Here is a 110,139-nt window from a genome sequence, read left to right on the forward strand (position 1 = left end):
GTGGTTTCTGCTCCCAATTGCCAATAACTAGATGCGGATCCTCCGACAATCATACGAGGAACCGTTGTCACATCACTTTTTAGATAGTGATTTTCATGAGTTTCGCCGGTTTCGTCTTTTAAGAACGTCTACAATTGATTGAACTTGGCAGATTACATCGACAAAGGCTTCCCACCAGTCTGCGCCGGATTGCCGAACAGGATTGCCATCGTTTTTTGTGAACTGTCTCTGCTTTTGAAGATGCAATAAAAAAATTGTAAAATAAATTGAATCTGGCTGGAGTTTGCACTAAGTTTGACAAAAATATGGCTATAATTACAGTTGGGGAGCCGATGGATCCAGATATTTATATAATAACTATCAACAGACTATTCTTAAAGGCATCACCCCACGAATCTAAGGTGGTGCAGATTTAAGGTGGAGTATTCTTAATAAGGGATAGTAGATTATGGAGAGGAGGGTGATTCCGTCCACTTCTTCCTAATTGCCGTAAAAAACGGCCCGGAAGATGCGAAGCCGCACAAAGCTGGCGCGCTCCAGTCGAACTCCTTGTAGAAAATAGTGCGCCAGAACGCCTGAAGCCGTATCTTCCGGGCCGTTTTTTACGGCAATTAGGAAGAAATGGACGGAATCACCCCCCTCTCCATAGTCTCCCATCCCGTATACGAATACTCCACCTGAAATCTGCACCACCTCAGATTCGTGGGGTGATGCCTTTAAGTGCGATAACGTTCTGCTGGTTTTCAAAATATGTGAACTCGGGCGAATGCATTCACTTGGGATGCACCAACGCAGTTGACTGTAATTCGGAATCGTTTTAGTTTTATGAACCCGCGTGTAGCCCTGTAATGACTAGCGAAGGTAGCTGATGTATCAAGTCAGTGTTTTTTATCCTCCCATACAGGTCCGGTACCAATCTATCGATGCGGAGGGATGAAGGGCTTGGTTGGCACTGGGGCGGTCTTGAACCATTGATCGTGCGGTTGCAACCGAACCTCTTACCGACTGCGCTACAACTCCACTTTTCTGTTCTAATGCAGAATGAATATAGTTATTTCGTTTTTGTGTTGGAAAAAACGTACAAAAGGTTGATACTGAAAGGATGGTACAAGCGGGTGACCACACGAGTACTTCATTGCTGTTGCTTCTGTTTAGATGCAGAAAAATCATAAATGTAGCAAAAAAAGATAAAACATTGATAGTAAAAGAAGAGAAATAGTTGTAAGTATGAAAACTTCGGAAAATGAGCATTGCATCGAAAATTTGCGCTTCAATTGCTGAGCACTAATCTCCTAAGAGGGCACGTTTGAGGAAAATTCCACTTAATAAGTCAAGATTAGCAAATTTATAGTGGAAGCGTCAATTATAGAGAGAAAAGAAAATGAGGGAATGTGCGAAAAGCGACTGGTATGGAATGACATGTGCAGACTCAGGCTGAATCAAAAAGAAAGTAGGACTGAATACAAGATCCACAAGAGGAGTGATGAAACTAGAAAATTTGAGACAGATCCAAAGAATTGATCAATTAGCTCGAACGTTTTTCTGGGGAATTGTTATCTTTTGACTTGTGCAAGTGCGAGTAATGTAATAGGTGTAAATAATGTTAATGTGCGAATACGGATGTGACGCGAAAATATTTACGCTAAACCTATACGAGCAAAATTCCGCGTACATTCACGTAAACATAACCCTGCGTACTAAAAACTTTGACTAACAATTCTATCAAGCGCCTATAACTTCGCCATTATAGAAGCACATGAATGCCAGAAAAGAAACACTCCAACGATCCCGGACTAATCGAATTTGTGGATCGATACGCTTTAGCCAAATAGGGCTTAGTTTTTTCTGTGAAGTGTGATGAAAGACATCCAGTCTGTAATTTAGCACGGCTTAGCCCATTTGCTTTCTTATCCGATACTCAGCAATCGTGTTTTACTCCATACCGAGCTAACACTGTTCCAGGCTCTAGTGGTGCCCGTTTCATTCGTATTAAAAGTAATTTATAAAAAAAATATATGGGAAAAGCATGTAGTGTTTTCCGGAATATTATTACACAGAGCGAAAAACTGTTGTTATGGTGAGGTCAAAACGACATGAAGCTCGTGCAGTTGCGTAAGCGGCGCAGCGAAGCCAGCGGTTTAGATGGAGGTGGGTCCATCGCGAACTACAGTGATGAATGGTGCTAACCATGATAGAAACCACCGTGTCAAACCACGGTGGCCTAAGTTCAGGGAACATGCTATTGAAGACCTAGGTGTGTTGGAGAAATATTGAAAGATGATATTAGATTTAATTCCTTTATTTTTATTGGATAACCGTTAAAAAAACATTGGAATTTCCCGACAATAGGTTCTAAATTTCCTTGCAAATACTCCATATACATATAGTAGGGTGAAGACGACATGAGCACGGTGCAGTTGCAAGCGGCTGCGCTCGAAGGTGCGGCGGTGCGTAGCTGTTAGAATCTAGAGGGGACCCTTGCTTTGCTGAGACGATTCCTCGCTGTAGTTCGGTCCCACCTCGATTCCAACCGCCTTATCCGCTTCCGCTTCGAGCGCAACCGCTTACGCAACAGCCCCGTGCTTCATGTCGTTTTGACTCTACTATAAAAAATGACAGCGAACCAGGCTCGAGAGCCGCGAACGTCTTCATCATATTTTGTTTTTTACGGCATCAGGAGGGAACGGTTAGAACAAACAATACTGCAGCAAAAGAAAGAGAGATTTAAAGTGTTTGTGATTAAAGGCATCACTCCACGAATCTGAGGTGGTACGGATTTCAGCTGGAGTATTCGTATACGGGATTGTAGATCATGGAGAGGTGGGTGATTCCGTCCATTTCTTCCTAATTGCCGTAAAAAACGGCCTGGGAGATACGGCTCCGAGCGTTCTGGCGCGCTTCAATCGATCTCCTTGTAGAAAATGATGCGCCGGAACACTTGAAGCCGTATCTTCCGTATCTAAGTTCGTATACAAATACTCCACCGGAAATCCGTACCACTCCAGATTCGTGAGGTGATGCCTTTAACAACCAATTTATCTTGGTTTGCATCGAATGTGTCTAACCGCATAACGCATCCGATTAGGGCAATAAAGCGTGAATAGCCATTGTATGTCAGACGGACAGATAAAGACGAGCGTTGCGACAGCCGCGTCGCACTCATCTAGTTGAACATATTTGGCATTGGCTATCCGTATTTTATGTGGCACAAACATGGTGACCTCACATCGTGCTGAGGATATTTAAAACTTCTCTCCATTGCTGCCTTACAGCGAAACAGAACAAATGCAACAGAGCTCTGCCCTTAAGTGAAGCTACGCACTTTTGAATTCGTTGGCAGTTTGTTTCCCAACGTTCTTCCCCTTTCACTGCTTGTATTCATAGTGTCCACAAAAAACCTAAAGCGGTAAAGTTCAGAAATAGGCGTATCAAATGCCTCTCGAGCATGTTTCCGGAAACGATTACGGCCGAGTGGCCGGCTGGGGCAAATTCGATGTCGTGGGACCACCTCCACGGATTGTCACACATGCGGGAGCGGTTGGCGCACTCATCGTTCGTTGCCCGGGTGACCAGACCCCGCTAACTGGCACTCCACTTAATCCAAGATAATCCTTTAACTGCCAAAACATCCGAATTATTGAAGCCGATTACCATCATAGGCGATGGAAATAGTCGCTAGCGGCTTCTCTCATGTTCCTCCTCACCGTCCTCTTTGTTGTCTCGCCTTCTAAGAAATACTGTCTCTCTCATTGAGTTCGAGTGAAGAAAATCAGACTATTTTAGCCCGAAATCCCACAACACGCTCCTTGGTTGCCTTCTGCTCACGAAACCGCATACCGTTTCAGTCAATATGTGCCGATGATGATCCTCCTCGTTTGCCTCATACTATCGACATTGAATGGAGTTCGAATGTTGTCATGCTATCACTGCATTTCCCAGGTTCCATTGGATGGCATTGAAGACGACGCTCGTCTCGCGCTTAAGAGACTTATTTTCGAAAGGTGATCCTTCTCCTTTAATTACTATTTTGCGTATCCAACAAGAAAAAACTCCAAATAAAAGTGCTCTGTTGTGAACGGTCTTTCATGAATTCGCACGAGTTATCGTACCAGTACAATCTGTATTGGGCAAAATTCATTTGTAAATGATTATAATTCGACTAACATTAAGGCGATCAAGCTTTTGAATGTGCATTAACCCTAACTGTAATCTTCAAAAGTGTTTAGACACTTCTCGTCTCACCTAGCGTGATATAGCTATTTTCTTTTCAACCATTCAAATCTTACGTTTGCCGCCAGCGTAAATTTTCCTTTCAAGTGTTCTGATCAAAGAAACAGATAAAACCGTATAACTGTTTATTTTGTGCTCTCGGCATCACAGAATAAACACTTACTCCGTATAAACAACACCTAAATGCAAGTGCATTTCTGACGTAGTATTTCTCCAAGTACACCTCTTTCCAAGAAAAAGAAAAAAAAACTGAATATAGAACAACTGTTTTGCTTACTTCTTATATTCCTTTATACATACATATTATTTTACTTTCTTATAATTTTAAATTAGTTTTCTAAAGCTTTCACGAATGTTACTGAACTTTAATAAGAACATTACAAATAATTCGCTTCTGCATTTTTGGTGGGATTAATTTTTTAGAATCATTAGTCTTATTACTTCCTTGTGTGGCTCACATGTGTAAGTATGTACGTGAAGAGGGTGAAAAAGTAGGTCCGGATATAAATTATAAATAAATTTATTAAAAAAAACCAGGTATAAATTTCTTATTGTGAAGAAAAATCGCATTATTATAAACTTGCAATAGAAATACCGATTTTATATCTACGTGTGTATTTTGTTTTATATTCTATATCTACACGTGTGTCTACGTCTGTGTCTTTATATATTAACGAAATAATTAAATTTAAAATGCGTAGTAAACGGTGTGAATTATATAATAGTATATATACTACTATACTATACTGTACTATATGATGAAAAATATAATATGTAATGATATAACTATAAAATGCATAACTTTTACAATTGTATCACTACTGGTGCACTTTCCTGTGTACGATCAAAACAAGTAGATCCTTTTTCCGTGACAAATGTTTCAAGATTTGGAAACCTTGTCCTCGAATCATACGGATGAGAAGGACTAAAATTTTTTGCTCATGTTTCTGTCGTCTCCACTGACAACGAAAAAGCAGACGCCGTCGCGTGCAGATGGCCACTCAACGGATAGAAGCTCTACGAATGTACCCTCCATGAAAAATATTAGCTCACCCAAAAATGAATGGTCGCGGTCATGTTCTAGATTTTCCGGATTCGATTCGCTAACATTTTTTAAGACGAGGATTCCTTTCCTAATATACTAAAAATATTTAATATTGACAAATATACTAACACTATTAAATAATATTCCAAAGCCTTTACGAAATTTATCAAGCTCATTCCAGAAATTTCTGCTTTTCTGTGAGTTTGCTTTTTTCAACAGAGCAACAAGTAACACGGCGACAGGAAACACAGCGTGGCTGAAATGGTTGCTAGCATGACTCAGCTTATTGCCGGGATCCAGCTTTGGAATTATATATTGACTGCGATTACTCATTCGGAAAACATGATTCTCCAATGGTTTTTTCTCTAAAAAAAACATGACACCTGCTTTACTGAGACCGCTTGAAATATAATCGGGAACGGTGGCAAATTTCCGCTTCACCTGTGTACGGACGCGAACAAACAAGCAATTATGATGCAACTTCGGCACTTGGTAATGTTGAAAGAGTCGAAATTTGAAGGAAATTAGATGATTCCAGAGTGGATTTCGCTAAAGCAGAAATTGTTAGTAACTAATCGGCGACCAAAAGAAAAAACTCCTTTACAGCTCCTTTTAAATCCAAACAGAATTTCAATATTGTAGATTTCTGCTTCGTCATAAGAATACGCCCCTCTCTAAGCTACCGCCACATTCTGATAAGTCTTGAAATGTTCTCCGAAAAAAGCACTAATCAGGAAATGGTAAAAAAATGAAATTGCGGATTTGCTCGTGTTCCACATTTCTCTGCACTGCACGAATGAGCTGATTTGTAAATCGACTGCATTGGAAGCGAAATTGTTGCAGTCTGATTACTACGTTTCCTTCTTAAAAGAAAATATTTAAATTTAAAAAGTGTTCCAACCATTGAAAAAGAAATTAATGACATCACTCCACGAATCTGAGGTGGTACGGATTTCAGGTGCAGTATTCGTATACGGGATGGGAGACTATAGAGAGGGAGGTGATTCCGTCCATTTCTTCCTAATTGCCGTAAAAAACGGCCCGGAAGATACGGCTTCGGGCGTTTTGGCGCACTATTTTCTACAGAGAGTTCGACTGGAGCGCGCCAGCCTTGTGCGGCGCCGCATCTTCCTGGCCGTTTTTTGCGGCAATTGGGAAGAAATGGACGGAATCACCCACCTCCCCATAGTCTCCCATCCCGTATACGAATACTCCACCTGAAATCTGCACCACCTCAGATTCGTGGGGTGATGCTTTTAATAAAGAAAAGAAAAAGAAGAAGAAAAAAAGCATTGAAAAAGGTCCATAATTTTTGGAAATTGTTTAGACTGTACCCAATGTCTTTCAGAGGGAATGTTATTTTTCCAGGTACAATGTGCCTCCGTCACATGAGTTCTGCGATGACGCAAACACATACGATTTCTATACGGCTGAAACACAGGATTGTGATGATACGGACCAGTGCATAAAGATATCATTCTTTCAAAAAGGTACGACTGATTAGAGTAACGATAATATGTCAATTCTCGAATCCGTCCTAATATCAGCCAACCCTTTCATTCCTCCGGGATCAGTAAATTGGTGCAAGACCTGTCCTGGAGGATAAAAACACTGATGAAAATGCAAAAAACAAAAAACCGTCTGACCCTCGAAAGTCATTGTATGGGCCAAAACACGAACGCCAACGGTTCTGAATTGGTGTTGGCGTCGGCGCAACCCAAGCGGATTGATACGCCAGCGACTTTATCCTTCATCCCTCTAATATGTCAAGTCGCCCTCATCTGAAGCGTAAAGAGCAGATTTTTCTTGTTTATGTAAATGCGATGAAGCAGGAGATTTCTAGAGATTTTAGAATCGTTGGGTGGCCCTTCATTTGAATTTTGTTCTTTTCCATCTTCTCTGTTTTTTTCTAAACTCTTTCTCTCTACTTCTTAATTATGTGCTTTCTTGTTCTCGGTCCAATTTCTGGATAAATAAGTGAAGAGTTATCGAAAAGTTCAGGGATACTGTAACCACTGTAGCACTGAAGCACAGCTGAACTTTACGAATTGTTTCTTTTTTATGCTGCGTTAATCCGATTATCCGTCAAAGTGGCAACTGTCAACGGGAAAGCCGTTTCTTGGTCGTTTCATGGATGGCATGTAGCTTTTATTTCTTTTCACACCTTCTTAGTAATTCGTTTCAATGAATCCAGGCCGGTATATCCAGGAGAGCAAGCCGTGACGCCGCTTGTAGACTTGATCAAGAAGTCGAATAGTTCTGGAACCCATTCGAGGGTAAATGTTGATGAAGTTACGTCGCGTTTGAAAGCGAGCGCTCCCGGAACATTCTGATCTCGAGACGTTTCCATCGGTTCCACTGGTAAGAAATGTTCGGAATGTAGCTTTCAAGAGCGAAAACGGGGAACACCCTCTACAAAGCCAAGAACCGCAGCCCTCACGAGCCATACACTTTCGTCAACATAGCAGTTGTTTACGTTCGTAGCAGTTATGAAACAGGAGCGGACGGTTTTCAGCGGATTTCGCTAATACTGCGGACCGAGCTGCTAAGCTACTGCTCTAAACTGATCAATTTTATGTTAATATTCATTTAATTTGTGGATTTGTAGATTATGGCTGGGGTTTATCCATACATGCAAAATACATCTCGAGCCCTACCTTATCTACTAATGAAAAATACCTGAAATCGAATGCGCCTGCAGGGCTTGGTTCAATTCTATTTTGTCAAGTGCTTTAAAAAGTTTATGTCCCAGTTCGACGTCAAGTTGCAACGCATTCAAAGCAATGTATGGTTGGAGGTCACGATGCCAAAAGAAAGACTTAAAGTCCTCTTTCGGAGATTTGGCCTGGACTCCCCAATCCCCTTGAAACTTCGCTATGGCGTGAGGTCAAAAACGATCATTATTCGAATAACCACCCCATTATGAACATGACAGATTCATGCGCCGATCGAATATTTGTGTTCGAGTTTTACCAAAGTTGGAGACTTTGCTAGATATCCAGAATGACTGTTTGTAATATTTCTTGAGAGCATATATTTATTATAAAAAGTTTACGGACGTTTAAGATTTGGCTGCGTTTGCTTTTAATACATTGACATCAATTTCTGATATAAACATATCGGTGATGTTGGCTCATCTTGCCGAATCAACATCTGGAAATGTTATTCATAGGAAAATGACTGATCGCGTGGAAACCCTGTTCGTTTTTGAGGAGTTCTTTACCTAACAATCCCTCTTCTCCATTATTATCATCTATTGGCACCATGTTTTCTTCATTTCAAATCTTTAAACAAGCAAATTGAATTCACGATGAACGACGAGGAAATAGTGACATAATTATATCTACGCAGATGCTAACATAATATGTATATGTGGAAGATTGCTACTTTGTGCTGGGAAAGAGGGAGAGACAGAGATTTTGCAAAGTCTTTTTTTTAACATCTCATACTTGTGTTGTATGAAAGTAAACAACCACTTACATCGGAGTGCGCACAGTGTAGCACTTAAATGAACCCCACTCCTCGTCAATTCGCTGAACCAGAACCCCTTATCCTTGATCTTCGGCAAGATTATCATAAAAAGTAGCATTCCGGGGGATCGCGATGTTCGGTTCCTTCTCGTAGTACATTTGGGATGTACATCGCTATTGCTGCGAAAATCTGAAATATCAATCAGAAATCCAGGAACCTTTCAATGTGAGACATCAGAAACGCAAGAACTGGAGACCTCATTTAACCCGACAAGACCACTCTTTACACTTATAACCCCTAACGCTGACGAAATGAAATCACACCTTGAGTGCTCTTGATTGCCTTTTGTTCCTGTGTTACTGTAGGAGGTGGTTCTCGTCATTGTAGTTATATTTCCCAAACTAGCTTTGCTAGTGGAAGGTACCCAGTGTCATGAATTTCTTCGAACGCTATCTTTTCCGTTGGAAAAAGAAACGCTGCAAGGATAGTTTGATAGGAGTTTTATTACATATTAATAACGAAAATAATTTGTTCAGATGCACAGAAGCTCTGCAATGTTGCAGAATATTTTCAAACTAGAATTACACTCATTTTCGACCGTCCTTGAATCTATCCACATTGAATACATAGCTTTTATATTGATTTGCTTGAGCCTGTAGCCAAGACTGGTAGTATTTTTTGTCTCTTTATCCATGCTAGCCTGACAGAGTTGAATGATGAGGGCAGTTACCGACGCCCAGTAGGAGCATGATGGATTTCGCATGTGTCTGACAAGTTACTGCCATTTTGGGGACCAAAATGTCCGAGGTACAAACCCAAACTCTTCTAGAGTTTCTCCAGCACTACATTGTCCTTGTACTAAATGTGTTCCCATCACGTACATTGAATGATTGTGAAAAAATCCCAATGATTTTAGTTTTGCAGACATTAATAAAAACTTTACCTAATATGCCTATTTTATGTAGCTTCAATTTTGGGACGACATTCCTAAAGCAGAGTTCAGGGGAATTCTCAACGTTGGATTTCTCTAGTAGTGGACAGGATCCAGACCTTCATGACAAACCGAAAAATCAAGAGCATCTGCGACATCAGTTCATCTATTGAGGGAAATGAACGCCTTTAAGGTTTACAGAATGAAGTATAAAGCATTTCGCGCTCGGACAAACTGATACTTTAACTGCTCCTGACTTCTTTGATTCCTGGATTTACAAAGGGTATTTCGTATTCATTCTGTAACATTCGCAACTACATATGTCCCAGATCCCATCCATCAGTAAAAAGAATATACTATAGCAATTTTCCCAAACGCTATTTTTAGTGTTAGAAGATTTTTTTCACTACACAGGCTTATAACAGAAAGCGTACTTTTCCCTCATCTTTTCCCTCATGAGTGATTGAACGACTTTCGATGTCCTCTCTCGAGTTACTTGATCATCCGGAGCTTTCGAAAGTTTACCTTATGGCAAACCCAACACCCTAAAAAAGAATTGATACCTGTAAATTTGTTGTTCCGCTCAAAGGAAGGGTAACACGATTTTGACGTGGTACAGGAATCCAAGGAAAAACACAGAGTTCGGGTCATAGATTGCGGAAACTAGCCTGGCTCCGCTCATCTTTCCCAATTCGTCGTTAAAAACGGCGAAGAAGACGCCATTCTTTCCCACAGATTCAGTTGTAACGCGGCAATGCGAATGTCAACGCGCCGCATCCGAGTGCGAGCGGTCGAAGATCAATGATGTCTTATAGCCTCATAAGAAATAAAGCTGTTCTTCAGGAAGAGTAGGGAGAGAAGAGAGAAGTCAAGCTGGTTTCGGCAACCTACAACCCGAATCTAGGCTTTCGTTGTGGTTTCCGCAGCACGTCAAAATCGTGATACGCTACCTCTAAACATGCGCATTCGCTATTTTCAGCTAAGAAATCTTCGCGGCGACTTTTACTTTCTTTCCCGCCTGATTCTATTCTTTGTTTAGCCAAAACTTGGCAAGAAATTCTGGGAAAAGAGTGACTGAGTGTATCCAAAAGTGCAACGAAGTGCAACACGTTTTCCATGGTTCTACACTCTCATTTCCGCTTACTTGAATTCACTACTCCAAAACATTTCGCATTCTTTTGTCGTACTGAAAAGGTTCAGTGTTAATTTTACAGCATTTCGTTGCGCAGAAGTTTCAGAGTATGCCTGTATTCACAACCTCCATCGTAACTACGGAACTTAACAAGTACTTTCGAACTAATCTCGTTAATGGCCTAAGCGGTGGTCCCCTTGTGCAGATATATCTTTTAAATAAGCTAGAAGCGCAAAGGTACATGTCACGCCGATTTCGAGATCTAATTGGACAGTATATACACTTTTACCAAAATATTGGCCATGACACAAAGGATTGCAAGCTCCAATTCTGCGTAAGGTGCTGCCGACAACTCAGACCGACGTGCCGCAGCTCACTAAACGTCTGCGCGGCAAGACACTGCGCCCTGAGTCAGCTGGCGTATAGAAACGCTGCAAACGATACGTTTGCAGTTACCTGCGATTGGTCGCGGGATGCAGTATTGCGTACGCTTGCGCTATATCGCACCGCAAATCAGAACTTCTTGACTGGACTGCACTTAAATCTGCGCATTTTGCGATTCCAGAAGGCTCTGAAAATCACCCAAATATCAATATAGCAAAAATAAATCCAACTTCAGTCGTTCAGCTGTTTGCGGCAAGCAAAACGAGAAGTTGTGGAACTCTCACCCGGCTTGTGGTTTTGCCTTGAAAGAACATCTCAGTTCTCTTTTGGAAGATGCTACAGTTCTTAGAAGTTCTATTAGAGCCTCCATTTGGATGTACGCGTTCCTTTCTAAAGAACGTAGAGCAATGTGAATCAAGGTAATCATGCAAATCATCGAGAAAGCCAGGAAAAGTCTAATAGAGCATAAGATGTTAGTACAAGGGGTACCCCCCAGTTGTACTTTCCAAGTTTCAGAGAGCCGTATTTCCCTAAATCTTTTGCTTCACTAAAAAAAGCTACTCAGATATATGAAATTAGCCCACATCATATCAACAACGTGAACAAGTGCGAAATTCCGATACACTATAGGAGCGCCAAAATCAATAAAGCAAAAAGGAAAACCAAGAAAGAAAAGTATGCTAAGATTTGATTTCTTTTTTTTTGGATATTTTTGACGTTACTCTTCTTACCCTCCAAGCACTTGTTTACACCATAACCTCGAGGCTATTCGTAGCGTAAGAATCGAACAACATCTCTCACGTCAATTGCCAGCCCAGCTAATGTAAGATGCTCATCACAGGTGAATTTCCTCTCGTTGCCATGCTATTAGCCAACCACCACCAATTATGAAAAAAGCGGTTGCCCGGTGGTCTTCCTCATGACAGGTGAAATTTCTTCCATGCACGACAGGCCCACAGCATCTCCTCTTTTTATTTAGTGGAATAGATGTGGAAGTGGAATCTGACAGATACATATTACAACAATACAAATTTTTGCCTTCGGCTTCAATCTGCTGTTAAAATTAAAAATTATGATGTCCTACGTTATGTGAATACGCAATTTCTCTCGAATTAGATTTCAAAAAATCAAACAGAAACTAAGGAGGTACAGAATAGGCGGGGGTGGGTGCAGGTTCACTGCATTTGCGTAGTCGATGTTCCGACACAGCGCAACGCCATCCTAGCCGTTCTCATTCCTGGGATACTGAACAATATCACACCTGTTTGGGAGGACAGAAACACTTATTTGATCCATTGCTCCACATTAGGCACCCATTTCTATAGGCCACATAGGCGTTCATAAAGCCCTTCGATTCTGAACGACGTCAGAAGCGCTGCAATGTTCCATAGGGATTGCTTGCGGCCAACCACTTTATCCTTTTCTTCTAATTACGTCAGAAAAGTGTTATCTCAGCATTTCAGGCTTATCCTTCGTCATGCGAGGATGTCACAGTCACCTCCTTCGTTCTAGCTACTACCTCAGCCAGGACACTCAATGCTCTAACAGGGGCCCTTCGCAATGTTTATGTAAAACAAATCTATGCAACGTTTCGGGTACTACAGACATTATCCTCATATTCATTACTTTGTGCATAGCACGTATTCTAGTAGGCTTATTTATGTAAATATACGATTCATCACAGCCAGGAAGAGATTGCATTTATAGAAGAGCTTTCGAGAGTAAACTTTCATTGCCAAGTTTTAACAAGGAATAAAAAAAATGGAATATACAAATATGAATAGACTGCTTTTGCAGCTGCATGGCAGTCTTCAACAGTCAGAAAAATTAATAGATGGAGATCTATCTTGAACAAGTGTTCGAACGAGACTGCATGATGGAAAGAAAATGTTTCGGATCCCAATTCTGAAAATAGCCAATTTAACCACCGCAAAGGACGACCGAGGCACTGATTTCTATCTTACACGACAATTTTCACTCAATGTTGCACCGTTATGCACAATTTGAACAGTAACTTTTCGGTTGAACCTCAAGCCATGAAGCAACTTCGGAGTTAACCTGAAAATATCCTTAATGTCGAATGAATATCGCTAGGTAAACAAGGTTAGAGGCGAAAATAAACACAAAAATGTTTCGCACTGCCTAGGGAAACCTGGACCTAAAAGACTAAAGGGATTTCAGGTGGAGTATTCGTATACGGGATCGTAGATTATGGAGAGAGAGAGGGGGGGATTCCATCCATTTCTCCTTGCATCAGTGGGAACGGACGACCCCGGCATGTTGTTTCTTATGACGGCTTATGTTGCAATGCGCAACGTTCGCGCTCCGCCCAACCCCATCCCACCTGCGATTTGTTGGAAACCCATTCGGACAAATCGCACGAGAGGAACGGCACAAGGGTGGCGCGCTGCAATTCGTGCGTCGTAAGAAACAGCGTTCCTGGGTTGTCCGTTTCCACTGATACAGGGAAAAGTGGACGGAATCACCTTCCTCTCCATAATCTACGATCCGGTATACGACTACTCCATCTGAAATCCGTACCACATCAGATTCGTGGGGTGATGCCTTCAAAGGAGGTATATTACGAAACGACGTAGTGTGGGAACTTAATGGAAAACATAGAGTTCGGCGCTCAGATTATGAATATGAATGCGGCCACGCTCAATTTCCGCTAGTCGTGCTGAAAAACGGCGCGAACCGGAGAGTGCATAAGTTCGCGATCTGATGCAATTCATAGAAACTAGAGCGGTTTCCAGGTAGTTTTACGATACAGTACGACTAGGAGGAACTGAGCGTGAGCACGCTCATTTTCGCAATCCACGCCCCGACAACTACGTTTTAAATCGGGTTTCCACAGTACGTAAATTTAGTGATACGCAGCTTTTAATGTAAAATTCATGCGAAAATGCTTCAATGTTGTACTTGAAAGACTTCATGATCTCGAAATTCATAATATGGGACCTCTAAACGAGTAGGCTAATAATTTAACAGCTTCAGAAAGTTGATCAACGTAAAATCCTTAAGCGGTTTATAAGCACTATACGAAACATCCTCAAACAATCAATCGTCCTCAAACATAAAATGTATCTAAACAAAAAAGTCAAAGGAAAAAAATTCAAGAAAGCATTGCAAAGGCAGGACAAGTACACAACTTCATATACATCGACACATTAAACTTACAGGAAATACTGTGTTTTGGCAAGATTCCCCTCTCCACTCAGGGTATCCACCATGATATCGAATACCTTCCGCTCGTTCACTGGATCCATTCCTACAAAAGCTGAGTTGCAAAACATGTGATGGTCGTAAATTGTGCATTACTTTAAAGAACATGCAAATATTACAAAACACTGTTAGAGGGAAGTAGAAAGAATCTATTAAAAATGTTTGCAGAGGCACAAGAATTCAGTTGCAGTTTCCTCCTTAAAAGAAGTCTGTTAGACAGCCGTGTGCTTCTTGAAACGTTCGAGGAATCGAAAGAACCCATGAAGGCGATTAGAGAGAAACCTTTCTTAGATCACAGGATACGACAAAAAAAAAACCTTCAACACACTGTCTCTTCTAAATGCAAATAACGCGTTTCTTAGCTTCTTTCCAAAGCAGAATTTCAGATGGTCGCCTGTTGGTATGATATTCGACTGGAAACCCAGACAATCGGATTTCTATTCGTCGAGAGTTCGAATAAACTGACATTTCAGAAACAAAGAAAATTCAATCCCGATTCAGTAGGAAATAAAACTGATAGAATGCATTAGACAAAAGATGACTGACTGACTTAATGATTAGATAAATTAATCCAATGATATACGGTTAATAGAATGAATTGTCAAATTTCGTCTCGTCCGTCGACCCCCACCTTCATGAAGATCTCGAAGTGGAAGATTTTGGTCTCGAGTCTGCGGTAATGGATATCACATAAAATTCTACAACACATTCCTCGAGCATTCAGGAAATGCAACAGAAGTCGCAAGTTAATAAAACGAGCGAGATTAGGAAAAAAGAAAGAGAAAAAAAAGAAAAATGAAAGAAAAAAGTTTGAAAAACATCAGAATGTATTTCTAACAATCACAATTGACGAAAATTTTTGAGAATTGTCTCGCCAATATACTGGGTGTTAGAGCCAGAAATGTACAATACCTTGATTAATCTCATCAACGCATCGGAAAGGTACAGGGCATAGCTCCTGGAGGGCCAAAAGATACAACATAGTGGAAACACTACGTTCACCACCCGATTGAACCTAAACAAAATGGCACTTCAGGCGAATACTTGTCAATTTAATTTCGAAAGTCACTTTATGACAACCTGGTGATCAAGCCGTCGTAGTCGTTCACCTGCTCGGAAGCTAACCATGATCATAATACCATATTCCGAAACATTGAGCTAAAATAAATGAGCAATACATTCTCCACCACTTCACACAAATATTCTGCTCGCTTACCGGATCTTCAGGAATATCTAAATAAACTTCTCCGGCACAGCCCAACAATGCGAAAAATTTGGAATAATTGACATTGATGTTACGTATGAGTTCCTCCACAGGTTCTTTCCAATTCGTGATTTCCTTTGGAAAAAATGTGGAAATAAACTACGCTGAATGATGTAGGATTGCAATTCTAGTAAATCTTTACTGTAAAAAAAATCACTCATGTCTTCTCATAAGTTTCAATCATGGTATTTTGTGAGCAACTGGTTAGTAAAAAAAAAACGAAACAAACAGAAAAACCTGTAATACAGATTTCTCCTATGTTTTAATTGATAAATTTGATCCTGAAGACGACTCCTATGGATTTATTCATCGGTGACAGTGATTTTTTAACCTTCACTCTTCAAACTTACATCAAGGAATCAAATCTCCATTTCATATAATATATCCTACATAAGGAATCAAAGCGTGCGGAGAGAGGTGACTGCCACGGTCTGCATATCTTTTATCACGCGCTATTGTTCCCAAATAATGTTGACAGGGGACAAGGCGAACAAGCCGCTTAATCGATACCGTAACCATTGCGATTATATATATATATATATATATATATATATATATATAATATATAATGTATTATATTAATATAATATATATATATAATGTTGGTGCAACCAATCCTTCTAGGATGATCTAAATTCAGATTTGTGAGGTTAATGAACTTGAATGAGGTCAACCGATCCACCGACTTTTTATTCTCAAAAAAAAAAACAAGTCTGGGAGCGATTTCTGAACATGAAAAGGAAGAAATACCTCGTTGGCCAAGCTGACAAAGATTAACCTCTCACCAGTGCGCTACATTCGCATATATGTATATTATTTGTATACAGTTTACTTATTTAGTTATTTATTTGCTAGCCTGCCTACTTATAACCTTGCACTTTGAAAACAATCGAAGTTTGAAAGCTGGGACGCGCCTTTCATCATAAAGGCTCAAGTTAAAGCTAGGTGGTTCTGGAAGATTCCCAGACAAAAGTATATAAGAGCGTTTCTGTTGTGAAACCGTTGTAGTGCAAAATCCATCGACGTCATTGGCGAGTGATCCTCTTCTGTGAATGGAAGCGACGCTACACTGCACGTCAGAAGGGCGCCAACATCGTCAAGGCATTGTGCGATTGGATCACTATCCACGCAACTGTCATCTACTGGATCCGCCACTGCTAGGAGGGAAACTTCAGTTTCGACTGTTTGCCGCACACGGAACACAAACGTGTCGAATTCGCAGGGAATGTTATGATGGGAGCTACTGCCCAACGGCAGGGTCGACGAAAACGTCTACACGAGGCAGCTATGCGAGTTTGCCCCGCAATACAAGAAAAGCGACTGAAATCCGCCGCCCTTCACCTCATCCACGACAACAACCGGCCGCATTTCGCATTGGATGCTAACCTCTAGCATGAAGCCCTGGGTTGCGGTCTCTCATCCACCCTATTTCCCAGATCTCGCGCCATCGGACTACAACTCGTTCCGGCCCCTTAAGCATTCTCTGCAGCAAACACTGTCCAATTCTTTCACAGACCACAAATCCGCTGTTAAGCTCTTCTTTAGGTCTTAGGCCCCAATTTCTGATCCCGGGGAATTGTAACCGGCCCAGAAAGATGGAACGCTGTTATAGACACTCATGGTACATAAACCGACGGATAATGATCCATTTGTGACGGAGAAACAATGAAATTGTGTAAGATGTACGCGTGTAAGAAAAAATTAGCCATCTTTATGTATATATCTGTATAGGGGGCCAAAACGACATGAAGCACGAACAGTGCAAGCGGTTGCGCTCGGAGCGGTGGAGACAGCGGTTGGTCTACTAGTCCGTACCTCCTTCCTCAAAACGAGTGGATCCACTATGAACTGCGAAGCTATAGTGGTGCCTCTGTAGTTGTTGAAATTCGAATCGAAATTTGAGTAAACGTTCAGAGCACGTACGAGCTATATAAGTTGCACCGTTACATGGCGAAAGTTACTGAGACATTGTAAAAAGGTGCTATTGTCCAATACACTGCCAAAGCCCAACCCAAATAGGACGTTACGCTGAACTGTCGAACAATGTCGACCTCAGATACTTGGGTCACTCGGCGCGTACGGGCAGTTCACGCGAGATGCGAAAAAGATGCATGAGCACAGGCTATGGAACTGTGACGAGTGTTTGGATTCTGTTCTTTAGCTATAGATCGTGAAAGTTAGGCAAAACTGTGTTCAAAGGACGACATGCCTCAGCAAAAATGCAACCGCGTCAGGCGGTAATACCAGCCGATTAAGTGGAAAAACTATGCCTATATATATATATATATATGTATATATATATATATATATATATATACATATATATATGTATGTATATATATAGAACATATTGGGAAAATTTTGTTGGAAACAGCATTCCAACTAATGCCGAAAGGCTTCATTTAAAGGAAAGGAACCTTAATTAGTGTAGTCTTCCATGACTCCCTCGTTGATTCTTGCTGCTGCTTTCTCTCCAACAAGTTAACCTTCTCCACACTCAGACTCTCAAAACGGTCAACGTCCTAGAAATTCACGACATTGTAATGAGCAGTTAATTTTTTATACGGAACTAGCGTACGTCTTTGCTTCCATCCACGCTAGCGATGTCAAGTTTCACTTTTTCTTCCTCAAGAAGCCGAGAAACGGCTTCTTTGTCATCGGGAATCTTCTTCTGGACAAACAGCTGAAAAAAAGGAAACTGTTCTAAAGGAACGACCTTTCTCCACTGCTTAAGATATTAAATAGAAAAAAAAACGGGTTTCTTTCTCAATAAAGTTTCTAAACTTCTACAGCCCACTCAGTTGTTTTTTTTTTCTTTTGAGAAGAATGTGAAAGAAGAAAGAAGATGGCAGACCATCATCAATGCGAAGTTATTTTTTTTTTTGCTATTTCAGCAATAAAAGCGTGAATAATTCTCAATATTCAACCTTTTCGAGTTGTTCCAGGATATTTCCCTCTTCCTGAGTTATTTTGTCAGGGTCAATGGTGCTTATGCCACATTGTTCTTGCAGCACTTCCTTAGCCCGTGCAAGTTCCCTCATGACCTCGCGAAAACGCGTTGCTCGTCCCTCAAGCAGCGCCTGCAAAACATGAAATAGAATTACACTTGACTGCTCTTAGCCTCTTGGGATTGGAATTTACGTGATCAAATAGAACAAATGGAATAGTTTTCCTCTTCTTCATGCATATTTGTTGGTCGTTGTGAAAAAAGTCGCGAAATATTATGCACAGCATTAAAATATTGAAGTGAAACACTGTTCAGCGAGAGATTAAGTTAATGATGTGATATGCCTTCTGCCACTGTAGACGTACTTACATGTATGCACTTAATATGAATAAAAAATTCGAATTGCGAAAATCCTTAGCATATTCACTATTACACTAGGCAAGCCCCACTGTGAAAAGATCCGCTATAAAAGCTAGTCTCAGCTGAATATGAGAACGAAAAATAGTTACCAAATTGTCTTGCAATTTCTGCTGGGCATCATGAAGTTGGCTCTCAGCTTTGCTCAGTGTTTCGCGTAGTCCTTGTAACGCTATTCTCAGCAAAGAGTCATCCACGTAAATGGCGCGTAACTGGCCCTGGAAAAGTGTGAGTTCAGAAGAAGATAACATCGTTCTTTTATTGGCTAATATTTGCGCACCATTTTGGTCAACATTTTGAGGACCATTTTGTGAACTTCTCTGCTGGCATTAGTTTTGGCCTCATTAAGAGCAGCTCGCGCGTGCTCAATATCCGGACGACCAGCGCTGAGAGACTCAAGCCTAGAAATTTGACCAATACTAAACATTGTTAAACATTACGTATACGTCTATATTAAGTTATGAATATATTTTAAAAAGCGCATCCCGGGTAGCATAGAACCCTACGACTCTAATGTTGATTTACACTCGCCGCGAAAAATATTGTGCTGGTCTAACGAGTAACGTGGTCAGTGAATGCTGATGCTCGGCCGAGAAAGTAATGTGTGATGGACGACGGTGTTGGTCGACATGGGCGAACACTTGCACGCATCATAAGTTGCATCGTTGGCCCATGAACAACCAAGGCTGGCTAACAGGGCTTCTTCTGGATTATTGGGGAGGAATTGACCGTGATCACGCTGATATTCGTGAACTACAATCCTACCCACATTAACTCGCTTGGATTCCCGATCATCGTCAATTTGAAATTTCATCGTCAACTGACACGCTGCCTTAGAGCACTCAAAAAACTGTGGTTGCATCTATGGCATCAGCGCTTGTATATGACTACGTAATGCCAGGAAATACAAACATTCTTGAAAAACTGTACTTTTTCTTTAGTGAAGAACTGCAGAAGCAAAGAATATAATTATCAATAAAGACCAGCGAAAATAAGAGAATTTACGAAGTTTAAACCACCACAACAACCACTACACTTCACAACAGTAGAGAGTTTCAACACTGAAGTTTGCGGTCACCAATTAACAAAACATGGGCGTCCAGTAATACAGAGAAGTCCTGCGATTGAAGAAAGAAAGTTGGAGTGAAACAAAAATCTTAAATTCTGAACCACTTACTTGCTCTCTCGACTGCTTAAAGAACGCTCAAGATTGACCAGATTGTCCCGGCGATTTCTCCATTCTAACTAAAATGTGATCACTGGTAGATGTTTTCGCAGATAAACAACTTGATGAGGCATCTTTCACGACAACAAGAACAGTTTTAGATTCAACCTGACCAAAGTAGTCGGCTACTCTAGCTTCAACTATAGTTTATTTTTGGAAAATGATCTCCAGACTACCGATTTCTCAAAATGAAGTGCTTTGATTTGTAAATTCACCTGGTCGCACTTTAGGGCTTCCTTTTCCTTTTGAAGTGTGGCTCTTACTTCCTTCAACTGAGTTCGACGGTTATATAGCTCCTTCTCCTATGAAACGAAACAATATGTATGGGAAACACCAAAGTATGATTTAAGGGCAGCGCATCAGGCAACTGACAATGTTGCGATCTCTCTACGATTACATAAGGGTAGGAGTGTAGTTCATGATTATGAGCGCGATCACACTCAATTTCCCTACTGGTCCAGATAAAGACGTACGACGAAACAACAGCCTTCTGTGATGTGGCTGGATCAAACAGCATTGTTTCACATCCCTTTTTCTTAATGACTAGAGAGAATTGAAAATGATCCCACCCATACTCGTAAACTACACCTTTGAGAGATAGGAAACTGATCACCAAAGAAATTGGAGAAAAAGACTTGTTCACAGCGAGGAACAACGAGCAAGTAGTGCCGCTATGTAACACACAGAACGAGTCTATTGCGCAAGGAGTGCTGCACGCAGACATGGACATGAGAATGGCTTTTTTCGTGCAGTGTTTTATAAAAATACGAACAAATCATGCAATTCCAAAATGTTTTCATTACACTATAATGAAATCCAAGAATATAAAGTCATCACACATTATGTGTATCACATTTTCCAGAAGATGTTCATGCTACATGTACTCATTAAACATTGAATCCAGATCCACGCCCTTGTTTCGTCCTCGTCAACATAATTAAATACAAGTAAATATAAATAGTCAAATTTTAAGGGTCAAATTTCTTGAGTTTTAATATTCTTTACCGAAAAAAAAATCGTGAAAACAACTGGAAACCTACATGAGGAAAAAAAAAACAAAAAAGTTACCTTGCTTCGAAGATCCTGCTTCTCAGCATCAAGTTTCTTACTTTCGTCAAAGTTTGACGAATGAGCAACGAAAATCCTAGCTGGCATCCTGAGCTCGCTTTGCTGTCCGATGATCTCGTGAGACCCGTACTTGGATACAGTAAATTGGACCTACGAAACAGTGGCTTTTAGGTTAGGTTAAATTTATTTACTAATTGAAGTTGCACTTGAGCGAGTGCAAAAAAAAATAATAGAACAACTCAATGCAGCTTTAAAAGGCAACTGACCCTATACCTGTCCGTGAGATACAAACGGAATGGAGTGTTCACAAAAGCTGTCTTTATAGCCTCATATGCATCATTCGTCTTCGACGACCCAATAGGAACTTGATGCAGCTTTAAAAAAATTACTGTACAGAAAATAAGTTTAAAAAATGGAGCCAAATGCCAATTTCTCTAAAGCAAACCCGAGCGACATTGCACAAATATTGCTTGACAACATCAGGAGCAGTGAACAAATCAACGGCGAAACGGTTGAAACCGAACTTTTTCATTTCGGGACTTAGCACTGTCCTCAACGAAGAAATGTCAACCTAGAAGAATCTATATTGTTCTTATATGTCTCTATGGAAGCGATTATGAACTGAAGTTAAGTTAGATGTAAGGAAGGATAAAAATTGTGCACCAAAAGCAAATCCTGACCAGATACGATAAGAAAAATGAGAAAAATTTCTACAAAGAAGACGGTTTGGCTAACATCAAGTATGTTGTTTTGAGGACGGAACGAAATTTCGCCGAAACTCTTCGCACTCAATTAAGTGATTTGAGCCTGTCAATTTAACAGGTCTGTACTATGCGGAATAAGCGGCTATGTACTTTCAGACAACGTTGAAGTAGATTCAATAGATGTCGTTCGAAAAGCCTTTAAAGGAGCGAGTTACAACCAGGCATATTCCTTCCAGAAATGCATCATGAGAGGGTAAAACGTAGAGGAAAAATACCTGTTCAGAAGGAACAACGGTGGAATTAAGCTTCCATTTATGCCTCTGATCAGTTAAAATGGCTTCATCTGCTTTGCACCCGAAAATGAACATGGGAAAATCTCTGATAGCAATAAGATTTTCAAGTAGCATCGCCGACTCAGTGTTAGGCACCGTCGTCTGTAAGTAACGTAGTTTGAAACATACTTTCATAAAGTAAAAATTACGATAAGAAATCGAATTAGTACATGAAGAATTGGCACGTAGACCGGATAACGGAATTTCTCACGATTTTGCTCATACCACCTCCAGGCTTCATCAGCCATATTGCATCGCATACCTTCTAGAATACGCAGCCGTCCCTCCATAGCCTGACTTATACGCTTTTCCCGATCGCGCAAACCTGAAGGAAGAGACCACACCAATATTCCAAAAAAATATAATATAGGTACTTATAGTGACAAATAGCGACCAGAACCTAAGATATAGAAATAGAGGAAGGAAGTGACTTTGCTTGCAGGAATTCCCAAATTCGAAAATTTCAACCAAAGTCTCTGACTCTAACATAAAGGCTATTTCACTCTAGCAAGTCATTCAATACTGGACGTAGCGTCAAACATCAAACCCAGGAGTGATATAATGTTACTTAGAATGTAGATGTGGCGAACAAGCTGCAAGAAGTAAAAAGGGTTAGGTTGAGCAAGCAGTTTTTTGTGTAGAGTGTGAATGAGAGCTTCAATACCGCAGGACCGGGTGAGCAGAGTAGATAACTTCTAAACCAAAGATCAAACGATTTGCAAGAACTTAACCGAAGTTAGGTGAACGAAGTATCGTGTATGTAACTCACGGTTTATCTCATCTGATAATCTCTTCTCTTCAAAAGTTACTTCATCCTCTAGACGACAGAGATTTTCGTCTTCTTCAGCGTATTTCTGTGTCTTCTCTACAGCCTCCCTTCTGAACTCCTGAACTGTCAAGTATAACAATATTTGTAACTTGCTGAACTAGTAGAATGAACAGCATGAAACTGATAGAGAAAATCTGACCTCATATCCCTCCAACTCCTTTCTAGCATCAGCTACATTCTCTCTGATTCGATCCACTTGCCTTTTCATCTGATCCATTTCCTTTTCCCAATTATCGCTTTGTGTTTTCAAACGTTTGAATCGTTCAGAAGCATCGCGAACATAAAAATACCGCAAATTACTGACAAAAACCAAAAACAGGGCAACCTGACCAAACTACTCCGCTTAAACGAATGGAGAAAGCAGATCGTAATAAATACTGTCAAATGGGAAGAAAACGAGGGTCAGAGTTAGATTTATGTACATCGAAATCGAAAGTGGAATAGTTGTTTTGCAATTGTCTCCTCTAGCGATACAACTGCAAGTCGTTTATGATAATTCCTAATTAATTTTTAAGCCTCATATAATTTGATAGACATTACCACCCAGATAAAGTGGTGGAAGAAGAAATAAAGTGAAGTCTCTGCTCAAACTTCGTCCCAGAAAAAACAGTATTATAATAGGAAAGAAAGCAAAGGGAAGCAACGAAGGAAAAGTACCTTTTCATCGTACAAATTTATGTTCCTCATCGTGCACAAATCATCTCTCTTGATACGCATTTGGCGCTCCTACAAATCAGAAGAGTTGAAATAGCTAAATAACACAATGGTGGAAAGTAAGAGAAATAATCTAGAAATAATGTTTTGATCTGGGCGGTTATGCGGAATACCAGATAGTATGAACAGAGCCGCAATAAGACAGTGATAAAAAAAAACACCAACAATATCAGCATGCATCTTGTGATATTCCTCTTCCAGTGTCGTTTCTTTTTCAGCTTTTTTCTTGAGTTGTTGCACCTAAACCAAATGTTTTCTGCTTCTCAGTTCAACCAGTGAAATGCTCGAGTTTCAAAAATTACACCTGAATCTATCACTTTTATGTACTGCTTACTTGCTTTTCCTGTTCCTTAACCTTTGCTTGTAACTCGTCCATGGCTGCCTCCTCGATGGAAAAATGTCCTTCAGATTCCTTGAAGTCCTGGAACAAGCTAGTACTGAATTCTTGACTATAAAACTGATGAGAGCTGTCCTTACATATCTAGGCACGCTTAAAGGCATCACCACGGCGGTACGGACTTCCGTCGTGGTGATGCCTCCGTCCCACCGGGCTAAAGACTATACGGGGTCGTAAATTGCAGAAACAGATAGAATAACGCTCATTTCCTCCTAATCGCCTTAAAAACGGCCCAGAAGATGCGACGCGTGCTCCAATAGAACTTCAAACGTTCCGGGACGCTGTTTTCTACGACGAGTTCTATTGGAGCGCGCCACCCTTGTGCACGCGCCTTCCCGGCTATTTTTACGGCAATTAGGAAGAAATGAGCGTTATCCCACCCGTTTCTGCAATCTACGACCCCATATTTCCGTAGCCATCGGAAATCATTCCATTCCAAACTCGTGGGGTGATGCCTTTAAGTGATAATAAAGAAAATCAAAAGAAGAAAACAAAAATTAAACAAGCGTATGCATAGAAACGGTGAGAACGACAGATATGCGAATTCTACTTACCAAGACAGCTTTCTTTTTTTGAAGAACTTTTATCTTCGTACGGAGGGATTCTTTTTTCTTATAATTCTCAACACGGGGAAGGAGCGCCTCGATTTCTCCTGCAAATGACCACAAAACTGTTTGCAACAAGCAGAGAAATGGACATATTTACCTTCTATGCAATGAAGACGTTGCTGGATCAGACGAGCATCCTGAATGAAAACACTTTCGTGTTTCTTCTTCTTGATTAGATTTTCGTGCGTTTCCAGCAAAGCTGGATTTCCTGCCTAAAATTTGCGTTGTTGCCCAAATAAAAACCAATCCACAAATGATGAAAGCGTCAAACAGACTGATATTAATTCAGCTTCAAAAAAAAGAACAAGGAGCTGAAATTACCCTTTCTGTATTCATGAGCAACTCAACCGAACTTTGCTCTGAAAAACTCTTCACTTTGTCTTGAGCAAGGAATGTGCAAGGATTGTCAATCTGGAGGATAAAGCCATCAATAATTCAGTGAGAAACTTCCTGAACACCTAATAACAAAAAGAAACCCGTAGTAAGAGAACTAAGAGAAGGAAGAAAAGAAAAGAAGAACGAAGAGAAAGACCTGGATATTGTACGAAGCAACGAAGTCGCGAACAGCTCTTTGCGTAGTGCGTGTCCCATTAATGAAGTAGGTACAACTACTGGGCCTTTGAAGAAGAACTTTGATGCTCTGTTCCCCTTTTCGAGAGTCGGCGCTGAAAACTAATATTATAATGGCCAGCAAAATTGTTCAATATTACGAAGAAATCGCTCACATATGCACTTCCACAAAGCCTTCATCGCGCCTATGTTTAATATAGTCTCCCATTCTTTCAGATCTACCAAGCACTTTAGGACTGCCTCCTACTGCCAAACAGATTCCGCAAATCACAGTGCTTTTGCCGGCTCCATTAGTTCCAATAATGACGTTCAAATGGGGTCCAGGTATACAAACCACATCGTCGTAGGTGCTGCAATGAGTTTCTACCATTCTTAAATACAGTAAATGTGAAAAAAAACTACAAAAGTTCCACTTTTTTACAAACGACAACGGATACAGATGATATAGTCAGAAAATATGACGTGTACTAGGAGTAATTACAAGACTAATTCTCTCTTAGATATCCTCAGGTTTGGCTGCGTGATTAAAACGTCATGGAATCACTTGGAATCCTAGACCATAGTTAGACTGTATTCCTCTCACAGAAGGAAAACAGATGCTGCATGTCAATTTCAGTAATCACAAAATGAAGTGGTTTGATCGCAGAGTAAGTTTATGTTGAGAAGTGTGACCGCTGATTAGCAGAAGTCAACATTCTGTCTTTCCTGACATCGATAATTATTATGTATTACCTAATATTATTATGAATATCTTCTTCCGAATAACTGAGATTAACGTAATCTACGCTCTATAGCTCAACTACTACTTACGCTTTCAGCTTCAAGCCATCCCCGCTTTATTTTTAATGGTACACTGCTAGCTTTCAGTTCATATTCTTGAGAAAAACAGTTTTCAAATGAAATCGTTTGTTCTGTACGTAACGGACGAAAATGCGCACAAATAGTCAACACAAGCAATTACAATATACACAGAAACCTGAGCGAATAAAAGCGATCGTGGTCCACACAAAACTATATCATGTGAAGGTTCAAGTAGAATATGATGCTTTTTCAATAAACGAGAAATAAAAAAAGAAATAATGCAAACATATGTGTAAATACACAAAATAAATAGCACTCACAGAAAGTTGTGGTAAGTTATCTTTGTAATAGAACCGTCCGGAAACGCAGGTCCGGAAGACTGTACATCCATAGCATGAGGTTGTCTGAATGGTCCCATCATTTAAGTATATTGCCATGAAACTGTTCTAATATAGAAAATAACAAACTCTGCAAAATTGTAATTGTTGAATTTACCCGCTACCGCGCCGGCTGCACACACTGCATTGCGTCACACGGCCGAAAAGTTCCTATTAGGTTCCTATTTGAATATGTTGTGTTGTCCGCAGACTATATAGACTTGCACTTGCGCAGGAATCTACGGCATGTAAAATAATATTTTCTGATTTTGAATATTATGTCCCTATGAGCCACGTGGTTTTCTTTTTTTCTTTCGTTTATGTGTTTACACCGATTCCCTTCTATGTGCTGCGAGTGCTGTATGACTGCGTACTCACTCTTATTGTGTGTTTTTCCCATATGAGCAATATGTCGTTAATGAATGCCACTACAGTAACTTATTATAACTTCAACGTCCTTCCTCTTTTTCATGTTTCCTTTGATATCTTATACTGTGCCTTCTGTCATCCTTTGTTGTCGCATGTATGTAATCATGCGAACCATTGGATGCTCTGAAGGAGACGCTAACAAAGTTTCTATAAATTATATAAAGAAGAAGTTTACATCTTATATTTGTATGTCACATCACATATTATTCTTATAATCAAATTTGACATTTGTACCACCATATACACTGCATGTACATTCCCATCACATCAAGTAAATACACATGCATACACATTCTTATGATTCCAGCAGTTCACGTTCACAGAGCATAGAAGTGTTTACACAGGACCCTAGCCGCTCGAACTCTGCCCATTGGTCCACTCTATCACTCCTATAAAAGAAAATAGCTTATATTCAATAATCAATTGATCGGAAAACACAGGCGTTTTGTGCTGGTCTATATAGCTGATTACCATCAGATTCGGAGCTGGCATCAACTCTCATCTGAACTGACTCCGTGTCGAAGTTGTGAAGTCTCCCCGGCTGCACGCGACACTTTGCAGCAAGATTCCTGAAAATCCCTTTCACCGATCTCTTCAGATTCTACATTTATGCAAGGTAATTTACCTTATGTCTCGTGTTGTAATGAAGTACAGTCGAGTACGGGGGCCTCCTCTTACTTGCATTCTTATTTTTTTATATACTTGTCGGACACTGAGACCATCCCTTAACAGCGAGACCACATACTTTTTAGCACTCTCATCTAGTCTCAGCTGAGATGGACGAGCTTCATGTCCGAGATGGGTGAGGCAGTGTTCGACTGTCACACCATCAATCCTTTCCGTCACCTAGAATTCGTCTGGTTTCACTACGATTAGAATTTGAAGAGCCACTGATTGTTGATGTTAAAATTGTAGTACACATACATTCATATATGCTGTGCAGTGCATCACAGACTTTTTCGTTTTTTCAGGTCGCGAAGCTGGACAGTGATACGAGCAGTGACAGCGGAGATAGGTGACTTTGGCCTGCTCCGTAATCTTAGTCCTTGTTACGAAACGACTTATTACACCTGCTTCCTCTGATGCTAACTTCCAACTCTTGAGAAAAAAAATCACTTGAGATACACTAATGTACACGCAAGTTGTCATACTACTCGAACCTGGTAATCTTGTACATTCTGGAAAGCGACTGTTTCCACTACAAATTCGTCTGAGTCTTCAGCATGCTGTTGATGGGCATGCTCTGCGAGCTCACGGTGACTCTACATGGATACACTTGATAGAATCAGAAAGAGTAATCAATGAAGATGTGAATTATTAAACAGTTATTAAATGTAAAAAACCATCATGAAAGCTGCGGTTCATCAATGTGACTCACTCTGACGGTCTCTCTGCATATGGGACACAGGATAGTTGGTGGTGAATACTCGTCAGCGTGCTTTGTGGTTCTATGTCGGGTCAGCCCACTGGTACTGTTGAATCCCGCATCACAGTACTCACAGCTATATACTTTCTTTCCTGAGGCGGCAATTTTCCGGTTCTTTTTCTCAGTCTTAAATTCCGCTATTTGCTCTTGTGAATATCCATGGACTTCAGCAAGGTGCCTCTGGATTTTTTTACCCTTGTCTACATCACAAACCGGGCATACATTCATGACGGTACTAGAATCAAAGCAATATAATTTGCATATGAAAGAGGAAGTAGAGTAGTGTTTAAAAAAACTTACTTGCGTGTGGCATCCATAATGTAAATTGAAGAAGATAAGTTGTTAAGAACAGAGATAATAAATAGTTCGACTAACTCGATTGAGAACAGGCTCAGATAATGACTTTCGTGTAGGCTTACATGACCCGATGTTCTTCTTCCAGATGACGGGCTATAGAGAGGCCTTCGTTTAACACCACTAGGCATGAGGTGTATTCTGTTTTATTAAGGGGTCAGCAAACGTTCGCGCGTGGACACACCTACTGGCTCATAGACATTGTTGGGAGAAATTTGATATTAATAGTGCAGTATCGTGTTGTGGAGAATCCCTAAGGTACACAAAATATGAACTTAATAAGGTTGACAGTGTCTTCAGGTAGATATATAGAAAAGCAACAGTACACATCAAGCTTCCCCTCCAGAGCATCCAATGGTTCGCATGATTACATACATGCGACAACAAAGGATGACAGAAGGTACAGCATACGATGTCAAAGAAAACATGAAAAAGAGGAAGGACGTTGAAGTTATAATAAATATCGTAGCGTAATGACATGGACTAGAGGACAAAATGTACATCTGCGAAAAAAAAACATAATAGGAGTGAGATCAACAATATATAAACCAGAGAGATCATAAAAAAAGAAGAAACTAACCTGCCAGATACTGGAGAATTCGGATGAAGTGAAAACCAAAATCAGAAAATATTATTTTGCATGCCGTAGATTCCTGCGCAAGTGTGTAGTCTGCGGACAGCACATCATATTCGACGCCTAATAGGAACTTTTGCAGGGTGCGAATTCTATACGCTTGTGGTTTGATTAACGGCGTTGGGGCGGTCAAACCGCACCTTTTATTAGTACTAGAAAAACTATGAACATTTTTTAGTCGTCTGTTTCAGCAGTTCCAAAAAGCACTTGTGGAAAATGGTATATAAGCAGAAAAAAGTTCATTTTCTGACTATAACTCCAGTAAGGTTGCAACCTTCATTTTGTAGAAATTGTCTCAGTCTCAGATTGAAATCCACGTCGCACTACCGCCAATCTTATTGCAGATTCTCTTTAATCCGCACTTTTAAGTCCTGCATTGTTGCTGGACGAATTTAAAAAAAATTGTAATTTGAGGTGGAAAAGTATAAAAGCAAGGTGAAGGGATGTAATCAGAATCCGCGTAGTTCACATATGGAATTTTGGAAATTTTCTGAATGCGCTGTTCACCAGTACAAGCCTGCATGGTTTCTAAGTTCCGGATGGACAGAACGTTACTGTGTACTTCACCCACCACAGACGATACCACAATATTCCAAGGAGTTGTTCAAACGCTCGATTTGACCTCCTCACCATGTACATCGGCTTGTCTCATAACTCACTAGTATAGGTCTCATATTTCTCATCGGGAACCACTACGATTCTGAATTTAAGTAGAACATCCCGAAGCGACTGTCAACACGTTCGACTTTAATTCAGAATCGTAGAGGGATCAACCCAAAACACTCCCTTTTTGATGATTTTTCATATCTAATACGAAAAAAAGCACTGATTTCTGACAACGAATGAATGCAGAAAACACATGTATCGCAGGAAATGGAGCTGAATTTAAATTTCAAAAAAAGAAGCCAGAAATCCTTGAGAGGGATGTAGAGTTCTTTCTCATCAGACATTCCTTGATTTTTGCCCTTGAACCGCCATGTAGGTCTTTTAACTAGAAGTTAAAATACAATCTGAGAGGAAGTGCTCCACCTTAATATGTCATTTTTTTCTCACCTATATCAATTTCTCTATGGGAGTGGGAATGTTGAAGAATGTCGTATGAAAAGTCATTTTTGTACAGAATATTGTCGAAAGCAGGCGGTATTCACGAAGAATTGGAAACAATTTAATCGTTTAAATAAAAAGTAATGAAATGGATAATAAAGAAATAATTATTAGAAATGGTTAATTGAATAGTGACAAAATTAAATCAAATTGTTCGATTATCTCGGGACCAGCTAGTGAACACTTCAGTTACCATCTTTTCTCAAAATGTGACGCTGAAGCAGCTCGAAAGCTGTCTTCTTACCATACTTTAGCACTTGTGCTCAACACAGTGAGGGTTGACTGGGCAAGTCGGGGAACGGTAAAGAGGGTCCCGGCGGATTCTCCGCGAATGCCTCCGAGACATAGCGTACCCAGTGGATATGCCGGCGGATACGCGAGCATACCTCAAAGAGGTCACGCTCCAGTCGTTCATGAAGACGCAGACAACCGTATTAGATGTTCTTCTAGCCACAGAGACGCAGAAAACTGCGCAGTTACAAGGAAGTATGCAAAGGAGAGTGGTGTGAGCTGTCGAAATTACCGAATAAGTCGAACAATAATAGTGTTAGATAGAAGTATATGGGATTTGTATGGTGTTCTAATAAAGAAAGGGAATGAGTCTGCCTTTATCTCCTTCAGAAAGTCTAGAAATCTTACTAAATTTGAACTCTTTTTTTCCTGTAAGTTCCAAGAAGTCAGAGATGCAGAAGTTCAGGAATAAATTAAGCTAAAAAAAACTTGGGAGTTACAGGATAACGATAATTCTCATTACCGTTACTTTTAAGAGCTGGAATATTACGTTTCAAAGAAAATTTTTATGCACGTAATTTGAAGCTATCAGATACATCCTTATCTCATATTTCACGTGATTTCACGTGGATTTCTCTTGCTTCTGGTACGATTACAAAATTGAAATCACCTCACGTCACAAAATTGCAGTGAATGTGTCTGATTCTCAAAGACAATTTAGTATATAGTGAATTATATCCTAGCCGTTGATGCAGCGTATGATTAGCGGTAGATGAGCAGAGTCAGTTATTTAGGTGCCAACGAAACTGAATCTCTTTAGGACACGCACCATCGCTAATTGCTCTGACGAGGCATGACCGGGGCATGCTGAAAATTCCCTTCCCCCCCCCCCCCCCCCCCAAAAATTTAATTTTTTTCCCAAAAAATAAATGAGCACACTCCTCATACAACATGGATGAATTCTCATATTACCACCCAAAAAAAGAAGAATTTGGAGCTCATTACTGTGCGAATAGAGACATCTATGACTGGAACTAGTGGTAAAATTAGTCCAAAGTAAGCTGCACTAGTTGCTAATAGTTGCTGAATAACAACGCCCATAGTAAATGTTATGGAGTCTTGTTTTGCGAGATTTCACAGAGAAATTTTGTTTTTTCTTTGGAACATAGTTGGGAAGAACAGCAATTTTTCGGGATATTTTTCGACCTTTCCCAACTAACCATAGAGGGAAGCAGGACAGCTAAAGAAATAAAAATTTCCAGTCAAGATTTTCCTTGATGCTCTACCAAAAGGTGTCGGTAGAGGAAAATAAAAAAAATTTTGGGAATAAATCACTAAGTGAGAGATGAATGTTCGAATATTTTCCGTAACTTTGCGTCTCGTCCCATGACTCGGCAAGACGATAAGAAAATTTTTACGGAACTCTGCTTTGCCATCAAATGTTTACTTCATTCAAAGTAGTTACTTTTACAATCCAAGTTTACAAGTGGCAACTATGAGTGGATTTGTAGATTTTGTACTGGAGCCACCGGAACACCTGAAATTTTTCAGATCTGAAATGAAATATTTTACAAGAAAGTCATATCAACTTACTGGCACTGGTATCCTCCACTGCAATCTTTGTTATAAACCTTCACACAGCTCCCACTTGTTCGTCCTTTGCATTGTCTACAGTAATCGGGGCAATCTTTCCACAATATTCCTGTTGCGAACTGAAATGTTTGTGAATAAATTGGTCCTAACTTCGCCGCATTTCACTACAAGTAATTCCCCTGCTCCATCAATAAGATTCAGGATTGCGCGTCACAGTGTGGCGAGTTGCTAGAATGACTGAAGTTCAAAGAGGAAGTGCATGTGCGGGCATTCCTAACTACTGGTCCCCGTACAGGCCCAATGATGACTCAAAAATAGAAAACAGGTAGACTTTTGGTGTTACAAGCAAGCAAGATCTGGTTGTTGGCGTCTAGTTGAACTCGAAACTACTACCTGGTGACAAGAGCTCCTAACCCAAGAATGACATAAGGGCAGAGCAATTAAGTTGAGCTCTTCTTTTAATGGTTGGTTTAAGAGAGTTGCCTACGTTTGTCTGCGGTGTACAACGACTCCAATTGTCAAAGCATCCACATTCAGAAAGCCCAGTAATGCAGATGAAGAGTATTGCAGCAACTTGGTAGGCCTTCATGAGTTTGGGGTTAGCTGGGGATCGTCCTCATCTGAGGGCCTATTTAAAGTGATTTCGCTCGGCGATCGGCACATCTCTTCTTTACATTACTTTTTTCGTACTCTTATCTAATGGAAGTCGTTTCTAAAGTCAAAAGCGCATAACGTCGAAAAATGTTGGTATGACATCATGACGCATAATATGTTGTTTGGAAATCTTCTACACGGGATGTCTACAACTTCAACGCCTACGCCCGCGATCTATAAGAGATTCAGTTGCTATTGTGGCGTCCAATATCCGAAATTGATGAACGCCAGATACTTTATTCGCCAATTCTTCACGACATGGCGAATTTCGCAATCGGGTCACAGTGACAGCATTTTTTAAATCTTATCATTGCGTCTTAATCACATCATTCCCCGTTTCTTTGCTTCGTAAATATAATCGCTCTTTCACACATTTTGTTCTATGCTTCCTTGAAAGCATTAGAAAAAAATAAAACAATAAAATAGATGGTGTTCCTACCTCGGAACACGACAATTGATAGTTTATTGTTCGACGCGATACTGTCCCCTCCTTGCCGACCATATGGCAAGGAGGCAGAGCGTTTGTCAGTATCTTGTTCATGTACTAGCCGGAGCAGGCCGGCTTTTCTTCTGTGCTTGACTTTCTGATTATTTGATAAACGTTCTACCACTGAACCACTGCATTCTTCTTGGGTATAAATCCCATATTTCGTGAGCCAATCTCACACGCACAGATGGAACTAAGAGCAGTTAAATCTTTTTAACTTTATTCTATTCGAGATTCATCAAACGCTGCATGCCATGAGATTTTCGTCTCTGCACAAGTATAATAGGTAGGGGCATAGATCATGGGTATGAAGATTACGAATGAGGATTACGACCATTCACGTGAGTCACACGCTCACGAGGTAAAAGCACAAAGGATTTCCAATGCATGGAAATCCTTCGCCATGTTACAGTGCGGGTTATATAGCTCGTTCGTTCCCAATGCGTACACTCGAAGGCCTGATTGCGTTTAGTTAAAGCAGGGCCACCACGTGCAGGTAGCAATCAGACTCTTATACGCGGCCCCAAATGTACTAGTACCAGAATTAAATATAGAAACTTCGTTGGGAATTCAGCGTGCATCCAATCTGTCCCTTATTCATATTTTATACTGGAATAGTTCTAAAGCTGGCCGTTTACTATAACTTTGCACTTGCGCACAAACAACGGATCTTAATCGCCCGATATTTCATGTCATATATCACCGACGTAATAATTCACCAAATTCAAGAGATTTTATTCTTTTTCACATAATATATTACAATATATTCATGCAAAACTGCAGTCGGATCAAACTCTTTTAGTCTTAGTAGTTGCTTCTACAATCCAAGCCGACAAGTGGCAGTTACGAATGGATTTTTAGACCTTGGATACAAACCACCGAAACACCTGAAATGCTCCGAATCTGAGATGGAATGTTCAAATGTTATGAAAGAAGTAATAAAATCACCTGCATTGGTATCCTCCACTGCAAACTTTGTTGCGAACCCTCACACACTTCCCACTTGCTCGTCCTTTACATTGTCTACAATAATCGGGGCAGCTTTTCCACAGTATCCCTATTGCCAACTGAAATGTTTACGAATAAATTGGTCCTAACTTTGTCGCAATTCTTTGTAGGCCATTGCAGTGCTTTCCATCGATAGGATTCAGTAATGCGTGTCGCAGCCTCGAGAGTTGGTATAATAACTGTAGTCCAAAGAGGAAGTGCATCTGTGCACTTCCCAAACTATTGATCGCCATAATTATCGCTAGTGAGTAACAATACACGTTATTCTCCTCTTTCCTTTGCGGACTATTAACGCCACCAATGATGACTCACAAATATAAAACAGCTGGATATGATTCTGTTGTGGGCATTTTAGCTGAAAGATCTCGAAAGCACAAACATTCACTAGCTGGTGACAAAAGTTGTTTGAGCGAAGAATGATAATTAAAATATTTCGGAAAACCACAACAATTAAATTGAGCTCTTTATTATGTTTTAGCGGTTGCTTTAAGGGAATTGCTTACCCGAGTCTGTGGTGTACAACGACTCCAATTTCTATAACATCCACATTCAGAAAGCCCAGTAAGGCAGATGAAGAGTATTCCAGCAATTTGGTAGGACTCCATGAGGTTTAGATGAGCTGGAGATTGTGGTCATTTGAGGTCTACTTAAAGTGATTTCACTTGGCAATCGGCACGTTTACCTCGGCTTTCAGCGACACTGGGTGTACTTTTTTCTTACGCTTATCTGACGGAAGTGCATAACAGAACACAACATAACAGAAATCAATAGGAAAAAGTTAGAAAGACGGTGGGATGTGTGTTTTTGGGCTCTCTAATCTTAAAAAAGTCAACTCAAGTCAAAGTCGACTGCGAAGGTCAGTAGTCAGAGATGAAGCTGAACGCGTTGACAAATCACAAGCGGATTGATTAGCGTCAGACTCCTCATCCATTCTTCGTGCCATTGACTTATCCAACCGCCTCTAAGTAATTTTAAAGAAATCATTATATTATAATTAATTTGGGGTTTCTACATCATTCCCTAGATTTGACCTTTCTTACCCAGATTTTCTTAGCTCTATTGGAAGGGTGCGGGACAAGAGGTACCCGTGAAAACCGGCTGACCGCTCCTGTCCTCCCTTCAGCACTGCGCTCCTCCGCGTAATTACGGCTGTCGCTCCACCAGCTAGATATCCTCCACGACCACCTGAGATCACCTGCACTCCGCCTCCCCATTGCTCTCTGATCAACGCCGCGCGCGACGTTCGCGCCGCGACTAAGCGGTGGATAGAGCGAATTTTGAACGGAAGGGGAAAAACGAATTGTCGCAGCGAGTTCGAATGTACGGATATAGTAAACTAAGCGCATGTTATTGGGAATAAAAGAGAAGTAGATCCTTCTATCCAATGTAACTTTACATAAGTAAAAATTATTCGAAAAGATGCTCCAGGGAAAAGAATAACATGCATATATTTTCACGCATCTCATAATTTAACACATTCCATACTTTAAGTCTTCTATATAAACTAGCAGTGCATAAGTATGTGTTTGTCACGATGCCATTCAACGAATTCGTGTTCAACTTTCAAATGCAGCAGCTATAATAACAGCAACTTTATGCGCTTATTACTTTGTATACATTCTTTAAACTCCTCTCTGCATTTTAGCTCTTCAAAATTTTACTTAGATATAATGTTTATATAAAGCGCATGTCAAATATTTCAATACTTGCTAAGTTTTACGTTTTACGTTCTATACAGTTTTATATAATAGAGCTTTGTGTGGTTCTTCAAACTTCTTCCAACAGCGTTTTATCGCTTCATTTCCATCTATTCTCTGCATAAAATCAATATGACAGGTTAGGTGTATTAGTGGCGAACAGAGACCTTTGTATCCTCGAGACATACCTTTAGGTACAGTGTATGTCTGCGAAGCATTATTCGCGCCTCATTAATCGTTGGATTCCAGTTTTACCCAGCTAGATAAACAAAAAGAAATCCTTAGAAAGAGAAAAAAAGCAAAGAAGTTAGCATAACACCGATCAGTGAGACATTTTTTGAAACATCTCTTACATTCCCAGAGATGGATGAGTGTTTTCCACCTAACAAGTCGAAACAGGATAATTTCATTTTCACTCGCATTTCTAAATGGCATATCACTTATACAAACCTATTTCATTCTTTCCTTCTTTTATATTAACTTACAATCACACTTTATGTAGAACTTCGAACAACATCTGACACCAGGTACTTTCCTTTCTGTTCGATTTTAAAAGCGCATCATAGGAGCTGTGAGCGCGGCGAAAAAAATCGTCGTAAGAGCGGTAGACGCGGCGAAATGGGAGGGGAGGGTGGCGTGGGCGGGGCATCTTGAAGACGTAGCACAAGAGGAGCAATCAGGCTACTGTAGCGATTATGACGGTATCAGGAGACGCGCGGTGCAATTAACGTCGCTCATTAGCCTCCTGGATACGCGGGGGCACATCGTACGGGTACCTCATGACCGTTCCCCCTATTGGAAACATTAGGGAAGACTTAAACAGCATAAGATAAGAACAAACGAATATTCGAACTTTATCGACTATTCTGGAACTATCAAAGATAGTAAATCACAAAATTTCCAATGCTGGGATCTCCACACAGGCAGGTGGGGTGTAGTTAGTCTGTATGAGAACGATCACGCTCACTCTCTCCCACCCTTCTCCTTTCCTCCAATTTCTCTACCGATCCTCTACATTATCTGGAAATACTCAACGCTCATGGGCGGGTGTAGTGTAGCGGTTAGAGATTACGCTTCCTGCACAATCGATCGGAGGTTCGAATCCGTCCTAGTGTTCACCAAGCCTTTCATCCCTCCATGGTCGTTAAATTGGTATCAGACTTGTCTGGGAGGATAAAACCACTGACTTGACACATCGGCTAGCCACCGCATTTTTTTTTTTTTTTTTTTTTTTTTTTTTTTTTTTTTTTTTTTTTTTTTTTTTTTTTTTTTTTTTTTTTTTTTTTTTTTATTTTTATAATTTTTAATTAACAGGGGGCCCCTTTCCCAAAACCGTCGACAAATCTGAAGTCTCCTTTGTGCTCTGATCAAGAGCACCCAAGTCTAGGCTCTGAGGGGGCGTGAGTAGCCCCGGAGTGATTGCTTGAGCTTGCCTGTGTGATTGCAAGAGCCGTCTGCAGCGCAGAGCGATGGAACCGTTTAGAAGCGGCAACACTGCATCAAACGAGGTGCTCGGAGGAGCAGCCAAGTGGGCGAGGTCGTGCCGTGGTTTGTCCCGTCTTATACTTTTAACCCACTAGTTGTATTTGTGTGTTTATGATAGAAATTAGCCGGCTATCTTGTGTTTAGTGAAGATAATAAAGACTCTGAGCACTCTACAATCGTTAACTTCAGGTAAAGGTGAAACTCCCCAATTTTTTCAGAGCCCCATCTTTAACCACAGCTCCTCTTCCATACACATCACCAGTCTCAAAAAATCTAGAATTACAACATTTGCTTGACATCGTTTGTCTTGCAGCATGAATAGATCTTTTGAGAAAAAAAGTGACTCCTTTCAAAGCTTAATGAAGTTGGATAGGCAATAAACAACGAAAGACAAGATCTCAACCAATCGAGAGTGTTGAACGACAATTTACTATCGTTCTTATAAAACTTCAATGATTTCCATTTAAATTTTAGTCAGGATAACGTCCACTTTTCTTGCAATATCACGGTTCTCCAGTCCATTCTTTTATGTCGGTCCGCTTATGTTTTTTGCTAGGAGCTTTCGATAGTCGAAAAATTTTTCACCCCATATTCACGCACTGGATGCACAGAATCGCACTGCTTTTGACTCTTGACTTTTGTTTTTCGCGAAACCGTCGTTAATTAATCTAGATCATCAAATCTTTGATTTGACCTAATCATAGTCGTTAAGATCTCAGCTTCACTCCATTTTTCCAAACGGCAAGGAAAATCAAAAAATAATCTGGTGGAATATGGAACCAAAAAAAAGAAATGATCTATTACCGACTAAGGCAAGGAATGTGGAGTGAATTTATCTTTTTGTTATGTTTGAAGGAACATCACTTACTTTAAAAGATCATTTTTACGGAGGAACATGGAAAGAGCGTCGACAAAAGCGTCAAGGTTTTCTGAGGCGCTGGTTTTGCTGCTAGACGAATACCTACAAGCAAAATCTTGCGCATTTACGTGTTGTGGACGTGAAACTATCCGTTTGTTGTACCGTACTGTAGCCCTCTGTGTTTTTCTCTTGTGAGCATGAACATCAGTGATTGAGCATGAACGTCAGGTGATTGATCTCAAACACTTGAACTGCACCTTTATCTGCGATTGATAGGTATGAAGTCGACCTTCACAGCAGTCCTGACACTGGACGATTACCGTGTCCACCGACGAAGACCTTTTTTTTATACAAGAACAGAATTCTTATGAGAACGGCGAGTACCAGACATCACTGCAGCTGATCTCATTCTAGCGGCAGGTAGGTAGGTAACATCGCTCAAAGTGAATTTCATGCAATCTTCTGCATTCCTATGAATTTTGGTGCTTCTAGCTTTCCTAGTTTATTTGAAACCTAGTTGAGAAAAATCTTAAAGTTTGCCATAAGTTCTCGACTTTCCCTCAACTAGCCTTTGAGAGAACCAGAACACCTACGAAGACCAAAATTTCCAGTTATGGGTTTTTCTCGATGCTCAATCAAAATATGGGATTGAATTTTTTTGACCTCGTTACAGTAATTTCGCAAAAAATACGAAATCTCAGATTTTCGGCTAGGCGTCAAAATTAATATGACTCAGACAAAGTCCAATAACTCAGCTCGTAGTTTATTGAAATGAATTAAGTCCAAAAAATGTCGAAGAGGAGAATTTTCGCTACTAATTTGCTAATAGTTTTTGCATGTAATTCATTTTCAATTTCTTCAGAGTAGTTTTCGTTTTCTCAAAAGTTAGTTGAGAAAAAGTTGAGAAAAATGCTAAATTTCCCAGCTTTTTCTCAACTAGCTTTCAAAAAAAACCAAAGGGCGCTTCAAGAAGACATTTGACCCTTTTCATAGCGCAAATCTTCCTTTACAAAAAGCAGCCACCATTGTCTTCCTCCGTCTCTTCACTAGTCCGGTATTCATGTTTATTTCAAAGTAACAAAATCCGACCAATCCAGCAGTAATTTCCAATCAGGGCCTGGTTTTAATCCCTGAAATGACGCCGCACTCCATTTTTGGATTTTCGTGATTTTCGTGATCACATATATATATATATATATATATATATATATATATATATATATATATATATAACTGAAATGTTCTTCTCTGTAATTTTGTAATTTTTCCCAGTTTCACAAAAACCAAGAACCCGAGCCCGTGGGGGGAGGGGGTGGAGGAGGGGACGAGCTATTCATTGTGTGCAATCACTCCCAATGAGTAAAATTGTGTGTATGAGGTAGAAAATAGCGAGAAAATGCTCTTGGAATGCGTTCTGCTTCGGTATTACTTGTTTTTTCCACTTTGCAAGAAGGGGCAATTCCGGCGGAGATCGAACTCTCAACCGATCGTTTTCATTTTCGATGAGTAAAATTGTGCGCAAATGGTAGAAAATAGCGTGAAAATAGTTCTATAATGTTTTCCCTGTTATTCTCGCTCGCCGCACTTTATATCAATATCCATTATAGTAGTATTTATTAATATTTGCTACCTTATATTGTTTTATTTACTAACCGTCCAATTTGTTTCTTTAATTATATTTGTTATTCCTAATTTTTCGTTGCTATGAGCGGCTATAATAGAAGGACCGGATGGAGCGATCTTTTTCTAGAAGGTCTTCTTTGGGGGGATCGCTTTCAGGAGGGTTTTCACCACCATGCCATGCAGTTTGCCATGACAGCGGGGAATCTTAGCAGTGGTTTACTTTTGGGTATATTTCTTACTTCGGTAAGTCAGAAATGTAGGAGATGGCGAGCTCCTCAGATTGGGAGACCTTGCCTGAAAGAAAGTACCTCCGCTCTGCATCGCAGTTCGACGCCTAAAGTCACGTCTTCGCCACTTTGACAAACAGACACCTCAAAGAGGTGTAGGGTGATATAGCTGCTGTTAAATGCAATAGTCTCTATTTCTTTGCTCTTGAATCGTTAAACGTTGTTCAATGTTGAAGAATGCGGTTTAGAAAGGCATTCTGTTGTCGAAATGGGAATATTGACGAGAATTTATAGATAGCCATTTTTCATCACGAAGCTGTAATCTTTCAATTATTTACACATCAGGATAACCGTATAATCATCTTTATCATCACATACTTTATAAATGTCTCGCTAATGCTTTAGCTAACATCTTTTCTATTCTTTTTTCATATTCTTTCAGTATCGTTGAATGTATGTATTTTTGCTAGTGGTCGTTGTAAGCTTCACTCATTACAGCAGAAATTTTGCCGTAAGTTGCTGCCGAACTAATACTTTTGGGGGAGGACGAGTTCTTATCTCTTCACTGAAAGATGCTGTTCGAATACAGCGATTGCAGCAAAAAAAAAAACGTACTATTTTCAAAAACTTAAGACGATAAGAAAAATTGTACAGAACTCTGCTTTGCCATCGGACGTTTATTTCGTTCAGAGTACTTACTTTTACAATCCAAGTTTACAAGTGGCAACTATGACTGGATTTGTAGATTTTGGACGCGTGCCACCGGAACACCTGAAATTTTCCGGATCTGAGATGAAATATTTTACAAGAAAGTCATATCAACTTACTGGCACTGGTATCCTCCACTGCAAGCTTTGTTATGAACCTTCACACAGCTCCCACTTGTTCGTCCTTTGCATTGTCTACAGTAATCGGGGCAATCTTTCCACAATATTCCTGTTGCGAACTGAAATGTTTGTGAATAAATTAATCCTAACTTCGCCTCATTTTGTTGCAAGTAATTGCTTTTCTCTCCATCAATAAGATTCAGGATTGCGCGTTACAGTGTGGCGAGTTGCTAGAATGACTGAAGTTCAAAGAGGAAGTGCATGTGCGGGCACTCCTAACTACTGGTCCCCGTACAGGCCCAATGATGACTCAAAAATAGAAAATAGGTAGCCTTTTGAGTAACAAGCAAGCAAGATCTGGTTGTTGGCATCTAGCTGAACGCGAAACTGCTACCTGCTGACAAGAGCTCCTAACCCAAGAATGACATAAGGGCAGAGCAATTAAGTTGAGCTCTTCTTTTCATGGTTGGTTTAAGAGAGTTGCTTACCTTTGTCTGCGGGGTACAACGACTCCAATTGTCATAACATCCACTCTCAGAAAGCCCAATAAGGCAGATGAAGAGTATTGCAGCAACTTGGTAGGCCTTCATGAGTTTGGGGTTAGCTGGGGATCGTCCTCATCCGAGGGTCTATTTAAAGTGATTTCGCTTGGCGATCGGCACGTCTTCTCTTCTTTACATTACTTTTTTCGTACTCTTATCTAATGGAAGTCGTTTCTGAAGTCAAAAGCGCATAACGTCGAAAAATGTTGGTATGACATCATGACGCATAATATGTTGTTTGGAAATCTTCTACACGGGATGTCTACAACTTCAACGCTTACTCTATAAGAGACACAGTTGCTATTGTGACGTCCAATATACGAAGTTGATGAACGCCAGATACTTTCTTCACGTCATGGCGAATTTCGCAATGGGGTCATAGAGACAGCATTTTTTAAATCTTATCGTTGCGTTTTAGTCACATCATTCCCCGTTGCTTTGCTTTGCAAATATGATCGTTCTTTCACATATTTTGTTCTATGCTTCCGTGAAAACATTAGAAAAAATAAAGCAATAAAATAGATGGAACTAAGAGCAGTTGAATTTTTTTAACTTTAGCTATTCGAGATTCATCAAACACTGCATGCCATGAGTTTTTCGAAGTTGGTCTCTGCACAAGTGTTATAAGTAGGAGCATAGATCATGGGTATGAGGATTACGGTCATTCACGTGAGTCACATGCTCACGAGATAAAAGCACAAAGGACTAAAATGCGCTCCAAGGGAAGGAAAAATCACTCCCATAGACCTCTGCACGTACATAGCGCAAGATTTTGCCGACTAAAAAGTGTGTAACTCGTGTGGCAGCAAACTCGGGGCCTAAGAGGTCGACGCTTGGTCGACGCCAGTTTCCATGTTACTGCGTAAAGAGGATCATTTTAATGTAAGTGAACCTTTTTCAAAAATAACGAAAGAATGGATTCACTCCAAATTCCATGCTTTAATCGATTAGAGATCAGTACTTCTTGTTTCATGTACACTCAACTACATACTGTATTTTTTGATTTTCCTCTTCTTTCAGAAAATGTAGTAAAGCCGAGGTCTTAACGGAAACGAAAGGGTCAAATCAATGTTTTTCAAAGGAACGGATTGATCAAGAACAAATGTGTGAAAATGTTTAGCGCAACTCCGAGTTTGGGCGACAATTTTGTGCATCAAATGGGTACTTCGAAGGTCCAAACCTTCTGACAGAAAATGCAAGCGGCCTGATGCCTGGAGAAAATGAACTAGAGAACCATGTGATTACAAAAAAAGCTGAGGTGTAGCGTTCCATAAAAGGAGATTGAAAAAACAGCGAGGCTTTATTGAGATTTTCCAGGAACGACTAAACTGTCACTCAACACTCTTGATACGCTGCGAAGTTCACTTTTTTTGTCAATACGAGCAAAAGTTGTCTTCTTATGCTCTCTTGATTAGTACGGATCAAATTCCAACCTTATTAAACTTGGAAAAGAGTCACCTTCTTAAAAACAATCCTCTAGCTGTAACATTGACATGACTGATTGATGTCGGACGAAAGTTGTAACTCTAGGTTTTCTGGAGTAAGAAAATTCGCACGGAGAGGGGACAATGTATGAATTTAACGCTCATCATTTGTCTTCTTGCTTCAGAATTAGGGAATTTGATTTTGGAAGCGGATCACACAGCGAAACAGCCAATCCCCGCGTGAAAATTTGTTTTTTTTTTGCGATTTTTGGAAACAGAAGAACTGCTGAGTTATCCGACAGTACTCTCTTCATTGCTGCTGTTCCAACAACTTCTTTCCATCGTTAGATAAATCTTCTTTACCTCCTTTTGGTTTCTTCAGGTTCTTTTCCGTATCTTTCATGTTCTTCCGAGTCTTTTTTGTTCTTTTGTGATTTTTTTATGCCTCACTGAACGCAACTACAACGCAAACAAAACAAGCACCTTCAGCAGTCGCATCACTTCGACTGGTTGCAAAAAAGCTGGAGATGTCGACAAGTGCTACTGTCAGACGAAAACGCACTAGATATCGCCACTCGATGGACCACATTTGAGTAGAAATTTAATGTTCAACGTGCTAAGATTCCAACATGTGCAACTTTGCAAACATTTTCTTTTGAAGATTGTAAATATTTACCACAGAGGTCTGGTGTGAATCGTTACATACTTTAGAGGGCATCACATATCATGCGAGTTCTTTTCGTGTGAAAAGTAGCTACACTCTCATTGATAGAATGATTGGCTGCCATCGAAACTGGTATATACTTTCCTCCGTTCGTGGAGGATGTCATCCTTCTTTTCTAAGTCAACGTCTTTCTACTGTCTCTAAAGTTATCTATTCTTTCTAAGATGTTGTATGTACAAAACGTGGAGAAAAGCAAAATTTCCGAAGTGTAAGGTATCCTGCTTTCATGTGGAATGTAGAAAAATTCGAAATATTTATTTGTTAAAAACGCCCTTTTATTTTCTTGATGAGATATTCGGGATGTAGTTTTTGAGAAAACGTGTAAATTTGCAAGGTGTACATATATGTATAGGTTTGGAAATTTTATTGATATTTCCACATTCAAAAAAATAAAAAAAAACTGCTTTACTGTTTCGGGTTCAAAGAACATTGTATAAACATTTAAATTCCACCCATCTTCTGAGTACAATTTTGTTGCCCAAAAAATTGGTGAATATAAACTAATTTAAACTAAAATTTTAAAATTTCATTTTTTTTTCATTTTTTAAATTCGAAGAAAGTTTCCAGAAAGTTGTCTCATTGCGATGGAGAAAACTGAGTTTTTGAAAAGTATTTGCTTGAAGCGAGATTCAAAGTTTCTTGTAACTTCGAGTATTTTGAGGACGGTATCCTCAAGAATGTAAATTGATAGGAAACTGCCTTAAACTTGTTGGTCTGGTGACTGGACGTTGAAATGTTTTGAGGTGCTTCCGTAGACCTCCTTTCCTGACCTTTTTTACAACACAACGTCGACCGTTTGATGGACTAGATGAATAAGGCCTTATTCGGTTTACTTTCGTTCCTCACGGCTAAAGAAAAGAACATGAATCTACTACTGAACTCCTGTACGTAGAGAGGGTGTTCCATTGTTTCTACGGAAGACAAGTGCCGTTCGTAACATGAACGGGACGTGTGAGTTAATGATAGATTTTTTTATTTTTTGGAGGATCTGGTTGAAATTGTAACAGAAACCGAAATGAAAGGAATCTCAAGGAAACCTACTCTTATACCTTATCGGCATTTAGGGCGACGTGTTTCTGATACACGTTATTTCTTCGTACTTTTAGTACCTTCAAACACTCGAAATTAAAGTGCGCATACAGAAATTTGTAACGAGGTAAAAATGTTGCGCACATTTTCCAAACAACTTCATCGTGTTTCACTGCGAAGAGAGTAGTTTTTGCAGGAAATTCAACTTCGATACTGCAGCAGTTCTTCATTTTTGACGCCTCGACATACCATAGGGCCAAAACGACATGAAGCACGGTGCAGCTGCGTGAACGGCTGCGCTCGTAACTGAGCGTTGGGAATCGAGACGAGGCCGCTTGCTCAACTGCACCGTGCTTCATGTCGTTTTGACTCTGCTATATTTGCTCACTGAATGGTAGAATTTTGTTGGAAGGAAACACCTACAAATCCTGAAATCGGTTGGACCAGGAGCCCACAGAGTGGTCTATTCGGCCTGTTTCAATTTCATCACCAATATGGATGTAAAAAGTTGTTTTGAATCTTAAAATGTGGTCATCCCTTTGCACTTGAAAGATTAGATACTATATAAAAGATATTGCACGCTTTTGCTATGTTAATGGGCAACTACTCTCCCGCGCAATAATCTAGTACCAACCAAAGAGAATGCAATATCGAAAGTTTATCGGAAGCTGCTTTGAAGTGAAAATTAAGTCATAAATTATTACTCTAATCCTTGAGAAATACTGTGATAAACCTGATTTCTATGGGAGTCAAGTACAGTATTAATGTATGTGTCTAACGTCACCCATCGCTAAGATAGTATAACATCTGGAGGTATCGAACGCAGTGCTTCTGGAGCTGAGCACCGCACCATTTCGTTCCTACGATTTTTATCTTTACAGTAAACATTGTGATTTTTTAACTGAGAGTGAATCATGATTAGGATTTAAAGCCAATATACCACGAATCTGACATGGTGAGGGAATCCACGGGGAACGCCAGAGGTAGGACTGTAAACTGCGGGATCAGTGGTGGTTCCGCTCATCCCTCCCAAATCGTCCTAAAAAAAGCGGCTTGGGAAGCGAAGTTCCTACGAGTTACGTTAGAACGCCCACCATGTACACGTTCTGCTCTCTTCAGCAGCCTATATATATGTCTCAGTTGAATAGATTGGCATGATGACATCATTGATCTTCGACTGCTCGCAAGTGGGTGAGGTGCGCACAAGGGCGATGTGTTGCAGCTGGAAAGAGAAGCTAGAAAACGGCGTCTCTCAGCCCTTTTTCTTACAACGCTTAAGAATGAGCGGAATCGCGCGAGTCTCCGCACTCTACTAACCGAACTCAACGCTATCGCTGTGAGTTCCGTGAGGGGATCTGCAGAAAGGTTGAGGGGTCTGGTGGCACTCTTGTGGGATACGTGCAAAGAGGGTCCCAGCAGATTTTCGAGCATGCCCTGATCATGCCTCGCCAGAGCAGTTACCAGTGGTGCGAGAAATTATTTTCCCTACGTTACTACCTAAATACCTGACTCTGCTCACTTACAGCTAAACGTCATACTCTGCATCACCGGTTCGGATATGATTGATAAGCTACAAAATTGTTGTGGAGAATCAGAAACATCCACTGGAAATTTGTGTTGTGAGGTGACGACAACGTTTTGACCATACTAGAAACAACAGAAATCCTCACGTGAAATAAGAGGGAAAGGTGCATCTAATAGCTCCAAATTGTGTATGAAAATTTTCGTTAAAAAAAGGAACATTCCAGCTTTCAAAAGTTATGGGAATAAGGACTATTGTTATCCTGTAAGTCCCACATCTTTTGTAGCCTAATTTATTTCCGGACAGATGGACTCTCTGTATCTCCTATCTTTTATATGGAAAAGAGTTAATTTGATAAGATTTCTAAACCTCCTGGAGATAAAATCTAAACAAAACTCTCTCCTGTCCTCTCACTACAAAACCACACGAAATGATATGTACTTTTAGCAACATTTTTTAGAATTTATTCAGTAACTTCGACATTCTTCTTTACATGTTTCCTTATAACTGTATAGTCCTTTGCACCTCAGTGGTCAGAAGAAGATCTAAGAGGCTGGTCTGGGTCTCCATGAACGACTGGAGCGTGACCTGAGGTAAGTTCGAGTGTCCAGCGGCATATCCGCTGGACACTCGAACTACGTAATGTATCGGAGGTATTCGCATAGGATCCGTCAGGACCCTCTTTACCATTCCCCACCTTTGTGCACGCACCACATCCCGTGCGACCTGTCGAAAATTAATTAGGTTTACTCACTAGCCTATCCAACTTAAACAAGTAAATGGGCTGCTGGGGGGACCGGAGGTGTACGTTCTAACGTAACTCGTAGGAACTGAAGCGGTTCCCACGCCGTCTTTCACGACAACTAGGGTAAGCGGAATCACCCCAGAATAGTACAACCTCATCTTTACCTTCTCCTGCGGATTCCCTCATTCTGTCGAAACCGTGATATGCTGGACTTTAAGGACTCATATCTTGATTTAAAATATAATATTTGTATAGAACAAAAGTAAACTGAGTAACGGATCGACGAATCCAGCATTAGGCGCGTTATCCGCTACCTATTAATTTCAAAGATGTTGAAGACCTGGCAGTATATGAGCAAGAAGTTTTTTTCAGTCCATAATTTCTTCACCGTGTGTCATCCAGCAGGAAACTAGCGAATGAGGAGCTGTCGAAGGTGTCGAAGGTGTGTTACCTATCTTATAGAATGTGGAAAGAACTATGTGACTTTTTTCGTATTCACTTAAGACCAGGTTTCTCTTCTTATTGAGGAGCTCCAGAAAAGACCGATCAAAAAATGAATTCTTGAGTTACATGTGCTAATCGGTGGGCTGCTATTATTATCTGACGCGATTGGCCGCATCTGTCGCTATGATGCATCGTCCTTGAACCCTCTGTCCAACCTTCTCGATCAACAGCAAGAGCTCGCACGGAATCTATCCATTCGCCTCTGTTTCACTTCCAGCGAAACATGACATTTCGCGCGAACTGCCTAGCGAGACCGGGTGACCGAGTGGTCCAAGTCGACAATGTCCGGCAAATCAGCGTAACGAAATAGAGAGTTGATACCAAAAGTTTTTCGCTCTCTTAAGGTATTTGACTTGTTTGGTTGAGCTTCGGCAGTATATTGGACAACAGCACATTTTTGCAATATCTGGGTAACTTCCGCCGTATTAATGTGCAAGTTATATAGTTCGTACGTATAATACGGTGAAGACGACATGAAGCACGTACGCAATTGCGTACGCGGCTTCTCTCGCGGCGCTTCGGTGGAGCGTAGCGGCTAGGAGCGTGGCGAAACCCTTGCTGGCACCATCCATCGCTGTAGTTTGCGACGGTCCCAACTCGGTTCCAACTGCTGCCTTCACCGCGCCAGTTCGAGCGTGTGCGCAAATGCACTGCAACTACACTCGTGTTTCATGTCGTATTGACCCGACTATACACAGAACGTCTAGTCAAATGTGTGGTTGTACTTGGTACAAGCACTGTCGCTGCGACCAGATAGCAATAAAATTAAATTCGTATAAGCGGTCCCACTTATTCATTTCCAATTTATTCCTACGATATTTAAACAAATCTTTTGCATGAATGTTTTATTCTCACAATAACTATGCCGTGAGTTTTATGAGGTGAATAATATCCAAAACTGTAGGACAAACAGTGCGTAAGTGTGACATTAAAATGAGACCTCACAGTGTTTCTATGTGACATATATATATATATATATATATATTTGTTTCGGGATTAGATTTTGCCAGCGAGAATTCGAATATCTGAATCAAAATGGAATCTAAGATCTCATGGTTGTTTCTCAAAAAACAATTATACGTCTAGAAATAAATATGACATTGGAGTGGTTAACGTCCTCGAAGGAGTATCAGATTTCTGAATTTGCAAAATACGATTTCTGCAGTAATATGATATGCAGTGAAGATCTACACGACGGTTGTGCGTCCTGTTGCCCTTTACGGATGCGAGTGCTGGCCGACGACGAAAGCCTTGGAAAGAGTGTTACACGCTATGGAGATGCGGATGTTAAGATGGACAATAGGTGTAACGCTACAAGAGAAAGTATCCAACGACACTATGCGCTCCATCTTCGGCGTCGTCCCGATAACTGAGAAGATGAAGGAGGCCCGACTGAAATGGTTCGGTCACATCTTGCGGCGAGAGGAAGATTCTGTGGCCAAAACCGCACTGAAGCTCGACGTTTCAGGAGTGAGGCCGCGTGGGAGGCCAAAGATTCGGTGGTTAGACCGTGTGAAGCTGGATATGATAGATGCGCGTTTATGTACGGCTGATGCAATGGATAGAACCAAATGGAAGACAAGAAGGAGAAAGGCGGACCCTGCAACAACGCGGGACAAACGCTAGGAGGAAGAAGAAAAAGATTTCTGCAGTGATACCTGTAATCTACCAAAAATTTGCTCGGTATCTTCATGTGAATAGTGGTCGAGAGGGGTAGACGGAGTCTCTTGAATCACCTGTATCACAATATCACAATCACCAATACGGAGTACAGTGTTGCTACTCAGAGGTTGCATATCCGCAACAGTGGAACCGAACGTAATCTGTGTATAGTTGGGTTAAAACGACATGAAGCACAGACCGTTGCGCAAGCGGCCGCGCTCGGAAGCGGTGCGGTGGAGACAGCGGTTGGAATCGAGGTAGGATCATGGCGAAGTGCAGAGGTGTGTGGCGGTAGCGTGGATCCCTACACGATCCTAACCGCTACGCTCCACCGCTCCGCTTTGAGCGCAGCAGCTTGCGCAAATATCCGTGCTTCATGTCGTTTTGACCTAACTATAGTGGTCATCACGTCCATCGTCAGCTTCAATCGTCAGTTGATGGTTCCTGTATTTCGCGATAAAATAAATGCACAGATACCTCCGTAGATATATTTTCGTTCGACTCAAAAAAAAAAATGTTCATGCGAACAAACATATCAGAAAAACTGACATCGTCTAACACGTCTATTGTTTTCGTAACCAGCGTATGTGCCTACTCCTGTTGATAAGGATGCACTGCTCCCATAATAGAATGAGAACAAATTTGGGATATTCTCACTACATATGATCGTCCTATTTGTAACTGGAACGGGTGAAGCGTAATGAGAGGAGGTGAACACTGCGTCTTTTTTAGAGGCCTAAATTACAGAGAAAATCTCCGCAAATTGTCTTTTTGGCCACTTTTCGCATTCTCTATAATGGGCGTTTTTAGAAACTTTTGGGCATCTGCAGCCTCCCGACTTTCCAACAAGCGAATTTCGGCTTTTGCACAGAACACTGCAACTTTCTTAAAGGCATCACCCCACGAATCTGAGGGGGAGGGAAGACGGATTTCAGGTGACATATTCGTATACGGGATCGTAGATTATGGAGAGGCGGGTGATTCCGCCCATTTATTCCTAATTGCCGTAAAAAACCGGCCGGAAGATGCGGCGCGTGCCCAAGGCTGGCGCACTCCAATCGAACTCGTTGTAGAAAATAGCGCGCCGGAACGCTCGAAGCCGTATCTTCCGGCCCGTTTTTTACGGCAATTAGGAAGAAATGGACGGAATCACCCCCTCCCACCCCTCTCCTTAATCTACGATCCCGAATACGAATACTCCACCTGAAATCCGTACCACCTCAGATTCGTGGGGTAATGGACAGGATTCCTTTAACTTGTGGTGACCCAGTGATACTCGAAAGAAAAAAAAAAACTATGAAACAAAATATCACATGCACTAGGCGAAACGAACACTGTGAATCGAGTTGCGGTGTGGAGTTTGGCAATCGAAGACAACTCACAGCGATCTTATCGAGAAAACTAAGGCGAATGATATCACCTCTTGCCTCACTGATTCTTCCGCTGTTTTTTTTTCGCTATTTTTGAAGCATATGAAAGGCTCCATTTGAACGTACCATAGTATATCAATATCCACAAAACTATGAGTTAGAACCACAACACCCCTCACTGATGGCAGTTAAACGATGTAACACACGAAAACGAAAACGGTCGCTGTAACAACAATAAGACATCGCAAAAGAACTACCAGAATGAGATAATCCAGCTCAGAGCAGCCTGTGGTGCGCTCTGGAGACTGGAGAGCTCTGGAGATGTGAACTCGTCGGCATACTAATTCGACTAATTTTTACGCCCAAACGCGTAAGTCGAACCCAATATTACACCATTTCGGCGAGAGAGAGAGGGTTTGGAATAGGAGGAGAACGAAATGTGTTACTCTGGGGCAACTTATTTTGCCGTCCGTCTCCACACACAGTTCCGTCGGAAATTTAAGCAGTTGCTTCCAGTTTGCGCTAGTTGAGCTGACTAAATGGACTGACTCACGCGAAACCACTTGCGTCGTACTTCACTGCACGATCAACTCCGCATTTTTCACGGCTCGGCTTAAGTTCGACTTAAAGGCAGTATAAAAAGACTTTGAAGTGGTGCGGAATTCACGGCAAAACGTAGAATTCGGAGAGTAGATTGCGGAGCGCAGCACTCATCTTCCTCTAGATGAAGCAAAAAAAATTGCGTGAGCACCATCTTAGTTCCTACGAGATACGTTGGAGCACTCCACTACGTAAACGTTCCACTCCCCTCAGCAGCCTATTCATTGGTTTCACTTGAGTAGGTTGGTGGAACGACATGACAGACTTTCGCCCGATCGTCGTTGGGCGCGGCGCATGCGTAAGGGTGGTGCGCTGCAACTGAAGAAAACGACTCCTACGCCTTTGTACGCTTTCGCTGTGGGTACCACGTCAAAATCTTGATACGCCGCCTTTAAGTAGAATTTAGGACGATGATTATGCAATCATCTTCTTCACGGATAGTTGAAATAGTCGCCGGCCATTTACTACGAGCCAACGTTTTTTCGTCATTAACGACTGTCAGGCTGTAATTTTTGAGATATTCTACTTACACTAATAATGCAGTGTTCAGACAACCACAATAGCTAGAATAGTTATTGATGGTACCTCCTCATTTCTCTGTGGAACTACTCATCCAGAAGGACCATTACATTGGAGCAAAAATACAACCAATAGTAACCCGCCTACCAAAATCTACCACAAATAAAAAGAATCTGTGCAAGCAACGTAAGGTGTTTAGAACTAGAACTGATGGTAATTCGCTTTTTAGCTAAAGCAAACTACCTTTTCTTCAGTGGCTGTCATAGAAGTTTTAGAATCGTCCGCTACAGCGACACCTCACGAAGAAAAGACGAAAAGTGCAAAATGTCCCGATCATGAAGTATTGGAAGTGATTGCAGTAATATGTTTGCAAACCAGAAGTACGTCGATATTGATATTTAGTACACCCGGTTTCAATGTATTCACGGTGGATATAAAGAAAGTGAGGAATGCCCAATTGTTTTACGTTGCAAGGAACCACAATCGATCTCAAGAGAAGACGCTAAAAACCGAGGCGAGGAGTAGAGTATTTTTCATCAACTGGGGAAGATTTATTCGGATTAGCTTACAGAAAAAGTTAATAGTGATAACAGTTGAGATACGACGAAGGATTTTAATCTCGCTCGGTATGGAAACCAAAGCTCAGTTTGTTCCCTGTTTTAGCAGTAGAACAACGGCGCATTGGTTGCTTTTTCTTCACCCTGAAAATACTGGGGAATGTTGCCACCATATCTGTACAATCAAAGACGGAAAAGGATTCCAAAGTTTGCTGGTTGCATGGCTAGCAGCTGAACTGCGAAATCAGTTAGCGACCCAGATATTAATGATGAAACCCCTGTTTAAAATAAGGTTTCTATTCAAGTGTATCCGAAGCAAAGTTGTGACGAGAAATATGTATTTAATCCTTCCAAAAGCGAAGCAGCTGCAGGATCATCAGAAACGAAGTTCAAACACGCAGAATAACTTACCAATCGTGCACCCGGATTTGCAAGGCACGAATGTTTTTTTGCCACTTCTGAAAGACCTGTCCAAATTGGGAAATTTAGATGTCAAATCACGAACAATGAATCAAAAGTGTTGCAGAAGCAATTTAGATCCAATTTCTATCGGAATAGTGGCTGCTTCTTGTCGGCTTCCGGGTGGTGTCAATGATACAATGGAGCTATGGGATCTTCTGAAAACCGGCAAAAACCCATCTTCAAGAATACCAGTAAATCGCATAAACACTAGAGATGTGCTCATCGAGGGTAAAAAGTATGGGAGTTCAACTGAGGGTGGGAACTTTATATCTCAGGATGTATCCCATTTTGATCCTTCTTTTTTCGATCTCTCCCTTGGTGAAGCAGAGACAATTGATCCTCAACAAAGATTGCTTCTGGAGTGCATACATGAATGCTTTGAAAACGCTGGAATAACGGAACTGAGTGAGATCGGTGTATTCGTTGGTCTTATGGAGAAGGAGTACGCCGATCTAATGGAGAGGGATACATCTATTAACTCGTTACTGGGATCAATGTGTGCCGTAATGGCTGGAAGAATAAGTTATGTGTTTGGTTGTCATGGGCCTTCAATAACTGTTGATACAGCCTGTAGCTCATCGCTTGTAGCTGCGGAACTTGCAATAAACGCTTTGAAAAGTGGAAGATGTTCTCGTGCAATAGTCGCAGGAATCAACCTTATTTTAAGCGAAAAGGGGCAAGGAGTTAGGGCAAATGGAAAAATGCTATCTCGACATGGAATGTCTTTGAGTTTCGATGCTAGAGCATCAGGATACGGACGTTCAGATGGGTGTGCTGTGCTCCTTCTGGAGAAAACGAAGGACGACTCTAACTATTTGGGAATAATCAGTGATATCAATGTCAATCATGGGGGGAGAGCTCCATCTCTTACGACGCCAAATCCTGTCGCCCACAAAATGCTTCTCACTTCTTTGCTTCAGGGATTTGAAACTCTCGACGTTCAATATTGGGAGGCGCATGGAACCGGTACTGCTGTTGGCGATCCAATTGAGGCTAACGTGCTCTCCACAGTTTTTCAAAATATCCGTATTGGTTCTATGAAAACTGTGATCGGGCATGGAGAGGCTTCAGCAGGTGGCGCTGCATTGATCAAACTAGCCCTAATGCTTGAGAAAAAATACATTCCTCCCGCTATTCACTTTCATGTTCTAAATAATCGAATTCACTTGGGTAATCTGACGATTCCAATTGTTGGTGAAGACGCCGAGCTGAACGTGTGTGGGATGACATCATTTGGAATTAGCGGAACTAACGCCGCCGCAATTTTAAACGTTTCGAAAAAACCCATCTCAAAGGCAGGCACTTTCAGAAAATATAGTCTTCTACTCATTTCTGCTAAAGAAAGTACCTCTCTCAATATAATGGTGAAAAATGTTGAAAATGTTCTAATAAATGGAGAGAGTAAGATCGATGATGTAGTGGCTACTTTGGCCTCTCGTAAACATCATTATTCTCACCGCTGTGCAGTGGTCACTGACAGGCGAGGTCGTGAATTATGTAAGAGTATTGGTCGCAAAGTTGTATTAGAAGACTCAATGGGACCTGCTTTACTACTATCAAACTGCAGACTTTCTTACGACCTGCTCCACTTCACTCCTGTGCTCGATCATTTCACTTCTCTAGACGATATTCTTAGCAAGGATGACAAACTACTTATTTCATTTATCTTATTCATGTCGAGGCTATTTGAAAAATTAGAGGTCTATGCTGATTCCGGGCGAGAACTTATTGCTGCCCTAATAGCTCTGTCCACATTACCGCTGTCGCAAACATCAGTTGAGCTGATGGGGTTGTCGAGTGTTCAGGATGTCGTTATTGCTTTGGCAAAACTCAACATTACTTCAGCAAATAACGAAACAGTTCGTCGTGCAATAAGAACGTCACGATGTGGGGTGACATGTTTGTTGCCTTCACACAGGATTTGTTGTGATAACAATACCGTAGTTGGTTCCTACAAGATTCTTGCCATCTGCGCCCAGTTATACACCAGTGGCTTCCCATTCAACTTTTCACATCTTTGTGATCCAGAGGTTCAGTCTGTGAGAACACCTACATATCCATTTAATCGTAAAAGCGTATGGTTCAATGAAAAACTTAATGTGTACGAACATTATCTTCTTGGAACAATTAAAAGCAGCACACATCTATCCATTACATTTAATAATTACATCGACGAAATACGCCACCCTCAACTTTTTGGTACTCGACGTTTTGGAGTAGGCACTGCTCTAGAAATTGCACACACTGCATTAATTCAGCGGATTCAAGGAAAGATTATGATAGAGGCGTTCCATGTAGATGCACAAAAAATGAACGGACCATGCCGGCTTGTAACGACAGTGAAGAAATCGGGTGAAAATTTCGAAGTCTTCGCGGAAGTTGATTGCTCAAGAATTTTCACATGTAGGGCATCAACTTTTGCTGAATCAATGTTAGGAAATAGACCAGCATGTCCTCCAAGAAACCCTAGAGGGTCGATAACGTATCTAACGTACAATAAGTTCGTTCAAAACTCAATATTGACTAGTGAGAGAACTATGACCAAAGCCATCATACAATGTAAATTTGATAACTCGCCGTACAACGGTGTCCTAGAATTGTCATCGAAAATGAGACCCGGCACGTTGCTGAACACATTCATCTTTTTCTCAACTTTACCTGCTAAATGCGAGGTAGTAAAAGACACCAACGGAACAGAGAGTGGGATTGAGGTGTGGAAAGACGGCAAACTGAAAATGATTGCATTTGAAAATGGATATTCTTCCTCGTTTTCAGTTTCTGGACGACCATCTGAAATTATACAACACAGGTCCACTAGGAACAGGAACCAAGCAATTCGACAAGAAAACGAGTTCAGGAAGGAAAATCATATGCGTGAAGAAGATATTAGAATCACAAGTGGAACAAGATCGGTACCTTCCACCTGCAAAAAAAGTGAATTCATTGAAGCACCAAAGAATACTGAAAACATCTATACCTCAAGACAGCAGAGATTACATCCTCTAAAACCACACCTTACCTCCTTTAAAGGATACAACAGACAACAGAGAACTGACATCAAGGATGCTAAGACCACTTCTGCAGATATTCCCGATCGAGATAATGTACTTTCGATGGTCATTAAGGCAACAGAAGAAACTGTTGCGCGACCTTTTCTTATCAACAAGCATTCTTTAACAAACGGATTCATGGAATTGGGTTTGGACTCTTTGAATGTTGTGCACTTCGTTAACCGTCTAAACGAGAAATATTTTCCGTATCTTCAACTTTCGACAACAGACATTTTCGACAATCCGACTATCGAGAAATTAGCTGACCATATCCGAGAGAAGAAAGGCAGCATGAAGCTTAAGAAAAGTCCGAGAGAAAGGATACAGTCCCGAAAATATGAGATCATTACTAACAATCAGCTTTCGACAGCAGACAGTTTTGACAATCCTACTATCGAGAAATTAGCTGACCATATCCGAGAGAAGAAAGGCAGCAAGAAGACGCAGAACCGAAAACAAGGCATTACTACTGACGATGATGTGCTTTCGATTGTCATAAGGGCAACACAAGAAACTGTTCCGCAGCCGCTTCTTGTCAACAAGCATTCGTTAACAACCGGATTCATGGAATTGGGTTTGGACTCTTTGAATGTTGTGCACTTCGTTAACCGTCTAAACGAGAAATATTTTCCGTATCTTCAACTTTCGACAACAGACATTTTTGACAATCCTACTATCGAGAAATTAGCTGACCATATCCGAGAGAAGAAAGGCAGCATGAAGCTTAAAAAAGAAAAAGAACAGTCCCGAAAATATGAGATCATTACTAACAATCAGCTTTCGAAGCAGACAGTTTTGACAATCCTACTATCGAGAAATTAGCTGACCATATCCGAGAGAAGAAAGGCAGCAAGAAGACGCAGAACCGAAAACAAGGCATTACTACTGACGATGATGTGCTTTCGATTGTCATAAGGGCAACACAAGAAACTGTTCCGCAGCCGCTTCTTGTCAACAAGCATTCGTTAACAACCGGATTCATGGAATTGGGTTTGGACTCTTTGAATGTTGTGCACTTCGTTAACCGTCTAAACGAGAAATATTTTCCGTATCTTCAACTTTCGACAACAGACATTTTTGACAATCCTACTATCGAGAAATTAGCTGACCATATCCGAGAGAAGAAAGGCAGCAAGAAGACGCAGAACCGAAAACAAGGCATTACTACTGACGATGATGTGCTTTCGATTGTCATAAGGGCAACACAAGAAACTGTTCCACAGCCGCTTCTTGTCAACAAGCATTCGTTAACAACCGGATTCATAGAATTGGGTTTGGACTCTTTGAATGTTGTGCACTTCGTTAACCGTCTAAACGAGAAATATTTTCCGTATCTTCAACTTTCGACAACAGACATTTTTGACAATCCTACTATCGAGAAATTAGCTGACCATATCCGAGAGAAGAAAGGCAGCAAGAAGACGCAGAACCGAAAACAAGGCATTACTACTGACGATGATGTGCTTTCGATTGTCATAAGGGCAACACAAGAAACTGTTCCACAGCCGCTTCTTGTCAACAAGCATTCGTTAACAACCGGATTCATGGAATTGGGTTTGGACTCTTTGAATGTTGTGCACTTCGTTAACCGTCTAAACGAGAAATATTTTCCGTATCTTCAACTTTCGACAACAGACATTTTTGACAATCCGACTATCGAGAAATTAGCTGACCATATCCGAGAGAAGAAAGGCAGCGTGAAGCTTAAGAAAAGTCCGAGAGACAGGATACAGTCCCGAAAATATGAGATCATTACTAACAATCAGCTTTCGACAACAAGTATCTTCGAAACTCCAACCATCGAGAGATTAGACGGTGGCTTACAGAAGAGGAGGAGGAAAAAAAGAACAGAAATCAATCAGTTATCTTCTGAGCGTCTGCAGGATGATCCGCCTTTTGGTGCTGCTCTCGAGTTAGAAAACAGAGTTCTACCAATCGAGCGGAGTTCAGTACATCTGTTTGAAACAGGCAACTTTTCTGAGAAAGAGACGTTTAATGTGTTTCCTTTGAAATTGAATGGAATGTTCAATGAGATGGACTGTCAAATCTTGAGAAAGCACCATGTTTCTAAGGAGAATTTAATTCCTGGAGCTTATCAGTTTTATATCCTACTAAAATGGATCAACAGTAACTCTGAACAGGGCACTTACTTTACCCTGACAAATACTAGTCTTTCAAATCCATGGAAATACGAAGAAGGGAACGAGTATGAATTGGTGCAAACCGACAAAAACGCTCTTCATGTGATTGTAAATGGAGAAACTAAATGTTCTAGTTGTGCTAGCTTCAATGAGCACGTCGTTACTCCTGCTCTAGACATAATTTCCTTCCGAAATGAATGCAAAACAGACTGTAACATGAAACAGTTCTACTCTAAAATGGCTGCCAACGGTCTCGCTTACGATGGTCAATTTCAAGCGATCAAGTCGCTGAAACGAAATGAAACACGGATATTTGCAGTTCTAGACTACAAGAAGCCATATGCAGTGTGGACGCTAATGGATGCGGCGTTGCATGCTATTTGTCTAACTGTTGTGGATCGTCGACCTGATGTCTATTTTCTCCCAATCTATGTACGCGAGATTTACTTGGACCATAACCTTAATCCATCACCATCGCAGTCAATAATTGCGTTAGCTGAGAAAGTTATGGAGAACGAGAAATTTATAGAGGCGGACGCATGTATTTTTGTAGATGATGTATTATTATTTCAGTGTAGAAAGAAGCTTAGTCTAGTGCTTAACTCCTCGCAGAAAACAAAACACATCGTTTCTGAAAAATCTGAAGGCAGAAGGAAAGTCTTTCCAAGTATTGGTTCAACTTTCTCTTCAAACCATAAAATGTCCCCAGAGGAGAAATCTATCTATATTTTGGGATTCAACGGAAAATTCTGCTTTTCCGCTTCTGATAACAAAGAATTCTGGCAGCAACTGAAAATAGGGATCATAGGTGAGGAGTCATTTACAAGAGAATGCTCCCCGAGCAGTAACTACCTTATGAATATGGACATCACAAAGTGGGATCCCGAATTCTTTGGCATTACTCCAAAGGAGGCCCCTCACATCGATGTTTTGCAGCGTCTTATGATGATCTCAGTCAAGAACTGTTTGGATAACGCCAATTTGACGAAGGTACCAAAGAACACTGGAGTGTTTGTAGGACTGAGCGGAAGTGATTTCACGAATCGTGTATACAGTGAGGTAGGAGAAAAAGCGAGCGGGTATTATAGCAGTGGGACAAATGGAAGCTGTGTCGCAGGGAGGATAGCTCATTGGTTGAAGCTCGAAGGACCTGTCCTAGTTATTGACACCGCTTGTTCTTCTTCTTTCACAGCATTAGTCAACGCAGCTGATGCTATAGTTAATCAAAAATGCGACTACGCAATTGTAGGGGGTATCAACCTCATCCTTCACGACACTGTTACTGAGGTATTAAAGAATGCAGGGATGCTATCATCAAAAGGAGTATGTCAAGTTTTCGATGCCAACGCTGATGGATACATTCGTTCCGAAGTCGTTGGTTGTATCCTACTTTCTAGGTACGGTACTGACGCAAGGTTCAAAATAGCCCGCTGGGCGATAGGCCACAACGGGGAGGCAGCTTCTTTGCAGGTTCCGAACGGCAGCTCACAGGAACGAATAATGAAACAAATTTGCGAAAAAGAAGTTGGTAATGTGGAATGCCACGGCACAGGCACTTCTTTAGGTGATCCTATTGAAATTCAAGCAATTGCCAGAGTACACGGTCATGTGACAGTGTCAAGTGTGAAGAGCCATGTTGGCCATGCTGAGGGTGCGTCCGGTATCGCTTCCCTAGTTTCCTGCTTAATGCAGATGGAAAACAACTACAGAAGCAACCAAGCACATTTCAAATGTCCCAATCCTAAAATTGACTTCAGCGATGTAAAAGTGAACATTGTTGGGGAGGAGAGTAGCTTGCCAAACTTTGCCATAAATAATTTCGGGTTTAGTGGGACAAATTGCTCCGTTCTGCTTCGTAGACAACCATTTCGACAGTTCCTTCGCGCAGAACCTTGCAAGTATTATCTTGCTCCGATATCCGCCAATGACAAGCAGTGCTTATTGAAAATGGTCCGCGAGTTGAAGGAGTTTGTGAATTTATCTGATAACGACATCGGCGATATTTGCACAACACTGCAAAAAGGTCGAACTACATACAAATATCGGCACTGTATACTCTTCAACTATAAAAGGCAAGTTGTATGGGAATATGGGCAAGCGATACAAAGATATGATCCTCCAATTATTCTAGATCAAACTGATTTTATCTCATTTGAATATGGCAAAGGATTTTGTTTGCACTATCTTCATAGTAAGAAAAATCACGAACGTTTATGGAGTACTGCCGAGTTGGACACTTTTAATATGATGAACTTACCGACAGCGTTAGAGCACCATAAGCGCATTGGAGTTCAATACGTAAAAGGGAATTTCATTAAATGGCCTCTACATAACCTCGCGGAGATCAACCAAACCACGAACATTCCAGCATATTCCTTCAAAGAAGATCGGTACTGGCCTTTCAACAAACAATTCGCGCGTAATTTTGGAGAGGTCGTCAGTCCTCCTAAGGATATCTACTTCGAAAAGATCCTCTTTGAGGTAACAAAAGTTGAGCGGAATAACGTTGCTGCAGTGGTGAATTTAGGTAGAAAGACGGATTTGCAGAATTCCAGATACTACTCGATCTGTGCTTTAGAGTCTTCTAACCTATTTGATCAAGAGATAATTGTGCTATATCATTGTCACCGTTCATCAGTTAGCGAAGCGCTTAAATTAATGTCTTTATGGCAACTACTTGCAACCCGACACAATTTCGTCTTGATTGTAGCATGTCTTAGCAATGGGACTTCCTATACGGAATGGACAGGGTTATTACGCACATTGGCAAGTGAGCAACAACTTCCATATAAATTTGTATCGTACACCGAACTCAAAGATCTAAATGCAGAGCTTTCGTATGCGGACATCTTCGAATGTATTTTTTATAACAACTCTAAAAGATATGTGGAGCGTCTTTCAGCGGTAAAACCTAAGAGAATTCCCTCCCCAACTGCAGGACATTTGCTCATCACAGGTGGAACAGGAGGCGTTGGAAGAAAAATTATAGAATTGATAAAACCAAACAAGGCGACCATTGTTACCAGGTCAAGTGACAGCTTCGGCGGCGAGAACATGTCGCAGACGGAGCTGTTGTTCCTCACTTCGGATTTGCGCTCTTTGGAGCTTCCCAGAGACGAGCACTACGATGTTGTAGTTCACTGTGCAGGAGTTGTAGACAATTCACTTTTGGCTAACATGAACCGACTGAAGTTCGATAACGTTTGCCTTCCAAAGAGCTTGGGGTTGTCTGTTTTACATGAGGCTATGGCACTGAAAAAGCCGGCGAAGCTTATAATAGCCTCATCTGCAGCGTGCATTCTGGGATCCGTTGGACAGGCGAACTACGCTTTCGCGAATGGAATGATGACATCCTTAGCCGAACAGTTCGACATGTCAACACAAATTATTCACTGGGGACCTTGGAAAAATGTTGGTCTGCTTCACGGTAGTTATGCTGAAAAACTTAGTCGACAATTAAGGAGTAGAGGATGGAACTCTCTGGAACCTGCAGATGCTTTGGATGTCCTGAATACAAATGCAAAGAATATCTTGGTATTTGACGGGGACTTCAAGCATATTTCTAGGACACAAAACCACTTGCAGAAATTCCTCAGCAAGGTTGTCAAGCCGGAAGAAACTTGTTCGAACTCCCCTAAGAATCGTTCAAATCGCCAAAGAAATCTTCGTAAAAACGAGAACGACCTGCAGCGTATAATAAAAGAAGTAAGCGGGATAGGTGATATCGCAGAAAAAAGATTTGTTCCGTTAATGAATCTTGGTGTAGACTCGCTTATGCTTGAGGAAATTCGAAAAACCATCAACAAGGAACTTGGTTATACAATTACCTCAAGAGAAGTGTACGATAACGGTACATTTGATGAATTGTCTAAAATTTTGGCGCAAGGTGAACCAAAATCTCACAAGGCAGAAAACGCGGTGAGCAATGCAGACCAAAGGAAAGAAAACCGCACGAATACTTCAACTGCTGAGAATAGCTTAAGTCAACAGAAAAGTCCTCGTAAAAACGAGACAGGTCTTCGGCGTATAATAAAAGAAATAAGCGGCATAGCTGATATTGAGGAAAAAAGATTTGTTCCGTTAATGAATCTTGGCGTAGACTCGCTCATGCTTGAGGAAATTCGAAAAAATATCAGCAAGGAACTCGGCTATAGAATTACCTCAAGAGAAGTCTATGATAACTGCACATTCGACGAACTGTCGAAAATTATGGCACGAGGTGAACTCACATCCCAGAAGACGCAAAAAGCAGTAAACCACGCAAACCATAGAGAACCAGATGATCAAAGCGCTGACATAGCAATTATCGGCTACAGCGGTGCTTTCTCAGGTTGTGAGAGCGTTGAAGAACTTTGGAAAAACCTTCTTGCTGGGAATGAGTGCATTCAAAGGGCAAAATCCAGAGAGGACGTTTTCGTAGACGCTGCGGGGATAATTCCCGACATAGATAAGTTCGATTACAAGTTTTGGAACATGACAGAAGACGACGCATCAGCTCTCGACCCGCAAATTCGAGTTTTCTTGCAAACTGCATACCATGCACTGGAAAAATCAGGATACATCCGGAAGAGAAATGACTTAAAGATTGGCGTATATGCTGGCGCAGAACCAAGTGAGTATGGAGACCCGAATTCAGAAGCAGAAGGCAGCCTTCGTCGTTTATTTGAAATGAACATGAAGGACTTCGTGTCCACTTTTACAGCCCACATGCTCGATCTCCGCGGACCAGCAGTAGGGATCTATTCTGCGTGTTCTACGTCACTGCTTGCTGTGACGCAAGCTTGCAATTCTCTACGGCTCTCAGACGTGGATATTGCTATTGCGGGTGCTGTTTCTTTGGTGCTTCCTAATCAAACGCGCTACGAGTTCCAAGAAGGATTAGTGTTGTCAAAAAGCGGGAAGTGTCGTCCGTTTGACAGAGGAGCCGACGGCATTGTGAGAGGATCAGCGGTAGGTTGCGTGGTCCTCAAGATGTACAATCAAGCCCTCCGAGATAACGATAACATCGAAGCGGTGATTCGTGGCTATAGCATGAATAACGATGGGGTACACAAAGCGAGTTTCATGGCTCCAAATAGCAGAGGAGAGTACGAGTGCATGAAACAGGCACTAGCCTCTCTTCGGGCAGACGACGTGAACAGGATCGGTTACATTGAGTGCCACGGCACTGGCACTCGCGTTGGCGATGAAATCGAACTCGACGCTTTAAGGAAAGCGTACACAACAAACCCTGGTTTGATCGTCGGCTCAGTCAAGGCCAATATCGGACATGGATTTGCCGGCAGCGGAATGGCTGGGCTACTGAAAACAATAAAAATACTTCAAGAAAAAAGAATTCCGCCGCAAATAAACATAATTAAGCCACGAGATGACCTTACATTCACACTTAATCTAAAACCCACTAAATTAAAACCAAATTCGTTGGCCGCTGTGAGTTCATTCGGCATTGGAGGGACAAACGTGCATATCGTGCTCGAGAACTCGGCACCTATTCATCCTGCTAAGGGAGTGGAGGGGCCAATGGTCTATATACTTCCTATTTCCGGCGCAACAGCAGACGCGTGCATTGCTCATTGCCGCGCCGTTTCAAATTACATCAAAGATAAATCGAATGCAGAATTGGAGAGAATTGCGACCACTTTACAATCCCGAAGAGAACACTTCAAGTACAGAGTTTCAATTGCTGCCTCCTCAACAGCGGAAGCTGTTTCACGGCTGGAAGCAGTCTCTTCGCCAGTTCTTTCAAATGACATCGATAATTCTAACATTTGCTTCTTTTTTGCTCCACAAGGAGTGCAGTATCCGAATATGGAGAAAGTCTCTCTAAATCGCGCCGCGGTATTCACTGAAGAACTTGTCCGCTTGACCGGCGCTGCATCGAAACTTTTCCAGGAAGATTTCATGAGTATCATGTATCCAAGTGATGCACACAATGATCAAATTATGAATCCAAAGTATGCTCAAGTTGCTCTATTCATTATATGCCAAGCGATTTTAGCACAATTGGATAAGTGGGGTATTTCGTCGGATTTACTTCTCGGTCACAGCGTGGGAGAGTATTCAGCTGCCTTCTACGCAGGAATGATGAGCGAGAGCACCTGCATGAATCTCTTGAAACAACGAGGGGAATTGGTCTCCACAACAAACGAAGCTCGAATGTTGGTGATTTTCGGACAGGAGCTTAACCTCCCTGATAATGTTGAGGTTTCGGCAATTTTATCGCAAAATCTGAGGTGTGTTGTTGGTAGCCCCGATTCCATAGCGTCGCTAGCTAGGCAGCTTGATGCACAGCAAATATCCTACAGAGAACTCACCACAGAGAGGGGATTCCATTCCTCGATGATGGATTGTCTAGAAGAAGATTTTACTAAACTTCTGCGAAATGTACAATTTCTCGATGGCCACAAGAATATTATATCAAATATTGATGGAGAAATAATCACAAACTTAACAAGCAGTTATTGTTGGAATCACATGCGGCAACCAGTAAACCTCATGAAATGCATAGACACAGTCTTGTTGAATAGTGATATAAAAATAATCGTTGAGGTCGGACCATCTGGTGTTCTTAGGCATCTCTTAACAGAAAGACGCTCGGACGTTCAAGTGATTAGCACGGTCTTAGGAAGAAATAAAGGACTAGAACTGTCCGCAAATTCACAGCTCTTCCAATGTGTTGCTGATTTGTGGGCACAAGGACTAAACATTGATTTCAGTAAACATTTCCCATGTTCTGAGTTTGACCCTAACATGCCGACGTACCCATTTGAAAAATTGGTTTGCTGGAGAGAAAAACTGAAGAACAATGCGTTCAACTACTATACTGCTAGTTGGACACCAAGAGCAAAAATTGATCAACAACTTGAACACCTTGATAAGGAAGACGTGCTACTAATTTCCAGTAATCCCGACGAATTTCTTAAATTCGTCAGGGAGTTCCGGCATGTCGAATTTAAACATCCTTCAGAAATTCTGCATAGTGACATTGACGATCCTGGGAGATTTTCTCTTATTATTTACATTCTCAGCAATGACACAAGCGACTTCACTGTGCCTTTTCTGGTGTCACGAAGCATCTGCTCAGCTACTGTAGCGCACAGGACACGATTTATTGCGATTTCGTTAACAGGCGAACCAGTCCACTGGACCGTCCTTGGACCCATTCGAGAGTACCATTTGGGGAGAGAGAGAAAAAACGTTTTTGTTGATAACTCAGAGAAGATTCCCATTCAACAAATCATTCATTCTGCTCTCCACTTGAGAGAAGAGGTTCTATTTGCCACAAAGAATTCTCTACTAAGTATGACTTATACCGAAACACACTTTCCAGATCAAAAAATTCGAGTTGGTAAAACGGCTGCTGTTATTGGTGGTAGAGGAGCCATAGGTTCCACTTATGTTGACGTTCTTCGGAAAACAACTGGGGTTAAGAACGTTGTGGTGCTCAGTAGGATGCCAAGCAGGAAAGTATGTATACCTGGGGTTTCCTTCTATGCACTGGACATCAGTGACAAGAATTCCGTGGAGACAACAATGTCCGAGCTCTATTCCAGATACGGAGACCTCAACACAATTGTTCATTCAGCTGGAAAAACAACATCGATGTCGTTGAAAAAGTCTACTTCGGAAATGCTTTCTGTTTTACTTCCAAAGATTGGCGGTATAACAAATATTCTGGAGTACCTGTGTCGTAAAAATATGAATCTTGAAAATCTTTTGATGACGTCCTCAATGAGCAGTTTCATCGCCTTGCAAGGTACAGAAGACTACTCCGCAGCAAATGTGTTTATGGATGCGTTATCCTTAAATGGACACCCTAACGTGCGCAGAATTTTGTCAGTGCAGTGGCCGGCGTGGAAAAATGCTGGCATGGCTGCGACAATTGAACAAAACGATCTCAACGGAATACTCATGAGAACATCTATTTCCCCGCAAATCGGTAAACAAATTATAAAAGAAACATTAAGAAAAGAAGGGTTAATCGTACACTCATTGCTTCCACCTTTATACATACGTGAACTAGCGGAAAAAGCACAGCTTGCCGAGAAAGCTCCCAATCTGCCGAAGGCTATGAGTCGAAATCTTTCACAAAGGGACAAAGTGGCCAAAATTTGGAGCGAAGTGTTAGGCGCAGAAATATATGACGACACGGACTTCTTCGAACACGGTGGAAATTCATTGAGTGCTCTAAGAGTAATATGGAGAGTCAATGGACTGCTGAATACAAACATGACGGTGGACCGGCTCTTCGAACACACATTGTTCAAGGATTTTGTTAAGGCGCTTCCGTGTGAGAATGTGCCCAGCAGCGCGGAGGTGTTCGATAAGACTTCACCAGCCGAGTTAACCCATTCCCAAGAAAATATGTTCTTATTACAAGAATTGGAACGCGGAGCAAAGTACAATATTCTATTTACTATTCATTTTCGCGAAAAAGCGCCCACGTTTTCAAAGGAGAGGCTAATTCACTCTGTACATTCGCTCATAGCTCGCCAACACTCTCTTCGTACTTGCTTCGTTCAGAAGCCAGGATTTGCCCTCGCTCACCAGATGGTGTTGTCACTTACTGAGTGCTTCCAGAATGTTGAGTGGAAAAGCATGAAGCCTCAGGAGTACGACCAAATGATATGCGAAGAGAAAAATTTCGAATTCAATTTAAAAGAAGTGCCTTTAAGAGTAAGAACGGGTCAAATAGATGGCGATTATGTAATCGCATTCAACCAGCACCACATCCTAACAGATGGATGGTCAGTGACTGTCCTGGCAAACGAATTAAAGCAGATTTATGCCTTATATTCTGAGTCAAAAAACGGAGGGTTGAAGCCTCTTCCATACTCCTTGAGCCAATACGCGCATTGGCAGCGCCAGCATGTTCAATTTTCGAAGGAACTTGAAGAATTGAAGAGAATCTTATCCGGACGAACAGCAACAACACTTCCATATAAGCTCGAAAATCGGAAGTCAAAGGAAACTCAAGGCTCTTTTAGAAAGCTCATTCAAATACTTCCAGAACCTATGGTAGTGCGTTTGAAGTCAATGGCGAAAATTAATCGCACGACTGACTTTGTAGTTGTTCTTTCCGCATTCCTTATCAGTTTAAGAAGGCTGAAAGTCAACGGCGAAGACGATTCTGTTGTCGTTGGATGTCCTGTTGTGGGCCGTAACGAAAAGGTGAAGGATCTTATTGGCTACTTCCTGAACAACGCGATTGTTTCAGCTTCAGTACGACTTGAAGACAAATTAGAAGATGTGATTTTGCTCTTAAAAAAGATGACCCCACAGCTGAAGAGATTCGAGAACGTTCCATTCCATAAGCTTGTTGCGAAGTTAGGTAGCGAGCGTCAATCAGAATCTCATCCCATATTCCAAATATTTTTCAATTATCGTCAACAACTCGACTTTCCTTCCGTGGACTTCTCGGATGCAATCGTGAAGATCAACCAGCACTCTACAAACACGGTATTTGACCTCTCGGTTTCTTTTGATGATACGCCAAAGGGAATGAGGATCATGATGGAGTACAACTCCTTCAAATATCGCACTGAAACTGTGCGCATGTTAATGAATGCATTACTAGGAAATCTTATTCCACAAAATAATTGCGCACCTACGAAACGGCAAATTCGTTCAGATTATCCCGTTTGTGTGCTATCCACAAATAATGACTTCTCCCAAGGATCGAATTGCAAGAGAACACGAACGTTAAGGAGAAAGAATCTGCTGTCTCTAGGCCATGGGAAAGTGCATACAAAAATCACCAAAATAGCTGAATGGGCGAATGACTCATGGTCAAAGCTCAACGGTTGTGCTATTCGTAGCGACGACATTTTTGCAGTGGAGATGGATTCAGGACGTGCTGTAGAAGTGATCCTAGCCATGCGACATATCGGTGCAGGATATGCACCCGTAGATCCGACTTGGCCTCCTCTTAGAAAAGCGCATATAATGGGAAACATTCCGCTAACCTTTGCAATTAAGGATGCAATTTTACCCTGTTTTTCTAAAACCGATAGGATGAGAAGAAGAATGAAGTTCAATCGAACAGCTAGTACTGATATTGCGTACGTAATTCACACAAGTGGTTCTAGCGGATCTCCTAAAGGTGTCGCAATAAGCCAGAAAAATGTGAGTTCGTTCCTTCACGGTGCTACGCGACAGATCCTGATGAAACCCGGACATCGTGTTTCGCATTCGGTGAACATCGTGTTCGATGTGAGCGTATTTAATATATTCGGGTCATTGGTGAATAAATGCGAACTTTGTATCCATAGCGCTATCAAAAACGCAGCCTTCGAATTGGTGGAAATGGATTGCAACATTGCATTCCTTCCATCTGCGATTTTCAATGCTCTACCCATCCAGGACATACAGAGAGTTTCTGTTCTGGAAAAGCTGGTTGTTGGAGGCGAAACAGTGAACGATGGGGTTCTTGGCAACGCTCTTCAATTAGGCTTGGACATTACGCAGATTTATGGACCCACCGAATGTACAGTGTGGTCTCTCACCAATAGATGTAAAAACTTACCAAGTGAAGGGTCTCTCATTGGGAAGACAATGGCGAATGAAATATGTGGGATAAAGGCTAGCACGTATGAGGGGGAGCTGATCATTAGAGGATCAAAGATAGCTCGAGGGTACATCGGCGACGTTGGTGATAATAGACGATTTTCGTGTCAGAACACCACATCGCCGAGCTACCTTACGGGAGATATGGTAAGGCGTGAAAAAGAGGGATTTATCTATAGAGGACGCATCGACAGGCAGTTAAAATTTCTCGGACACAGGGTGGAACTGGAAGAGATCGAACGCGCTATTCTGTGCTCGTCTCCAGAAGTATCAGAAGTGAGCGTCTTGCCTTTGAAGAGCTCGATTGTTGCATTCATCGTTTCTAAGCACCCCATACAAAGAAACACAATGTGTGCAAGATTGCACGATATTCTGCCGCCATTCATGATACCATCACGCTTCGTGCACATTTCTAGCATTCCCTTAAATTCTTCCGGGAAGATAGACAAGGATTCACTTATGAAGGAGTTCAACAGAATTTATAACATGCATTCAGAAAAGCCTGAGAGCAAAACGAGGACATCTTCCATTGAAGATAGATTGATTTCTATTATAAGAAAATTGATTGATGTAGCCGACGTGACGGTCGACAACAGTTTTTTTGCTCTCGGAGGACATTCTCTTTTACTGTTCGACCTGAAGAGAGAAATCTCCCAAGAGTTCGCCGTCAATGTTGACGTACATGAGCTATTCAGTGATCAGACTATCTCTGAATTAGCTGAGTTGATTAGTAATAAGATGAGGGACGGGAGTTCCGACATCGACACCTCAATAATTATCAAACTTCGCGAAACACATCGCGGTAAATTGAATGTCTATTTAATTCATGCTGTAGGTGGTTCTATATTTCCGTATCATACGTTCCTCCACGTGCTACCTAAACAAATCAACATATTTGCAATCGAATACAAAATGGATTTTGAAGCGACATCTCTGAAGGAACTCGCAGCATTTTATTCAAAAGCGGTGAGTCAAAAATAACAAGGAAACAGTTCAGAATTTGAGACTTGCACTTTATTGTCAAATGTGATGTAATAATGTGAATGTGTCACTCGAAATGATTGAATATTTGAAGAGTTGAAGTTTTTTTTGAAACAAGTTCGATATTTTCGTGATGAATGACGAACAAAGAGAAACACTGTAATATGGAAAATGTGGAGTACCAAAATGTTTCTAACTGACCTTCTGATTACGAATATGTTAGAAGTCTTATCCAGTTTTGAGAAACAAACGCAAATCCTACGAAGATCTTTTCCTTAAACGAGAAATCTACATGGTATGCTACTAACAGAATTGCGAAGATATGAAAGTAATTAACGAAAGCTGGCGAAACTTCACTCATCTTCAGGCCTCATATTTGTCTAAGCCATTTCCTGGAAGTATGTTTGAAATCAGTCTCTGAAAACCACGCAAACTACGAATCTTACATGAGACAGGGGATCTGGAAGAAACGCTAGAGATGAGGTTATAGACTACGGGATCTCGGGTTGTTCTGGTCATTGCGAGTGGTCGAAGATTAATCAGGTCTCCTCAACAACTTATTCAAGTAAAATTTAGGAATGGGCTGCTAAAGGGCTAAAGGGACCGGAGAGTGTAGAAGGGTGCGTGTTCTAACGTACTTCATAGGAACTGAATCTGTCCCACGCCGTTTTTTTTGCCACGATCGTGGAAAGATGAGCGGAACCACGCCGGATACCGCAATTTGCAACCCCTCCAGCTTTACCCGCGGATTCTCTCACCACGTCAGATTCGTGGTATGCTGCCTGTAAGCAAACAACAATTGTGTTGCTGCATTGTCAAGTAAACGACGAATATTTGTAGATATTATTGAGTTTACATAGGTTGCAGATACAAGTAAAGTCAATCAAACTCGTCCTACGACAAAGTGACGATAGTGTTAAGAAGAAAATCCTAAAAAAAAACCTGTCCAACACTTTCTTTGTTTTCTTTAATCAATTATTGAGCCCAACATCGCTTCGAACTTTCAGGTAGCTGCTCATACAAGAGACGTTCCCTCATTCCTAATGGGTCACTCAATGGGTGGAACAATCGCTCGAGAGATGGTTGAAGAAATGAAAATGTGGCGCAAAGAAGTTAGTTGTTTATGACGTTCTAACACAACTGCTTTCATGAAAATACTTACTATTAGATTGAAGCATAATTAACTTCTGTTTTGTTTTTCGTACATTTCTTTTGGTGGGGGCAAACAGTTAATTTTGACGTATTGGGCTCCCTTTGCTAACTCCTCCCTTGTTTGTGGATTTGCTTCCAATACCGACTTCAAGATATCGTCACTAAGGTCTGAGGGATGATCTTCCCCCATGGTTCGTCTTTCAAAGTCACATCTCCAGGACGGATTTTGAGAAACCAATTTCCATCCGCCCGATTGGTTATCACTCCTTCACCTAGCACACTGCATATTTTTGAGTCGTGGCCGCCTACTATTACCTCTTTTGAAGGCATCACCTCACGAATCTGATGTGGTACGGGTTTCAGGCGGGTTATGCCTAATTATGCGAATCGCAGGCGGGGCGCAAAGGTTGCGCATTCCAACAGAAGATGTCGTAAGAAACAGCGTTCCGGAGTCGTCCGTTTGCACTGATATATGGAACCAACATGAACGGAATCACCCTCTCCCCCACGATCTACGACCTCGTTTAGGCACTACCCGCCTGAAACTACCCCAGATTCGTGGGGTGATCCCTTTAGATTTCCAAAGCATCACATTTCGCAGGTGTATTTTTTTATCCATCTTTAAGGTGAACAAAAAAGTAAACGTAACTTACACAACACTTGGTTGCGGTCTAAAGATTAACCAAAGCTCGGCATGCACAGCGAATACAGAAACCCCTTGTTTGGGTAACCCATTTTGTGTGCGTAAAAAACAACAAAATATACTACATACCTAGACGGAAGTTATTTGCGACTCAACCTAAAATTTTCATCAGTGCAGACAACCCCACCTTATGGGGTGCACTTCTAATACAAACTGAACGTAATAAAGTAACCAAGCAGCGCGCTTCACCGGAAGAAAGTAAAATGGTTGGGATGTGGGATGCCTAACGTCCTATGCTAACAAGGAATTACGCTGCTTCGACCGGAATTGGCTCAGAGAAAACAATCACTTAGGTGCCGTTTGTGGTCATGTTCGACACATGGATGATCCAGCCGGAGCTGGTCGACATTGAAGCGGTGACGACTTTTGCTAAGGTTTGGATTTGCATTTGCATGGACAGGTAAAATGAGATGAGAGCTATTCGTTTTATTGAAGGAAATGTTCTCGTCCCTACCGGATAGCGTGCAACGAGCTGAAAGAACTACCCGACTCGCAGAAATGTTGAAGGAACATAAATTGTCCCTTTCAGCTACTAAGATATATCTTTTCAAAAGTATGGAGCTGACTGACACGCCACTACACAAATTCATTCGGTGAATGGTTTTTTTATTTGTCTTCTACGCACTCGTGAAATATACCTCATAATTCAGATCGAATCTTACTGAAACGATGTCCCGATCTATAACGGCAAATGGGCTGGACCAGTATTCTGAGGTTCCCATCAAAATCTACCTGGTAAGTTTTACATTTAGGAACCTCTTTCTTGTTTCAAAGTCGCAAACACAATCACATGCATAATGTATCGACATTAGTTAGTATATGGTAGGGTATATTAGGTGAACTGGTAGCAGACGCCAAAAAAATTTGAGGAAGGCGTCAGTAAATGAACGGAAATTGCTATAAAATGAAAGAGATCTCTGGGAAAAAAATCGTTTACAAGTAGGTCACATTCGGGAAGATGACATTGAGATGTCGCAATTAATAAAGAAGGAAGTGCTTTGTGATCAATGAAATTGAGATGTACCAATGCGACTACTTTTACTTTACGACCTTTTTCTGGTATGGTGAAGGTTCATTAAGGCACATGGAAGGAAATTACGCAATCACCTGTAGAGGTCAGCTGATATGTCAACTCAGTGTTTGAACCATCCGAAGCAGATCTCTTGAAATCAATCGAAGAGATCACAGAAGGCTTAACCAGTTTTGAACGGTTTCAATACATCCTCCGTTGTGAAACTGCGGAACTTATGCTGCGGAACTTCCTATCACAGCCATACATCCTACCGTAAACACACTGCTAATCATGCGAAAGATTATTCTCTGATCGACGCGCGGAGCAGTAGTTGAAAAACCCCTAATTTGGCTCCCCTTAAGGTTTAGAGGCAGCTTTAATGAATATATGTTCAGCTGGGTTCTCCTCAACAGCGAGTAGGATTGGAGTAGCTGGTTTAAAAGTGTCACAGTTAAAATGCATAACACTCTCTACGAATGAAAGAACCAGCAGAATCAGAAGCGCCCAGAAATATTTCCTGCAGTAGCGGGATACTAAACACATTTCGACGATGTTTGTCAGTATATGAAAATAGTGCTGGTAAATTCTCTTGTCTCAAAGAAATTATGGAAAAGGGCAAAGGAGCTACTGTAGCTTAGCAGTAGGTGAAGCTTCAAACAGTAATATGAGGAAGCAACGATCCGAAATCACTTGATGCGTAGAATTATAGAAGTGTAAATAATTAAATAAATAAATAGATAAATTCATAATTGAAAGAGTGCCTCATGTCCCTCGGCGGATGCCACATTTGTAGCGAGCAATTGCTACAACTCAATGGAAGGAAGTCCGGATCACAGCAGTGTATCCTCCTACTTCAGACCTTGTTGCGTCCACCTTTTTCGCTACTTATTTACTTTAACTCTTAGGGCATTTTTTGTACAATGTTGACATACGAGATATTTTGACTTTTGCAAGTGACTTCACAGCCCGGTCCAAAAAAATCATTTTCTGAAGCTGAAGAACGATTTTACTCCACAAAGCCTAACATTCTATTTTGATTCAATGTTAAGCTTTGTGGGGCACCTTCAACGTTCCCAGGATTTTTAGCATAAAAATTTAGATGTCTTAACTCTTGTAGCTTTTTTCTGAATGCAATAGGATCTATCAAAATCCCATGTGGTCAGCTTAAGAACATAAGGCTAAAGTGTTTGGCGTTCATTAATCCGATTGGAAGGCCGCAACGCGTTCACTTCAATGCAGAATCTTTCAAAGGCAGCATCCCACGTATAGTAGGGTCAAAACGAGATGAAGCACGTACACAATTGCATACGCGGCTTCTCTCGAGGCGCTTCGATGGCGCGTGGCGGATGGGTGCATGGTAAAACCCTCGTTGGCACCACCCATCGCTACAGTTTGCGACGGATCCAACTGCCGCTTCCACCGCGCCGTTTCGAGCGCGTACGCAAATGCACCGCAACTACACTCGTGATTAATGTCGTTCTGATCCGACTGCAACTGACGTGGTGAGGGAAGCAAACTCAATTGCAACTGGTGGCAAAGTTGAAGTAAAGTTAGTAAAGTTAACGAACACGTGTTTACTGGGGCGGTTTCAAACCATTGATAATGCCGTGACAGCCTAATATCCAGCGCCAAACCGACCCAGATATAAAAAACAAACGTTAAACAACGGAACTACAAGGAAGAAACGGGACAGAGAGTCTAACAAATAGGGCGAGAGTCGTAATAATAAAAAAGTCCTGTTCCACAGATAAGCGGATCAACATCAGTAAAACTATTTATGACTTCTATCGAAATGTATGGGCTAGTGTAGCACAGTCGGTAAGAGATTGCACTGTTACTGCACGGTCGGTAGCGATCTAGAACTAACTTAGCCCTTCATTGTTGGGCAAGGGTGGATAAATTGGCACCAAACTTGTCTGGGGTGATGAAAACACTAACTTGACACATCGACTACCCCGCACAAGTCATTGTATAGGCCAACGTTCGTAAACCTCAAACGATTATGGATTGAAGTGATCGTGGTGGCGCATCCCAAGCGAATTGATCAACGCCAGACACTTTATCACTTTATCCTTCATTACATTCATGTGACTGAAACTGTTCGAAGTTCTCTAGCAATTTATCTTTGTTTATGTACATGGTGTGCGCAATGTACGCACTGTTGATGAAGAGCGATAGCAACAAAAGCTAAACGTACCGTCAATGCTTCGATTCCATGGGCGAGATGCAATTTCTGGACGTTTTCATGAGAACATTAAAGCAAAACCAAGTCAGGATCAGAAAGCTTGAAAAAAGCAACCCATTTCTCACTCCAGCGCTCAGAAATCTAATTCAAAAGTCCGTAAACCTGTGGCGAACCAGAACTGCCCAACACTTTCAGGAAAAGAAGCCACAGATTATCGTGGAAGCAAGTACTGGTAATGAGAAAAGAAATCTGTATCATAAGTGACAATTGTCGCAGCAGAAGTACTCCCATCAAAAACGCTGAAGTAGTACCAGCCCCTGTTTCTGGAAACACTATTGTTTTCCTATAAAACACGATTTAATCTCCAGTCTGAAATATAACACTCAGCCAGAGTTGATTTTGAAGCCCATGAAGAAGAAATAGCTAGAAAAAAGGGGTACATGGACAAGCTGCACGGTTTGGGTAGCTTTAACTCCATTGAAATAGTATGTGAGGGAAAACAAACATGCTGTTTTTCTCAACTTCCTCATATCCGTAATTTCAGATCGACGGAACTCATGAGTCGTGTCTACGCTTGGAAAATCTCAACGTTCACAAAGGAACACTTCTTTCATTGTTTGAGAACTGGTTGTAAGCAATTCACTCCAGCCGTTCATCAATTTTCGTCCCTTTTTTACTTAATGGTCTCACTTGGGATTTATTATTGACATTATTGTTCCATGGCTTATAAAAAGATGATATAGCGAGTGTGTTTTAAATCGACAGATGTACAAAATTTAGCCCTCATCTACATATCGAGTGAAGACTTCAGTCCTGAGAAAACATCCCTGTACAACCGAAAATGAAGGTGGTCGGAGATTTAACAAAAATTCCTTTATTTGCACTACGTGCGGGGCATGTCCCTGATTCCAACATCATTTTCCATTTCGTCTAAACAATAAAACAAGGATTAGACTAATATCCTCGAAGTAGCAATAGTTTTTATGAAAGTGATTGCTCATTATCGTTATCTTAGATGCTTCATAGATTGGGCACCTGTCTTATGAAAAGCATTGATGAACTGTCTTCAGAGACAGCGCTTCAGAAACTGGATAGTGTTCGGATCTCTCCACGAAAACATAGAAGTGGACGTGTAGCTCACGAGTATAGCCTCCTAGCAAATCAGAAAAAAGCGTATGAAAGAGGCTTGTGTGGTCCCGTCTCCCCAGCGATGCTGTGCCTTACAGGTTCGACAGCTTCTGCCACTCAGTCGAGTTATATTAGTTGGTGGAATGTCGTAAACGAGTTGGAACGAGTCCTAAAGATTGTCATCATTAGGAAAAAAAGGGGAAAGGGTCACTTGAGGCTGTTTCACAAGTACTTTTTTCAGGATTACTGAGAAATTGATCAGGCTCATGCTCACAAAAACATCACCTCCTATCTATTCTCGGAAATCGTTAAATGACGAAACCAAGAAAAAAACAACAAAACCTATGTCGCAATTCTCAGATTTTTTTATTTTGCTCTTCACTTCAATCAACTGGCTTAGTCCTAAACAGATCAATGGTTCCGCATGGACACCTTTTCGGTGCTACGTGAGCGCAGGAGCTAAATGCCAATGTCTGATTGGAAATATTAAGATATTATAACTCTTCATTTCAAAGGCAGCATACTACAAAATTGACGACGTTGCAATCTTTTTACGAATGGATACACTATTAGTATTATACTACATTATATTTTACACCGGAAGAAGTCTGATATTTGGCTAACGCTGGACTTCAGACTTCTTCCGGTGCTCTCTTCGCTTCCCTTCACTTACGAATGCGAATTCAAAGCAGAAGCACGTGCCACAAATCTCTGCCAGAGATTTACAAACTCCTTTTTAAAGCTTATTTCGCTCTACCCTAATAAACATACGCATCAATGGATGGGTTTCTTTTAACAATTTTGCTATAAGTGTGTGAATATTCTACATTTATAGGACATTCAAAGCTGATTTTTCAGCTACATTCCTTCGATACCGCAGCAATTTGTAAAAACGTATTTCGAAGTACTAGACAAAGCTTTCGTCTTTCTACTCAGCAATTAACATAGAATCCAAACGTGAAATGATATGAACACCATCATTCCGATAGAGATAAGAGTGAGGCGTTCCTAAGGTGCTTGCAGTTGTCATGGATCTAAAACGATCCGCAATCTCTCATTTACTTTGAAACAAACCCGTTTGAGATTATAAAGCGATGCTGGTACACCGCTGATTTCAATTTCCGGCGTAGTCGCAGCGACACCGACAGCCGGCGCACCAATTCAAAGTGCTGAAGCACTAATCCGACGACCTGAGACCTGCCTTACCCCATCTTATGAAATTCTGGCGCTGGCGCACCAATCCAACGTTGTTGGATCCGTCTCACTGCTTTGTGGAATTTCGTGAGCGACACACACACGTTACAGAGTAGGCCCGTTACTATATAGCATGATGATATGATGGATATAACTACACTCGTAGTTCACGAGCATGACAGTGATTACCCCTCGTCACCGCCGCACCCTCGTCGTCCCTCCTACGGTCTGCGAAATAGCACCATTGTGCAATCCCGCTTCTACAAAAATGCGATCTGCTTCGAGCAATCGGACGAGAGTCCTTAACACGCCTACTACTGTTCGGCTGGGCAGCTTCTATTGCCTGTTTGAGTTTTCCCTGTTGGAAAACAAAAGTTGAACGACGAGTTCTTCGCGTTTCATCTTTTTCTGGATGATTAGGAGAAACTGCGTTTGATCACACTCTTCCTCATGAATTACACCCTCATCCTCATCTATTCATGGAAAACGATATACCAACATCCTCAATTTCGTGATACCCTGTCTTCAAAATGCAAAATTTTGTTGACGACTTTCAATAACTGATGTTTGTAACCATATAACTTGTTGATATGAGAGCTCTTTCAATAATTAATGTTTGTAAGCAATATACTTACATATAAATTAACTATCAAAAGAATTAATAAATTCCGAGAGCGGTAGACCGGTTCAGGTTTTGTATGTCATCACAGGAATCTAACAAAGAATACTAAAGAATTCACTGAACTGCGATGAGTGAGGCATTAATTTCACGAGATATTTCTGTATAGAAAAAATTTATTATATTCTGTTATAGAGGAATGAGAAAAAAGTGAATACAGGGAGCAAATCGCAAGGAGCAAAACGTTCAAATGTCGGTTTAAAGTTGTACAACGTGGCCTAATTGCTGTCGAGAAGGTGTGATCCTTCCTCTACGAGGCGGTGCCCTTCTGCGGCTTGACGCTTCTTTTCCCGAAGCTCCCATTGCGCTAAATTTCTTTGGTGTTCTCTATGAAACATATACGCTTCGAAATAAAATAAAATATTAGTTTCAGAACAGCTTAATGGAATCCTTATTACCTAAGGATCATGTTGAGATCTCTTTGCTGCTGCTCCGTAAGTTCCATTATCCGCCCATCACGGATCACAATCAAGCTGCTTCCTCTAGCCGCCGCTTTCTGTTGTTGAGCTCCTTCTACGGCCGCACTCGGCAATTGTCGCACAGAAGGTGCAGAAGCTCTTCTTAGGGGCTGAAAACTCGCTCGTCCTACACTTTCTGTTCTTGATTCCAACGAATCGGGCGGGTCATGTCAGAGTTTAACGTATGTTACCTGCGGTCTCCTCAGTTGCACATTTCTGCCTCTCTCCACCTGCGCTTTTCTAGCAGCAGGTCCTCTTGCATGAGTGGCTTGCGTCCTCGGCACCACTACGTGGTTCAACACCTGAGATATGAAAATGGTACAACTTGCTCTGAACTTGCTCGTCATTTCACTTCATAGGTTTATTGGGCAGGAAATTCCCGTATTCTTCTACTGTAACTCCGAATTTATGGAGTAAACCATTCACACATGTTTATTTTATAAAATAGTTCCAGAACTGTTTTGAAATCCTGTCGGTGAAAGCAGGTAGGTGTTTCGCAAACGAATCAGTTGATTTTGAATATTTTATTTATTGGAGATGATCTCGTTTTTATCAAATTGAGTCATAAACAAGTTCCGTTTTGTTTTTCATTCACTTCTTTAGGTGGCGCAATCAGTTGATTGTGACGCATTGGGCTTCTCTGGTAACTCTCTGTTTAAATTTTGTTCCAATACTGACTTGAAAATACCGTCATATAAGTCTGAAGGGCGACCTTCCCCCTCTGTTCGTCTTTCAAAGTCAAGTTTCCAGAACGTATTTTGAGACACCAATTTCTATGCGACCGATCTGTTATTACTCCATCACCTAATATACTGCATAATTTTGATCCACGGCGGCAGTACTTTTACCTGTTCTAAATTTCCAAAGCATCACATGTCGCAGGTGTATTTTTTGATTCTCCATTTTCGAGGTGACCAAAAAATGAACGTAACGCGCACAACACCAGATTGCTGCCTAAAGACTAACCAAAGCTCTGCCTGCGTAGCTATAACGAAAATCCCTTGTTTGGGTATCATATTGTATGCGCAGGCAATAACGGTATATACCATGTACCTAGCGGGAATTATTTACGACCCTGAGTAGGATTATCATGGAAAAGTGCCAGTGGTGTCGACTTGCATCTTCGTTTATTCTTTCTTATATAAAGACTGCTCACAGTAACAAAGCCTGAGTACTGCGCATCGTTCGCAGAATATCCTTCTCTCGTAGGAAAATACCACATTCTCGAACTTAGCTTACCCTCGTACGTGTTTTGCAAAGAATATCGAGACTTATAATTTACGACTTTGAAATGGTCCCACTAGTTTGTCACAAAATGTCCCAAAATCATACTAGTACACAATATAGTACGAGCAAATGTCCGCACCTTCAAATTCGGCTGTTGTCGCTGAAGTTGTCTCGGTAAGGGTTTCATGTTCCGTGGTTTGGCGACGGGAGCGTTCTTCCTTGCAGGTGCAACTTTGCGCGCCTTCTGTTGCAAATCCGCCTTGCTCGTTTTTGCTGGTGGCAGTCTAGGCTTCGTCTCTGCTCTCATATTTGCTTTTGTCAATGGAATACTGTTCGCGGCTGGTTGAGGAGCTGGGCTTGCAAGATTTGGTCTTGCCTTCATGGTTACCTCTGTATCTTGTGCTTGAGTGGTACCAGCTTCTGCCTTTGACACTGGAGTCATGGGGTTTTCATTTGTCGTCATGAATGGCTTCGATGAGACGGAAGGCTGCTGTTCCGCTGGGTTCTCTTGAGTTTGTGTTGGAATAGTTCTCGCAGGCATTTCTGTTATCATAGGTGAAGCCATAACTTCTTTGAGGGCGGTTGGTTTCATCTTGCCTTCCATCATCTGTTTCATCTCAGGATGTAGGTCTGCAAGTTTTCGTCCTTGGACTGGAGCTACAATAGGTTTTGCGGTTGCAGTCGCATCAGTCTGCGACGTTGACCCCATAGATGTCAACGTACTTAATGAAGGGCTAGATGATTGTTCCATCTTCTCCGGAGTGGTGCCCATCGGAGTCATTGGGGATGCTTCTGTAATAAAATTGTTCATTTCAGTGGTATCATCGGCCGTGCTATCAGTCAATGTCAACGGCGTTATTGTGGAACTGAATTCCTCTTGAGGTTCACTTGTTGTTATCTCCCTCTTCTGCACTTGTGCCGTTGACACTTCCTTTCCCTCCAATGTCTTAGAATCACCATCTTGCTGGAAGGCTTTCGACAATTCACTGGATCGTTGCGCTGTAAAAGGAAAATGTAAATTATTAAATCTCTTGTCTTTTTCTCCTTCGAATCTTTTGCTTCGATTATCTTTTGGTCAATTAGGTAAATAAGTGTATTTGTTTTCTATAGCTTATAATTATGAGAACTTTCTCAACTCTAAAGAGAGTACGTACGATCACTTTCGTGCAGTGCGGTTCTTACAACCTATTTATTAACCATGTGTAATGCGTTTGCATTTCATGCAAAGGCTGAAAAATCGAAACTGCTAATAAGGGAAGTCTGTCATTTCAGGATCTGATCCAGAGATAGTTGACATGTTTTTCAGGTGGATGGTGTGGTGGGGTTAGATGCAGATACATCGGTTCATTCCCTCCGTGACATCGACCAAACATCCGGAGCCAGACGATATACAACGCCCCGGCGTAGCTCGGTGAAGATGTGGTTCAACCAACAATTTCTCTGTTAACTGGTCATTCCCGTATCATGAAAAACAACCACTGCGATTGAAAGTAAATTGGCAAACATCATTAGACATATGATATTGTATGTCCAAAAGCGAGGAATGGGAGTTGAACGTTTGAATCTGATGGATGGGGTGGGTGATTCTAGGGAGGGGAGATGAACAAGAATCGGAGGAAAATGGCATGAAGGAGCGATTAGCGAAGAGAACTGCTATATTTTCTTGTAGCCAGATCACACCGAAGAAAAAGGGCACCTATTTTTGCTCTTTATAGAATAGAAGCGAAATGTGTTCGCAAATTTCACATATGTGTCACTGAAGGCATCATCCCACGAATCTGGGGTGGAGCGGATTTCAGGTGGAGAGTTCCTATACGGGGTCGTATATTATGGAGAGGAGGGTGATTCTGTCCATTTCTTCCTAATTGCCGTAAAAAACAGCCCGGAAGATGCATCGCATGCGCAAGGCTGGCGCGCTCCGATCGAACTCCTTGTAGAAAATAGAGCCTCGGAACGCTCGAAGTCGTATCTTCCGGGCCGTTTTTGCGGCAATTAGGAAGAAATGGAAGGAATCACCCTTTTCTCCATAATCTACGGCTCCGTACAGACATAACCCACCTGAAACCCGCACCATCCCAGATTCGTGCCTGTGATGCCTTTAAACTAGTCAGTAACATGCGGAAGCTGAGGCTTGAGGACATATTTTGATTTTTTCGTTTAAGCACCAAAATAACTGACGCTTTCTTGCTTTAACAATTGGGTTCCAGAAGTTAAAACAATTCTCTTTTGCATTTGCTCCTTCATGTTATTCTCTCCTAATTCTTATTCATTCCTCTCCAGATTGTTAGAATCACTTATCCCGTGCTTATCAACGGCTTCATGAGATGGAAATGGTCACTTGAAAGAGTTTTAAGGTGCAATGTTTGGACATTGTTAATTGAAAAACACCCTCCTCAAGTTCTATGTTGTATGTGCGTACGCATTTCCTGTCGTCCGGATCCTGATGTTTGGTCGTAACACACGAAAAACACGTAGAAATGTAGGAAAACGACATCACTGATGGACCAGACTAAAAAGCGCGCGTAAGCGAACACAGCATACCATGCACTAGGCTACTAGTGCTGCTAGGCAAGTCCCTGGTCGGGTTCTTCATTAACTAGACTGCGTGGTTTACCTCACTTCTTGCGCCTTTTTACCCTATCCAAACCTCACATTTGCAGTTGATTTCCACGCCTGGCATACGCACGAAACATGAGCTTTGACATAATTACGGTCCCACCTCTGGACCAGATGCAGACAGACGTACCGTACCCGTGAAGACACTGCTAGCAGGTTTAGGTGGAGCAAGATTATGGCTAGTACAGAAAAAGTAAGCATGATAGACAGTAAATAGCAAGAAACAAGTTCCTCATATTGGATGGTGATTGCTATCGTATCTTACTTGCCGATTTTCTGCTACACAAATAGTTTGGATTTGGTCCATAGAAATAATAATGGGATCTGTCAAGTTTTTGCTAGTCAAACGACTGATTTTTAGAGAAGATTCGCAATGTAACTCTCAAATGAGCAGATTCCTTTGTTCTTCGGAATTGTATCATTCCTAACTTTTTACTCTCATCTTCAGCGCAATCAGATCAGATGATTCGGCAACTGTTTGAAGTGTACCTTTGAGAGTTGAAGCAGCATTGAATCTTGGTAGAGCGGCCAGCAACGCCTTCTGACTCTCTGGCAAAGGTTCGTGGAACTGTCGCTCGTATAATCTTTGATAGGCGTTCAGCAATTCACGCAGTGACATTGAAGGCTGGAATCAGAGAATGTAGTGGAGACGGTACAGTTGATTTGTTACATTGATCTATACACAGTATTTCAAAGCGGTCCTTTAATATTTATATACATTACGTTACATTAATATTCATCTACATTATTGTTTACAAGCAGCGGTGAGGCTACGTCAGAAATCACTCACTCAGTTGTTAATTACAGCTAACATTGTCAAGAACTGTATTATAACAGAAATGTTACGGTAAATAATAGCGCAGACTTATCGATGACGTTCTCTTTCTCTCATGCGTCTGGTGATATTCTGCGTCAGTCATCCTACATGGAATTTCCAAGGAATCGTTTTTAGAAGGATTTGTCAATCTACGCCTTTGCGAACTCCCATATTGCTATTCACAGCTGTTAGCCTGGTTCGATCCGTGTGTGAAATCACCTTGCACTGGAGAGCTCATGTCACTTGGCTCTCACTTAGTTTTTGACGATGAGTCGTTCGAATAACGAATCATATACGAACCAACGGTGTCTATTCATAAATAGCAGAAAAGGATCTGAATATGTGAATGCGCATATCTGTGAATGTTCAGTCACGAAGCGAAGCGCGGACAGACGACGCGACAAATAAAACGGGATCTTCCTTTTCAAGCACTCACTGCTAGGGGTCGCTTATGTGCCAACTTTGTTTTCAAACTTGTTCTTCTCAGTAGTTCTTATCTTTCGTCGGTCTAACCTCCGAGGATTTGCAACTCTTCGCCTCGATCAACAACAAAGAAATGTTAAAAACACCTAGAAACTGCGGAGAAATATTCCAGAAATTTGCCATTTGTGCTTTATCAAATTCTAGCCTAGGTCTTAAGCATCAGTGGCCCCGGTTTCTGCAAATTACACAATATACATTTAGAATTTCCACAGAAATCGTACGTTACATCATTATTGTTCTTATTTTTCAAAAATCTTAATTAAATACTCTTAGGTAATTGTCCGCACAAGATCAAAGATGTACCAAGAGTAAATTCGGGAGTTCATCACGCTCACGATTCAGTTACTGGTGTAATTTTGTGAGGAAACAATATGTTCGCAGTAAAAAAAAAGACGTATGAAAGGAAAAGTGATTCAAGGGTTTGCTCAGAACACGAATACGCTAAAATAAGTTGCACTGTACTAGGGAAATTGACTTGATTATAACGGTTCAATAAACTTGAATAAAAATATTATGCACACCGATTGCGGAGCTCCAGCAGCAGTTGGCAGTCTGCAATGACCACAATTAGCGAGATTCGTCCTAAGGAAGCCGAAAGCGTACACCTACCCATCCTTCGCCGTGCACCGTCCGATCACGGACACGAAGACAGCCAAGCTCAGCAGAACCTTCATGGATCTGCAAATGTTTGTAAAGATACGCTAAAAATGGGACAAATCGCGTGCAGCGAAAGTGAGTGTATGAGCGGCTGGTAGGTGGGATGCTTGGATTCCTGCTTCTAAGTAGGTCATCAAATGAGTATTGTTACGGACGAAAACGGAAGCGTCCGTTAGAAGTCAATCGCACCAGTAGACAGCAAAGGAATATGCACGAGCGATGAATCGAGCACACTTACTGTCACACCGATTGTAACAGCAAAAGAATTCCGACACGAATGGCCGCCTTGAACGAGGCGCGCCTGAAATAATGAGGAGGATAGTAAGTGAGACGTCGGCGTGGCCATTTGAGGAGGTAAGCACATTGGTTAGGAGTGGCACATTTGAGGAGACATCAGCGAAGCAGCAGAAAACATAAACGGGTTCTGAACCGATACAATGTTTCAATGTGCCAACAATGAGAAACAGTGATTGCCTCCTCAAATTCCATTGGGTTTAGTCGTCCCGCCTTCGCTAAGGTACACGTCGATGTTATCAAAACTGCGTTACATGAACTCTTAGCAAAACGAAACCTTCAAGATAGGTAAAAGTAAAGTGTACGTAAAAAGGTTCTGTAGAGACGAGATTTATGGAAAGTTACAGTTTGGCAATTCCTATAAAAAGTATGTAACGAAAATTTGCTGTAGAAAGAAATTGTCATTTGCAGCGGAGCAGAACAGCAAAGAACTAAGTCATGGAAAGAGAAATAACAATCTAAACTATGACAACATGACTTTTTTGAGAAGCATGGGCGTTTATATAATCAGATGAAATTGAAGGGCCATGAAATAAGAACACTAAGAAAAAGAAGAGGAGAGCTGAGGCAAAGACGAACTGTTATTGAGCTTCGCAAACTTTCGACGACCTTCAAACCTGTTCAGTTTTTCGCCTAACATTTCATATTAGGGAACCTATTCATTCATGGTAAGCTTGTGATGTATGTAGTAAACTCAAGGTTTTCTTGTACATGCATAAGTGTTTCCGGTTTATGAATCTTCCTTCGCTATGCTGTAGGTGGAAATGAGCCGAACTGATGGATAGTGACAGTGGATACAATTTTTCCATCAAAAAACGTGCGAATGAAGCCATTTAGCTGTGAAGATTAAATATCAGAATGAGTTGTCGAGAATGAGAGCACGAGTCCTCGTTTCGTTCCTGATATGGATAGAAGATGTAAGCACCTTGAAGGTACATGAAACAGAAATTTCAGCCATGAAGACGTTGAAGACGTTGTGGATTCTTAAAAGAAACCCTCCGTTAATAATAGGAATGAATACTTGTTAACGAATGTGTTCTTGCCGCTTTTACCGCTCCGTAACCTATAACTGCCAGATGTTGTGTGTAGATCGAATAATCCACATCGGTCCACCTACACAGCAATACCCTTCCGTTGGTATAGTGGGCAGCGACGAGCGCGTGCTACCAGCGGCCGCACATCCGGTGGAGTCCTGACTATTTTCAGAGGAGACTATATTCACTACACATGGCTTCCGTTTTCACTATCTTGACGATTATAGAAACACTGACCACGAGCAGCGTGGTACTTTTATTTATTTACTTATTCGCGTACACCAACAGTGCACCAAAGGGGAAAAAAACGGAGCACATTTGTCTGAAGTCAACACAACAAAACACTTGACGGAATAAACGTGAGATTTTCCGACAAACTGAAAAAAAACCGGACTCGGCTTAGTCCTAGACGGCAAAAAAGCTGGAACTTTAGTTTAATAAAGATTCCATTAAAAAACCCCACGGGTACACTAATAGAAAACGTAAGCACTTTATGTTTTGAATCCTGCTTTAACTCCGGAAAAAAGCCAACTAGCTAGGATGTGTACTCCACTTAGGGTTTACAAGTGGAATGCCAAAAATACACATACGATGGTGTGAAGTAGAGCAATAAAAATGAAGAACAGCACTTAAAAGACACCGCTGCAAAAGTGAATGAGCAGGAAATGATTTCGATTACGCTGAAATTTCCTAGTTGCTTCGGTTGTAAAGTGGTCATTGGAGTGAAATCATCTACAGACTGAATCCACATTTACTGTATCTCACTACCGTCTGTGGAAGGTATCCAGTGGATTTTGGTTTTGGTAATGATGTTCTGATTTGTGATCGATACACACTAATATTGCACTGTCGAGTGTTTCTGATTTCGTTGCGCTCCATTATCGAAACCAGCAATTAGTTATCTCCAGTTACTTAACAAGCTTATGCAACCCCATGTTTTTTTCCACGTGAGATTTGCCTGACTCCTCTCACTACTCCTAAATGGACCAGTTTTCGAAACACTCTAGAAATTCTTTTATTTGAATGGATAGATGTGAAACGTTTACAGATGAAAAAATGAGTTAGCGCAGAAAGAATTCCGTCGAACTCAACTCGCAACTCGCTTTCTTCATCATTCTCGTTTTTTTTTAAAGGCTAGACTTTGTAGGTTCATGTGGTGTTTCTCCTACGATGTTGTATGCAGATTTTCAACTAATAGACAATGTAGTCTGTGACCTCTGTTAAACAATTTCGTAGTCGTTTTCGAGTAGACTGGGGAATGCGGTCACAACATAACAAACATAATAAATTAACCAATTGACATACCTTACGGGAGTAACGACAAATGCCTTTTATAGATTTTAATATGATCATTATTATTTGATTTTATAGATTTTAATATGATCATTATCATTTGACTATCTTGATTGAAAATCATTAGAAAACTTGAAAAATCATACCTCAATGATTTTTCAAGTTTTCTAATGATTTTCAATCAAGATAGTCAAACGCATGGAACTAGTATCTGTTCGCACAATATCTCACTTAAAAGAGTAGGGATTTCTACAAAATTTCACGAACGGCTGATATCCCACGCAGTACACATATCAGACATCAATGTAGATCACAGCAAAAACTTCTCCTCTTACTTTTTTTTGCTAAACGACAACGAAAACAACCAGCCTTGAACCTTATTATGGAATGAGGTAAGTGGTGCACTATTTGAGAGATCAAAACAAAATTTACCATACTGACGAGTTGGAGAAGCTCCTCAATCACGATTCCAAGGCACAACAAGAATTTCGGATCTAAATGGGCATGTGTTCCAAACATACGAACATAGCGATGGTCTCGACTTGATTCCAAAGTTCTAAGCAAGGTTAGTTATTTGTAAGATTATCTCCAAAGCAGCCATAAGGAAATATGCTTTTATTACAATGCATAGAAACCAATCTGTCCGCACTCATCGTGCTCCTATTATTACTAGTCGGCGTTTTATGCGTTGTAAAACACGAAAACGACATCATCCCTTCAGATGCATTCAACGCTTAGGTGGCATACCTATATTTTCAGATCAGGTCTAAAGGATCTGAAGGAGTACAACTTTTTTTGCCCTTCTTTAGCACCTGCCTAAACCCTGTTGATTTCGTTGTCGTTTAACCAAAAAAAGTAAGAGAGGGAGGTTTTGCTGTGACCCACGTAGCGGCGGTCTTATATGTGGATTTTTATGCGCGAATGTATAGCTAAACTAAGATTCTAACCATAAAAAATTGGTGTTGTAACTCCAACCAGTTTTCAAAGTGATATTTTTCCACAGCTATGATTTAGTGGACTGTCTTGAGCAAAAAGTAACAAAATTGTCATCATTACGCATGCGTTGAAGGTGAGGTTGAAGGATGATTGACAGTTTGGAGGAAACTAGAAACTTCAAGCGTGGAGCGCTCAAGAACACCTGAGTGCTTGGGATACGGGATCGTATTAAAGGTGGAACTGAATTGGTGAGATCAGTTCCAAGATAATTCTCACATTTCTACTACTCTCGAGGAGGTGAGCTAGATATTCCAATGAACTATGCAAACCCAACTGCACTACCTCACATATTCCTCCACTAGTATCATCCATGTTCTGTGGATATTGTCCAAATCAATGAATCTTAAAGAAGAGCGACTACTTCGAAATGTTGGAAAAAGTGGTAACGAATATGTTGCAAGCTGTTAAAACATTTTAAATATCCATATATCTTGAGTTTTTTCTAGCAGACACGGAGATAGCCAAAACCAGACCAAAACCGTACATTTTTGCTAAGTTGATGTGTCGTAATAGCCTGCCTTAATTAACCTGACAGCATCTTCTTCAATAAGATCGAAATCGCAAATGTTTTGCAGAACGAAGGGAGAGGGTCTAGAAAATGGCATCGCCTAAACTGAGGGAAGTGCGGGGAGCGGCAGATTCCAAATAGGCGAACAACGACCTTGCAACCTGCTGCAGCAAAAAACTGCAAGCCGCTACCACGTCTCGTCAAGTTTTCTTTTTGAATATCCTGCAGGGAAGTTAAAAGTCTGCATTTTGTTTCTTTTTCATTCCTTTTTTTTGTTCGAAGGCGGAAATAAGTTCGCGTGCGAGAAGACATCGTTGACGGTTCTCAGAGCTCAAAGGCAGCAACTATAGTTCACAAGCAGCAGCTCACAACCACAAGCAATTTCTAAAGTTCTATCGGGACGCACTTCCAATTATCCGGGGAACCCATAAAATAATTTTAGAGTATTTTTTACAGAGATTTCCTTTGAGGCGGTTATTGGTGCGTATCTTTTCTTCAGAGCTTCTAGTCCCTCTGGTGCTTCCTGCGTGAATCACATCAGTTCCTTGACGCCTTTCATTCCCGAAGAAGTCCCCCCATGATGTTCTCTTTGTTCTTATGCACAGAAAGCGTTTGCGTCTTTCTATTCAATCTTTCCAAGTATACTACGTGAACCAACTTTAGCATTTGCGGTTATACTCTACGGTTACAAAGATCTGGAGCACTTGTGTTGAATAATTACGCATTCGACTGCTTCGGACGTGCCGTCACACCGTCGTTGCCCTCAGAGCATTTTCACGTGCCGTGTCGGCTGCACATTGTTCGGTTCTTTTGCATTTCGTGGAAGTTGACTGAAATTATGTAACTGTCACAGCTAGTAATGCACCCACATGGCTGTGGGTATCGACCAAGTCGTCACTTCACTGATGCATCACTGAGCACACCCCTGAAGTAATGAGAAGCCTCTCTCAAAATATTTCATTTAGGTGTGATCGATGCACAAATTTAGTAGATTAGATCATTTGGAAGTATGTTCACGAGTGATGATATCACAGAAGTGTTGTTGTGTGCTACTAAATGCTCATAAATGAGCTCGTTCTACAAGAGAACAGAATCTTGGGCATTTCGACAAAGTGTATATTTAAAAATCCCTACATCAAGCTCTTTTTCGTTGTTGATGATATAATAGGTGAACATTGGAACTTACGCCATTAGCGATGGCTGTTTTTTTTTTTTTTGCAAAAACGTTTATCAAAAATTTAGGAACCTCTCAAGACAGTTCGTCGTTATCGTTGTACAGTGATTCAAAACAAATGCATATCCTGAATACTGTTGCATACGATGCCTCTGAAATACTGCTAATCGATGCTGATGCACCTTAGCGCCTCCATATGGAATCCCAAAGACAACTTCAGCGAACCGGTTTTTGACTGGCACTTTCGTGAAATTCATGAGATGAGAACGTGTGAGTGACGCAGTGCAAATACACCCAAAACGTTTGCAGAATTCTTACAACGCAATCATTCCTGAAATGAGAATTTCGTTCTGAAGTATGTAGATGAGAAGATCTTCATCATTTCAACTTCTGTCCAAAACATTTAAGGAAGTTACAAGGTTATAGATGAACATGTGCATCAATTCATCTTTAATCCAGCGAAGTAGTTGGAAAACGTTACCGACTATTTTGGATTTGCCGGAATCTTAGATTATGGAGAGGGGGGTGATTCCGTCCGTTTTTTAGTAATTGCCATAAAAAGCGGTCCGGAAGATTTGGCGCGTACACAAGGCTGGCGCGCTCAAATTGAACTCGTTGTAGAAAGCAGCGCGCCGGATCGCTCGAAGCCGTGTCGTCCGGGCCGTTTTTTTTTGCGGAAATTAGGAAGAAATGGACGGAATCACGCTTCTCTTCACAATCTACGATCCCGCAGACGAATACTCCACCTGAAATCCGTACCACCTCAGATTCGTGGGGTGATGCCTTTAAGTTTATGTGGTAAGAATCCATGTGCGTTTTGACCGAAATACGTTGAATAAATCCGATAGTCAGAGGTCTCAGGAGCACCAACGGCCGAATTTTAACCGATGAGACAACTTATACTTGCACAAACAGTGAAACAAGACCTGTTCTCCGTGAGTTCTCAGACGATTTCTTTAATGTGATCGCGGGAAAACAGCAACAGATAACCAGTAACTTGCGCATGGAAAGATTTCACTGATATCGTCAATTAAGAAGGAGCAAACTATGTGGATAGATGAGATACCCACTTGAATAGAAGTGAGAAAAGAAGAAAAGAAAACCGAAAATAGCTCAAACTCATATCTGAAGACAACCTAAACTCAGATAATAGAGGTGTTAGAGGAGAAAAAGAGCATAGAATACAGAAATATACGCGTTGATCTGAACGCTGGACCCATTCTTTCGGAAATGGAACGGAAAAAAATGCAGGACCTGGAGGTTATTAGCGAGGAGTGTAAGGATTCATTAGTGTGGTATTTGCTGCAACTAACAGAAAAACACAAAGCTCCTGACAGTCTTTATTCCACTTCAACTATGAAAAATGAAGAGTAAAGAGAAGTTGGGTTCCAGAAAAACAAGTAGCTATTAGATCTATTGGTAGATTCGACTGACAAGCAAATCATGAGTAACAGGCGCTTTTTGATCGTACAGTTACTTGTCACCTCATATCACGCATACGATCGTACAAACAGGAGTTCCCAGTAGCACTTGGACCATCCTTGCAAGCTGATGGCAATTACATACCTGGCAATCAAATGGTAAATAACCAACCCATTCAGCCATCTTCGAGTCCTCCAAACTCCTCTAAAAACATTCAAAAACGAAGTTAATTTGTAGCAGCTACAAAATAAGAGACATAGAACATATCCTTGGATATGTAGCGATCCGCTGACGTTCGGACGGAAGATCTTTGCACTTATCACAGCCTGTTCTCACTTGTTCGATTGACAGCTATAAATACGTCACAAGTAAACATCAGCTCAAAAAGTCAAGAAATTGTGCCATCAATTTAAAGGCAGCATATCACAGAGCTAACGATGTTGGAGTCTTTGTGGACAAATATAGTATTCGGGTGTAGAACTCGAGCGAAGGAGCGCGGCCCCACTCAATTTCCTCTAGTCGTTTGAAAAACGACGCGGGAAACGGCGTCTGCTCTTACGAGGTACGTCAGAACGCTCCACGCCCGCAGAGCCGCACCCACGAGTGTGCTAGCAAAAATCAATACTCACCAGATCAGTGGTCGTAGTCAACACCCCTGTATTCTTGTCCACAGAGACGTCAACTTCTCGCCTCTAACCACAAAATACCGTGAATAGTTCACACAACAACAACAACTCCACTCTATCTGTAAAGGATAAAAGATAAAGGGTCTGGCGTTAATCAATCCGCTTGGGATGCGCCGCCACGTTCACTTCATTTCAGAATCACTTGAGGCTTACGAACGTGCAACTGCCCTATACAATGACTTGCGGGGGCTAGCCAATGAGACAGGTCAGTGATTTTATCCTTCCAGACCAATTTATCGACCCTGCAGGGATGAAATACTTGGTGAGCACTAGGGCGGATTCAAACCTCCGATCGATCGTGTGGACAGCGGAACCTCTTACCGACTGTGCTACACCCGCCCCTACTCTATCTATAGAACAACTTTATCAGAAACAATAGAGAAAAGTTGTAGGTTGATATACTAAAATAGACGAATCAGAGAGGAACTTCACAGAGCTGGATTAGTAAATTTTGACCACATGAATGCGGTGACGGAGTGAAAATATTACAAAAGAAGTCGGTATGACCATAATGTTCTCCAGTTACCAAACAAAAAAAATGTCACGTGACATGGATTCCTACCAGCGTAACTGAATATATTTGTGCAATAGGAAAAATTCGTTTTTGTGTCCACTGTTTTGAAAACTATGCTAACCTACAACATACGTTGTGAACCTTATCAGATAGAAAACGTGTAATGTTTAATTTGTTGTCATTTGTCGAAGCACACCAAATGTTTAATTTGGTGTGCTTCGACAAATGTAAGTCTCGGGTTAGCCGGCCATAATCGAGTACACCATGCAGCTACTGTAACCTTCATACGAATAAAATTCATCATAGCTGCATCAATAGTGCTATGAGTGGCAGTCAGGACAGAAAATTCGTCCTACAAAAAATTCGAAGAAAGATTCATACTCTCTTTTAAGAATACCCACAGTAGATCTTGTTATAATCGGCTCAAAACGACCTGAAGCTCGGTTCAATTGCGTAAGCAGCGCGGTTGAACTAGTGGTTGCCTTGCGACTTGTATTGCATAGCTTAAAGGCAGCATACCACGGAGGTGGTGCGAATTTCAGGTGGAGTATACATATACGGGGTCGTAGATTATGGAGACGCGGGTGGTTCCGCTCATCTCTTCCTGTAAACAGTCGCCTCTAGAATGCTGTTTTGTAAGACGCCATCTATTGCAACGCTCCACCCCTTGCGCCGCCTCCGCCCTGCAATTCGTCGAAAATCAACTCGGGCTGCCCCCATAGGAAGTAGGGGATGCTATGGTGCAAGGGTGGCGCGCTGCGATAGAAGGCATCGTACAAAACAGCATTCAGGGGCAGGCTGCTTGCAGTGATTTAGGGAGAGATGAGCGGAACAGTATGCGGATACTCCACCTAAAATCCGTACCACACCAGATTCGTGGTATGCTGCCTTTGATGGAGGTGGCAGGGGTATCACATATGATGACAAATATATACATATACACGTAGGGATAGGGGTATATCCTCGATCACAACCGCTAGCATCGTCTTTTTTAATGCACTCGCAGAAAAAAGTCCACTGATCTTCACGTCGTCTTGATCCAACTAGAACTGTTCATGTCGATGTTCATAATCCTTGTCGGGCATCTCTGGACACGTATTCTTTTCTTCTCAGAATAGCATTAGTAAAATAACCATCTTCTGCAGTAAACCTCACAGGCTTGGTTTTCCAGCACAACATTGATCGGGAAATAATCATGGATGAATAGTAATTAACCAACCGTGGTTCGGGGTATCTTCACACCCCCAATTTTGACGTTGAAAGTTGACACCAGGACCGCACCATGTCTAGAGTCGGGTCGAAAGGAAATGAAGCTCGCAGGCGGCGAGCCATTCAGTTGAGAATTAGCAAAATGAAGTCATCCGTGTCGAGATTGGGCTCAATTTTTCTTTTGTTTTCACATTTTTTGCCTTTCTTTAAAACTTTCTCTTCTCAGAATTCTTTTCTTCTCAGAATAGCATTAGTAAAATAATTTATGTTCCTTTTTTTGTGTCTTTGTGAAAACACAAGATAAGGACATGTGAGAACATGAAAATAAATACAACTTTGAACCTAATTTTAAAAGCAGAACATGAACAAAAGCAATACAATAACTTAAGAACAATGTAGATACAAAATAGATACAATACAAATATAGATACATCCTATAACAAAAGCAGATACAGTAAACATAAAAAAGATACGAAAAACCAAACACAAAAGAAAAAAATCAAGAAGAAAAGAAAAGGAATGAGGATAGACAAAAAATTGCGGCCAATACCTATCCGTACGTCGTCCGCCGGCAAAATTTGGGAACTTGCCGAGTGAACTGCTTCCAGGCCTCCTTGGAGGTGTCAACTCCAACGCGACCGTCCGTGCAACTCGTGTTGTTGCAAACAGAACGTTCGCACATTGTGCTTCATGTCATTTTGACCCTTCTGTATTTCATATCGTAGTGTCACCTACACTGACAGAGGTGAAACTAAACGTATGTATATGCAAAAATTATTATATTCGGGGTCATTGCTCGTTGAGTTCAACAATAGAGGAGACAACAGGGTAAACTCCTACTATAGCAAGTGAAAAGGCCGGGTTTCAAGGTTTCCTATTTCGAAGTGCGCGAAATTAAGTACAATGTACTCTATTTGACAAGCCTTATGATGTACATTGTAAGTTGGCACAATACTAAAAAAACATTTGAACGGAACACTTCTAGTGTGTAACTGCATTCGTTTACGCCGAAGGAAATGTACGGAACCTGAAGTTTTTTGATTAGCAGGTGGAAAAAATTATGGTACTTGTAGTTGGTATTTCGTGATGAATTCACTTCATCACTACATTCGTGCGAGTGCGAGTACAAATCTATTAAGGTCACTTTTTGAAGTTCTTTACCAATTTTTCTCTGCTTATGTAGTGATGTGCGCAATATAAGCACTGGTGCGCACACATCAATTGTAGTGCCCGTATGCAGCTTTTAGAAAAAGAAGTAAGGAACCAGTTTTTTTTTCTTAGTCTACCACATCATTTTAAGGTAGAGAGGGTTAAATCGTTTTGATCTCACCGCGAGTAGAAAGAAAGGGAAGTGTAGTTTACGAATATTAATGTAATGACGATCAATTCTGCCTAGTTTTACGGAAAAAAAAGGCGTGTGCGAAATTTTTACTGAAACATTTACTGAGACAAATATCGTTGCACCTGTCAACAATGATGCAATTAATTACTTTATTTATTTATTTATTTATTTATTCACATACACCAATGGTGCACTAGAAAAGAAAGATAAAAAAGGAACACATTTTGACTGAGTCAGAGAATTTGACGAATAAAAAAATTACAAACTTTACTAAGATCGGAATTCAATTTGTTGTCAAAGTAGGCTGGGGCTGTCTTTTTGCGGCGGTTGATAAGTCCAACATGTCAAACATTTCGTTCTCCTACTCCAGAAGGTGAAGAATCCTCTTGTGACAACTACTTTCCCATCCAAAGCGCTTACCATTGGTCCAATTATCGAAACATCAGGGTTCGGACAGCCGAATTAGCCCAAGACCAGAACTAGAAGCGAATCTGACGAGGGACCTTAAGCAAGAGGATACACCAACTTTCGTGATCTTCACGACGACTGACCACCACAATCTAGACAAGCGCCAGTCAAGACCAAACCTGCCAAAAGATGCGGAACTTAGCAAGAGGAGGTTATTCAGAAGTAGTTGAGAGAGGAGGTAATATGACGGAACAAATTAAAGAGAGATTTAACCAAAAGATTTCAGTATCCTCGTTAGCGAATGAGCTTCAATGACCGGAATAGACTTCATATGTAGGAAGAAAGGAAAGAGTGGCCTCGCAGTAAGCTGAAAAAGATAACTATAGGAAAACCAGTGCAAGAACTGGAAAAATGTAAAAGACAACTAAGAGGTATCATTGACGAGAATCCGTGATCCAGATCCATGCCCCGTGCAAACTTCATCAGACTTCAGAGAGTTGCTAGAATCAGAGGCATACGGTTAGACATCAATATTCAAACACCGGCTTATGTTAATTTTCTTCTTAAATACGCAAAAAATTACGGAAGCGAACGGTGGTATTCAGCTACGGATCTGCAATTGTGCAAGTTTGGGTTACTTACTTGAACGCAGCATACTACAAATCTGACGTCCGCAGGAAAATCTAGAATTAGAGTTGTAGATTGCGGGATTACGGTACTTCTGCTCATCTCTTCTTGATAGCTGTAAGAAACGGCGTGGAAGACGACGTTTTTAAAAGATGATTTCAGTTACAACGCGGCACCTTTGTGCACATGCTGCATTCAACTGTGATAGGTCGAAGGTTAGTGACGTTTTCTCCTCACCCTGTTCAAGTAAACCAATAATTAGGACGTCAAGAGGACCGGAACGTGCCTTTTTAGCAACCTCTTCATTGGTTTTACTTGAGTAGAGGGGCGTTCTAACGTACCTCACAATAACCAAAGTGGTTCCCGCGCGGATTCCTACGACGATCAGGGAGAGATGAGCGAAACCGCCCTTGATCTCGCAATCCACAAGCCCATCTCTAGCTTTTCTCGCGAATTCCCTCACCACTTCAGATTCGTAGTATGCTGCATTCATGTTTGTCGCATCAGTCGAACTGCGGATGTTAGATGACGACGGAATCACTTCATTCTATTGCGTTCCATTGTAGTTCCATTATACGAGCGACCGGTGCAGATAAGTCTGTTTGTGACGTCTTTTCTAAACTACTAAACGGAGTTGAGTGTGATCACTCATCATCATGTTTTCAAATTACAATGGTATCGAGTATACCTACGTCATTACTGCAAAGACTTCTGAAGTAGAAAAAAACCGTTGTTTGCAATAACAATGATTTTGATTTCGTTGCGAATGTCTGCGGGACATCCAAAACGTTTGCACCTCACTTAAGGTGAACAAAGCGAAGAAAACAGCTATTGATCAACAATACGCTCGTCACATTCTATGAAAATCAACAAAAAGTGAAGAGCAAGAACCCACACGAGTAAGGATGAACATTATTGATGTTTAGGCTAGCTGCGCGTAAAGATATTTCTTCTACCACTCGAATCCAACAGCCCTAGAAACTTTATAATCTTTCATGTGTTGTAACATGTACATGTAACATGTAAGTGCTCAATAATTTTATTTAAACCTGTTTACTAGGGATCACGCCAACAAGGCACTCTGAGACACGTAATCGGAATCACCTTGGTTAACATTTTATTTTGCATAGAGCAACTTCTCTGGGTGAGTCTACTAATTAATTGGGATTAACATTCTATGGTCGGGTAGAACCATGTTCTACTATGTGTGAGAATACTTCACACAACATTATCCAGGGTACTTGCGTGCGACGCTAATTCCATTGTACAAGGACTAGACGAAAGACAGGTAAGAAAAATTTTGCTACCTTTGTAACATTTGAATAAGAACCTTAGTGGAATTGGTTGCACTGACTGCTTCTCGCTATAATAATATCATGCCGATATATATGCTATAATAATATCATGCTATATAACAGCGGTGTTAGTCTGTCACACGTGCAGAAGTGAGGATCCCACTGCGTCGAGTTGGTGCGCGGGCACCAAAGAGACAAAAGAGATGAGACGGGTCTCAATTTGCGTGCCAAAAACAACTGAGAACGACTTCACTGCACGTGATTGGGGTGATACGGCAAGAATTTGGAATCAGCAAGCCTAATGCTGCGCCACTGAAAATTCAAAGCAGATTTGTCAGCAAGTAAATGAGGCGTTGTGAATTCATTTCATTGCCGCGACAACTGCATGTGCAACGATTCACGGTGACATTTCCGGTATGTTCATCATAATGGACGCCTGCGTTCGTCTACTCCTGACTTCTCTTTATTGTTATGATATTGACGCAAACATTTCATATTAGCTCATCATTCTACGTTAGTTGTTGTAGAAAAGACGAAAAATGTATACTTTGAATAATCTTTGAGGGCGTGAGGCGGCTTCGGTGGAATGTAGGTGTGAAATTAAAATTAAGTACTCTTTAAATGAAGCTCTTAACTTTTAGCAAGAGGACTGCGAAATTTTATTTCTAGCTACCTCTTCTTCCAAAAAGCTGTGTTCTGATAGAAAGGGTGGTAAAAGCGTTGTTAAACGATCTCAATTTGGTGGCAGAAACTTGAAGGGAGTTTTCTTTTTCTAAAGTTTTTGGTGACTGAAGGCAAGCACCACAACAAGTCTGAGATCTGGCTTTTGTTGGAAGTTCAAACTGCTAATATATGAGTTCTAGGCCGGGAAGGTCAACTGCCTGAAGTGAGCATGGAATCTTTGGCAATAACTATCTATTTCGTTACGCTGAACTGCCGGATTTTGCCAGGCCATGTTCAGCAAGAAACCCTTTCTAAGCTTCCGCAATATCTCTCTGGTGCGTATGCTGCACTGCAGGAAACACGCGTCAGAGATCGGCTCGTGGTCAGCATCGGAGACAACACCATTTACTGTGAGTATGCACTGAAGAAAAAGGTAGAAGTATAGCTGAAATTAACGACCAGGAAAACCTAGTGAAGGGATTTCATTCAAAGCTGTCAACATTCTCCCTTGTACGACTGCAGGATGAAGTCAACGCGTTAATATCTAGGATGGCAAGTGAGTGTTCATTGTAGGAATCGATACAAATCTGAAGACGGGAGCAGCAATTCGATGTGCCAGAAATATATCATCATCCTGCGAAACACACACCTGGTAACTGCTGCCGCCTATTCGATCTATATGAGCGGACGGTCTTTGCCACCAAGGCTTTCACGTTCAACAAGAATCATCGATGCCACCAGCTTACGTGGCAGAGGTCAATCTTTTCGGTGTCTTCAGAGCAGCGCAAAAGGAAGGTAACAGCTCTCAATCTTCAGCTCGACTAGTTCCTGACGACGAACAAACTCTCGAACTCCCAGACGGACATCCGAAAATCTATAGATTGCTTTTTGCCACAGGCCAACGTCCATCTCCTCTCTACTTCAAGATACGCTTCGCTTAAACCGTAGAGTTCCCCCTCAATCGACATGGCAGGTCTGAAAGAAGCAGAAAGAACAACGAAATTCCGTCATTCTTTCTCTATTCATATTAGAGCACGGACCGGATAGCTCAGAGTTCTTAACATCCCTTAGCATTATCTTTACCTTTGCATCTACGTAGACAAATTTATATTCTGTATGTGCCCCCCGCAGCATTGGCGACTTCAACCAGGAAAAGCTCCTGAGGTTTCAGTTGCAACACTGCAACAAGACCGCGAAAACAAATGGACAAAAGTTTGCAAAGGCCTGGTAGGAGAAGAACTCGTAAATAGCCTATAATCCTTCAATAGGACAGAATAGCGGAAAAACTAAAAGTTCTCGCTCCTCAATACTGCTCAACACAACACACCATAATAATTTGGAGTGACCACTAATCATCTTGATCACCTTGACTCCCGTTGATCTTCGAACTGGTCTAGTGGGCGCCAGTAATTATTCTATTTGTCCCGATCGATCGTGCCAGAGTAGCCCACTGGTTTCTCCTTTCGCGCGGGACTCGAAGAGCATCACAATTTTCTTTGAAGGACTTCGTGAAGAAATCTGACCATCGGGTCGGCGGTTTTCCTGTAGTGCGCTTAATATCGCGGGGAATCCACTCGCTCACGGCTCTGGTCCAACGGTTGTCGTTGAAGCGCATCACATGTCCGACCCACCTTATTTTACTTTCCTTGGCAAACGCGGCGGCGCGAAGCATAGGTCAAAACAGGAAGTACGGTGGTGTTGAAGAGGTGAGCACGGAGCCGAGTGTTCCTGGTCTTCTTCACTACATCCTCGATGCTCTTGTACGCTCCCCAAGCCGCTCGTCTCCTCCTGCTCGGGGGTCAGGTCGTTCATCATGTTCAGTTCCCGACCCAGATAAACGTAGCTGGTGCACTGGATATGTTCGTTCCGTTGAGCGTGAATGGGGCATCCGAGACCCATCCGTTCCGCATGAACATCGTCTTTTGTAGATTCAGCTGAAGACCAATGCATCCACATGTTTCGTCGAATTCGGTCAGCATTCGTTCCGCTTGGCTGATGCTAGGTGTTACCAATACGATGTCATCAGCAAAGCGCAAATGGTGTAGCTGCCGACCATCAACCTCCACTCCCATGTCGTCCCATTCCAACTTTCGCATTGCGTTCTCGAGGGTGGCTGTGAATATTTTGGGTGAAATTGTATCACCCTGTCGGACCCCCTCTTCACGTCAACGATGACGTTCCTGTAGAATGGCGAAATGCCGGTCGTGAAGTTACTGTACAACTCTTGAAGTACCTTTATATACTGAGTAGGGACGCCTTGGTTGTCCAAGGCTTCCACGACCGCCTCCGTCTCAACCGAGTCGAAGGCCTTCTTTAAGACGATGTAGGTGAGACAGAGCGGCATCTTGCACTCTCGTGATACCTCGGTGAGTTTCACTTCAATACGTTGCTTAAATGCCAAACGCCATCAGCTCCTGAACACAAGCACGTACAACGACCAAAGTGCTCAACGAGAAAGCATCGACATTATCGAAGTTGCGCTCTGTTTCCAAATAATGAAAAATCTAAATCTAATACTAAATCTGATGGGGACAGCGAAATTAGCAGAGAACTGCTAAAATTCCTTCCATCTGCAACTCGTGAAATGACGAAGATCATCCGTTTAATATGGATCGAAGAAACGACTCGTAGAGATAAGCTATCCTAACTCCCCTCTTCAAGAAGTTATCCTGGGCTGACTTATCAAACATAGCAAGGAAACAAAGCGCGACGAGCATGATGGGTTTCTTACTTGCCGCTCTACGTATGATCAGGTGTTCATCGTCAGAAGAGGAGTAGGACTGTACTGTAGGCCATTCTCCGCCCGCTTTTCAGCTGTACAGCTGCAGCTATACAGCAGCTGTAATTGAAACACCAGCGCATTAGCATGGAACTTCCATCTTAGAAATCTTTAATAAGAGTTGGGACATTTTAGGTGCTACTTACCCTCTCCACTATCTTGGGCAATGTGGTTGCGACGACGAGTATTTTTTGTAGTGATGCTTACTCTGGTCATCATATCATTTGTACATTTTCATCGATCCCAACTTCTCACTTCGCATGATCTCAAACTTGTGAGGTAGGTTATTAGGGAAGGTTATTAGTAGGTAGGTTAATGAAATACAGAAGGTCATTAGTTACCGTAGTTCAGTTCTTGAATTGTCTTTATCCTGAAGGGGAAAAGGATAAGGAAACCGCTAAGGATCCGGCGCTACGTCCACTTCCATCCGAAATCGTTTGAAGTTTACAAACTTGCAGCTCGCGTACAGCCTAACCCCCGTAAATTGCCAGTAGACAGACTCTGTACACAGAGTGAATTACGGAGGCTATGCAATGTGTCAAGTAAGTGTTTTTATCTTTCTGGACAAGTCTAGTGGCAATTTATATTCCGACGGGATAAAAGGCTTAGTTGGTCAGCACAAGGGCGGATTCAAACCTCCGATCGGCCGTGCAAAGAACGGAACTTTTTACCGACTGCGCTACAGCAGCCGCCCTTCCCCCATTTATGTTATTGGTTGTCTACTATTTGTGGCATCTGGGAAACAATTGCTTTGTATTTTACCTTTATTTTATTCATTTTTATTTTTTTTTATATTTTATGCTCAACAAATCGCTACTCCCAAGCGCAGCCGTACAGTAAGTATAGTGATGACTATCCATCGGAATTGTGCCCCTAAGGTATGTTTATGAAGATACCATGCTCTTGCGAGCTGTTTTTCCTACCGTATTAGATCACGGTGGGTGTGGCTCAGTTGGTTAGAGCTCAGTTGTTGGCACACGGTCGATAGTTCAAAATCTTCCAAGTGCATACTAAGCCTTTCATTCTTCCGGGTTATGTAGACAAATTGGTACCAGACCTGTTTGGGAGGATAAAAACACTAAATTGATTATCGTTATCAACACTGACTTGATTATCCTATACAATAACTTGGAGGTTGCCCCTCCTCCAACAGACCCTCCAATATTACTGTATAGGCCAACACGCGTTCCAAAAAACCTCCAAAACTTTCCAAAAAAAAAAAAACGATTACGAATTGCAGTAAAACGCGTTGGCGCTTCTCAAGTGGATTGATACGCCAGTGATTTTATCTTTCACTTTTATTGGACGATCAGTAACAAGAAGAATCGAATGAGAATAGATCGTGATTTATAAGTTATTTAACATATAAATTCATCATTTTCATCTACTAAAAAGTAAAGTAATGATTCATGTGGGAAGATAAGAGACTGAATAAAACGATGAAGAACGAAGATAAATGTTCAAGTATTTCAAGCCTATCAGAACCTTGGAAGATAGCAAATCAGAATGAAAATTTGAATCTATTCTCGCGTGATCTTGAGTACTGACCTAACTTTTAATATATATGTTACTTTAATTATCATGACTACTTAGGAACAGTAAGTATCCAAGACGAGAAAACATGGGGATGTGCCCACCAAAGTTTGGCAAAATCACCATTTTTGTCACTTATGATTCAGCAAGCAGACAGAGGTTGGTATTTGTGGAAGTATGTTTCATATAGAGCTAACGTAATTTCAGACAATGTGCTTCCAAATTCAGGATGTACGAGGTAGCGCAGCGCTCGCTCCAATGTTACGTGAATAGTTCAAACTACACACTGCTTCTTGTGGATCTAGAAAGCGATCCAAGGGTTTTACGCACATGTGGAAAACATTCGATAGTAAGCCTTTAATGTTTATTATCGACTGAGAGTTTGGGTAGCCATAGGGTGCGGCTGAAATAACTCCTATAGTTCGATAACGGATTGAGAAGAAATATCGAGATATCTACAAAGACTTGTTTCTCCCCGAATGTAGATATAAATTTCTTGCCTTAACTCTTAACAATTATTTTGTCAAATGATTTTGATAGCTGGTGCACGTTTGGAGGCGTTCTTGGCAGTTTTTCAACACTCCGCCTAACATGTCGGACGCACACAGACTTCTACGTTGAATAACTGGATTTCACTTCGCTATGAGCACTTTCAGTCCTAACCTAGTTCCTAACTAAAGCAGTAATTCGCGAACACATGTTAAAACAGATTTGATGGAGACTACATTTTATGATAACAGCTGTGGTAATATGAGACACTTCAGGTCTTCTTCAGAAAACACTGCGCAGCTGCCTTATATCTCTCAGAAACGGACTGGATGCTTGTCTTGGATGCTGACACAGGTTGTAATCGTTCAAAGAAGAACAAGTGATTGTATACTGTCTTATTCACATGTGGGAATGATTACGGAGAATAACGGCTTGTTTCAAATTTTTGAGATTCGCAGGTATTACAGAATACGAATGCATTTTATGAGGAAAAGAAGTCACATGTGTCAGTCACACGTTTCGTTTTGACGACAACAGTTTTAGGAACGTTCCCTAAGGTAGATCGCAGCCATTTAATACTCAAAACCCTCCTAGGAAAATGAGATTTCGACACAACAACCACAAAGCTGCAAAATTTTTGCAGACATTGTGTTGCCGCTTTCAACCTGCTGCTTTCCAGAATTCCCTATTACACATTGTTGCTGCGAAGATAAATGTGAATCTTAATTATTTACTACTTTTTCTCTTGTTTATGGATGCGTTAACAGTCATCTTTGTTTTTGTTTACGCGCTTTCACTTGCAAGCAATTGAATTCTCAACGTAATTTTTCTGACCTGTTAAAGAACGGAAATTATCGGGAGGTAGGTTCATTGCTGTGCAGCTTAGAACAAGACCAATGTCTACGGAGGAAGAATTGAGAACGTTAAGCGAGAATACGGTGAGATATACAGTCCTCGAACGTATTGTATCAGATAGTCGCACTTCGTCCTCGGAGCCGGCACCTCTAACGTTGCCGCTTGCGGATAGGTTGGAAATCGATGAGACTGTGGCAGCGATGTCCTTGAAGCTTTTTCCTTTCCTTTGTTTTCCTGCTGGCAGTGTTCTATTTCTTCTTTCGTGTGGTTGGACATCTGAATAACTGCGGAGAGTGTAAGCCGAACCTTACAAGCTGCGAAATGAACACATAACCTGTCCAGAAAGTAGCTATCATTCCCAGCGTATATAAGAACTCTTAGATTACAAACATGAATATCCTTTTGTTAAGGTGTGGTAAATCCAAACCATTGCATTGAAGAGTGGATAGATGAACGAGTGGATGTGATCCTTTATGAGCGGTTTTTCAACTGGGAAATTATGGCTGGAAACTATTTGGTGACTTGTTAAATACTTTACATTTCCACTAGATGTTGGTGTTCAATCGAATAATCGATGAAGTTCTACTGGAATCTTAGACATGATAGATCTAATGTATCATAGAAGATTATTGAATTTGCTTAAGTGAAAAATTTTCAAAGGTGGTACTTATATATTGGTGTAGTCCTTCATTTTTTCTGTCCTCTCACCCTCTTGCCCTCTTTTGGTCTACTTTGACAACCATTTGAAAAGTTTTGAATGCACACAACAATGCCATCGAGACAGTGATAAATGTTTCTGGGAGAAACTAGCACGTGGTGGTCCTGATCCATCTGTTTCGTAGAGTTCTAGGCGATGTTTTTTTTCAGTGTAGTACTTGCACCCTCCATTCCGAATTTCATTTATAAATAACTCAATCCAGAATCGAAAATTACCCCTAAAGCTGTTTTAAGTGGGCGTGGGTAATGGGTGCTTAAAAGCAGCATACTACGAATCTGACGTAGTGAAGAAAGTCGCTGGAAAAGTAGAGATGGGGTTGTGGACTGTGGAATCAGGGTTCCGCTCATCTCTCCCTAATCTTCGCAAAGAAAAAGACGACGAGATAGGCTCCGTTTTTCACGACGATCACAGTTGCAACGCTCCACTTTTGAACACACGTCGAGTCCAGCTGCACAGCGGTCGAAATCCTGTGGGTTTTCCTCGACTGCCTATTCAAGTGAAACCAATGAAAAGGTTGCTGAGAGGACCAGAACTTCCACATAGACCAGCGTTCTAACGTTCCTCGTAGGAATTAGAGCGGTTACCACGCCGTTCTTTGTGATGATTAAGGAGAGGTGAGCGGAACTACCCTTGGCCCGCAATCTATAATCCCAATTCTAGCTTTTACTGCGGATTCCCTCGCCACGTGAGACTCCTGATATACTGCCTTTCTTAATTCGTTTGCAGGTGAAAAACTCAAGGTTTTCGAGCGAATTTCTTCGCGAATGGGCCAAATATGAATTTCGATTACCTGATTCATGGCACGGATACGATCAAGGAGCACTGATGGTACTACTTATTGTCAGGTCTAGTAGTCTTGGATTACATAGATGCATTATGTAAAGCTAATAATATTTTGTTGCAGCCCGCACAAGCACAATGCATTTTCCTCCTGTCCACGACCACATAAAAGCATCTTTTAGATGATTCTTCTTGAAATGTTGATTCCTGAAAGAATTTTTTTTGTGTTTTAAAAAAAATTTAATTTATTAATATTTTAAATTTATTTATTCTAAAAATACTAGACTTGACAATAAGAAATCCCATAATTCCTCCTTTATTTTATCCGTTTATTAATTACGGTTTTTGAAATTATTTTTTGCTATTTTGGCAAAAAATATGTTTTTAAACCTTAATTTTTTTTTTTTCCAACGAAATAAATAAAGAGGGTTTATATGGTGTTTCTTGGGGGGGGGATTCTCAGGAAAAAATTTTAATTGGGGAATAAAGAAGGGGGCCAAGGGTAGTTCCGCTCACCTCTCCTTAATCATCCCAAAGAACGGCGTGGTAACCGCTCTAATTCCTACGAGGAACGTTAGATCGCTGGTCTATGTGGAAGTTCTGGTCCTCTCAGCAACCTTTTCATTGGTTTCACTTGAATAGGCAGTCGAGGAGAACCCACAGGATTTCGACCGCTGTGCAGCTGGACTCGACGTGTGTTCAAAAGTGGAGCGTTGCAACTGTGATCGTCGTAAAAAACGGAGCCTATCTCGTCGTCTTTTTCTTTGCGAAGATTAGGGAGAGATGAGCGGAACCCTGATTCCACAGTCCACAACCCCATCTCTACTTTTCCAGCGACTTTCTTCACTACGTCAGATTCGTAGTATGCTGCTTTTAAGCACCCATTACCCACGCCCACTTAAAATAGCTTTAGGGGTAATTTTCGATTCTGGATTGAGTTATTTATAAATGAAATTCGGAATGGAGGGTGCAAGTACTACACTGAAAAAAAAAAACATCGCCTAGAAGTCTACGAAACAGATGGATCAGAACCACCACGTGCTAGTTTCTCCCAGAAACATTTATCACTGTCTCGATGGCATTGTTGTGTGCATTCAAAACTTTTCAAATGGTTGTTAAAGTAGACCAAAAGAGGGCAAGAGGGTGAGAGGACAGAAAAAAAAATGAAGGACTACACCAATATATAAGTACCACCTTTGAAAATTTTTCACTTAAGCAAATTCAATAATCTTCTATGATACATTAGATCTATCATGTCTAAGATTCCAGTAGAACTTCATCGATTATTCGATTGAACACCAACATCTAGTGGAAATGTAAAGTATTTAACAAGTCACCAAATAGTTTCCAGCCATAATTTCCCAGTTGAAAAACCGCTCATAAAGGATCACATCCACTCGTTCATCTATCCACTCTTCAATGCAATGGTTTGGATTTACCACACCTTAACAAAAGGATATTCATGTTTGTAATCTAAGAGTTCTTATATACGCTGGGAATGATAGGTGCCGGCTCCGAGGACGAAGCGCGACTATCTGATACAATACGTTCGAGGACTGTATATCTCATCGTATTCTCGCTTAACGTTCTCAATTCTTCCTCCGTAGACATTGGTCTTGTTCTAAGCTCAACAGCAATGAACCTACCTCCCGATAATTTCCGTTCTTTAACAGGTCAGAAAAATTACGTTGAGAATTCAATTACTTGCAAGTGAAAGCGCGTAAACAAAAACAAAGATGACTGTTAACGCATCCATAAACAAGAGAAAAAGTAGTAAATAATTAGGATTCACATTTATCTTCGCAGCAACAATGTGTAATAGGGAATTCTGGAAAGCAACAGGTTGAAAGCGGCAACACAATGTCTGCAAAAATTTTTGCAGCTTTGTGGTTGTTGTGTCGAAATCTCATTTTCCTAGGAGGGTTTTGAGTATTAAATGGCTGCGATCTACCTTAGGGAACGTTCCTAAAACTGTTGTCGTCAAAACGAAACGTGTGACTGACACATGTGACTTCTTTTCCTCATAAAATGCATTCGTATTCTGTAATACCTGCGAATCTCAAAAATTTGAAACAAGCCGTTATTCTCCGTAATCATTCCCACATGTGAATAAGACAGTACTGGTGGCGCGTACTTGTCGCTCCTCAGTGTACCAAGTCATTGGTCAGATAATAATAATCAGAGTCGTCGTATAGTAATAATCGTTCTTTAAAGGGGGCGAAAATGCTGGAACGTTAGGCTAATAAGGGTTGCATCTAAAAACCTGGTAGGCACTTATAGAAAACATAGAGAGAAATATGCCGTGGTTCCCAGACACGGGAAAATTTGAACTACATACCACTTCCTCTCTTCGTGCCAACTAAATAATTTTGAAACAAATTCTAAATGAAAAAAAAGAAGTTGGTAAAAGTGGACTTTTTCATCCTCTATGAAATTCATTAGTTCACAAAGGTTGGAAGGCGATATCATCTTAAAACGTTGAAAATGACGAAGCATTCCATAGAATTACCACAATTTTCAATGTGAACTCTTCTACTTTGAAATACTCTATAGGATTGTCGCACATGTGGTTCTTTAACATTATCCAGACAGCAGTACTTAAGTGCACAGCACAGTGCGTAGATCTCATTTGCCTCTGGCGACAATCTGTAAGGACGCAATAATTTTTCAACCCCGGTCATTAGCGAGATTGGTCAGTTTGTTTTCCTTTTTGAAGTTCTTGTGGAGTTTACTCCTTTACTCTGATCATGCCTCGATATCTTGTAACAACATCGAGGCATGACAAGTGGTGAGAAGGAGTTTGATGGTGCATGCGTAGTATGAGAAACCTCGAACCATTTTTAGGCCTCCGGTGAGGAAGGGATTGCGCAAACGTCAGGTCAAAAATAAAGTTTCACCAGAGCCTCGTGGGCAAAACAAAAAAGAAACACTCAAATAATTTGCCCTGTGCCGAGATTTCAGTCAGAGAGAGACAGACAGACAGAGAGAGAGAGGGAGAGGGAGAGGGAGAGAGAGAGAGAGAGGAGTTGGAGGTTGTTGGGCAACACTTCCACTTTCAACCCAATTCCTACTAGTTTTAGTTTTAGGGAGTCGTTTACACCTGTGTGCAACGAAATTCATTGTAGGTGCTTAGCCTATTTTTGTGCTTTTCTTTAATGTTCTGTTTTTGTTTCCGCAAGAAGAGCAGTCAGGCTCATTTGCACAGGGAAGAGTGGGTAGAGCAAGCATTTGCAGAAACGTGAGGAAAGATGATTGTGTTGCTTTCGAGAAACAATTCCCCTTTTTAAACAGTATAGAAGTGTCTCGCAGTAGTAACGCAGTGATTACCACTACGTTCGGTCGGTTGGCGGCACTACATATGTCTCCAAACTTCTCATTCAAAAGGAATGTCACGGTCTGAATTTCTCTGCTGCGAAGTGATTCGAAAGTGTGATCGTAAGTCAAAAGTTGAATATCCCAACTAATGGTATAAGAATGACTATAAAAATCATAACAGATAGTAGGAAACTGTGGAAGAGAAGTTTTTTTGCCTCACTTTCTACGAGGAAATGTTGATCTTCTGGGTTTCTGGGTCACTTTGAAAAGAAGTCAAGCCAGATCAAATTACAATTTGTAGAACCGAATGTGTAAGATATTCTGAATATAATACTTCACTATTTGTTTCTCCCTTCTCATTTAGATCTGTTGAAAGAAATAAACAAAGTTGAAGTTACCCGTATTCTCATCTATGACGAGCATCCAGTCAGCATCTTGCAAAAATTCGGCAGCAGCGCAATGTCTCTTGAACTTCGTCTGAACATTATACTCTTTGTTACGACTCTAGCTCTTTACTCACCCACATTCACGGCACTAGGTCGTTAACTCTTAGAAAAAAAAAACTAAAGTGCTGAGGAAAATTGACTTTGCGGTGGCAAAACTGCTACTAACCGATTTTTCCACCAAACATCCAAGAAATCTGCAACGAATGACCTCTTTTATTCACATCGCAGAGGTTGTGATGAACTGCCTATCACATAGATTAGTGGCTTATTTTAACTCCCCTCTTTCATTGATCATACTGTGGTTTCGAAAAGTTAGGAAAAAGATAATGTTTAGCGTTTTTTAGCATTGATGTTTTCCAATTATTATGTGTTTGCATATCTTTTTTTCACCAGGTTTCTACGCGAGGCAGCTCCAGAGTGGGAGGAAGGGATGCAGTGCGCGCAAAAAACACTCAAAACGCCTCGAAGTAGCACTAGTGCGTGACAATTCGAGCTTAAACACGGCAAACGGGGAAGCGGGAGTTTTAGTTTTTGATGGTGGGACGAGTGGAGGATGGGGGTTGACGACCGTGTCCCACCCCCGGACTTACCATCCGACTACCTTCCTGGCCCTGAAGCAGCTCTTAAGCAAAAACAACTTCCAAAGACCTTAATAACCTCAAAAACGTACTCAAGTTTTTATCGTTGCAGCCTCTCTTCTTCTGGAAAAAGGGCATTGAGACTTTGCCTATTTAAAAGCTACTTGTTTTGATAATAATGATTATTACGTTGCTTGATCTGTACTTGCAAAATGGGAAAATTTAATTTTTTCCCGAATGGTGAAGAAGAGACTCCTAAACCCCAATATTTATTGTGAAGAACTGGATGTTTCTAATTGGAGCGGAAATAAAGTTAGCAGTAGCCTTGACTTAGAAGTTATTACGTGGTGAATATGTCAATACCGTAACTTCATCTGAGAAATGCGGGTGTTCCACACTTGTGCAGTGAAGGTGCGGTGCGCTGTCAAGCCGAGCAGAGCCGAACGGTGGTGGTGAGACCATTAGTGTGTAGAAAATCTCCGGTTCTACCACACAATACTTCAGCATTTTGCTGTACACAATAGCTCCTTCCACAAGTACGTGGATACTAGAACCAGCTTGAACTATCAACAAAAAGACGAAGAAATATAAGCTGATGATACAGTTAGATTTCTAGAAGTCTGTTTCAGAAATCTGTAATTTCTGGGATTCCTGAAAATCATTTTTTTTTTTTTTTTTTCCCCCCCCGGGGGTTTTTTTTTTTTTTTTTTTTTTTTTAAAAATTAAAAAAAAAAATAAAAATAAAAATTTTTTTTTTTTTTTTAATTTTGGTTTTCCCCCTTTTTTTTTAAAAAAAAAGGGGGGGGGAAATAATTTTATAAAAAAAAAAAAAAAATTTTTTTTTTTTTTTTCTCTCTCCCCCCCCCCCCCCCCCCGGGGGGGCCCGAAGGGAAGAGGGAAGGCTACGTAGCTTATGCCCAGCAAAAGGTCCTCGCGCACGTGAAGGATATCAACACCTTACACCGCCACCGAAAGTGGCTACAGAGAAACGTTTTCGCTTCTTTTTGGTCATATATTAAGGAGACCAGCAGATCGCCTTGTTCAACGAGTTTTGAGGAGTTTGTCGAGTTGAAGCTGGAAGAGGACACCTGGGCGGAATGGGAAGTTCTGCATCGGAGTGGTGAAAGAGGACCTGTGGACATTTGGCATGGATAGAAACTTCC

General features: G+C 41.2%; 9 protein-coding genes across 16 annotated transcripts; 5 read left to right on the forward strand and 4 right to left on the reverse strand.

The window, feature by feature from the left end:
• Positions 1-3,858: 3,858 nt before the first annotated feature.
• On the forward strand, positions 3,859-8,502 carry RB195_019698 (uncharacterized protein; the record flags this gene model as incomplete). Its single annotated transcript, XM_064187670.1, has 3 exons — positions 3,859-4,001; positions 6,644-6,765; positions 8,342-8,502. The coding sequence occupies 3 exons, from the start codon at positions 3,859-3,861 to the stop codon at positions 8,500-8,502; spliced, it is 426 nt and encodes a 141-aa protein (XP_064043551.1).
• Positions 8,503-13,035: 4,533 nt separating this feature from the next.
• Positions 13,036-28,843, reverse strand: RB195_019699 (uncharacterized protein; the record flags this gene model as incomplete). 3 transcript variants are annotated; one of them, XM_064187671.1, is made up of 34 exons in its annotated part: positions 13,036-13,098; positions 13,158-13,251; positions 14,374-14,464; positions 15,331-15,433; positions 15,499-15,576; positions 15,635-15,757; positions 18,100-18,204; positions 18,261-18,365; positions 18,610-18,762; positions 19,139-19,264; positions 19,327-19,447; positions 20,224-20,291; positions 20,487-20,573; positions 21,340-21,489; positions 21,606-21,713; positions 21,785-21,910; positions 22,319-22,477; positions 22,546-22,700; positions 23,145-23,262; positions 23,344-23,529; positions 23,862-23,930; positions 24,084-24,158; positions 24,253-24,339; positions 24,870-24,967; positions 25,021-25,135; positions 25,245-25,334; positions 25,456-25,588; positions 25,649-25,843; positions 26,615-26,698; positions 27,846-27,946; positions 28,025-28,198; positions 28,261-28,362; positions 28,479-28,761; positions 28,827-28,843. In XM_064187671.1, the coding sequence occupies 34 exons, from the start codon at positions 28,841-28,843 to the stop codon at positions 13,036-13,038; spliced, it is 3,942 nt and encodes a 1,313-aa protein (XP_064043552.1). The 3 variants fall into 3 exon arrangements, with proteins under 3 accessions (XP_064043552.1, XP_064043553.1, XP_064043554.1); XM_064187672.1 differs by lacking the exons at positions 27,846-27,946; positions 28,025-28,198; positions 28,261-28,362; positions 28,479-28,761; positions 28,827-28,843 and adding exons at positions 26,762-26,804; positions 27,463-27,489; positions 27,572-27,602; XM_064187673.1 differs by lacking the exons at positions 13,036-13,098; positions 13,158-13,251; positions 14,374-14,464; ... (26 more) ...; positions 27,846-27,946; positions 28,025-28,198 and having other exon boundaries at positions 28,246-28,362.
• Positions 28,844-32,316: 3,473 nt separating this feature from the next.
• On the reverse strand, positions 32,317-46,125 carry RB195_019700 (uncharacterized protein; the record flags this gene model as incomplete). 4 transcript variants are annotated; one of them, XM_064187676.1, is made up of 5 exons in its annotated part: positions 32,317-32,386; positions 32,443-32,561; positions 41,798-41,893; positions 45,969-46,067; positions 46,123-46,125. In XM_064187676.1, the coding sequence occupies 5 exons, from the start codon at positions 46,123-46,125 to the stop codon at positions 32,317-32,319; spliced, it is 387 nt and encodes a 128-aa protein (XP_064043555.1). The 4 variants fall into 4 exon arrangements, with proteins under 4 accessions (XP_064043555.1, XP_064043556.1, XP_064043557.1 ...); XM_064187677.1 differs by lacking the exons at positions 32,317-32,386; positions 32,443-32,561 and adding exons at positions 41,184-41,253; positions 41,310-41,428; XM_064187674.1 differs by lacking the exons at positions 41,798-41,893; positions 45,969-46,067; positions 46,123-46,125 and adding an exon at positions 32,930-33,031.
• Positions 46,126-49,071: 2,946 nt separating this feature from the next.
• RB195_019701 (uncharacterized protein) lies at positions 49,072-49,425 on the forward strand (the record flags this gene model as incomplete). Its single annotated transcript, XM_064187678.1, has 1 exon — positions 49,072-49,425. The coding sequence occupies one exon, from the start codon at positions 49,072-49,074 to the stop codon at positions 49,423-49,425; it is 354 nt and encodes a 117-aa protein (XP_064043559.1).
• Positions 49,426-52,009: 2,584 nt separating this feature from the next.
• RB195_019702 (uncharacterized protein) lies at positions 52,010-75,393 on the forward strand (the record flags this gene model as incomplete). 2 transcript variants are annotated; one of them, XM_064187679.1, is made up of 10 exons in its annotated part: positions 52,010-52,136; positions 52,226-52,290; positions 52,353-52,464; positions 53,045-56,762; positions 56,813-69,692; positions 70,715-70,819; positions 71,856-71,936; positions 71,998-72,155; positions 72,213-72,297; positions 75,304-75,393. In XM_064187679.1, 10 exons carry the CDS (start codon positions 52,010-52,012, stop codon positions 75,391-75,393), a joined length of 17,421 nt encoding a protein of 5,806 aa, XP_064043561.1. The 2 variants fall into 2 exon arrangements, with proteins under 2 accessions (XP_064043561.1, XP_064043560.1); XM_064187680.1 differs by lacking the exon at positions 52,353-52,464 and having other exon boundaries at positions 52,226-52,330; positions 53,045-56,593; positions 56,797-69,692.
• Positions 75,394-77,958: 2,565 nt separating this feature from the next.
• Positions 77,959-84,035, reverse strand: RB195_019703 (uncharacterized protein; the record flags this gene model as incomplete). The annotated part of the gene is made up of 8 exons (XM_064187681.1): positions 77,959-78,067; positions 78,159-78,328; positions 78,410-78,520; positions 79,585-80,237; positions 80,334-80,444; positions 82,551-82,686; positions 83,883-83,913; positions 83,971-84,035. The coding sequence occupies 8 exons, from the start codon at positions 84,033-84,035 to the stop codon at positions 77,959-77,961; spliced, it is 1,386 nt and encodes a 461-aa protein (XP_064043562.1).
• Positions 84,036-95,677: 11,642 nt separating this feature from the next.
• On the forward strand, positions 95,678-98,424 carry RB195_019704 (uncharacterized protein; the record flags this gene model as incomplete). The annotated part of the gene is made up of 5 exons (XM_064187682.1): positions 95,678-95,740; positions 96,656-96,669; positions 96,762-96,813; positions 97,782-97,893; positions 98,300-98,424. 5 exons carry the CDS (start codon positions 95,678-95,680, stop codon positions 98,422-98,424), a joined length of 366 nt encoding a protein of 121 aa, XP_064043563.1.
• An 876-nt stretch (positions 98,425-99,300) lies between these two features.
• On the reverse strand, positions 99,301-99,579 carry RB195_019705 (uncharacterized protein; the record flags this gene model as incomplete). The annotated part of the gene is made up of 1 exon (XM_064187683.1): positions 99,301-99,579. One exon carries the CDS (start codon positions 99,577-99,579, stop codon positions 99,301-99,303), a length of 279 nt encoding a protein of 92 aa, XP_064043564.1.
• An 849-nt stretch (positions 99,580-100,428) lies between these two features.
• On the forward strand, positions 100,429-104,870 carry RB195_019706 (uncharacterized protein; the record flags this gene model as incomplete). Of its 2 annotated transcripts, none has more annotated exons than XM_064187684.1 (7): positions 100,429-100,541; positions 101,856-101,954; positions 102,024-102,144; positions 102,560-102,638; positions 103,550-103,656; positions 104,584-104,685; positions 104,820-104,870. In XM_064187684.1, the coding sequence occupies 7 exons, from the start codon at positions 100,429-100,431 to the stop codon at positions 104,868-104,870; spliced, it is 672 nt and encodes a 223-aa protein (XP_064043565.1). The 2 variants fall into 2 exon arrangements, with proteins under 2 accessions (XP_064043565.1, XP_064043566.1); XM_064187685.1 differs by having other exon boundaries at positions 100,462-100,541.
• Between the last annotated feature and the right edge of the window lie 5,269 nt (positions 104,871-110,139).

The sequence above is a fragment of the Necator americanus genome, chromosome II (assembly GCF_031761385.1).
Source record: "Necator americanus strain Aroian chromosome II, whole genome shotgun sequence".
Classification (NCBI taxonomy): Eukaryota; Metazoa; Nematoda; class Chromadorea; order Rhabditida; family Ancylostomatidae; genus Necator; species Necator americanus.